We start from the raw sequence: 144,179 nt of genomic DNA, 5'->3' as shown, positions 1-144,179 counted from the left end.
ATAAGTTTGTCGTCAGGTGACCTTATCTTAAGGGAAGTAAGATGTAGGAGTGATAAAGAAGGATGAGTTGACGAAAGCTTGACTTTCATGTCATAGAACCTTATGTTTCTTTTGGTTTGTCCTTAAAAAAAACTTGTTTTTACGCCTAAAAATGACCAAACTGTGACAATTCCATCACTGTGTAACCGGCAAGGTCATGAACACCTGTCGCCTGTGCTCGCTCCACTGGGTCACATGTGAGGTCACGGACTAACGGCCACAGGGAAAACTCTGTGCCACTGCACAGGGAGGTCAAAGGTCAACAGCTCTGACCCCTCGCCATTGTCTTGCCTGAAGGCACATCAGCAGCTCCTGAGTTCACCCACATAAAAGAACAGTTTATTAAACTCATCTGTGTCCATAGAGGAGCTTTGTGAAGACGCAGATCTTTGAAGATGTTACATGTGACGTATAATCCCGACTAAAAATCAGAATATTCCACTTCTGCGCCAAGTTATGATTCAATTTCTACAAATGTTAGAGCCTACATTTCCCATAATGCAACACAACTTTCATAATCTCTAGTTATATCGATTTTAAGACAACAATTCTCTCAAATTCCTCTAATCCAGACTAAATGTCAGATTATGTCAACTGCTTGATGATTATACTTAGATCCAATATTAGCCTACATTTCCCATAATGCAACTTCACTTTAAAATAACTTTTAAAAAGAAGTCTGTGGCTTCAGTTTTAAGGACAAAATTTCCTCAAGACACACATTTTTACAAAAGACGCGTTGGAGCGATGCATTATGGGAAATGTAGTGTTGCTGCTTTGATTTTTTTGTCTCTTCACGACGATGATAAAACTTCACAAATGCTGGATCCTACAATTCCCATAATACAATTTCGGATAAAAAACATCTTTGTCTTCAGATCGTCCTTCACTCCTCGAGGGAAAGATTTTTGAAAAATGTTTCTGAAAGATGCATCATGGGAGTTTATTTTTGGGAGTTTGGAGGTTTCTGCTGTTCAATTTTCAACCACATCCAAATAAATAAAGTTAATTCAAACTCAAGTTAGAAGGTTACGCGATGCCAAACGTGTACAACATGCTAACTTAATTTGCCATTTTCCTGTTACAGTTCTAATGCTTAATTGAATATTAATGATTGTTAATCAACTGCTATATTGATCGTCATCTATTTTTAATCACTGATTAATTAAATAAAAACAGCCTTAAATGTTAAAATCATGAATAGTGATAGTAATCTTGTCATTTTTGAGGTTTACGAGTCAAATATTTTTACATTTTAAACCAAATTCTTTTGACATTTTGTCGATCAAACAGGGAATGAATTAAGAAATGTGTTGACAGATTAATAGATACAGTCAATAATCATTAATCTTCCACATAAAAGCATCATGTTTACATCCAGTGAAGCTCCTTCAAAAAAACAACAACACCAACAACGACAGTCTGATGTCACAGGAGGAGAAACAGAGCTCCAAATCCAGACAGAAACAATCAAAATTAGTGATGGCAGCCAGTGTGTGAAACCCACACACACACATGCACACAAACACACCGACACACACACACGCACACACCAAACATGGTGTCATCATCGACTCGGTATGAAGTGGCTGTTGTAAAAAAACACAGAGATCTGACACTGAGCCAGACAATGACTGGCTGTTAAAAAAGTGTACTGATGATAATCTGACTGCTAATCACAGACTAACAATCCTCCTTTTAAACAAAAAAAAACACAAGTATTTTAGTCTGAAATTTATGTATCAGTAACATCTCATGGCTAATAGAGAGTTTATCACAAATGAGTGGTTCATAAAAATGAAAAAAGGGGACGCATATCAATTTCAGCTCATTAACACACACACACACACACACACGTCATCATCACTGGTGTACGTGTGTGTGTGTGTGTGTGTTGTCTCTCTCTCTGTCCACAGAGGACAGGATTAAATCCTCGCTGCTAATTATGAGGATGAAATCACCCGGTGACGAGTGGACAGTGAGGATTTAAAGGAAGGAATCCACCGAGAATTCATTTTTGAAATTTCAATTTTCAAGCCAGGAATTTTTTTTTAATCACAGCCATTTTTTATTAAGAGAGAGAGAGAGAGAGAGAGAGAAGGGAAGACGGCCATGCACACACACACACACACACACACACACACACACACACACACATGCAAAACCCTGCTCTTTTGAGACATACATTAGTGATGCTGTTTCTGAATGAGCGGCGCCTCGGGGATTATAATCAGAATTTTCATCTCAGTCAGGGATTAATAGAATAAATGGGCGAGAGAAAGCGAGAGAGACACAGGGAGAGAGAGTGTGTGTGTGTGTGTGTGTGTGTGTGTAGTAGTTTGTGGGCGTGTATGCTTCCATTCTGCATAACTGATCGGCATTTTGCCTGTGCAGGGTTTTCTCTCTCTCTCACACACACACACACACACACACACACACACAGGTAACATCGCGGCTCTGTTTGATATGTAAATAGCAGCGTTTCGGCACAAGTCGGACGCGTAGACATGGACGGCGAGCTTGTCCCCAAAATACTGCCCGGATTCCTCAAAATCTTTAAACTACAAATCACTAAAGGCTGAAATGCCAGAAGAAAAGAGCTAGAAACAAGGAGTGAGGTCAACCTCTGTTATGAAAGTGGCAGATCTTATGTGATTGTGTTACAGAGTATAACGTGTGAAGTGATGGATGGACACGCCGAATAAAAGGTGGCACATGCACTCGGAGAGAGAAAACCACATGGAAAGGAAGGAGGTTCAACGTTGTTCTCGCAAACATATACCGTGGATTATTTAAAAGAAAGTCCTATTTAGCTGCTATTGTTCATATTAGACGAGTAAATGTGTGAAAATGACAGATTTAAATCACTAGAGAGTGAACATGGCTGCTTATACGCCAATAGAAATAGAAATATAAGGTGTGGGTCAAGATTGTACCAAAAATATTCCCTGGTCTTGCTCAAATAAGGCATATTTAAATACTATAATTCATATTAGATGAGTAAATGTCAAGTAATTCCAGGTAAATGGACTGAAAATTATGCATTTTGGACACAAAAATGTCAGATTTAAATCACTAGAGAGTGAAAACACTAATAGAAAAACACTAAAAAGAATATAAAAGTGATTATAAGGATTGTCCCAAAGCATAGTCCCTGGTCTCGCTCAAGTAAGTCATATTAAATACTATTATTCATATTATTTACAGGATTACATGAGTAAATGCCTTGAAAATTACAAAAAAAGGATGAGATTATAGGACGTCTTGCAAAATATAGCCTAGATTATTTCAAGAAAGTGGTATTTAGTTGCCGTCATTCATATTAATCGAGTAAATGTCTAAAAAATTGCAGAAAGATGAGCTGAAAATGGTGCATTTGGACGTAAAAGTGGCAGATTTAGACTCAGCAGAGAGCGATCACGGCCGCTTTATACGCCAATAGAAATCGTGGTGAAGCTAAAACAGGAGTGAGGTCAAGCACGGCTGTGAAATATGCATCTAATATGTGTTTGAAAAAAAGCATAATATGAGCTGTGAAGTGATGGATGTACACGCTGAATCAAAGTGGCACGTACACTCAGAGAAACAGGCCACATTCAGAGCTATGGAAGGACGACAATGTGCCAAAAATATCAAAGAAAGTCTTATTTGTAATATTTCCAGGATTTGATCAATTCATGCCTTTTTAAAATCACAATCAAATGCACATTTTTGCAGATTAAAATCACAAGAACATGGCTGCTGAAACACACTGACATAAATCACAGCTTTGGAATTGGCATTTATTATGTGTTTGAGGTATAGAATATAAGAATGTGAAGTGATGGATGTACAGGCTGAGTGAAGGCGGCACATTCACTTAGAGACACAGGTGACATTTGTACGACACTGAGGACGAGACTGTCCCCAAACCTTCCCGGGAAGGTTTCTCCAGGAAAGTCAGATTTAATTACTATTATTCACATTATTTTCAGAAAATCCCTCACAATTACTCTACAAGGTATTGAGTTGGAAATGATCCATTTGGATGCAGAGATTGCAGATTTTAATCACTTGGGATTAGACATGGCGGCTAAAACGCCAATAAAAAAAGTATTATAAGCTAAAACAGGAACGTATGTCACCATTACTATTATTATTATTATTATTATTAATCTGGCATATGTTATGTGTTTGAAGGATGGAATATAAGGTGTGAAATGATGGATGTACAGGCTGAATGAAGGTGTCACATTCATATGGAGACACAGGGGACATTTGAAGACATGGAGGACGAGAATGTCCCAAAATATTCCCTGGATTTCGACTAAATCCCTACAAATTACAAAAAAATGATTTGAAGATATTGCATTTGGATGCAGAAATTGCAGACTTTAATCACTTGGGATTAGACCTTGCTGCTTGTTAATCATAATAATAGTGACATATGTCACAGTTTTAGCATTTAAGGTGTAGAATGACGGATATAGAAGCTGAATAACGTCGTCACATTCAGGCAGAGAAAAGGGCGACATTTGAAGATTGTCCTAAAATATTCGGTGGCTTTTTCACAGAAAGATATATTTAATTACTATTATTCACATTATTTTCAGGATAACGTATGAAATAGGCATATGTATGTTGTATATTTGGGATTACAGCAGCTGAAACACTGAAGAACCAAAGCAGAGCAGAGCATTCACAAATAAGAAACACACACATTCTCTGTTTCTCTGTCATCAGGAATTCTTCTGGACAGATTTAATCGCAGCTGAAATTCCAGCTGATTCTCTCTCTCTCTTCTTCTTTTCTTTTTTTTGTTATTCATGTCTTTCACATATTTACTCCACCACGACAGTTTGGGGTCAATTAGGACAAAAGCTGAGGCGGAGGAGGAGGAAGACGAAAAGGAGGAGGAGGAGTAAAAAAAAAAAATAAACGCTGGCTTTAATTATCAGCTACCAGAATGAATGAGCTTTGGCGAATAAATTTCAGGGCGGGTGAGTTGGTGTTTTTGTGCTGGTGTGTGAGTTTGAAATATTCTCCTCTTTTTGTTTTTTAATTATTTTCACCCCCTTTTTTTTTTTCTTCCTCCAGACGAAACTTTTCAAACGTCTGGCCGTTTGGAGCTCGGTGTCAGCGCGGCACAAGATATATAACGCCGCGGCCCCTGTGAGTGTACAGCTGTTCCTACCAAGACGTTCCCACACACAACGCTATTGAGGCGGCCAGACGCCTGTATTATGATGTAAATCGCTCTAATAACCCAGTTTAGCTGGTGAGTGTGTGAGTGTCTCTCTCTGTGTGTGTGTTGAAATATAAGAGAGACAAGCAGGTTTGACTTGGAGAAGAGAAGGAGAGATGCACACTCTCATGTTGCATTAAGTCCTTCCAGCTCTCTCACACACACAGGTTTACACAGCTATTCTTGTAAGGACTCCATTCATTTGGAACCATAACCAGTTTAGGTCTAATCCTAATCTTAACCAGTTCCTCATTAGAGACTCAGTTTCGGTCTCCACGAGGACGACTGGTCCTTATTACGACACAGTCCTAAAGAGGTAACAGGTACAAACACACACACACACACACACACACAATGAAAGGACTCCATTCATTTGGAAACATAACCAGTAAATGTCTAATCCTAATCTTAACCGGTCCTCATTAGGACTAGTTTTTGGTCTCCATGAGGATAACTAGTCATGATTACTTCATGGTCCTTAAGAGGTAACAGGTACAAACACACAAACATGTGTACACAGCTATTCTTGTAAGGACTCCATTCATTTGTAACCATAACTGGTTAATGTCTAATCCTAATCCTAACCAGTTCCTCATTAGGACCCGGTTTTGGACGACTGGTCCTGACAAGGTCACGGTCCTAAAGAGGTAACAGGTACAAACACACACATACATAGACACACTCTGGGCTGGCAGATGTTTCTCCCCGGAGACAAAAGAAAGGTCAAAAAACACGTTGAATGGACAACAATCGTCCTCGTCTTCACGTCCTGCAACTGTAGATTTTTTAATAGCAGGAAGTGACGATGTTACGTCACACACACACACACACACACAGCGAGACAAAATGGAAAACAAACTGCAACATTTAGGATTCCTGAGCTGCGTTCTACAAGCAAAGCGATAAATAATGCGTTTTCTTTTTTTGTGTTTCTGCTGCTCTATTTCCTCCTCACCCTCCCTCCTTCTCTCTCTCTCTCTCCCCCCCCTCTCTCGCTCTGTAACAGCTAATTTAGTACAGGCAGCCCGCCACTAAAAAACTACTGCTAATTAAAATTCACAAGGAAGAAGAAGAAGAAGAAGAAAAAAGAGAGAGAGAAAGAATGGCACTGCAACAAATAATTAGTGGTGTTAAGACTCTTTAAATAAACGACTTTCCCCCTCTCTATGAGCACATGAAGCTAAAAGTGAACTGGCTTCTCCCTCTTCTCTCTCTCTCTCTCTCTCCTCCTGGTTGATGCTGCACGGGATTAAAGTGGAGGTAAATCAGAAAGAAAGAGAAGGAAAGAGAGAGAAGGAGATGGAGAACTGGGCTGCGTTTTTGTCGGGTAAGATGTGGCAGTGGAAGAGAGAGCGAGAGAGAGAAAAGAGAGAGGAGGGGGAGAAAACCACAGCGAGAGCAGGACACATCTGTTAGGGCCACATGAGAGAGAGAGAGAGAGATGCTCGCTCACACACACACACACACACACAAGGTTCATATGAACGTACGTTTCTACGCACCCAATCCCAGACAGAGGCTGCAGTTACTCCCCAGAACTGAAAGTCACACACTGGAACATAACCAGTTCAACCAATGTCACACACATGTACACACACACACACACACACGTACACACACTTACACATATGCAAATGTCTCAAAAGTGCACTAATACGAGTGGTATCACAAAGTCAAGGTCACCCGTGTCTCCTTCGCCGGTGGGATTTGGTCGCCATGGTCAAAATGGGCAAACTGGGAGAACAGACACACACACATATAAACACACACTTGCAATCACACACAGAAAGACACACACTAAAGACACACTTTCCCTCACACACAGTTTCTGCATATAAGATCAACCAAGCAGACATAGGTTAAGGTATGTTACATTCACATGCATGCTCTCTCTTTCTCTCGCTCTCTCTCTTAACCTTAACCAGCACTACCTCCAACTTTAACTAACCCACAATTCACATCTGACCACTAACTTTAATCCACGGCCTCAGAAATGAGCCAGACTTTTTCGTCCTCACGTCTGGTCCCGACAACAGTGGTGTTTTTACCCGGTCCTTAAGAGGTAACGAGAACCAGTATACACACACTGTGTGTGACAGTAGACAAACACAAAAGAAGACAATACAAACAGTCAGAGAGACAGAGACAGTCGTCCTAAATGAAAACCGTCTGTGAAAGAGAACAGAGGCGGATTCTCGTGGGGGTTTCCCCCCCCGAACCTGTGACGTCCCTTTTTGTTTTTAATTTCCTGACAAAACACACACACGCACACGCCCCCCTGAACAAATCTCAACCAATCAAAACCAGGATTGGCACATAAATATATTGTATATGTGTTCCACCAAGAAACCTCAACGTCTACAAACCCCCACGTGAGGTTTTGACGGAGCTGGTCTTCGTACATAAGAGCAGACCTGATACTGCAGACAACACACGCTACAGTACAGTATCACAATCACCATGTGTGTGTGTGGACAAATCTAGAAAAGCCTGCGTCCACTGAGGAAGACAGAGTTTCTGTCCAGGCAACAAACATCTCAGGAAGTGTATCATGTCTTTTCTTAGTTTTTCCAACTATATTAGTATGTTTTCTTTTAAAAACAACGTGTCCAGACAAGTGTTTTCAGGAGAAGTCTGCATCTATGTGTCCATACGATACATGTGTCATTCAGAAACACTGGGCAGGCGCATGTTGGTGTAAACAGGAAGTTGAGCTTATTTTTCAGGGGAGTTCTACCAACAACAAACACCAAAACTTCACCTGACGGTCGAGTCACAGCTGTGGACGTTATGTGGACGACACACTGTGTGTTTCAATAGAAATATGTGTAGTACGATTGTGGGGCAAACAACTCACACAAGCAGCAACACAACCACGAGGGTCGACCTCACAGCTCCTGCCTCAGAGAAGCTGCTGTTTTGCTTCAGAGCACTTCGGCAGCAGCGGTGGCAGAAGTGCGACCTGTGTGTGTGTGTGTGTGTCAGCTGGTGTTTTTACCTGGCAGAGGTTCCTGTTTGGGGCAAATCCCCCGGGGCAGCGTGAACCGGTTGTCGTCGTCGTCTTCCGCCAGCGTGGCCTGGACGCCCACCTCCACGGGCCTCCGGCCGCGCAGGGCACCCAGGGCGGGGGACGGGGTGAGGGCCAGGCCCGGGGAGGGCGAGGGCGGCTTGTCCAGCCCCCGGCCCACGGTCAGGCACGGCGGCCCGTGGCATCGCTTCCGCTTGTGCTCGATGAAGAGCAGGATGTCCGCCAACGGGAAGGTGGCCTGGCACTGGCCGCACGTCAGCAGGTCCTGCTCTGGGGAGGCGTGGGGGTCATGACCCAGCCGGGCCAGCCGGCTCACAGTGGAGCCGGGGCGGTGGCCGTTGTTGAGGCTGCCGCTCTCCTCCGAGTTCTCCGAGCAGCGCTCTGATAGCTCCTCCGATGAGATGGCAGCCGCGGAGAGGGGCTCGGCTGCTGGGGGGAGGCGGGGGGAGGGGAGGAGGGGAGGAAAGAAAAGAAATAAATAAATAAAACAAGAATAAATGAGAAGCTGACACAGAAAACAACAACCACATGTTTATATTTCCCCGTTTCTCTCTCCTGTAACTTGCAGCCCTCGCGACGCAAGAATTTGAGGGGAAGCGATTACAAGGAGCTCTCGACGAATGAACTTCTCATCTCACCAAATAAAAGCCTGTAAATGGTGGCGCTCGCGCACGCACACAATAAGTGGGTGAGGAAATGTGCCTTGTAATGATGGAGACGCATGTAAAACAACAAAGATTAGACGAGCAACCCGAGCCGTGGATCACACGGCCGTGAGAGTAAACGATGTCATGGAGAAGCAGCAAAGCTCAAATCAGATTCACTCCGAGATGACAATTTTCCGACGGGAAATGACAGGGGAAGAGAAACGTGGAGAGACAACGGTTACACACACACACACACACACACTTAAACTTAAACTATAAATACACGGATGAGTTTCACTTCCCTAACCGTGTTTGCACAGGGTTTGATCCTGTAATCAGCCGAGGGGAAAACTGTCACAAACATGTCCAACATATGTGGGGATGGAGAGAGGCCGAGAAGAGTGTGTGTGTGTGGTGTGTGTGTGTGTCAGGGAGGAGGAAAATCATCACCCCCCCCTCCCCCTCCCCACAAAATGAGCCGCTCAACGCGATTCCCCGAGCCTCCGAGGCCGGATTAACTCCTGACTACTTTTTTAAGGAGCCCTTTGTCAGGCTCAGTGGAGGGAGATGAACAGAGCGGAGTCGCGGCTGAATTAAGAGCAGTGAACGTAGTGAATTTTCTGTCCCTTTTTTTAAAAAGAAAAAAAAAACAAAGAAAAAGAAATCTTCCAGTTCCAAGGTGAAGAAGAGTCTGACTCCGCGCCGCCTTCCCCTTTTAATGCAACGTTGACCTTCTTTGCTCGGCAGCCAATTTCTCATTTTTAATGAACTTAAGACCACTGAGAATCAAAAAATAGATTTTAATTTTCACCGTCTGGGTGATTGGTACAGATTTTTGTCTGATAAGAAGGGATAGGGGTGTGTGTGTGGGAATGTGGGATGGGGGGGACTGATTTTTTTGGACGACGCCCCCCCCCTGAAGGAAATATCAGTGGAAGCGAACGCCGCAGTTCCAGCGCGACATCTGTGCAACAAACTGGGACATGAGATAAATTCCTGGCTTGCACCAACTTCACCACAACCACCACACACACACACACACTCTCCCCCCTTCACCCTCACCCACCTCCTCCTCCCCCACAACCTCACTCTTTGATTTTAACTTCACTCCAACACAAGGGGCGTTAAATTCGCAGGATGAAACAAGAAGAAGACGAAGATGAAGAGGCGAAATCAACGTAAAAAGGGCACAAGCCTCTAGTTCCTCCAAATATTCCAAATAAAAGATGTTTTTGGTTCACACACAAAATATAAATTGAAGTGAGGAAGAAGACGAGCAGTGAAGTGAAGAAGGAGAGGTTTTTTTAAAATTACAATTCTTTGTTTTTCAGCCGTAAAAAGCAGGGAAGAAAAAAAACAAACCTTCATTTGCATTTCAGATTTTAAGGCTGTGTGAGCGACAGCGTGGAAATCAGGGATGGATTGTATGAGTGTGTGTGTGTGTGTGTGTCTACAATCAATCCTGCACATATGACAACACACACATACTCACACACACACTGATACACTTTCACGTTCCCATCAGGAGAAAATAGAGGTTTTAATTGTTTTTTACGACTGTGAAATAAGCACAAACCAGAAAAACTCAACAGTTGCCTTCACTGCCCTTAAAAAAAATCTGTATTTTCACTTTAAAAAAGAAAATGTGAAATATAATTACTGTTAATGTATTTAAGTCTCTGGAGGAGGAGGAGGAGGAAGAAAAGGACGAGAAGGAGGAAAAGAAGGAAATGTAAATTGACATTTCACTGCTGCTTAAATTTGTCGTTTAAGAACAAACACGAGCAAATCCAGTGTGTGTGGAATAAAAAATACATAGAATTGTAAGAAATGAAATGGAAAATGTGCACAATATGAATATAATGTTATTAATAATTATTATAATAATAATAATAATAATAATGAAGGGTTGGACATTTGCTGCGGAATCTGAGTGAATGTGTGTGCCAAATCAACTGTGTCAGTGTGCGTGTGTGTTTCATGTTCCAGTGTAGCTGCACGTGCATGTATGTAAAATGGAATGAGGAAAAAAAAAAGGGGGGGGAAACAAGAGAAAGTGGGTTTGAGGTGATGAAGAATTGTAAATTTAGGCAATGGGGGTGTCCCCTTCTTCCTCTCCCTCCCTCCCTCCTCTTCCTCCATGTCTCGTGCCTAGTATACCCCTCCTTTATTCTAAAGAGATCGCCCCCAATAGTAGTACACAGATATGGGGGGGGGGGGGGGGGGGGGGGTTTACGGTGAAACTGATCGGGTTCAAGTTCAGCGCTGGATTTTTCTGTTATACTGATCGCGCTCTGCCTCCTAGCGACGACACATGGCCATGGTCACTGAGCTGTCACCGCACACACACACACACACACACACCAATGCAAACACTAGCCAGCAGCCCCCGTGAACATATCGAAACACGATCAAGCAACGCGGTGCGTAAACTTGTGTCCAAATGTGTTTCATATCATGTTTGTTTTAACGCGGATAAAAACGCGTCCACAGTGTAAAGATAAAAAAAAAAACGCTTCCACTTTAGTTCCCTAAAACACGCGTCACACGTGACACTTGTGAGTGTAAATGAATTTGAACAAATATGGAAACTTTCAGTGATAATTCATGAGAGAGAACACGCCGTGCGTAAAAGACGGAATGTCACCGAAACACTGTCGGAATCTGTGTTGACGCTGCAGCTGCAGACGCTACCTGGTGTCTGTGTCTTACCTCAGTGAAGCAGCGTAAAGACATTTGTTGTTATTGTTGTCCACGTTTGTTTGTGTGAGGATGTTTTTACATATAAATCAGGTTTATAAACGTGCTTTTAAATAAAACTCGGTCTCCGTTTAAAACTGCACTCATCTCTGCTCAAATGTTTCAGGAAGAACACGAGAACCAAGCGTCAATAAAATGTGTTTTTACGCACGAGGGATTAAAAAGGATTTTCTTTAAAAAAACAAACAAAGTGAGATTTAGTGTGTTTTTCTCTGAGAGGAGGAGGCGTTTTGTGAAACACGGGATTCTTTCCAAACATCCACCTCCAAGTTTTCTGTCTGAAAATAATCCAACAAACAGGAGGAGAGAGAGAGAGCAGATGCGCTGATATTCCGGTGGTGTTGATTCTCTTCCGTGGAGAGAAAATGAAAAAGGAAAAAGGACGCGCTCTGCTCTGTTCTGCTTTACCGGGGAGGGGGGGAACCCTGCGCGTGTCCACGCTGACCGGAGCGACCGTGGGGGGCAACCGGAGTCTGTGAAGGCTCGAGCTGCGTGACAGAGAAGCAGTGACGGGTAAACGCAAAACTTTTTCTCCCTCTCTCTCTGTGTGTGTTTCTCCCGCTTTGCCGTGTTTACGCGCGTATGTGTGTTGAGTGGATCCCCGTGCGGCTTTTTACGCATGAGAGTGTCGCACTTTTCTCTCATCAACCACGTTAAGTCCAGTTGACCGCGGGTCCGAGCAGATGTCCACACACGCTGCTGCTGCTTCTCCACCTCCTGAATGCACTGAACATGAAGCCAGGAAAGAAGAAGAATGACATTTGGTTTCCTTGTTTTCTTTTATCTCTTACTTACGCGAAAAATCCCGTTTGCTCAAGTGCTGGGGTTTGCCTTGCTTGCGGCGAGACATGGTGGCTGGCAGCGGCTGCAGCGGCGGCGGATCACATCGGGGAGAGCCGGGGTTAGAGAGGAGAGGAGACTCCGCTGGGGCAAGAAAACGTCTTCATCCAACGCCTGTGACATCCACAAAAACGGGGACACAAAATGTGTGCGTGCGTGTGGATAGTATATATATATATAGATATATATATATATATAAAAAAAATTTAAAATAAAAATAAATTAGAATTAATACAAAGATGGCGCGGAGGCGAAGATGGATCGCGGGATCGCCGTCATGGCTTTTTTGAGAAAGGAGAGCTGAGGAAAAAAGAGAGAGAGTGAGAGAGAGGTGGATGGAGGGAGAGAGAGAGAGGGAGAGAGACAGAGAAGGGGAGAGAGAGATGGAAAAAATGGCAAAAGAGCCCCCCCTCCCTCCTGCCCCGCCACCCCTCCCCTCCCTCCTCCTCCCCCCTCTGAGCCGTGCAAGTTCAAGTGCACGGACGTGACGTTCCGGGCGAACTTGAGCGTCAGGCGGATGGACGGACACCCGACATACAAAAACATGGGCAGGGCCGAGGCACCCGAGTGGGAGTGGGAGTGGGAGTGTGGGAGGAGGGACGGACGGGACGCGCAGGCATCGGCACCAATGGACGGTCATTAGAGAGACAGGGAGAGAGAGAGCGAGGGAGGGGGGGCATGGACATGAGAAATAGACACGGTGGAAGCCAATGGACACTGAGATCAGGGGGCCGGACAAGAGGCATGTGGAGGGAGGGGAGGAGTGTGTGTGTTCGTACGCGCGCGTGCATGTGTGTGTGTGTGTGTGTGTGAGAGAGAGAGAGAGATGTCTAATGAAAGCAATATGCAGAGAGAGAGAGAGAGAAGAGAGGTGGACGCAAAACAGGGCAGAGGAAGCCGCGGACAGGAGCGCACTGGAGGGGGGCGGATATAATTCCGCTGCACACAGAAGGAGGAGGAGGCTACTACTGACTGTGTGTGTGTGGGGGGGGGGCGTGTACGTATGTGTGCGTGTGTATGTGAGTCCGAAAGAGGCGCGTAAAGCCCGTGCGCAAAACTCACCTGGACGCACGGTGGGCGTGTGTGTGTGTCTGTGTGTGTGTAAGAGAGATAGGGGATTAACGCACGTGTGTTTCAAGAGTGAATGCGCGTGCACGTGTCGGCTCATCCTGCTGCGGTGAACAGGACAGACAGGTTGAACAGCAGAGATGTGCGTGTGTGTGTGTGTGTGTGTGTGTGTACATTGGCTCGGGCTATAACCCGGGTGCTTTCACATGCTTTACATGCTGCACAACAGTGAGTGCGTGCTGATCTGCTCCCTGATAACACACACGCACAAACACACACACACACACGCAGTTATTTACATTTCTCCATAGTAATAACAGTAGAAATGTGTTCTTTTTTTTCAAATAAAGTTTAGTTTGGAGAACATTTGTGTTCATTTTGTGTTGAATCGATGGATTTTACAGACTTGGTGATCACGTGAATGTTGTGTCTAGGGTATATTTTGCTCACATGAATGGATTTGTGTGTTATTTAGCCACTTTAATCCTTTATTTTTGGGGGTTCTTATGTGTGACTGTGTCTGATTCTGCTTTTATTTTGAAAGAAAACACTTTTAATGAATCCATATCTGTGTGTGTGACACATAAAACACAGCTGAGGTGAACACATGAGTGTCTGTGAGTGAAAGTGTGAGGGGGGAGATTACAGGGAGGTGGGGGGGTCAGTTGTGGGTTCTGATCCCTGCCCGTGTCCTGTATCTGTCTGCGTGAAATCCAAACGCGCAGACCGTGGGAGTGAGAGTGTGGCTCATAAACGCGCGCCGTGTAATAACTTTCAGATGTGGCTCAGGTTCGAGCTTCAGCGCGACGCAGGGAGGGTGTGTGTGTATGTGTTGATGGCGCGCGGAGGGAGGGGGGGGGGGGGCTGGAGAGGAGAAGAAGAAGGAGGAGGAAGAAGAAGGAGAAGAGGAGGAGGAGGGGAAGAGAGATTGTAAATACTCTTGTAATAAAAGGGGGTTTGGTGGAATATAAGACGCGGGGCTTAAAAACGGCGCAGCGCAGCGCGAGAGAGAGAAATAGAGAGAGAGAGAAAGAGAGAGAGAGAGAGAGAGTAGTGAAGAGACGCGGCTCAAATAAATAAAATGAGCTGATGAGAAGAACCACCGGTGTCGGTGCTGGTGCTGCTCGGACGAGGTTTGGGGGATGATACAGGAGGAGAAGGATGGATGGATTCGGCCGAACAAGCACCTGCAGCAGAGGCGACGGGAGCGGCAGGAGGAGCGGCAGAGTGAGAGGTCGCCGCGGAGAGGGAGCAGCGGCAGGAGCGGCGGCAGGAGCGGCAGCGGCGACTCCGCTTGCGACTCGGAGACCTGCAGCTTCTCACACTGACCGAAGAGGACGCGCACTTAATACCGAGGGGGTGGAGAGGGTGGAGGAAGAGGGGGGTGGATGGATGGACGGGAGAGTGGGTGAGAGACATAGAGAAAGAAGGTGAGAGAGGGAGAGAAAGAGAGAGAGGGAAAGAGAGAGAGCCGGAGGAGTGGAGAAGGAGGAGGTCCAACGTCAAAGGAGAGGAGAAAAAAAAATCGCATGACCAGTGAGTGAAATATTTGTGCAGGTTGCAACTCGCCGCATGGACCGCTGTGCGCGCGCGCTCTCTCTCTCACACACACACGTTCTAACGTGCACGCGGTTATGTGTTGATTGTCCCGTTCGAGAGCAAAAGGTTCGGACACGCGCTCGCGCTGCGGAGAACATGTGTTTATGTTACAATTATAATGTTTTTAAACAGATTAATGTCACGCAAAGAGCGCGCAAGACTTGTCACACTTTATTCACATTTATTTAAACAAAAAAGAGGGGAATTGTAAATGTTCACGCGATATGTGTGGATTTTCTTTCACCTGTGTTTGTAAAAGCGTCGCGTGGATTAATTTACACACATTATTATATATCATGTATGTCCTTTGTGCGCGTGCAGCCACTTAAAAGAAACATGACATCAACATGTTAGGTTACATTTATGGAGAAAAATAAACGCTTTAAATTTTAATTATTTTAGTATTTAGTAGAATCACACATTTAACTCGCAGCAAAACAATAAAGGCACACATTAGGATTGTTGTGCGTAAATGTTTTGTTTCATTCGTGTGTGTTTCTCCAAAAACACGCTGATGTAAAGATTTAAACCTTGAATTTTAGCTGAATTAATTCATTAATTCAGAAAAACGGTGTCAGTGTTTTTTTGTTTGTTTTTTTCAAACAACGCTGAAATAAAGAAAATAAAAATGATGCGTAATCTAACAGTAAATAGAAGATTCTGGGATGTTAACTGGATAATTTACACTTGTTTTAATCCCTGGTGCACTTTTATCACCACGGAGCGGTTTATCTCTGTATCTGTGTGGCAACAGGCGGACAACGCGCCCGTGAAACCTGATCCAGTCACACTGGAAGTGTGTAACGGGGCTGAACACGCGTGACAGTGGCGCGTGTCCACGGGCGCGTGAGGGTAATTAACAAACAACCAGGAGGAAGTTTTTTCTCTTTTTTCTATTCTCAGGGTTTGGTGACGTGTTGTCTGGTGACAGGATGTAAAACTGGCGTCTGACGTGCAGGTTTGGCACCACAGTGCCAAAGTGGCATGTTTTTACGCACAAGCTCCGCTGGTTTTAACGTGAATGTGTGCGTGAGAATATTTACATTATCTTATAGAAATCAAGTCCTGACGTGATGGGCTTCTGATGAGTCTCCTTTAAAACAAAAATGAGGATTCGTTGTCAATTTTACGCGTTTGGCTCGTGTTTAGATGCAGAAGGTGAACTTTTCATGCTCAACATCTCATCAGGATGTTTCCAAACCTCAGCTGAGGCGTTTCTGTTGCCTGAACCACAAACTGGACTGGACTGTAGACACTGTTGCTGTTATTTAACAGACACAAACACACCTCAACTATTGGTGGTGCCCACTTTTAAAGAAGCCTCACGCACTGACACACAAACACGCACACACGTACAGAGAGAGAGAGAGAGAGAGAGAGAGCAGTAACCTTGACCTCTCTCTCCACTCTGCTCCATCTGTTTAACAACAAAGCAGGTTTTCAGACCTTCTCTTCATCCTCACATCTCCTCCTCCTCCTCCTCCTCCTACCACACACATCCCCTAAATCAAAATCAAGGCAGAACATTGATCATGGTGGTGCTCGGACTCGGGGAGCGCGCGGGGGGAATCTGTGTATGTAAATGACAGCGAGTCGCTGCTTCCGTCATAAATCAGTCAGTGTGTGTGTGTGTGTGTGTACTCGTATTTGTCACCTCTTTAGGGCCTTTTTTTCTGTCATATTCTGTCCAGCACTCCGCATGAACCTCATTTTTGAGGAACTCGTTAAGTTTGTAGGACTAAGGTTTGAATTTTGGTTAAGGTTATTAACTGTCACTGGTTATGATTATGATTATGGTTATGGTTATGGTTAAGGTTAGGCTCTGTCCTAATGAATGGAAGTCAATGCAGTGTTCTCAGGAAAACAGCTGCGCAAACCTGTGTCTGTGTTTCTTCATTTGTCAGAGTGGTAACTCTGGAAGCACTTGATATATTTATATGTACTGTATATATACTGTGTATATAGCTGTATATATACTGTGTATATAGCTGTATATATACTGTGTATATAGGCCGCACTTGAAACTTTATTTCCAGTCCGTTCAGCACTTTGACGCCGTTGTTAAAACGTCCTCAGTGACTGGACTCTTTGATACAAGCCTCATAAATCCGGGCTGAGTTTCTCTCCGGTTTTGCGCAGAGAGTGGGGGACTGCGGTAGTTGTAGGTGCGGGGCTTCAGAGCAGCAGCAGTAGCAGCAGCAGCGCTGCTTTCCCTCCCCGCTCCACGCACCACAGCTCCGGGGAAATTGAGTGACTGGCGGCGCATTTCAATATATGGAAATGACCGAGCAGGAGGAGGAGGAGGGAGGAGGAGGGTGTATGGTGTGTGTGTGTGTGTGTGTGTGGGTCCTGAGATAAATCAGTCCCCAACACACTCACTCACACATACATACACACACACACATACATATATACACACCTCCTGATACTTTAATTTCCCCTCTTTTTCTCTCTCCAGCTGCTGCTTTTATATTAAAACCTCGTGCGTAAAAAATGCATCAACTTTACCTGCGTTTTTCTCCCGCGGTGCCGGAGTTCTTTTTTCATCCATGGATGCAGAGACTAAGGCCTGACACTCGTCCTGGATTCATGATCCTCTTCTTCTTCTTCTTCTTCTTCTTCTTCTTCTTATAAACATCAACACAGTCATCTCTTATTGATGCTCAGATATTTTTGGATTATTGTCCCGGGAATCAAGTGATTTCATTTGTCTGTGATGGATTTTCACGAGTAATAGATATTTGGTGTATTATATTTCTATTTAGTTTTTAAATGATTATAGTTTGTTTTGTTGAAGTGAATTTTTCAGTTTTGCGCATTTGTGTCACATAAATGGTTTTTTTTTGTTATTACTCAGGTAACAGTTGCTATTCCCGTGGTTTTATATCTTTATTTATAAATATCTATAAATATATTAATGTTTTAGCCCCTTCTTTATATTCTTTATTACAAAAGAAATATAAGCTTTCTATGTTTTTATTATGCGTCCATGCGTTTTTTATTTCCGATGGGAATTATCTCTAAATCCTCGTCAAATCCAGTCCTCTTTTCTTTTTTTTGCGGATGAATTTATGGCGCTGTTTTAGTTGCACACACACACACACACACACACACACACACACACCATCTCCACAGCTTTAGAAGAACTGGAGCTGGATTTTCACAACGTGCCCATTATCACACCGGGGGATGTGCGCGCACGCAGTTGCGTCGGTGCAGAGGCATTAGATGAAATCAGGCGGGATTACGCGGCTATGTCACACACACACACACAGGGAGAGAGAGAGAGAGAGAGAGAGAGAGAATGCCACAACTTCACGCGTGGCACAGATTTATTGACTCGCACGCGTCACAAAGAAAACAAGGAGAATTCAGTCGTGGACAAAACAGAGACATTTCATATTTGCTGTACGCGGAACAAAACATCCATTCGTCCATATGATGATAATGTGGCAAAAGAAAAGAAAAGAAAAGAAAAGAATCACGACCTTGCAAATCAGTCGATAATATTGATAATTATCACACTAAATATCAGGACATTGTTCTCTTTTTGCCCCTGAGTCAAATTTGAAGAATTAAACTTGTTAAAAAACATTAAAACACTTCAAAGATGACATTTAAATGTGTCACAGTGCATCAATATTAATGTTAAACTGTCGTATTATTGAAGAACATGATAAATGATGCACTGTGTTTCTGCGTTATTGTCTGGATCCACGATGTAATGATTAAAAAACACATGGAATCTTTAAAATCATCTGTTATAGATATAATTATCACAGACAGTTTTATTGTATTTTAGTGTGAATTGTAGTTATGAACTCATTTATGATGTTTAACAGAGAAATGACTCAGGAATCTGAAGTCAGAGCATTCAAAGAAAATACATTTTATACATCAAAGTGTTTTTTACAGTGATGTGGATTTGAACTGACACGTTATATTGTCAGTGAAGTTAATATTTAATTCATTAGTTTATTGGTCTGTTTGTCATGAACACACTGTAATAACTGAACTTGAATATCACAGAAAAAGCAAAGTTTTCTTCATAACACATGGTCAGATAATAATAGAAATATAAAAACAAACATAAATGTAACAATGCATTTCACTTTTAAGTATTGAGTTGTTGCATATTTGTGTAAATTTGCCAGTTTTAGTGAAAACACTGCAGTTTTCAATATGAGAATTAGAACTCACTTTCTGGACTCACAACTTCAGCTAAAACATTAAACATTAGTAAAACATCATCACTTTATTACCACACTGTTATGTGACATGTTATTCTTCTTATATGTGCAATTAATGTGCAAAACTGTAAATATTAAACTCATACTCTGCATATGTTAGCTATTTAAAGTATATATTGTATATTCTGTTGAATTTGTATAATCTGAATAATCTATATCTTTCTGTATTGTAAATTCATAGATGTCAAAATGCATTTTTATTATCATTTATTAAATTGACCTTTATTGTCACTCTGTACATTTCCCATTTCTTATCTTATCTTTTCTTAAAGTGTATCCATTGTATGTATGTACACACATATATGGTTTTAGTGTGTTTCTGTCATCCATCTGTCTGTATATACAGTATATACAGCATGTATAGTATAAGTACAGTACATGTATAGTATCGTATGTACAGTATATGTGTAGGTGAATGCACAGTGGTGTTTCTCGCCGTCACAGTTCAGTCCTTGTTAATTTCCTCTAAACGTCTTGTTATGAAGATGAATGAAGACACACGGATTGTTCCCTCGGGACATTTCCTGCTCTCAGTCTATAGCCTGCATTTATACATTATATACATATATATATATATATATATATATATATGTACACACTACACACAGTATATACAGTAAACACTAAGGCTCTATGTGGATCAGTAAAGACAGAAGGACAACAGTGTCTGTCAGATCCTGTGTGTCCTCACAACTTATAACTTATCATTTTATAAACTATAAAAACAAACAAAACCAATCAAAATGTGTGTATTTTTAAATTGTTAATGTTTTAAAATGTTTCAGAATCATTATTTCTTTATGTAAAACAGTGAAATTAAAAACAAAGAGCATGTCAACTTCAAAATGACACGTTCATTTAATTGTTTTTAAAATAATTTAGATTATTTGAGTTTCTCTAACTTTCTTTGAGGTGACAGAACTAAAATAAAATAAAATAAAATACAGTTGAAGGAGAAACTGTTGTTTTTATATTTATATTAAAATGAAATATGTCACGTGATGATGATGATGATGACGACGATGATGTGATTCTTTAAAACTGTCACAATCTGAGGCTCAAACTGTCATCGTCGTCATCGTGGTCTCACGTTCCCAAAACACAGACTCCAGCTCCCTCTAGTGTCCAAATGCAGTTACTGTCAGCAGTGAAACCATTCTTCTTCTTCTTCTTCTTCTTCTTCTTCTTCTTCTTCACTGCAAAACCAAGAAAATATAAGCACTATTAGGGGAACATTACTTCAGTTTAAGCAAAATGATCTGCAAGAAAAAGGCACTTGAAACAAGTCACATTAACTTAAGTATCTTCAGCCTTAATAAGTGAAAAAGTCCATTAGATAAATACACTGAATTCAAGTCAGGTATATCTCTTTTTTTTAAGTATAACTCAGATGAGTAAACATAAACTAATAGGAAACAGGGAATAAAAAGGAGTTTGTGTACAAGCATGAGAAAAACCATTCACCTCATTTATATTTATATACATTTATTATTAATTCTATGCAGAGTTAATGGTTAAAATGTTCTAAAATCAAAAGTTATCTGAGGAGACAAAAGGTTCCAAAAGTGATACAAACATGTGTTACACAAATTCCTCTGGTTGTGTTTCATGCAATAAAGATTTTAAAAATAAAAGTCATGTTTTTAAAGGTGATTCTCAGTCTGTTGTTGTTGTTTTCAGTGGAAAGTGAATGTTTCCATGTATGTTTCTGTGTCGTTTATGTTTCACATTTAACATTTTAACTGTGTGAAAATGAACCTTTTTTTCTTCTTCTCATGTTTCCGGGTCACATGTTTCTCCAGACAAAGATTTGCTGTGTTTATAGATGAAAATGTTTTGATATTGTTTGAGTTTTTCATTTTTAACTCAGTGTAACTCAGTTTGTCTCTCTCATCATCATCATCATCATCATCGTCATCGTCGTCACCTGTGTGTCGTCTTAGTTCCACCTGTGTGTCATTATAACCTCAGTGTGTTCCACTCTTGTGCTTCCACTCACACACAAGCTCTCCTGCAGCTTGTGTGTGTGTCCTCGTCTTCTTTAAAATGTTTTGAAATCACTGTGTTTAGTTTTTTGGGGTTTTTATTTTGGGACTGTGTCATTAAATCTAGTAACTCTGACACTTTTGCCTCATGTGAATGTTTATTTACTTTCTACGAAACCCAAGTATTTCCACTGTTACTCTTTATTTCTTTGTCTGAACGCTGCTTTCATTTCCTCCACATTTGAAACGTGTGTGAACTTCCTCAGTTCACCACAAGGGGGCACTAAAGATCCTACAATGCTTGTGTCAGATTTCTCATGATGATGATGATGTTCCCACTAGTTAAAGAAAGAACAGCATGGGAAAAACAAAAGGTTTAATGATAAACACTGTGTGGTCAGTCTATTAGGTACAGCAGTTCAACAAGGCACAGACATAACTGTCAGTAACTGGTGATTTAATGATGTAGATGAGGTGAAAAATGAGCTGAATCAGCGTCAGACTTCAGAGATATAATTTTGCATCGTGTGTATTTGTACTTCATGATGTGGAAAATGGAAAAATACGTATTAAATTTGCACAAAATGTTACACAAAAAGGACCAAAAGCCTCCTTTTAGACTCACACTCCTCCTAATGATTTATTCATATATTAATAAAAAACGATAATTGAGGAATATGCCCTTGTCATGATGACAGGTTTCCATCTTTTTTTCAACAGTAAACATGTATTTATTTTATAAGAATAACTTCTAAAACTAAATAAAGCATTATTTTGTTTTTTTAATCCACAAAAATCTGCTGTAAAACAGTTTTGACAGGACATTTCCAGTACAATACCAGATATGAACAAGGATTTTAACCATAGACTGTATATGAAATAAAAAATAAATTGACGTAGTCTTTCATTTTCCATGCTAAGACAAACCCAGGAGTAGTTATGTATGGAAAGACCACTAGGGGGCGACTCTGCTAACTGCGATAAGAAGTCAGTTTGAATTGGAGTCTACAGGAAAATTAGCTTCTACTTCTCACTTCAACACATTTCCATGATTAGTTTAAGATTTCTGTTACTGCGACTTTTACGTCTTCAGGAAAACAGACAATAACAAAACTAGGTCACACGTGAGTGGACACCAGTGTGATTGACAGCTGCTGTCGTCCAATAGGAGCCCAGCTGCAGGTGAGACCTCGGAATTTCTGTATGTAAACAGGAAAAATTGCAATTCTCTTACCTTTTGTTAAATCTTGTGGATCCAAGACAAACCTAGAACATTGTGGGATTTCAAACACAATAGGAACAAAAAGCACATTCTCCACAATAAACCAGAGACCAGTCTGTTTGAAAAAGCCATGATCGTCTTCTTCCACACACTCTTTTATTTGTAAATAATAAAAATGAACTCTTGAATATAAAACATACACATCAGTAGAGCCACATCTGTTATACAAACAAGAACTGTTGCAGTGAATACTTCGTCTTTCGTCTAGAATCGTGGTTATTTTGGGAGTGTGGGGGGCGGGGGCGGGGCGTGGGGGAGGAGCCACGGGCTGTAAACAATCAGTATCCCTGGAGTAATACTGACAAAGGAAAAGGCAGTCGGCCACACCGCCGCGGGTTTTCAACAAAAGCATCCGCAAAAATATGTTTTGCAAAAAACCTCATTGGTTTCAGAAGTCCAGTCCAAACCAATAGTAATAAACAGGGGGTGAAAGTGCGGGGAGGGGGGTGCGGTGGTGGTGGGGAAGGAGTTTGAGGAGAAGAAATTAAACTTTTGTTCTAATTGGTTTCTGCTAGTTTTTCTTCTGACGGTGGAGGGGACAAAAATAAAGGCCTTTTGAGTGCCCCCCTGTGGCTCGACGCCGCTCAGCAGCTCGAGCACAGGACGTCGACTTCCCCCTCAACAAGACCAGGAATGTTTGTGTGTTTCTTTCCTTTTTTTCCCCCCCCCTTTTTTGTTTAAATCATTTATTTATCTATTTGTTCAAATCTTCAAACTCTACTCGCGCCGCTCGTCCTGATTTGTATGTACAAGGTGTCGCGTGTGTGTGTGCGTGCACGTGTGTGTGTGTGTCGGTGACTGGTGTGCAGTCATACACTCTTTTCTTTTTTTCTTTTTTTATAATTCATATATCTATATCTTTATCATTTCTGTCAAACTCATAAGGATACTTCATATACATTTAGCTGTTATACACACATTCTCTATCTCGGTCTCTAGCCCCGACTACAGTTTTACATCCTCGGAGACGCCAGGGGCTCGAGTAGAATTAGTACTACAAAACAGCACTGTTGTTGTTGTTGTTTCAAAAGGGTTCCAACATAAAAAAAAAAAAAACGCAATCAAAATAATCCGTTTTTTTCACCCTAATATGGATATTTAGACCCAGAGTGGTAGGCGTGGCCTAGGTGGAGTTGCCCCCCTTTCCCCATTGGTCCGCTCCTGCTAGGGGGTGGGGATGGCTTGGCTTTTCTCGGTTTGTATTCATATTCAGTACGAGCAAACTGTACAAGAACATGCAACATACAAGCTGGCCTAAAAGTATGTGGAACTAACACACATATTCTAGTCTTTTTTCTGTTTTCTGTTTTTTTTTCTGATAATTTGTTCTGTTTTGAATTTTTGTCTCATCTTCGAGTTTTACAAAACAAAACAAAAACGAAACAAACAAAGAAAGAAAAAAGAGAGAGTAAAAACGGAAATAGAAAACGAACCAAAAAAATAAGAGAGAGAGAGAACGAACAGAACGAAAAGAAACGTGCATGCAGCTTGGGGGGCTGGGGGGTCGCGGGATTTCCCGAGTCATGCTGCTCCCTCCTACAGGGGGAGATAGAGGGTTTGGGGGGGGGGGTCGTGGAGGGGTGGGGGAGGGGACTGGGTGGAGATTGTTCGGGTGATTGTAGCGAGACCGTTGTTGACGGCCTTTGACACCGTCGCTCGGAAAACAATGAAACGTACACAAAAACAAGAGGGAGTCTGCACCGTATGGTACCAGTCTGAACTTTCACGCAAAAACAACGAAAAAGACAAAGAAATAAAACGAGTCAAGATTTTTCAATAAGCAAATAGTTAAAGGGGATATATGTAAGAAATGTATCATAGCAACATGATGCCATGTGTCATCAGAGACACAGACTTGTGACACTTACGTTTTGGTCGCGGTTTGTAGCCGCCGAGAGTATTGTCGGGATCAGACTATGCAAATTTACGCCGATTTTCAAGTAGGAGAAGGAGGAGAAACAGTCCATAGTGTCCTCTTCGTGACGCCCAGGAATGGGACCAACGCATCTATAGCCATGATTGATAACTCCTTGCTGATTTTCAAGTGATTTGGTCTTGACCAAATTATAAACGACGGGAGTGATGAACAGACATGTAGTGTAACATAATTGGAGAACAGAGATTTGGTGTCTGGCAGACTCCACAACGTCTGGCATGTTCAAATTGTATGAATGAATGAATATAGTTTTCTAATTCTAATTCTAATTCTTTCCATTTTCCTGACTCCTGTGCTCCTGGACCAATAGGGTAACAGTGCTTCACATGGTGAAGAGAAGTTATCTTCCAAGTTCTCTCTAAAGGACAAATAGTCCATACCGTCCTCTTTGTGACACCCAGGAATGGGTCTACAATCCTTTTTTTCGCTGGTTGGTTGAGGATCAAATTTGAAGTGTTGCCACGGCCACTCTGATTGATAATCTGACACAATGACCATCGTGAAAGACAAAAAAATTGCGTAGTCTGATCTCGACATACGTCAAACACAATGAGCTGCATTTCAGAGGCTTTGGGTCAGATATTTCCGAACGTTACCAAACCTAGAAACCCTCAGTACCTCACTAAAAAAGGTCTTGACCAGGGGCCAAGAAAAAGAGTCAGCCGTGGAGATTCCCAAGATATCCAAGGTTAGCTAACATCTTGTATATGTTGTTGGTGGATATTTAAATTATGTAGCATTTTTACGGCTCGTTATTGTTGTCTCTTTTTGTCATGTGATAATGGGACAGTTGGGTTTGTGCACACACACAGTGCAAGGCTAGGTGTTCGTTCAGCTCAGTGTTTTCGTGTTGTGGCAACTACGTTCTAACATATTGTACTCGGGATTGTAGTAACCATTTCAAATGTCGCCGCCGTACATATTTCACATATATCCCCTTTAATTTGGCCTGTGTTTTCTTTAACTTTCAGTTTCTCCGCATAAAGGAGTCGACCGTTTCTTGTGCTTGCTTTCGTATCTATCTCACAACAAGGCTAAGAATGTGCACGTGCATGTGCAGGCTGCCCTTCACGTTTGAAGGGGCCACCAAACTGTGCCAGACCTCTACCCCTCGTGCTCGTCTACAACACTTGTTACTACGGTAACAGTACAGCAGCACAACGCTGTATCCGTTTTGCTACTAACTAACAACCCACACATTGTTTAGACTCCTCGTCCCTGTGACCTCGCAGTACGCTCTACTCTGATTGGCCGGGGCGCTACCGTGGCTGGAGGAGGAGGACTCTACTTGGATTGAGCGTTCTGATAGGGGCTGCGCAAAAAGGTTAGACGAAAAGAAAGAAAGAAAGAAATAGAAAGGAAACAGTAGAGAGAATGTTGGACAGAAATCTCTACCACTGTGGGTTCAGAGGAGAAAACAAAGCAAAGCAAAGCTCTTGAAACAAAACGGTGTAAGGAGGGGGAAGAGGGAAGGTGTGAGACATGATTGTCAGACTCCAGCTAAGCTTTGATTGGCTAGTTCTGTCTCTCCTTCTCTCTTTCTCTCTCTCATTCCCTGTCTCTCCGTCTGGCTTTTCACTGGTTCACCGAGGGCTTTTCATGTTTGTTCTCGTGGTTTGGGATCTCGCCCTCGGCTCAGCTGTGGTCCAGTAGCATGTGGTCCATTGTTTTGTAATTTTAAGGGGTGTTGTGTGGGGGGCTGGGGGGTTTTGCGAATCGCTATCCGGTCACTAGGACCGAACGCCTGGCGGCGGTCCTGAGCTGTCCAATGACGTCTGAGATGCCAGTCGTGTAAGTGGAGCTAATGTAGGGTCCACCAATGACGATGGCGGAAACAGTTTGTACCAGCCGATCACCGTGCTTGAGAGGTCCAGTTCCTCCAACAGGATCTGTGCTACACCCATGAAACATTTGTGGTCCAATCGTCCGTAGTCACCCCATACTATCACCTGGAAGTAGAAAGATAATAATTTTTAGACACATGACAACCAGGATTGTTCTTACAAGTGAGTAAACCTACAGATTCACCTCAGTACAATACAAAGGTTATGTCCTATCCAAACAACGTCAAAAGCCGCATTTCCATCATGGTGCGGTTTGGGTGGGTCAGGCCACGTCAGTGAGATATGTAGCGTGATGTACCGGTGCAATGACAACAAATGAGGACAACTGAACACGGCACAACAGACTACAACGGAGGACATCCAGCAGCTCTTTTTTCCCAGCTTGATTTGTAGTCGATTTTGTTTTTCTCAACTCGTCAAGCTTTGTATGAGTGATATGTAATGACCGCGGCCATTGAAGAAACACCAACCAAGGGAGCAGGTTTAGCTCCACCCAGACCATACCATTTTACTCTGGTACCCCAAGGTGCCAAAAAGTGAACAGTTGGGGCGAGGGTTAGGGTTACCCAAAAAGTACCAGATCTGGTCATTTTGGTACTTGTCCTGTACCAAATGCATGGCATTGTCTAGGAAAAGCTCTGTTTCCCTGTGGACAAGGCCTAAGTAGTATTGCAATTACTCTTGTCCACACATCCACAAAAAAACCCAAAAGCAGAACATTACCTGAAGCACTTTGCCCTGCGGACTCTCCTCGAAGAGCAAGTGCTGCTGGTAGAGAGGCTCCAGAGTCTTTCGTGCAATCTTGGTTTTCTTTTTGGCTTTACATGTTCCATTATCCAGAAGATACACCTTCACGTAGGGAGCTGGCAATGGAGGGGTTGAGTTAATATAAAAATGAATATCCAAAAAGATGGCGAAAGAAGAAAATCAGGAGAATGGGTGTTACCTGGGAGGGATTTGGAGCCTGGTTTGGGGGTAAGGCCTCGTGCCCTGATCACCTCCACCTCCAGCTGGCCTTTCTTATCCATCAGACCAATCTGGACATCACCTGTACATGCAGGGGATGGAAATCATTAAAACATTGCCACACATGAAATAATTAGAAGATGCTTTCTATTTATTGAGGAGAAATTTAGAGTAGATGAGTCCTCACTCACCCATGGCAGGTGTTGCCAGCGTTTGCCGGCCCACCAGCTGACCAGGGCCTAAACCATCCAGGAAGTCACTGAACTGACTGTCAGCACCCAACCGCATCCCTGAGAAGATCAGACTGACACACAAACACAAACACGTGTTTTTATCATCAGAACATTCCCTGTGATGTCAAAAAGTACATAATGTGTGGATCGGTGGTTCACATACTTCCCCTCAGAGCTGTAGCTGTTCATGCTGCCGTCAGTGGACTCTCTGCTGGCCTGCCGGTTCATGGCTGAGCCTCCTCGAGGATACTCCACCGCCATTCCCGTCTCCACACTCCTCTGGATGCTGCTGCTGCCTTTGCCTTTCTTACCTGTTGACGCCTCTGTGGCAAACACAGAGAAGAGGGGTTTGAGCCTCTGCTCTTTGTGTGTGAGACATCCAATCCAAGGCTGCTACCAGTTATCAGGCATCTCATGTCATACCTACCCAACACTCCAACTAGATTCTACATTTGTATACAATGAAAAATTCAATACTTTACATTACCCATGCACATTTCAGATCCCATAGTGACTTCACCAATTTCTTGAACGATTTAAAGGTAAAATACATTTAGAGAAATACTTTAGAGAACATATACATGAACATGTTGCCAGGTCAAAGTCTTGGAAACTTTCTTGGTTATTTTACAGGTGGTGAGGTCACTGGAGGAAGAGCTAGATGCAGAGAGTCAGGGTCTACTCATCATACCTTGAAGGTGAAGCAAGGGTGTAAAGGTGAGAGTGAAGGAACCATTAACAGTGAGGAGAAAGCCTGCTGGTTTTGTCATAAACACAACACGTCCATGTTCAGATTTTGCAGTGACCGAAATTGAACTTGCAGTTGGGATTGTAAAAATACACATATTTTTTTAAACAAGCAGGCTTCTTCTGGAGTTGGACCAGCCTTTAAAACATGATGGTGGAGGGAGAGGGTGGAGTGAGGAAGCGTGCCAGAGACAGAATTCAGGAAGGGCTGAAGGTGCTGGGGACTTTTTTTGTCTGTCTCAAAAAGCTACACTTTCTCTCTGAGGTTTCCTAACTGTCTGCGCTTGTGTTTCTTAAAAACCAATGTGTAGGATTTAGTGAAGTTGCATATTACAGCCAATTAAATACACAAGTAGGTAAGATGATAAATCCCTTGTGTTGAAAGCTCCTAAAAGCTCATGGTTCATAAGTTCTGACATTTTTGCTAATGCTTAAAAAAAATGTTGGTAGTCAGTGATATATTCATTTGTCTTGACTTGAAAAAGGTTCCCAATCTACTATTTTTGTCCTCTATCTATTGCATTGCGTTAGCATGCTAGCTGTGTGGTGCCACCAGGTGTCATGTTCAAAACTTCTCATTTAAAAAAAGGTCCCATTTGAAGGCACCATTCGAAAGTAAGGTGGCCTTCAGATGGCCAGTGTTTGAATTGTCCTTTCTGGGCTACTGTACAAACATGGCGGACAAATGTTCTTAATTTCAAAAGATAATGAAATAAATTAAAACATATTTTTAGACAATAAATTCAAACTTAAATCCTACACACTGGTATTTTAACACTTATCAACATTTATGTTAATAAGTCTTAATAAAAAAGAGGAAACAGAAAAATAAACTAAAAAAAAAAATTTGATTTACTACATTTTGTCCTATGTTCGTGTCTATCTGCTCACTCTTCAATGTGTCTGTCTGTCTGTCTTAACTATTGCTTTACCTTTCTGTCTGTCCACCGCCTTACCCGCCGCTTCTGAAATAACACACACAACAACAACAAATACCATAAACAACAACAACATCAGAAAAAAACCCTACACAAAGTTTTAATCAGTGAAGCGGAGATGAAACAGCAAAAAAAACTGACTGTGGGTTATTACATTTTCTATCTTGTTTGACTTAAGTAGCTACGACAAACCAGACACTGTTTTGCTAAAATTTGACACCTGTCATGTTCCATTGTCAATGTCATTTTATTGTGAAATTCACTCTTATTTTGAAGTCTTTTTCGTCCCTTGTCTGCGTGCACTTCACTCCCCTCTGTGATTACCCAACCTGGTTCACCTGTGTCTTGTTCGTCACAGCTGTTCGTCGTCTCCCTGATTCCTCAGTGTATTTAACCACTCCCCCTTCCTTTGTCTGGTTGTGAGTTTGTCTTCGTCCGTCACTAGAGCTACATGTGTTTTTTGAGCTCGCTCCTCCAGTTTTTTTGTGGTTCGCAGTTCTGTGGGATTATTTGCACGTATGTGCTTCTGTGACTCTGCTAATCTCTATTTACCTGTTCCAGTCAGTGTTCTGTACCACGTTGATCTCGTGCCTGCGCTCTTTGCGCATGTTTGAGGATCTTCGTGCCTGTTCACGTTTTTGTGTGCTTAAAAATAAACTCTTTTACTTACCGTCCTGCATTTGGGTCTGATAACACCTATGCTGTAGCGCCTGGCTACATTAGCTGTTCATGGCACAGCCTCTAGCTACAATAGCCACTAACGTCAAACACCAATGCCTTAGCTACTAGCTACAGTAGCTGCAAATGTCTTACACTGATGTCCACAGTTAGCAGCTAATGTCAACCAATGATAACTTAGCTTCTGGCTACGGAAGCTGTTATCAACAAATACTGATGCCACAGCATATTGCGAGAGTAGTTGCTAACAGTAGCTGCTAATACATGAAAAATTAATTGAGTTTAAGACTCTTTTTTTGTGCCATAAAACTCATTTGGGGCTCAAATACACTGAGTGAATGGTGAACATCAGTGCTGCTAATTTGTGGCTATTAAGACCAGGTCTGAATAAGACCTTAGAAGTGACCTCTTGTAGAACACTACCACTGAGTACGACTGAGCTATTGCTGCCCCAGCGATAGTCAAATTCCTCTACAAACAAGAATGCCATTAGACTGATTTGAAAATTCTGCAACCACCAATAAATTCTATAGAGAAAAGTTTTCCTGTAAAGATTGCTGCATCAGCCTTCTTGATATTTTTTTTAATTGCATTTATTTAATGTCGTCCTTCATCATCCAAGGGCAAAGAAGTAGATTAGATCCTGTAAAAGGCGTCCAGTCTCTTTGACACCAGTGTTATTTATTTACAGTAATTACACTAATGTCCTAAAATCATTCTGAGATTATATTTCCACTTAATGTCTATAAAGTGAGAATGAAAAACCAATAATATCTGGGAATATGTTATTTTGTTGATATATTGTCAGATTATCTGGGTTGTTGGGGGTGGTCAGATCCCTCACCTGTCTGGCTCAATTGCGAGGTACTTCGGCTGCGTCTGGATGGGAGGATGGCGACGACGCGCTGGCTGAGGCTCGAGCGCCGCTTCTTGATCCCGCTCCCCAGGCTTCCCAGTGCGGTGTCTGACTGGCTGCCGTCGGTGTGCTCCATGCCGTAGATCTCACCACTCACGCTGGTGCTTTTCATCATGTGGCGGCCCGTTGCGCGCATGGCCCGACTGAGATTTACCAAACCAGTCATATAATGTCATTCAATGCTGACCTTATTTCATAGGGTTGTAATAACACCTTAATGGTCCAATATACAATACCTGAGTGCAACTAATTGTTGGAGTTGAAGAATCCAATTACATTCATAAAATATTAGATGATGCTCTCAAATATTTAGATCACACAAAGTGTTTTCATTGCTAAAAATAGACTCAAACCCATTCATTGATTATCAAATTGTGGAATCAATGACTGTTTTTGGAGCCTTTTTCACTGTTTTTAAGGCTCCATTGCGAAAATGCCACACCAATATTAACTTTAATGAGCCTTTTTCAGCTAAAAAATGATCTTAGTTTGGAAGTAAATTTAGAGTCGGCTTCAGTGAGATACTTTGCCTTCTTTACAATTAATGTGTTTACTGTTGCATTCAAGTGGAACCAAAATGATTACCAAAGATATTATGAGGCTTATGAGGCAAAATCTCGTATATTGGACCTTTTTTAATTGAGACGTAAACATGGAGAGTGTGTGATTGTGTGTGTGTACCTGAAGCGTCCCCGGGGTCTCTCTGACTGGATGGACATGTAGCTGGTGCTACTGATGCGAGAGGCACTGCTGGTTCGAGAGATGGCTGACACGTCGCTGACATCACTGTCTGAGGACTTATGGGAAACGTTTTCACTGCTCCTCCTCTGATCTTTGTAGAGCTGCATGAAAACACACATACTTACCGATTATGTCTGGAACTGTCTGCTGAGTTTGTTTTAAATAGAAATACAAAAAAATAATAATAACGAAAAAGTTGATGATCCACCTCGCGTTTGTTCTTGAGGGCTCTGTCCAGGTCCTGTTGGCTGGACGTGGAGGCAGCCGACACCCGGTTGGAATGCACCCTCATCTGGAGCTGACGGACACGCTCCTCTGCTACCAGGGCTACACACAAACACACAATGTACTCATGATTAAACTGTAAACGAACCTTTACTAAACATTTCTAATATTTAAAATGGTGAAACAAAGCTGCATTCCCATTGGTTTCTGGCATGGACACTGGTTAGTCGGGATAAAAGGTTCCTCGTTGGTCAGTTTCAATGTCTGGACAAATAGTGCTTCTACATGATATTTATCGTAACTACCATTTTCCGATTCCCAACTGTCCCCTAATGATGACCAAGCTTCTGACATCAGACGATTGCATTTCACTTTTCAATGTGTTTTTTTTTTACTCAGTTGTTTACTCAGCTTCAATTAAGTGGATTCCATTGAAGAGCCTAGCCTCTAGTGGTGGGGTAAGAACCATACACTTCCTGTGTAGTTGATGTGATCTAATCCCTCACACAACCAACGTATCCTCAGATGGTTACGGCTTAAAATCTGCATTTGTCTCAATTAGGAAGTCCAGTGACTTCTACTCATACGATTCTCCTCGTCATCGTGCTTCTCCCACAACAAGCACTCATTTAAACTATATTAACTTCCTTCTTCTGGCCTTTTTATAGACCAGTGCTTTCTAAAAACTGGGGTAGGTGACACGTCTTTGTTGTTGTCAATCAACAATTCCACAACGACTTTTCAGCATGACGTACATCAAGTGATATGAGAAAACTACACTTCTATACCTCACTTAGGATGTGTTTCCAGCTTTGTGGGAATCCATCCTATGCGACTATGACCAATTATCAGACACTTCAGAGACAGAGTTTGCCTCCTATTGGCTGCTCTACTAAGTAGCTATGCATACTTGGAAATTACCCTTTTTCCAGCAAATGCCTATGCTGCAAAGCAACCTATAAAAAGACCTAACAGTTGGAAAATAGATCTAATAGATGGAGATATTGCATCTCAGACCAGAGGACCTCCATCCAAAAACGTTAGCTTACTCCAGCTTTCAGCTTGATAATCAAACAGAACTTGGCTGCACACACACGCACCTTGTTCTACAGTGCTGCTCTTGGGGGGAAGCTGCGGGAGCTGCCTCACTTTGCGAGCTGAGGAGGACGTCACTGAGGAGGAAAGAGACGCACCACCTTGGAGGTGGCCCCTAAAACACCGTGACGAGACAGTGAGGCAGATAGAGAGGAGGGAGGAAGGACACGACCAGTGGGGAGGAGAAATGGTGAGTGAAGAGAGAAAGAAAGGAGGGATGAATATAGACAAGGATGAAAGGAATGGGAATAAAGAAAAAAGGGGAGAGAAAACAACATTCAAGTTAAACGTGGGCCTAGCACCTGAAACTGGCAGGTCAGGGGTCATCCTGTACACATTAAAACCTCAAAATGTAAAGTTAAACCTAAAAAAGTAAAGCCAACAGGAAGTGGCTGACGGAAAAAACATGGAAGAACAGCAACGACTATAGTGAAGAATCAGTGGCAACAAAGTGAAGCTTGTTTAGGATTTTTTTTTGTTGTTGCTGCAAATCAAAGATTTTCAAGAGTGAAAGAACACAGAGGAAAGTGAAAGCCGCAAAGCATTAATCCAGTCATTCTGCACATACTCATTCTTTCTCATCCATTCTCACAAAACACCTAAGTGATCCATGACACCTTTGTTTTCTAATGCATTTCACAGCTCTAAGTGTTACATTTTTTAGATCCAATTAGAGCATGTTATAGTGCATCCAGTTGTACTTGGAAGTTGTATTTTCCCATTTATGAGTAGGACGCTCAGGAAGTTGTTAATTCCAAGTCATCAACTGTTTCTAACTCCTCATACCCCAAAGTCACAATTCAAAATGGCTGCTTTGACTAAAAACAGTGTAACTAAAGTTGTTGTTTTTTAATCAATTCTGTCACTTTAAAGTCATACACTTGTTTCTGTGTTACTAGTGTCTATGGACATTGTGTTGTGTTCATTCGATAGGACTTGATTAGCCTGCTAGTGAGCAGAACTAGCTATAATGCTAACCTCGAACACCTCATAACCTGACATGTGAAACTCTGGGTAAACTTGTGCGAACTTAACCTGGATGGGACGTCATTATTAGCTCTGCCATGAAACTTAAAGGAGCTGTAATTTTAGAAATGTACTTGATTAAGTTATACAATTATATTATTATGTTTAACTTGTGGAAAAGGGAATGTGTAACTCCTCCTATTTAAGTCTTTTGGTTCATTCAGTATTGGATTTTCAAACTATCTACCTGCATATGATAGTATGCAAATTCTATGAATAATGTTCTAATTGATAATTATTTTACGCTGATGTTTAACAAATTGACCCTGTTTAACATTTCATATTCAAGTTTCACACACACACAGAAGTTACACTGATACAAAAAGACTTACAGTAAATACACAAACACAGAGAAGCAGCAGCTGAGGCTCAGTTGTGGCAAAGACAAAGTCACAGAGACACAAACAAATAAACACAATCATGTAGGAGTGACACTTTGTCTGTGGCCTGGAGATGAGGGAGGGCACACACTCTGGGTGGGGGGGAGAATCTCCTTACCAGTGGGCCGAAGTGGGGCCTTTTTCCCTCGGGAGCCCCTTAATATTGAGGTGGGCTTCATTCTGCTACGTACACGCAAACGAGCGATACAAACCCAGAGCAGATGCATGAGCAGCAGCAGCAGCAGCAGCAGCAGCAGCAGCATGCAAGGAACGAGAACGGGAAGAAAAAACAGGAAGAAGGAAAAAAAAATGGAAACGGAAGAGCGAGGAAAAGTAACGGAAAAACAAAGAGAAAAATAAATAATCCAAAATGGGTTAAATGAAAGATGAGCAGAAGTTTGCAGGAAGGATCAAGCTATTTAAATTTGAATTTAGTCATCGTTAAGCGTCTGGAATTGCTTCACAAAAAGCTTTAAATATGAACATTTTTAATTGTTTTTCATTCAAATTAGAGGTTGACAGATTTTCTATGACAAAAAAATGATTTTTACAACTCAGATTGCAGCTAATGGGCTATTTTGTTTTACCCATATTCAGTCTATTTTCTTTTTTACCTCCATCTGATTAAATATAACGGTTTAATGATAACAAATAATACTTCAGTAACCAGTTGCATTTAATGTCTATTATATGCAGTATTTTCAATTAAAATAATCATGTATGAACTAAATATTAACAGGTCATCATAAAAGCAATGCTCTTTGTTAAAAATGGCAAATAATGGCCCGATTAATCGATCTACCTCTAGTTTAAATGTCGAACCAGCCACAAAATTTCATTATTCTTCCACACCCTAATTTTCCAGTTGATGCCAAAAGATCCCATCTTTATCCCATCAGTAGATGCTTTTTAGTCATGTGGGAACATCAGTTTTTTAGGGAGACGAGGTCGTAGAGTGACCTTTGACATGTGTTCAACCAGTGGTCGACGCCTTACCTGCCACTGTCAGAGAGCTTCCTGCCAAGAGTCTGACATTCAGGTGTTTCCAAGGTCCCAGGCTGTCTGGAGAATGGTGTATGAGCAAAAGGAGCAATACAAGAACCAAAAAAGAAAAGAAAAAATGGAACAAATTGATAGATGGATGGATGGATGGATGGAAGAATGGAAGAGACCATGATGGACGATAAATCATCGAGAACAGAAGAAGAAGAATCTGATTCTGTCAGTGGTGCTGGCATTGGCCTTATAAGTTTATGATGTGGAAAACAGGAAATGGGAGCCGTGCTGTGATGCATGGCAGGTTGGTGTAATGAATAACGGGGGTGTCACATCATCGTGAAGCACTGGTTAAGTGTGTGCGCACAGAGTAGACAGAGTGTGCATGTACCTCGTCTTTGTACTGAGGTGAATTAAAGTTTCTTGGGCGGGAAGTAGCATCCGTATTCTCCATTCATGGACATGAAAAGTACAAACATGACACATGCATCACCACCAAGGTGCCGCGCACGCACGCTTGCTCGCACACACACTTGAAATTGAAATTTTTAAGTCACCACGGAGTCATTACTAAGCCCTGAAGACACAGACCTAATCAAAGACTGAACAGGAGAAAGGTGAGCGCACACAGAAGCTGCAAATTCCCCTGAACAAAAAACGGAGACGTTGGAAGAATGCGGGAAGCAAACGAAGCATCAGCGAGGAAAGGATTTCACACCAAAACTACCACCACTTCACAACAGCACAAACTGGGTGCTATAGAAACCACCAAGGAAGGAGCAAGAAGAAGAAGAAGAAGAAGAAGCAACGGGACAGAACTCTACAGTGACGACCACAATAATAAAACAAAACCCTGGGGTTAAAAGTCTCCTGTCGTCAAACTACAAACCAGGAAAAATATCATCCACAAAGTAAAAGCCACACAAGCTTCCCTTTTTACACAAATGATGGAACAATTCATTGTATATTACAGTCACTCTTCCCTGTGTCCAGATCTTAAATACCTCATGATTCTATCTTTTATTTTGTTAAGTTCAAGAAATTATTAAACTTAGTTGAAACAAGTTTGAAGCAAAAAACAACAGAAAAGTAAATCATTTTGGGAAATATACTTACATGACATGTGCTGTGTTGATCGCTACAGGTTTAACATCATTAGCCTTCGCACATGTATGTTATACACATGCTAATTAGCCTAATTAGCTGGAGTTTAATACTACTTTTTTGTCTCTGAAATGGAAACCATGAGCTTGTACCGATACCCATATAAGTCCGATAGCACCTAGCTATCACCAGCCATTTGCGAAACACAATGCTCCATCTGCATTACATGAATGGTATCAATGGATAGTTTGGTATTTGTATCTTTTGGCCAGTATCGGACCGCTAACGATACCGAGGATTGTGACGCCTCTTCCCTAGAAGCAACTTGACAAAGGTCAATGGCCAGGGATACAGCAAGTTTTGATTTAACTTTGGGACTGGAAACATCCAGATGTGGCTATGATGTGTTTGGTTCCGACTCATGAGTGTTCCTACTATAAACTATATTATTGGCTAACAAGTTGAAGATAAACTGAGCTGTTGTCCAAGACCTTTGGATGACGCTAATGTTTGGACGCCAGGGTCGGAGTTACCTCTCTTGGTGTGTTTTATCACAACGGTTGGTAGCCAGGAAAAAGTAATGCAACATGTTTTACCAGCAATAAGGAGGAAATTCCAAATAACAAACACATGCACAAGCTAATGGCAGACACACACATATGGGGTGCTATCATTGAGCTATATTCGTGGAAAAAGGGTGCTCACATTTTAGATCAGGAGAGACTGTTGCTCAAAGCTTTGCCTCGCTTAGGCTGTAAATACTTCTCATCTGTCTGCTTTGTCAATTATATTCTCCACAACGTTACATACAGCTGGAAAACATAGCAGCATGAAAATTAGTTTCTATGATACTGCTTTGCTCCAAAGGTTATTGAACTTTCCCATGTGCATCAGGGAATTACAGTGGACTGGATGGCACGATATGACTTTTTAGCGTCTGAAACTGATATCAGTATCACAACTTTTGAGTATCTTCCGATACTGATATCAATCCAATACAGTCATTTTAAACTACACAGCAGTTAACTGGACATTTGTGCTATTTCGTGCAATTCTCTATCTGGGATGGTTGTTGGACTGGCGAGCTGTCCAGGGTATACCCCGCCTTTCGCCAATTGTCAGCTGGGATTAACAGATAAATAAATGAATGAATTTTCTAACCGTGTAACACATATCTGCTCCTATACAGAAGAAATAAATAACCCGAAACATGACTGCTTTTCCAGTCTGTGCATGGAGAAGCATGCAATACATTGGATTTTGGTTATCGAATTCAACATTATTCTCTTTTCGATATTCAATCCAATGATTTTGATTTACATTTATAAGCTTCTGCATGTTTCTGCTGCAGAAACATGGCAGATCAAGATGGTGGCCTCTGTAAAGCAAGGCCCCTGCCTGACCTAGCATGAACATTCAAGCACATTTCCCAAAATTGTTTACCATTTCTTTGAAAATGCTTTAAACTGAGATATTTGTTTCACATGATACATCATTTAATAACGTCGAATAAAGGTTTGGAAAAAGGTTCTAGGTTGAAAGTCACAACCAGTTATTAACAAGTGTCTGAACTCTGTGAAGAGATTAGTGTTGGCTGCAAATCGAGCTTGACATCTGCCTGAAGCCAGTAAGACCTACTGGCTTCAGGCGGAAACATAAGGAGGATTATGTTTTCTCACATAACAGAAAAAACTTGACGATATGTTGCCACATTCTTCCACGACAACAAAGGTTTTACAATAAAGGCATTTGACTTTAAGGCACAAGTCAAGCTCTAAGAGGAAGCTGTTGTAGTTCCGTTAAAGGATACCTGTCATCTTCAGGGGAAGCATGTTGAATAAGAATCCTGGGACTCGCCGGACGTCTCCGCGGCAGCGTACGTGACAATGATTTTCTATGTGTACACATACAAAACATATCACCCATATGACCATAAAATCAGCAAGCCAGTGTAAAATCATCAGAAAGCCATGCTGATCCATGCATGAAGTGAAAAGCTGCCCATGTCTGTTTTTTCGTGCCTGCCAATGCCACAAGTACGTTTTTAACCACTTACGAGCAATGAAACAAGCTGTAAACACAACACTGACACATCAAGACTAAAAAGCCTGATGTAACAAACTTTGTTCTCTATAATTGTTTATTTATTACAACATTTATTCTTTATCACTTTGTTTGTGATAAGCCTGGATGAGAGCTCTAGACCCTTATCATTCACCTCCATTCCATCATTTAATTTCTGAATTTTATCACTGAAATACACTCAAATAGTTAGCTATATCATTACATTACATTACATGTCATTTAGCAGACGCTTTTATCCAAAGCGACTTACAATAAGTGCATTGTAAGTCGCTTTTATCAACTGGTTTGGTGATAAAAATTACCCTCTGCCTCTTAGAAAAGATGGTGTACATCTACGCACTTTTCCCATTAGGTGATTAAGAATGATCCAAATTGACTTGCTGTCTATATTAATACTGCAAATGTTCTTATGATAATACATCTTCTTATTATTTTGATTTAACATTGTTACAAAGTTTCTAAGTTTACGATACATTCTCGTTCACCACCACCTCCATCATGTGTGCTTTAAGTTCTTGATCTAACCAAGGCGACATAGAGTTTTGCACAGTTAACTTTCTGACAGGAGCTTGTTTATTCACAATTGGGAGTAGTAAATGATCAAAACGATCACCCAAAGCAAGACCTGGGTCTTCCTCCTGTAGTACTTCGGACCAGTCAACCTCTCTCACTTCATTACGGTAGTTATTTTCATTAAAGATTTGTTTGCAGATCATTTTCTGACCCCTCTTGGGTATTTTCATCTTTCTTCCAATAACTATAAGGTTGTGGTCGCTACAGCCTACTGGAGTGGAAGTTGCTTTTGAACACAGCTCAGAAACATTTGTAAATATTAAATCAATACATGTTGAAGATTTGACTCCATACACTCTTCTGCATATTCTACTAGCCTTCTTGACCACTTGTGATAAATTACATGTATCTGCTAGAGAAAGGAGTCTGGCTTTCAGCGGGCAATCTTTCACATTCCAGTCTATATTTAAGTTCCCTATGACAAACGTTTCACAATTTGCATTACACGCTTTGTCTAACACTTATGTACATATATTTTCAAGTACATTGTAGTTGCGTTCGGAGGTCTATAGCAGCACCCTATTAACCTTGGTTTTATATACGGAAGTTGAACCTGCATCCACAATACTTCCACCTCTTTAACTTTTAACTGGAATATGATCTTGGCAATAGATAGCTACCCCACATCCCCTTGTTGTTCCCCTATCTAGTCTATACATATTATATCCCTCTATTTTCAATACTTCACTGTTTATTGCTGGATTCAGGTGAGTCTCTGATATTGCAAGTATATGTAATTTATATCCAGTCAGGATTTCAGAAACATCATCAATTTTATTATGTAGACTACAAATTTTCAAGTGACCCAACCTCAATCCCTTTCATGGTAAAATAGGACTATACATTATTGTTAACCAGTAACATTTTAACCAACATAACTTTCCTCACAATAATCAGAGCTCTCCTCTGAACAAAACCTCTTAAACACAAGACCTCAGCAGCACCCTATTGACAACCCGCCCCCTCCCACACCCGCACATCCACGTCGCACTCACACTTGTAGGTACGCTTGCACGCACACACACACACACACGCACGCACAGACACATATCAACACAATGATGTGTTGATAAAAACATCCAACAAACACAAAAGCAACATTAGCTTTAATTCAGTTTAATTCAACTCCAAAATCCAATCTGCTTTTGGCTCAGTTTTGGTGGCCACCAACTTCGGCAACCAATTTTGGCCATCTGAGACTCTTCCAAAAACGTTTTGAGCACAGAATTCCTTTCTATTTTGAATCAGAGACAATCTCCACTGTCCTGGCAGCCACACACACAACATGCAGATCTGTTGCCAGAAGGAAACACCAAAAGTACAACTTCTACGATGAAGACACCCAATGACTAGACCGAGGACTGGGTAGTGAAGAGTAAAAAAATGCACATTGCTCAGTTTTTATAACATCAATAACATATTAAAAGGTCCAATATGCAACAATCCGCCTTACGAGAAAGTCAGGAAACAGTAGTAGTTGTGTAAATATACATAATAGTGGAATTTTTCAGCAGAACCTGTGTTTTTGTAGGAGGCTATAGAAGCAGCATTACCTGTCGGAAACACCTAGTGTATAAACATGCAAAATTAAAATTACGAATGGCTCAATACCACTTTTTTGTCCAATACAATACTAGTTAATGACCTTGCATATCTATCTATTTATCTGTCTGATATCAGTCTGATACCAGTACCTCTTTTGAAGGACTTAGCTGTTAAAAAGACTTGTTATTAAGTTGACACATTTACTGCCAAGCTCTATCCAACTATTTCAAAAAGAGAACTCTTCCACTGCGTTGGCAGACATTTGCCACCCTCACTCATGTCATTGTCATTTTTAGGATTTACAGATTGTATTGGCTTTCACTTTTTTCTTTTTCCAATATCTGATCCAGTGATATTGACCAGTATTGGACCGATAACATGTTTGCTCTCCGTTAATTCCTTGTTCACACTCTACGCTACCATATTTGCACCCTGTAAACTCTAATTTTCCTGAGCGTTCAAAGTTAAGGCTGACCTGTATACAATCTGTATGTCATGATTAAGAGTTCACAAGTTATTGACAGAGGTTGTAACGAGCCAAGTATGGAATGCAGTAGTGGGAGTAAAAGCGAGGTGCAGATGAAGGAGTCTCTCTGGATTTACCTCTAAAGAAAGGTTGTTCTTTGGCCAAAAAGTCTTCAGACAAGGAGAAACATGAGTTTAGGGTTTATATTGGTTTCATCATGGAGGGTTCTACAAGCCAAAAAAGGGTTCCAAAATGGCCTGAAACTATGTCTGTTATCATTGGTGACCAGCTATACTCACCTTTGCTTTGTTCTGCACTGATTGGTGGTGCTCACATATTGCATATTGGACTTTTTTATATGTAATTGAATACTTGTCAGTAAATCATACAATACTGCAAAACACTTTCACAAACAACTGCAAAATGGTAGCAACTAGAGGAACTTCTAGGTGGAACAGCAGATTGGCAGAGCAGAGTACAGCAGGGGTGTGGGGTAGGTGGGTAGAAGGGTGGGGAAGCTTCATCATCGGGTATGTGTAGGACCATTCACAGGGGTAAAGAGAACTACAAAGACCAGGAAAGGTTTGAGAACAAAGAAACACAACGAAGGACTACAGGAGGGTCGCGGGTTCAGAGTCTGGTACCTGTCAGTCTCTGGTGAGGGGGCATGATTGTCTGGAGTCAGACAGTTGGCACTAGCACTTCTAACCCTGTCCAGAGACGGCTGAAGATCACTAGATGCACCACGGCATTAACATGCCATCCAATGGAGGAAGAGGAGACAGGAGGAGAGGACAGACACAAACAGAAAGAAAACAAAACAAACAATGAACAAACAGAAAAAACATTTGAAAAAGTCCAAATAGATTCCCAAAAAATAATATATAATGTTTGTCCAATAACTAAACCATGACTGGCTGACTGGTGTAAGAAAAGAAATGTCCTTATGCTGACATGGTTGTTAGGGTGATGGAGTATGAGAGATATAAAAAAAACAAAAACGTTTTTGATTGTTATGGTAAAAGGATAGAAAACTCGCTGCAATTTTCTCTCAACTTGAAAGACTCATTTTAACAATCTGTGTGTGTGTGTGTGTGTGTGTGTGTTTGGGTGTGTGCGTGTGTGTCTTACCTAACTGTCACCTCATCTCTGAACATTACAACCCGTTGCGTGACGGAATGACGCTTTGCATTGACTACGTGCGATTTTGTGACAGCGCTCGTCTTTCGACATGCAGGCAGCGTGGAACTAGTCACACAAGATGAAAGTAAATTAAAGAAAGAAAGAAAGAAAGAAAATAAAAATCTAAAAAAAAATACAGCATGCATTTGCAAATGAAACCAACTAAAATAATAAAAGGCAAAGATGGAAACTAATCTCTGAAGCTCCTGCTGAAAATACTCACATAAACAGAGAAGTTCACTGAAGGTTGTGTGACCCCATCAAGACTATACACGTTTCCGCATATATGCTTTATTACTCATATTTAACTGCTATAAATTGGTTAATTGTTTCTTCACTGATTAAAAAACCCTTACCCTAACCCCTTAAATGAAATACTCTCAGATTGTCAAGAAGGTCTTTGTCCGTTACTTCCTGAAGTACAGATGTGTGAAAATCATCAGTTTCTCCCTAAAAGTCCGACCATGGACGTTCTAAGATGGAGGAACTACTTTGAGGGAAGCTTGGCTGGAGTGTAGCTGTGTTTAATGTTAGCATGTAGCTCTGGTTTTCTGACATTAAGTGAGATCTCTTGGTCAGTTTGGGATATTTATTCATAGCCAATGAACAGCAACTGCAGCATTTAAAATGTCTTGCAGTGCAATAATGTTGGTCCTAACAAAACTTGGATGATTGTACATACAAACAAGTCTTCTCTATCTCCTTTTTCATGCATGTAGGGGAAAATTACAATAGCTGTCAATGTTAACTTAAAAGACAGAAGCCTTTCTTTGGGGCAAGGATTTGATTTAGTTTGGTTTAATTGGGTAAGATTTGGTTTAATGTTGTTTAAATTGGTTTAATTTAGTTTTGTGCGGTTTGATTTGAGTTTGTTTGACCTGGGTTGGTTTAGTATGGTTCTGATTTGGTTAGATTTGCCCATTCTGGGCTACAATAACATGTGGTGGACACAATGGGGGCGTAGTTTTGAAGGGATCATTTTGAGTGACTTAAAATTAAACAATTCTTCATTTCAGGGTTTCCAGCCAACAGATACCATTAAATCCAACACACTAGACCTTTTAAAGAAAGGTTTAAAGTCATACGACGGTACGGAGAAAACACTTTTCCTCGTTTTATTCAGACTGAACACACATATATGCAATAACTTACCTGTTTGTGTGTTTGTGGATGCCGTTGAACAAAAGTGGCATCTTGGGTGGCAAAGTGTTACTGTGCTTAGTAGATCTCCTGATGTTAGCATGTTGCATGCAGCAAACAGAAAGAGGAAGATGGAAGGAATAGGTGGAAGAGAAGTGAAAAGGAAAAATAAAAAAACTGTGGGAGTTTGTGGACAACAGAAAAAGATCTACAAAGATAAACTACTTAACCAGTGATTTTATAAACTCTATAAACTTAGTTTGGTTTGATAGATTTCTGCTAAAGATAGATCAGGTAAGCTTCATATTTCACTCACTGCTGCTGATGTCAGACCAGACTTAAAAATCACTGGCTAAGCTCCTGTGTTTTTGCAGTGTAAGCAAGTGTAAGAACTAAAGAGCGATGCATGACAGGGATACAAGCGTCAAATGCTGCGTCTCCTGTCAGATGCACCTTCAAACACATCCGTGTGTGTGTGTGTGAGTGTGTGTGTGTGTGTGTGAAACAAACAAAGATGGATTATCACATCGGCAAAGCAGGCACAACATGTCCACGGCTTCAGAGCCGAGGCAGAGACTGAGATTAATTATTGGATAGAACAAAGACTGTTGTACTCGTTACTCACTCAATGACTTATTTCACTGAAGTGGAAGTTGGACTCTTCCCCAAATTAGAAAAAATAAGCTTTTCTTAATAAAGCTTTTGGGGAAACTATAATGTAACTGCGTTATATCTTTGATTACTTAAATGAAAGAAAATGAGAGGCGGAATCACTCTTTTCACGTTTTTGCCCATGAACGTCTAGTACGGAAACATTGCATCAATACAAAGTATTTAGCAAGAACTTAGCATGTTAGCACTAAAAAAACCTATACTATAATATACTATACTATTAAACATGTTTATACAGATGTAAAACCAGTTTAAATGGTCTTATAACCTATCTTTTACATGAGGGTTTTGTGTGTGTATAATAAAAAATAGCACGTTAGGACCAGATGGACCTTGATATTATCCAATGTGTCAGTCTGGTTAAGGATAAATATAAATGTAGGATTGGGTTTGTTAATGCTGTCTGATTGTCATGTTCTGTTCGTCCCTTGTCTGTGTGCATTTTACTTTTCCTCTCTGTGATTACCCAACCTGTTTCACCTGTGACTTGTTCGTCACAGCTGTTCATCGTCTCCCTGATTCCTCAGTGTATTTAACCACTCCCCCTTCCTTTGTCTGGCTGTGACGTCGTCTTTGTCTGTCACTAGAGCTACATGTGTTTTTTGAGCTCTCGCCTCTGTTTTTCTCTCGCGCCTGCGCTCTTTGACACAAATTTGAGGATCTTCGTGCCTGTTCACCTGTTTTTGTGTTCTTAAAAATAAACTCTTTTACTTGCCACTGTCCTGCATTTGGGTCTAGTCCTGTATGTGATACTGATCTAGCCTGAGTACATAAAGATTACACAGTGTACTGTATATACAGTAGATAATGGATTTAAAATGTATTATTAATTCTTATTAGGAATGACTATTCAACTACTACGTTTTTGTTCATTTATTTATTTTATGTATATCTACATCTGCTGTGACATTAGAGGTGATTTCCACTGCATGTTTTCTGCAATCAGGGAAGCAGTTACAAGCAGTTACCATAGTTATTTCTGAGGTATACTATAGTTTTTCACATATTGGAATTTGTGATAAATTTGTTTCCAGGGCTCCTAATAACGATGAATGATAATCTGTGTTTTCATTGGGACGGTTTGATCAGATCAAAAATACAGATGTGCTATGAAGAGCGTGACTTACCTCTCTCTAAATAAAAACACTAATACTCCAGGAGAGATGACTACTGTACATGTGGTTTAAATGTAAGTGTCACATTTGTATGTGTGTAGAGACACGATATCTTAATTTGTTGTTTTACTTGAGTGGCAAAGGCAGAATGAGCTTACAAAAAACAAGGGGAGATCATTTATAATTCATAATATTTGATAATATTTTATTTTCAGGCCTTGACAAACTACAGCTGGTCTGGTTGTTGAGGAGGATCAACCAACTGAGAATCACTGTTTCAGCTCAAGCATGGGGCTGTAATGACCTCTTGTGGTACAGAGGCAGTAGTGCAATTTGAAAAATGATATAAAGGCTCAGTTCCTAATGTCCTTCCTCAACCATAAAGCCCTGAACACTCACTGACTTTGACATTGTCCCCTGTTAAATGTCTGATTTCGAGAGGCTTAGAAGCATATTCTTGAATTCCTCTGATTATATGACAACCTAAATGTTGTGTCATGCTTACACTAAGAATGCTTTGAGATGCTTTTATGTGATATGTTTATGTTTCCAATCAAGTGATTTTTGACCAGTACCGAGTATAGTATCGGTTCATTCCTAGTTTACACCAGCTGTTGTTGTCATAAGTTGCCTTTCGTTTGTTATCTTACATTTTAAAGACTGTATAAAGTCTTCTAACACACCAAAACTAGCAGTACATTTAGATGTAGACAGTTGAATTGTCATTTAAGTATTATGAATGAATTATGCATATTTTTGTTATTGATATTGTACATACATTTACCTTTGATTAAGTGGGGTTTTTGTGCCTTTGCCTTGGCATTTTCAAACTGTATTTCCAGTGAAGGAACGTTTTTAAAGAAAACTACAAACAGACACAATCATTATAATATACTACTACATAATAAATACTACTACTACTACTACTACTACTACTACTGCTACTGCAACACACACAAACACCATTAAATCTGATCCAGTAGCAAACTTCCACAAACCCAAATATAAAGAAAACGTCATGATTGGCCATTTTACCTGGTGTGGAGGCACTCGGCACTTTTGCCTCGCATTGACTGGTGGATCATGATGATCTCACTGTCGTTACCATGGGGATGGATGACAAATGAGGAAATTAACAACAGTCAAAAAACACCAGGAGAGCAGAGAAGACAGTGAAGAGGAAAGAGAAGCTGTTGCTGATTTGATTGACACACACACACACACACGTGTGACACACACACACACACACACACTGTCAAATACCACAGACTGAATGCCACAGGTTTTTGTGAAGCCAATCTATGAATAGCTACTGTACCACAAAGCATTAAAAATAAGATATTCTACTATTAAATAGCAACACAATATGTGAAATACCTCATTATCTCATCTCGTTTCACTGCACAATTGTGTGTGTTGTAATGACAATAAAGATATATTTAAAATGACACAAAAACAAAATCCCAGAAATACTGTTTGATGTTAATTCTGCAAAATGATTGCACTCCGTCTTCAGATGAAGTAATATTATTGATTTATTTCTTATATATAAAGACTAAACAGACCAAATGGAGTCTAAATAATCCTGATGAAGAGTTAAAGTTGTTACATAACAACTTTAACCCATTTATAACCCATTTTCACTGGTAAAAAACAGTTTAATCCGGATTTAAACTGGTAAAAACCAGTTTAATCCGGATTTAAACTGGTTTATTCAGCTACCTACTAAGTATAGTATAATATAGTCAAGGTTTTTATTGGCTTTGGCTCTCATTGACATTAGTGCTAACATGCTAAGTTCTTGCTAAATGAGAGGGGAAAAGAGTCGATATTTAAGTAGCAATTAAGGAGACTTCCGCCCCAACTTATTATTGAATTAATTAATATTTGTATTGATGCAATGTTTCAGTACTAGACCTTCATCGGCAAAAATGTGAAAAGAGGGATTCCACCTTTGTTTCTGCCGAATAACTGGAACGTACGCTCTTCCAGCAGTTAGCATAGCCATTAGCTAAGAACATTTTAAGGTAACCTTACTTTTTACTCTCTACTTTCATTCAATTTAGACTTACTTTATTTTATTAGTGCCTTAAAACTCTTTACCCACAGTTAAATTCTGAACAAGCAATAACAACCTTTCAGGTTGCAGGATTACCATCGAGCAGAAATTGTAGGATTCTGTTTTTGTGAAATGTTTTTGACTTCTATAAATGCTCTTGATTAGCATTCACTCTGAAAGGTAAACAAACCCCACACAAACTTTTGCACAAAAATCTACTGACTCATTCCGACTGCACTCACACAGGTAGAAGCGTAACACAGCGACAAAAGCACGGTTGCAGCGTAACTTTTTCTGACAAACAGTGGAAACAACTCTGGTGACTTTTACTCCGTTCAGGCCAAAACATTCAGTATCAACAAGCCGAGCTCAAGCAGCGAGACGCACCTGTCGTCCAGGTACTCCTCCTCCTGGTGGCGACCTCTGGCAGAGTCGTAGAAGCGGGCTGGAGAACGAGAGCGGCGACTGTGAGGAAGCTCGTCGTCCAAACTCCTGAACAGAAAGAAAAGAAAAAATGACGTCAGGTTGGTAGGTTTGAGACCCCTGTCTTAGATGTAACTGAGCCACAAAATTAAGCAAGTTTGGCTCAAACATACCCAAGAAAGTTCAAATTATGAATGTTTTACAGCCAACTCTGAGGTTCATATTGGATGAGGATTTCACAATCACTTTAAATGCCCACAAATTGACGTATCCCGTTTAATAAAAGGGAAAATCGGAGTGGAACCAACACCTCACCTCTGCGTGGGAACGTTGGGAGGCCGGGATCGGATTCGTCCCTGCTCCTCGCGCTTCGGGGAGACGGAGCGGGATCGTACGTGATGCGATGGCGTCCTCTGCTGATCCGGCACCTCCAGCGTCGACGAGGGCTCCCGCTGCCTCTCCCTGCCACGCCCATCCGCTGCTGGGCGAGAGTGACCACGCACATGTGCATGCGTGAATGAGGGATAATAAATCAACCTTTACGGAGTCGGTCGGTTTGGTAAATCACAGACGATGAAGGAGAGGAGACTTTGGCAAAACTGTAGGTCGGATGCTAATCTCTGAGTCTGAGAGAAAGATGTTTTTATTTCTGCTACAGGAGCTTCACTCAGAAACATCAAAAAAAGAACACAAGTCAAGAAATTACAGTTAGTGTGGAGTTTGTATGACATTTAGTGGCATAAAGTGAGTTGAAGCCAATGTTAGTATTGTTAGAGAGCCAACGTTTAGCTTCAGTTAGTTTGACTTTACTAGTTGGCTAATGTTTCATTAACAGAACTTTGTCAGTGTTTCCAAAAAAACACCCAAAAAGTGTCAAATGCTGTTACCCTAACCCCATTATTTTTCATTTGGTGGCTAAGTAAGCTAAGTGGGCTGTAAATAATATCACAACATATTGACATCGATGTTAACATCATCCTGCACTTTTCATGCTAATGTTTTGATTTCTTCAAAGAGACAGATATCGTGACACATCACTATATGATTGTCTTGTGATATATTGATTATCACAGAATCGTTGGATCATGATATTATTGGTATCGTCACGTTTTGGCTTCACAAAAACCTGTGGCATTGGTAACCTCATTGGCCGCACCTGTAGATCTTTACGCCACTGAAACTCAAACTTTACTGCAGCGACAGAAGAAAAATCGCAGTCTGAAGGTCAGAGTCTTAATAAAAAACTATTTTCCCGTTGCTGTGTTTTGACAATGAAGTTTCATAACAAGTCTTTTTCTTTCTTTGGTGGCGTGAGGATAAAAATACAGACGCTGATTGGCCTTGAAAGTGTCTGCGTTGAGCTTTTGTAATGATTGAGGTCACTTGCTTCGTTTCCAAAAGAAAAAAGGAAAGAAAAGCGTGTCCGTGCTCAGCGTAGGCTGTTAGCTGTCCTTTATTTATGTTTATTTATTTATGTTTTCTCTTTCTGTAACTAAAGCACTTGTTAATTTAATATTAGCTACACTCTGGGGTTTGACAGATGATATTCAACCACTCTGTCAGTTGTCTGCCCTGATGTGTTTCACCTGTGTGTAATTATCTCTGCCTTCCGTGTGTATTTATTCTCTTAGTTGCTTCATCTGTTCTGTTTTGTTTTTTCTACTTTTTTTTTGTTTTCCTAACGTTCATAGGATGTTATGTTCATTATATAACCACTCCTCCTTGTGTGTCTATGTGAATATTATTAAATCCAGGTTAAAAATGTTTTCCACCCTCATTTGCTTATGATTGACCTTTTTTTAACTTACTTTTTAATTTGAATCTTTCACTTGCACTGTATGCAGTTTTCATAATTTTACAGCAAATTAATGTTTTATGCTGTTCTGTGCTCTACTTTATTGCTCTTATTTTTCTGTACTCTGTTTCATTTTTATAACTGGGTTAAAAATTGGGTCTTTAAATGTTTCCAATTCTTAACTGTTATAAATTATAAAGCTGCCTTGTCTTGCTTTTGAGTTTTTTGGGTTTTTTGCCCGTTAAATTCAACTTTTTTTTCAGTTCTTCTTGTTGATAATGCAGCCATAACTTCAAGATTATGTTTTTCACTTTGTTTGTGAAATTCCAAAATTTACCATGGACGACTCATGGTACAGGTTTGTATATAGGTTTAATGTAGATATCCTCAGAGCTTAGCATCAAGGAAATATGTAGTAAGATTTGGGGAAAAATAGCCCCAATTTGTCAACCAATCTAAATCTTGCCAAGTTCAACTGTAACGCAGACGACGCAGACACAGAATTCTAAAGTCAAACAGTAACACAAAAACATAAACACATAGAGAAAGCAGAGCATTTGCATGCTAGTGTTTTATCTTTTGAGTCTCAAACGAGTTAGAAAATCTTCTAACTGTGTTTAAACAAGACTTCTTTGACAGAGGCGTCTAGAGGAGCCTGTATCAACATAACCAACACAGGACAGTGTTTCCCAGGCACTCTTACTCTTGTGAAGACCTTTTTACGTCAAGTCACGTTCAATAGGCTGTCGAAAAGTTCAAGTCAATTCATTTTGTGTTATGTAAAGAACACAAATGAAAATAAAAGCTTTGGGATACACTGTACGACCCCGTTCAGACCTGGGGTTCACATTCAACCTGAGAAGTCTAGTGTCGTGAAGGTTGTTTACACCTGGCATTCAAATGTGAACAGGATGTGTCGCCAGTGACCAAACTGTGATTGGACTTTACTTCGTTTTGCACTGAATTCAAACACAAATGTGTGTCATTTCTGTTTATTATGACTGTCTGTTATTATTCTACTTGTACTTGAGCTTAGAAGAGGTTGGAGTTTTAACTATAGAACAGTTTAACACTGTGCGACGTCTCAAGATTATTTCGTTCTTGGACATTGGAATCTGGAGACACATTCAGGACACATTTGGGGTCGTTGTTCGTGCTGTCCACCTGTAATCAGATCACTCAGGATGGATGTTAATAGTAGGGCTGGGTATCGCTACTCATTTCCCTGAATAGTTTTGATTCTAATTCACAATTAGATTAGATTTTTGGCATTTAACTTTGATTTGATATTGATTCATTTTAAAGACATTTCAGTTTCCAGACCAGTTGAATTAATTAGTTCACAGAACTAATGCTGCATATTGTAGAAAATGTGGATTTCTTGCTTTAAAAAAAAATATATCCAGCCTAGAAGCACATCAAGCTCGTTTGAAGTAATTACCAAGTTTGGGCTTTTTTTTTTACTCATCAGAAGGTGAAAACAGGGATTTTGTGGTGACCACAAAGGACACAAACAAACTTAAACCGACGTCTTGAGTGGACGATTACTCTTGTGTGGAAGTTTTTCGTGACTCAACTCAAGAGATTTCACAAAATCTAAAATACGAGACATATTTATACAAATCCAACTAAGGATTTAATGAATCGATATCAGATCTTTCAAATCGGTATAAATAGGAATCTGAAAGTCCCATTTCTTGGCACCCAGCCCTCGTTAACACCAGGTCTGAACACTTATGTAACACCTAATGTAACACGTGGAAACGGTCCCCACCCACCTTTAGACACTACTGCTGTACCCTCATCAAATTCAGGCTCTGTTACACGCTGTGAACCTAAACGGTCACAGACACAGACACACACACATGGAGATAAACACACAAACACGCACACATATATGTGCACACATATATGAATGCACACTTGCAGGCAAAGGTGCGGTATTAGGGAAGGCAATGAAAACAGACGTTAACATTAACATGTACATGTCATATAGTTTGGGCAATTTGGGCAATACTTGTACGTACACACACACACAAATACACAAACACACAATGTGAAACTTACGCTGCAGCTTCTTGCCGGGTGTTTCTGTGTGAGTGTGACGTCGGGGCAGGTACGGGGACGGTTGGGGCAGCGGTATGGATGAGACATCGTGGGTTTGTAGTGGGTACCAGTGAGGCTTGTCGTCCAGTAACGCCGTCTCCAGCTCTATGAGGATCTGGTCACAGTCGACACAGTTAATATACATGATGTTGTGCTAAGGGAAAGACCTGAACACCTGCAGCTTCAGTTAATGCTTTTTCAAGTTTTCCCTTTACCCTAGAACAGGGGTTCTCAAACTTTTATATAGTATTTTTACAGTATTGATCAAGTACTTAACAATATAAAAATATATATTTTAGTTTAAGAGAAAGTGTTGAGAGTAGTATATCTGGTACACTCGGCAGCCACTTTATTAGGTACACATGACGCCTTATAAAGTTGGTGTGGCTTTTCTGCTCCTGGAACATGGAGATAATCTTCTTCATAGCTTGGTTATTTAATGAACTGTCTGGTCATTCTCCTCTCTAAATATGCTAAATATCATATATATATACACATATATATATATATACATACATGTATTGACTAAAATAATACATGGAATTGACAAAATTACATTTAAAAAAAGACTTAATAGCACTTCTTTAATTTTAAGCCTTATCATTTGTCTTTTAGGAGAATTTGACCATATTTATAGTCAATTTCATTGTGTCTAACACAAGTATATATATCCTTCATTAGTCTTAAAAAGCCAAATGTTTTAATTTAACTGTATTTTAAGCATGTAATACAGATCTTTGTCTTCGTCTCTTTGAGAAGAACAAACGTGTTAAAAGTGCAGCTTTATATCCAGATGAAAGTTGGCTGTGAGATACCTCTCCCATGAAGATGCTGTCCTCCTCCGGTGATCTGGGCTGGTCCCACAGCGTCAGCTCCAGCATGTGGTTGCGGAAGTCCCTGCGGTGGACGTGAGGGTAGACGAACGTCTGGTTCCACTTGGGCTCGCAGGTCTTCTTCACGGCTTTCGTCCTCCGCTTGCTCTTGTCGCTGTGTGTTCACACGATACAGATGATCAGCCAATCACATGGTGTCGCTCAACCAAGTCAAGAAGCAACTAAAAGAAATCTTTGGATTCCTAAATTCATCTAAATACATTCCACCCGTGGGATTTATGTGGGTCTGAATTTGGTGTGATATTTAGCTGAGGTTATGCTCTGAATAGTTGCACCAGCATCAGAGGAGATGCAGGAACCTGCAGTTCCTTAAACAGCCACTAGATGCTGCTTCTAACTCAACTGTAATTCTACAGCTGCCTCTCAGTGATTCTCAGTTGTTATGTGGATAAATTATATTATTTAAAATAACACATTCTTTGTGTTTCCTGCTTTATTTTGGTAACGCTTGTCTTCTCACGTCAAGTTTTGATTATCACCTCCACTCTTTTGTCTTGTTTCACCTGTGCCTCGTGGTCTTCCCTCCTCCCTGTGTTTATGAAGAAAGCTGTGGCTGGTCTGGAATCTTTGCCAGATCTTTGGTTCATGCACAGAGTTCAAGCTTTTTCATGTGCTTGTATTTTCCTTGTGTTTTTGACCACTGCTTCTTTTTTCTGAGCTGTCAATTTTTGGATTTGTTTGCTGCTTGGACTGTTTTTCTATGTTCTATCTGCTGTTTGAACTGTCCACAACCTGAGTCCAACATGATGGTCTTGACATCACAGCCATTATAACTCCTTTAATCACATTTGTCCACAAATAAAAAAATGTGTCAGCAATCATTTAATAAAGGCTTCGGAAATATGTTGGTTTTTTACCAAATATCTTTGCCAATTAATTCCTCAAATCTTTTCACTAACTAACTTCCATGACTCGCCTGCTGCTCATACTGGGCAACTTCCTGTGAAAAACTAATTAGGTTTGAAAACCAAAGTAAAAGCAGAAAACCCAAATTTGGTGTTGCTCCATTGTTTGTTTTTGTGGTGAACAAGCCAGCTAAGGGGATGGATTTCTGGTTTTTGATCCTGGCAAATCAATGAGCCTGCTTTTCTTCTTCCTCATGCTATTTTTTCTTTCTGGTCAGTGCTTGTTTCAGGGTAATAGGCGCTTTGGTCCGCCAACCAAATTTTTGTTTTGAAAGCATTCTCTCGTACCTGCGGTCAGGCAGGAAGTACATTTTGACGTAGGGGCTCCGAGGCCGCCCATCCGGTCGAAGCGGAAGATCTACAGCCTGCATCACGTTGACTATTAGCTGGTGACCCACTTTGTCGTACCACAGCTTCACCTGAGCAAGAAACATAAAAACAATTTTAAAGTGGCATTTTGTTGAGGTTTTCTGGGATAAATCCGACGTCATGACACACTCACTGAGAGCTGCCCTGGCATTAACTGCGGAGCGTCTTGGAGCATCCCGGGACTGGAGGGAGACAGGACATTTAAGGATGGTCTCTCCATCTTCTGTGACTCAAAAGAACTGGAACCTGCTATGAAGACGACAACAACAACAACAAAAACACAAAACAAATTCTGAAACCTCAAGAAGACAAAGTCCTTTTTTTTCTCTCAAAGAGGACAAACAAGTTTAGACGAGGAAAAATGGGTGAGGTTTGTTAAAGAGCGCAGGGGTAAAAATCTGGTCCAACTCCAAAATGAAAAGAGTTCATGTTTATGTAAAACACGGCGTCGAGAGTTCCCCTGTTAGAAAGTGTCACGTTAAAAGAGAGCACAGACTATTCCACGGCTAACCTGTCACCGTGATAAATGACCGCGCTTCTGTCCTACTTTGAGTCAAGTAGGCTTTTGTTTAGAAGTTTGTTCTGCACCGTATATAAAAAAAAGGGCTGAACGATGAAATATCCAAATGATTTATGCTAAAAACCTAACTCGCTCTTTGACCGACGTCACAGATGTGGGTCGCAAATTAATTTCTAGATAAATTATGTCAGAGAGCAGCTTATCAAACTCAAATGACCAAGGGGCCACTGAAAAAACAAATCTGGTCATGACATGGCTAATCAAGAGAAAAACTGTCCGAAGCTTTGGGAAAACAAAACAACCATTCAGTAGGGGAAGGGGATATAAGCTTAAAATGGTATTGTACATGTATTTAAATACGTTATTACAATCCCTGTTGGTGTAATGGTCAGGCATCCCAATACTTTTGTTCATATACTGTACTTATGATGCAAAATAAATACAGATATAAGTCATAACATAATATGGCGTGAGTTTGAGACCTCTGCTCTAAACCATATAAATTATGGTAATTATTAAAGGTACGTTATAATTTGTATAATTTAGCAACATTAAGTGGTGAAGTTGCAGATTGTAGCCTATGTAAACTTCGTTTGGCATTAAAACTCAAAATATGTTTTGGTTTGTCCATCGTGGGCTACCGTAAAAACATGGTGGTTCAAAATGGCCACCTCCATAGACCTGACGCTAATTTCAGGGGTAATAAAAAAACACCAGATCATACAAGCAGGTGAGTTTACCCTTCTAAAAATGAATTTTAACAACTGTATCTTCAGCTTTTGCCAAATTAAAATAATTTCTTCCAAGGTTTACCTACTGGTCCTTTAATTTTTAGGTTTGATACAAATTCTATCTGTATTACACAAGAAAAGCACACATAAAAACAAATAAACTGTACATATATTATATATAAAAACTGTCACAAACACACACACACAGCAACAGGAGATACCTACTAGATTCTAATGGAGGGTGGGATGTGTCGGGGATTCTTGGGATATCACTGAAAAAGAAGAAGCAGCAAAGACACATGTGAGTTGCTCACTTACTTACCAGCGACTAACTGGACTAAATAAACGTTGTCGTGTTCTTGATGCACAGGCTTTACATGCATGTTAATGTGGTAGCAGTTTTACTGGAAGAAAGTTGCACTGTTAACACAATGTTATGTGGTCAAAAACAGCAGAGAGAAGCAAAAGCAAACCAGGCTCTTCTCCTGACTGCAGTGTTTCCCAGACTCATTATGTTTCTGTCCAGCCAATCATCATCATCATCTGAATAATAATGGCTGAGCGCCGCTGCCAATACTGTAGCTCAAGTCTGTTCTCACCACAATTACAGGAAAACACCAGAATCCATTGTACACGCTGTGTGTAAAACAAAAGGGAAAGCACGGTAATCGGTGTCACTCTTATCAGTGTCATTTATGGAATTCAAATTGGGAGATTTGTACAACCACACAACAGAGATTTTGTCTTTATTTGCTTTCTTTCTGAGCGTTAAGGCCCATTTATACTCTACGCAAAAGACGGAGACGGAGAAGGACAGAGCCTCTCGTCCGTACTTTGCGTTCACTTCGTTGTCCGTCATTGTGTTCGCCTCGTAGGGGAGTTTACGATGGAGGACAAAATGGAGCAATTCCATTGGAAAAACTAAGCTAAAACTAAGCATTTACAAAAAAAAAGAAAACCAAAACAGAAATATTGAAAATGTTCCTCCACACCAGTAATAGAAAACTTACATGTTGTGGTCTTGCATTCCACCGCCACAAAACTAGCTTGTGTTTCAGTCTATTTTTGGATCAAGCAAAACATAAAAATAAGCTCTTCAATGGTCACTAAGTTTGTTTATTTATTCTAATTAGTACTGGGGTAATGTTAGGGACGGACGGACGTACGGAAAACGGACAGGAATTGAGTATAAATGGACCTTTAGTGCGTTCCAGTTTCCACAGAACCTTACAAGTCAAAAAACAAGCTAGGCTTGCTAGCTAACTAGCACATCTAGTCCACCTGTGAAACACAGTTCAGGGCATTTCAAACATTAAACCACTGTATAGTAACGATGTCCACAGACACCATGAGGACAGTAATGTGTGTAAGACTAAATTGGACACAAAAAGATGAAAGTGTGAAAAAAGAGAGTAAAAACAACAGCTTTTACTCCCAGCAGCCATCTTGAAGTGTGAACTCAAGGCGGAAGGGGGATTTGAGGAATTGAAATCATTCCACTTGCAATTTCTGACTTTAAAGTTTTAAGAGACTGGAACGCACTATGAGATGTGTAAAGAACAGAAGTAGAGTTGAGACATGTTTAGCCTAGCTTAGCATGAGCACCGGTAGCAACTGGGCTAACTGGCTCTCAGCTCCAACTCTGTAGCTACAATGAAAGGATTATTTCACTCTTGGAAAGAAAGAAAGAAAAAAAAATGTTGAATTATCATTATTATTTTTTTGTATAAAGTTCAACTTCTGGTTTTTAAATTCAAACATTTAACTAATAAGTGTTTCATGCAGCCCTGGAGCCCATTCCAAAATAACAACAAAACCAAAACAAATTTAAAGCAAATAATTCAAATAAATACTAATTCCAATGTCCAAACTTTCAAACCAAGTGAGAAATATATTTTTTATTTAACACAGCTCGATTTTTTTGTTCACTTTGGGATCCTCAGACTTTACGAAGAGTAAAAAGAGAGGAAGCCCAAGCAATAAGAAGCTTGCAATGTTTCACAATCGCCATTTTGCATCAGTTACGATCAAGTTTAATTTTTTGGGGGGAGATAATGCATCTTTTTATCACAGAGCCAATATTCAATATACAACTTGATGTCCCGACTAAAAAGGACTCGGTTCAGGTCGCACAGAGATGCAAAATGGCACCAGCAAAACCAAAATTATTTTCAATGCGTGAGTATAAAAAAGGAAAAAAAGGGACTTAAGAAAAAATGGGCAGTTTACTTACTGATATTTTCTACACACCCTTTGCAAGTGTTTGGAGAGAAATTAATAAATTCAACTTTTTTTACCCAACAAAAACCAATTTAAGTCAAATCTTAAGAGAGGGTGGAGAAACAGTGAGTATTTCTTTTAAAAAAACATATTAACTCAATACAAATAATTTATTTTAATCAAAACAATAAGTATGGAAGCCCAGCTAGTACATTTCTGACACCTGAAAACAGCAATACACAAGTTACTTGAGGAATTACCTTAAATTTGATCTTTAAAGAGTAAATAAATTGTGATTCTTTATTTTCCTTTTAGAAACACTGTAAATTTAGCATATTTCCATTGTTCTCAAACCTCCTTTCAGTCAGTACACCACAGTTTAACAGCTCTGTAGCTTTTGCTGACATGCACATTTATGTTTCCATTTATTTCTCCAATTAATTGTTTAAAAAAACAAAACAAACATATGGTTCCAGACCAGCATTTCCTACGGTTCAATACGGCTCGTATTATTCAATCTCACACGCGGAGAATGAAATCAATAAGAACTTCACGATGAATCAACATTAAATGGAGCATTTCTTCCTCTCAAGACTATTTCTACTTTCAAATGACATTATTCAGTCGGAGAGACTTCCAAACATATAATTACTTAAAAAAACACAAATCTTTTCCCTTAAAGGTACATTTTTGCATGTACAAGTAAATTATCTATACAGCACTCCCAAAAGTTTTCTTTTACGGTCTACAGATGATTTTATTTGGTCGATGTGATGGTTGGGAATGAAGCATGAGTTCTTTTTTAAAGGGGACATACGAGATAAAACGGCAGTGTCCTCGTTGCTTAACTTGGCAGCTCACAGGAGCATCAGCAAGAGGAGGAGGAGGAGGAGGAGGAGGAGGAGGTAATGGTCGGGTGTTTTTAATATTTCGAATGCAGAGGCACAGTCACAGTCAGAATACAAATAAACATCACTGTCTTTTCTCTCTCTTTTCCTGCTGAGGTCAGCCAACTCTGAGTCAGAGCCACAGCCGCCGTCAACGCTGTGGCGTTTTTTGGGTTGTTTATTTTTTAAGTAAAGGGTTAAATTGAACGCAAACGCACAGCCTGCAGAGAGAGAGAGTGCGGCACTGATAACGTGCCAGGGAGCGTTTGACTCCAGACTTACCCTATAGGTCTGGATACCACCAGCTCCACTTGAGGCTCGGCCTGAGACTCGAGGATGATGTTGTAAACTTCCTTCATAGTCGCGCCAGGTAACAACTTTCCGTTCCATTGCAAAACCTCATCCCCTGGAATCACACATGCATTTATATATTTTTTTGTCAACATGATGTACAGCAGCCATTTTATGTTCACCAAGGTGCACGGGAAGTGTCGGGGGTTATCAGCGGGTTTTCAAAAGAGCATATGGATGAAGATAACGCTTAATTTTCTCGTGCTCCTTCTTACCAAAACACACATTTGGGGGTGGATGTTACACATTTTACACTACATGCTTAAAATTACCATCTACTCAGATGCGTAAGGACTCAAAAAATACCAAAATAATGGTAAATTGACAGTCAGACAGCTTAAACCAGTGGTTCTCAAACTTTTTTATACCAAGTCCCACCTGAGAAAATATTGAGCTCTTGAAGTAACACCATTATCATCACAACGTTATCAACTCTTACTGATCAGATCATACTGTACCCTGGTATATACAGTAAAACAGTATTTCTGATGTACCACCAGAGGAAGCTTGCGTACCACTGGTGGTACACGCACCACAGTTTGAGAACCAGGGGTTTAAACAGCTTTGTTTTCATGTAAACTGTATTTACACCCCATAGCCATCACTCAGTGCACTTACACGCATGTTAAAAGTCTGATTAATGTCATGTAAACACGTTAGTCCGGCTAAAATCCAGCTAGTCTTAGTCAGACTAACATATCTGGATAATGCGATTCATAGTCTGATTACTCCTGCATGTACACACTTAGTCAGACTGGAGTCAGACTTGAGTCAGACTTGGCGTTTTATGAATGCACCAAAATATCCTTACCGGTCTTTGACCCGGCAGTAGAAGGAAACGACGTATAAACTGTCACTTTAAGAATGAAAAGTTCAGTAGTTGCAGCTCTAATTGAACCCTTCTGTTACCAATACTGTTGTCTCATTACCGTAACTCCTAGACCGCTTGTAATATCTGGAAAATTCAAAAACTATGGACTGGACACCCCACGCAACCCTCATGTGGAGGATAAAGCGGTAGAGGATGGATGGATACCGGAGTAAAGAAATAGAGCTTTGCGCCCATATACTTGTCATTACGGTAACCCCTGTAAACAGTGATATAGGTGACACAGTCCGGTCTACCTGCTCTTAGATGTCCCACCACGTCAGCCAAGCTGCCCTTTTTGACTTTCGTGATGAAGGCACCTAATCTCCCTGACTCCGTTACTCTGCCCCCCACCACCTACAACAAGCAAAAGAGACATATTAGAATCATATCACGTCTTAGACGCCAGCAAGTGGACAACATTTGAGGGTCCCAACACTGACCTTTAACCCCAGCAGAGCCCCAGCTTCTTTAGGCATCGCAGCGCTCCTCTTGCTCAGGGTGATTCGGCCGATCAGATGGTCTCCCTCCTTGGACGGCTGCCAGGTCACAGGATGCTGAGGCGGAAGACAGGGCAAGTCAAGACAAGACAAGACAAGACAAGACACGACACGTCCACACGGACACACTGAGGACGCTGTGACCGTAATAACAAAAATAAACAGCTAAATACACTCACACTTAAACACATGACACTGTACTTTACATGACATAGCTTTTATTTTAAAATGTTGATTTAAAAATTAACATGAAAAACAGTAAAGCGGTGGTCAGCAATAGGTGGCTCGTGGGCCAAAACTGGGCCCACCAGCATCAGTATCTGGGCCCGGCAGAAGATTTAAGGAATCTGATCTTAAATTATCTGCTTATCAGAACTTTTATTCTGAAAAAATATGAACTTATTCAATAACAAAAACACTGCTGTTGTCATGGAGACAGCCAGGTTTGGGGAGTAAATGTCTACTATTATAACTTTTAACATATGTTCAGGCTCAAAGAAGAAGCAGTAATTCTTAAAATTTAAATGATGCACAACAATTATTAACAGTACCAGTAAGTATCTCACACACATTTGTCTTCATAAAATCCACAGTAGTGTTAGCTTAAGGCAGCAAACATGGGTTTTTTGTTTGTGACTGAAGACATTTTAAGGCACTTTGGTACGATACCATACGATGTTTTGGCCCAAATATTTAATTGCTTACAAGAAAATTGGCCCTGGACCACATTTAGATGTGTCTTTCCTTCCTGTCCTCCCTCTGTGTCCTCATCTTACAGGTTGCAGGATCCAGATCCAGTTTCAAGGCTATTATTATTAATATTATCACACATATCAAATGATCACCATTTTTAATATGCTAGAATTAAAGTTGATATCAGTATATCAGACTCTTCTGTCTCTATCTCATCTCCCTCTTGTCCTTTCCCCCACCTTTCCTCTGTCCCCCATTTTTTCCTTTCACCCCAACCTGTCTTGGCACATTGGCACACATCTTTGAGTCTGGTTCTGTCAGTTTTGTCTCTCCACTGATGCCTAGTGTTTGCTCATCGTGTCAATTGTTGGGTTTCTCTGATCCCGATGACGTTGTCTATGTATAGAGCCTTGAGATAATGTATGTTGTGACTCGGCGCTATACAAATAAAATTGAATTGAATTGAATTTGCTTGCTGATCCCTGGGGTAAATAGTGACTTACGTGCCATACGGTGGGGTCATGCGGGTAACACTCCCAGTCACCTGTGAGAGAAAAGACACCGGCTCAGACTGTGAGGATGTAAATCCTCTTCTTCTACACACACACACACACTGTATACACAGCACATACCAGCATGAGACCTCTTTATACACAGCCTCGGCCAAATTTGGGGGCTCTTCTTCTTCACAAAGGTATTTGTTTACAGTGAGGCTGAGTTTATTGAATAATCAGGCCTGAGCTACAATTAGAAAATTTATAACCTCAGCGTCAGAAAACCCTGGCTCAGAGTTGTCCACCGAGGCCATGGAGACAATGAAGGACAGCTAAGCCCTTTTAAAAAATCCCTCGCAGATACAGTGCAGATTATATGTTGTGGAATTTGCTCCAGGGTTAATGTGGAAAAAAGACAAAATGGTAAATGTTGAGTTTGACACAGTAAAAGTAAACTAGAGTGGACTAAGTGGAAAATAACAAATACAATGAATTAGTTTTGTTGTGATTGTAGCTTTTTTTGGTCGTTATAATTTAAAATGTATGCCTTGAATGAAAGTAAAATATATACTAGATATTTTAATTTTGTTTATTTTCTTAATTTACTTTTATTTGTTAAGGTATTCTGCCAAACAACTAGTTTAACTAGTTAAAAACAACATAAACAACAACCACCACTGTTCAAAAAGTGAGTAACTAAGTAACTTTTACTCCGAGTAGATTTTGAGATTATTAAATTCTAATTACAGCTAATTGGCTGAACATGTTTTTCTCACAGTAATAGTACTTTTACTTGAGTAAAATATTTTCATTTTAATTGGTTTAAGTTTTTTTTTTTTTTCAAATTCAAATAACCTGAGAAAAACGGGCGAATGTCCATGTTTAAGAGCTTCATTTGGACTTTTTACGTATCATCTGATGGGATTTGTTTGATGTTTGTTTGCATAAATACTTCTATGACATGATTTGAATGGGTCGTGTTCAACTTGCAGCAAAGTCAGCTCAAGAAAATTGAAGAAAAAGACAAATACATTTTGGGAGAGTGGATTTTTATCTTCGCAAATTAGCAAAAAAGCACAGTTTCACAGCAAATCATTAGGTGTACGTACAGTATAGTGTATGTACACACTAACACACACTGTCTTTCCAGACTCTCCTGGTGTATTTTCCCCACGTCCTGTGGGACAGTTTGGGCCACAGGGTGCTGATGGAATGTGTGCATGGATATCAACGACACTGTTATGACACAGAGTTAAACAGAGCCAAAGCATTCCTGGGAGCCAGGAGACAATGAGGTTAATGAGTTGTGACAACTTATAGTGAGATTATGTAATCTCAAAGCAAAGCAGCCCAGACGACGCAACCAAAGTTCTCGTTTCCAAATTCAAGCGTTCACATTATTTTGGGTGTTGGGTCAGAAAGAGTGATTATTTTTATGCATTTTCAAGAAGCAAGAGTTATAACAGGTAATTTTTTATTGTATAATAGATTAAACTTAATATTGTGAACCAAATTTAGTCCAGTTACAGTGTAAAAAGAGAGAAAAACAGGTGGCGTCTTTGTTCACTTTAGGAACTCTAAAACCTTGAGAGAATATTAACTTGAACTTACACTTAACTAAAGGTTACACCAGTTTATGATGTCTGCAGTATCTTAACAATATGGTCCACAACCTTATCTCACTGTCTGACAGTGTTTTTTCCAAATAGAAACCAAAGTTTGTGTTGCTTTGTAAAACGCTCACTCCCCACACCAAAGTCCATCAAGACAATCAGCGATTTTACATAATAACACACAGGAGTTTTTCACCCACTTCTGCCTTCACTACTAAGTTCTAACATGTTATTTTGTGACTTGCGTGTGTGAAATTCTTCATTTAGAGTTAACATTTGTGGCATAAACTTAAAAACAGAGGAGAAATATACCAACAGCTACTGTTTCCCTGCCTGCTCAAAATGCTGATTTTCTCTATGGAATTTGTTGTTTGGTAGAAAGTGGTTTAGAAACTTGATTTTTTAGCCGGTAAAGACTGTCTAACTATGAGATGAAGAGTACATTTTATAAGGTTGGACTTTGGTTAAGTGACTGTACAAACTGTCACCACGTACAACCAATGAAACTGAATTATTTCCTTAAAATTAGGAACTACATGTTAGATTTCTAAAACAAAACAGAAAACCGGTTTCTTTGTTTGTTTTTGCAATTGATAGATTAGATAGGAAGTGAACACGGTGACTCAAAGTGCGTGTTTTGTGTTGTCTCCTTCATCCTTCCTTCCAATCAGATGATAACTCTGAAGCGTGTGCTCGTGTTTAGGCAGGAGGACGCGTGCAGATCATAATCACATCTACTGTACTGCGGCTGCATATTTTCCTGCACTGATCTTACAGTGATTTACATGCCTGGACGCTCCGCTCGTCCACTGCCAGGAACCGCATCTAGGAGCCGATCGGGGGCTCTAGACTCGAGCTAAAAAAGGAAGCAGCATCTCACTGCCACAATGGTGTGTTTAAAACCCCAGCCTGACAGAACACTCTCATAATAAACCTCCACTTGATCGATGTCACAGCGTCTGGTCTGGGTCCAAAAGCTGGTGCTGCGCGCACCCTCTTTCCATCGGATGTGCCACACTTTATTGATGTTGGCTTCGGGATAGAGTGATGCCATTATGATATAGCATGAGCATGGCTACAGTCCCATGCACTGTGCATATTAAAAATTGTCAAGGTTATTGGGTCTAACTGTAAAATGGCTTTAAAGCGAGGGAACTGTAAAGTCGAAGCAGGAATCACGACAAAAAAACAGCTAAAAATTCTTTCATTTTCGAAACGATATCTTTAAAAAGGCAACATAACTTTTGTGTCCCTAGAGATTCCATTTTGGTCAAAGGTCGAGCTGGTTTACTTGTGCCAAAGCACATATTTTTGCCATTTTACAAAGAGCTAATGTAATATATAATAATAAAGGTATTCCAGCTTAAGTCTCCAATATCTTAAGACTATGTTTGACATTTAATTTTACTGTTAAACTGCTTTTTTTCTGGCTGGAAACATTTAGTATATGCTGCTTTGTGAACGGCTCACTGTGCACCAGAACCAATAGAGGAAATCAGTGATTTTACAGCCACAGCATGCAGGAGTTGTTCATCCACTGCCGCTCATTCAGGAAGTTATAATATGTCTTTTTGTGTGTTCTGTATTTCATATTCTTTATTTACCTAAGTGACACAAATGTACCAAGTGAGACAGCAATAGACAGCAGCTCCTGTGTCCCTGTGAGCTCAAACCATGATTTTCTCTATGGACTTTGGTGCAGGAGGGTGAAAGTGACTGAAAGTCAAATTTCCTGGCAAAAAAGGGTTTTTTGAAGTGTGAGACAAAGCAGCAAACCTATTTTTAAATAGTGCACTTAATCTAGAGTACACTGGATAATGTTAGTCTTTGTATTAAGTAGCAAAAATCTGTTTTTGTTTTTTTTTCTGTTTCTGGTACTGTGAAGTGTCTCTTTAAGGACATTTATGCCAATGTTACACACTTAATAACAGTTAATGTCTTGACTGTTGGTGGTAGTTACTCCAGTGTATGACAGGGTGAGAGAGTGAACTGTAGTGTGGTCTAAGGCTTGAGGACAATGTGTGGCCACACAAGGTCAAAAGTGGGATCAGCCAGGGTCAAACTGCCCCATTAGAGACAAACTAACACGCACACAAATGTGTCCCCTCTTGGACAAACTCTAACTGATCTCTCACACATGTTAACATACACACTGCTTTCCTCACTGAGACACTCAGACAGCTGTCCACAATGCCGCTGCATGGACCGCACACAAAAAGTTAGAAAATGTTAACACCTAAAAAAAGACATAGCAGGGTGAAATAAAGTTAAAAGATGCAGAAGAAGCAGGTTAAATGAGAACAGTCTTACCTCTGTTGATGACTGAACACACACAGAGTCTGAATGAAGACGACAGGCTGGACTGAGACGCTGGACGCTTATACATTCACACCCCATCATACAAGTGGGAGTATTCAAACACACACACACACATACACACTCCTAAGGACCAGGTTTTGGTCTCCATGGTCCTCACAAGCACAGTGTTTATGACAGAAAAGGTACTTAAGAGGCAACAAATACAAAAACACACACACACACACACACTATACGCAGAACAATATAAATTGTGAAAATAACTTTGAAGAAACTTGATTTTTGTACAAGGTGACAGCCCTAGTACTAATTCAAGTTAGTTAGTTGGATATTAGTTGGATATTAATTAGACAGATATTTAAATCACAATATTATCGGCACATTATTGTCTTTAAAATGTACTATCACACACTCACAAAACTACAACAGTAGCTAAATAGGCTGCTACCTCTCTAGGGGGCGCCATAGCGGATCACCTGCTTTTTCACTGATCTCGATATGTGCCCTTCCGGACACAACCTTACCACTTATCCAGGCTTGGAACCAGCACTAGGAGTACACATTAGATGTGGCCCCCCATGGCTTAGGTCCATTTATAGTGTCCAATTAACCCAATCAATGCAATTGGATTGGGTACCTTGATCAGAGGTACCCCAACCATTGACCTGTCGGGATTTGAAGAGCAACCCTCTGGTTATAAGCCTCCAGTAGGCCAATACCCATCCCTAATCACCGCATATAATCCTGGTTGAATTATTGTGTAAGTGGCCTGAGAGCTGTGACCTCCAATCATACCCTGTGCCCGAGGATTGGAGTACAATTAAATCAAGGTAACAAGTTAATGGGTCGCTCTCTGAACACCAGAACAGTAAAATAAAATGTCATAAAGCAGTGTTAAAATGGATCAATTCCTCAAAAAGACCCCCAAAATCTAACGTGCACCAGAGAATCTTGTGTGATGGATGAAGGAGTGAATGAACGGACATATGTCACTACAGTCCACACCCTCTGAAATTAAACTTCCCCAAAAGGAAGTGGAAATTGCCTCTCACCTCTCTCGCTGACACTTTCGATCTCGGCGTCCTCGCAGCTGCTGTACTCGGGCGTGGTCCCTCCTTCCTCCTCAGAACTGCTCACACTTGTTTGCCTCTTCCCTCCAGCGCCCAGCCCCCGTTTTGACTTGTAGGGCCTCGGTGGTGGCGGCCGCAGAGATTCCGACTGGTCAGAGCTGAGCGAATCATTGCGTAGCATGCTCTCAGACTTATCCCGTTTGGTCCGCTTCACTACAGGTCCCTGGCCAGCGGCTGAACCAGGTCCTGAACCTGTTAGCTCTCTAAGTTCAGAGGGAGGGGCTTGCTCAGAAAGGGTGTGTTCATGTAGCCCACCAATCCCACCCACCGTCCTCTGACCGGGCCGAACACCATCCCCTACTACGCCCATGCCGCGACCTTGCATGGGCACAGGGTGTCCTCTGCCTCCATGAGGGACCAGCCCTGCTTGGCAAGGGGTGGCACCGTTGTGGTCCACGTTGTGGTAGCCCCCTTCCTCTGTCCGCCTCAAACTACCACCTCCAACCACAGGATCGTGCTCCAGAGAGCGTCCCTTTGTCAGTCGCCGGCTCTCCCTGCGCTCCCTGGACTCCCCCCGCAGGTTCCGGTCCATGGACACCTGGGTCTGCAGCTTGGGTTGACCCGGCCTCCGCTCTCCTCGACCAGCTCCTCCACCTCCCCGTCCATTTCTCCTAGAAGATACAGATACATTTTGAAAAAGAAGGCTTTTTTATCAGTTATCTAATTTGTTACATCTGTAAAATTTGCTGCCTTTATTATATATTTCCTTACGTGTCTCGTGGTGGTTCGCTACGTGACCGGTTGTCGTTTCCAGGTGTGGTGCCGGTCCCACTGAGTCGGTTGGGGTCTTGGATCGCGGTGGTGGAGTCGGATGGCGCTTGGGAGCGAGACCGGAGTTTCTTATCGCCGGACGTTTGGCACACGGATGGTTCACTGACGGCTGAGCCGAGGCCGGTGGGCTTTCCAGAAGGAGTGGTGAACCAATCACCAGGTTTGGTGAGGATTTCTTGCTGCTTTCGGCAGTTATTACACACCCAGATCACCTAGGAAACAATGGGCACAGTTTTTATTACTAGATTAACTTTATGATTTGCCAGCAGGCATTTGAAATATACTTACACAACATTGGAGAAGAATTGTATGCAACTGAAATACAATTGAAATGATTATGATTTAGAGTAGTAAAAATGTGAAGTGAAAATATGATTTGAAGTACTGTTTTTAGATTCTAGATCTAAAATTGAAATCCGTCCTAAATTTGAAGCCCTTAGAAAATTTGCTGTTATGTTAAAAAAAAAATTTCAGATGCAGACAAACAAACTAATGTTTCAAAATAATTACAGATATTATACACACAAGTTTTACAAAATTTCATCTAATACAAAACTAACCAACTACAAAACAAAAATTATCTGCACGACAAAAATCTTTCCAGAAGTTGTAATGTTATAAAAACGTGTGACAAACCCTATAAATTCCTTTTTTTTTTTACAAAAAAGTGTTTTAATTTTCAATGGTACAAATCACGTTGATAAAGTTACAAATAATTAATTGCATCACAAAAACTGTTACTACTGTTACAAAATGTTAGCCAACTGTTGCAATGTTAAAAAAAAAAAAAAAAAAACATCTTACAGACCAAAAAAAACTTTTTTTAGCCTAAATAGTTTTGTGTAATTTTGAATTGTCAGGTTTTTTTTGGCAGGCATTTTTTAAAGGTCTGTCAATCCTGTGTAATGTTGCTTATGCCGTTGTATTGCTTTATAATCCATTTTTTTTAATCATGATATATAAGGATATAACAAAAGTTATGTAAAAATGAAAGATATGTACTTTTATTATATTTAATTTCAGCTGTACCAATACAGTTTTAACACTATAATAGACTGGTAAACCCTGTATTATTATAATATATTATAATACAATATAATATTAAGTATGTGATATTATAATATCACAAAAAAATTGTGAGACTTAAAAAAGCATTGGAAATGCAGTAAGACACAACACGTCCGAAGAAGACACTTGTGCACGTCATTCATTTCAACAGCAGATGCAGGTTTATATACAGTATATCCCAGAATAGATATGAGGATTCATCCAGAGCATGAATGAGTGCTGCAGTGTGAACACATGCAGCCACTGTCACAGTTGTGTGTTGTGATCGGAGTCAGACTGAGGAAGAGGGGGATGACAGGAAGCAATCAAAGAGAGAGAGAGAGGGAGAGGATGGAGGAGAAGAGTGAGAGAAGGTTAGAGTCAGTCCTTCTTCTCTAGTCACCAGGGTTCTCATTACTCCTGAACACTCCCCAATGACTCTTTAAAGAGAGCTAAAATAAAACACTCTGGCATCGGCCATCTCAAACCACCCCCCATCACCACCACGCACCCCCCACCCCTCTTCTCTCTCCCTCTTCCTCCTCCTGCTCTCCCTCTCTCATCATCCCCCCTTTTCCTCTCCATTTATCCCTCCTCCAGATTGCTTTTGATTAAAGCTACAAAAGACGGAGAGAAAACAGCTTTACACCAACGCAGCTATATTTATCCTGCCAAACACCCCGGCACGACCAGCCAGAGTGGAAATGTGTACTTTAGCAATACACACACACGCGCACACATACACAGGAACAGAGCAAAGAAAGAAAGTGAAACACTACCTCATGTGGGACATTATAACTCTCTTTTTCTTCACAATACAAAATAAAAATTACAAACATGGACAGATAATGTGACACAGCGAGGAGAGGACATGAATCAAGCTAAACAAGACAAAAAAGACAGTGAACAACAAAACAAAGTCAACAAGTGAAACCATGAAGTTCTGAGTGGAGGAATGTACGCCCCCCCTTAAGGCAATTAAAAGTTGCAAAAATATATATGTTTTTGATAAATCTAAAATGTAGTAAAATAACTTACATTTGAGGAAAAAGAGATATTTTAAATTAATATTTCTAGTAAGAAAATAACAGATAAGATAATTATAAATCATGAGGTACTGTCCTTTGGAATGACTCGAATGATGCAAAACCACCATGACCAATTTATTGTGAGTGCATTTTATTGAAATTGTAATAACTGATAAATGCATATGATAAACCCATATTATATAACATATAGAAATATTATTTTATTGAACAAATGATAATGAATTGTCTGTTAAATAGCCATTTAATTGTTTATTTATTTATTTATCTTGCCCCCAAACATTTGCAAAACATCAATTTGTGTTTGCAGATTGAATAGAACAGTTCTGATTATGAAAAAAAAGTCTAGTTTTTTTTGTACTTTACATTTCAGGACCAGGAATTACACTTCACTATTGTGAAACACTGTTCGAGATCAGTGACAGCAAAGAACAAACGGCTGGTGTTTGGGGGCGACATCGAGCAATGAGCTGTTATTTTCATACCAGGCTCACTTAATCCCATAGTAATCCCTGTATTAGATCACGCTGTGATGGTGAAACAAGCAGCGAGGAGCAGGGACCGTAGGCAGACGGTGCACAAGCTGACACACACACACACACTCACATTTCTGTACTGCTATCTTTGAGAGGACACATTGAAATAATGGAGTCCCTTGTCACTTACTCTAACCTTATCTATCAGAACTAAATGTCTAAATGCTGTAGTCTTCCATTTTCTAAATTGACTCCAGTTGTGGAGCCTCTAGATTCCAGATGTCAACTGTGAACACTTTTAAAAGATACTATCTGTCAATCACATCAGTATCCTCTCATATATGCCGTGCTTTATTGTCTCGTTTACTCTAAATGGGAACATAATTAACAAAAATTGACATCATGTTTTCAGGAAGAAGACCTGAAACGAGCATATGTGACCATGAACTCCTCAGATAAATGTTTACCGACGTTATAAATCAAGTGAGAATAGGCTTCCATCGAGCCTTTTCTCACCCTGGTGGCTATTCAGTATATTGTTGCATCCTGTTTAGCATCATCTGGCAAACTGGAGAACTGTGACCACTTTTTATAGGCAGTATGGTTTAACTCCTAAACCAACCAAAATGTCCTCACTTTCCCAAAATGTCCCTGTTTCCAATGTGAAATAATGCGGTCCCCACAAAGACACATATACAAGAACACACATATAACATAAAAGCAGCCCACTCTGCACACTCACACAAAAGCATACATTTACAATTAAATATACACACATGAGCAGCGATGCACACATGCTGATACAAACGCCTGCTCTTAAACACATATACACACACGCATATAAAAAGTGCAACAACAGCAAGTCACATGAGCACCGTAAATCCACCCCCCTCCCCCCAACCCCCCAACTCCCACCCCCTGAGATGAGTTTGTGAGGAAGGAGCGATGCCAGAAACAGAGAATAGCTTCTCCACATTTGGAAACTAGGACACTAAACCCATGTGTGTGTTTGTTTTTGCATCTTACTGCATCTGCGTGTGTGTGTCCATCTGTACATGTGTCTGTGTGTGTGTGTGTGTGTGTTTCTTGAGGAGCAGAAATCTTTATCTGCAGTTGTGTGCATCACTGCTCATGTGTATTTGGTGCAATTGGGTGCTTGTGTGTGCATGTATAACTGTACATACTGTATATACAGTGTGATGATGAATAACCCAGTCAATAAATAGCGGTTTTTGTGTTTTGGAGAGAGCACAGGCTATTTGTGTATCTACACCAGTGAAAAATATGTCAGTATTGTAGTCATTTTAGGGGAATTATTGCACTTTACGTTAGTTTTCCTACCCGTAATAACTTTCACTTTAAGTACATTTAATCATATATAATAATAGGTTTTGTGACCATTTTGGGGAAGCTACTGTAGTTTGAAGTAATTTATGAACAACAAGTTCAAACAGGAGAACAAATTTGATGTAATTTTTTTAAACCATTAAAGCTGTAGTACGTAACCTTGGAGAATTACATACATCGGTTTCAATTCACAACTTTATCATGTATCACGAAAAAAAGGAAGGCTAATTTTCATGATCAGGATCATAAATACAGAATTGTATATTTGGGATTTGGGAATGTTTTTTTCACGATTTACAATTATCTCATTAAAGCATGTTTTTTTACCTTTAAAATGTTCATTAAAAATATGTATCCAATGTGATTTTTAAAAATAAAAAAAAGGTTTTATGGCAATAAAATGTAATTTAAGTCTTATACATTATATATATATTAAATATTATCACATACCACAATTATTTTGCGCAGGATAATCATAACATAACATTTTTATATCCTACTCTGCCTATAAAGGATGTAAATATGTGCAGTTAATTTTTGCATGCATATATGTAATTGAGAGAAAAAAACATTAAAGGGATTTGAAAAAAGGGATTGGGAGGAGGGGGTGGGACCAGGAAGTAGCCTTAGCCAATGACAGCTTGACGTATGGCACTGGCAGCGACTGAGGGCATCTATAAATCCTGCGTTAAGGATGAAAGACTGCCACAAAGGAGATTTGTGTCCACAGTGGCTAATGAGGTAGTAGATCAGCCCAGTGTACGCACACACACACAAACACACATGAACATGCACAGAAAGCTCATACAAAACCATCAACACAAGTTTTACAAGTAATAGGCATTTAGTGGTCATTTTATTAGGTACACCTGTTAACATATACAGTATTATCTAATCAGCCAATGATATGGAAGCGACTCAGTGCTTTTAGGAGTTAAGACATGGTCAAGACAACCTGCTTGAAGTTAAAAATGAGCATCAGAACGAGGCAGAAAAGTGAGTTTTGTGACTTCAAACGTGACCTGGTTTTTCAGAAACTCTCTAGATCTCTAAATCTCTAGTTTACACAGAATGGACCAAAAAAAATATGTGTGTTCAAACACTCTCAGATACTGAGGTCAGAAGTCTTGACGCTGCATTTCCACATTTCACCACTAAATGTCACCATTTGGCAAACGTCATATGTTTTTTTTCAGGGTTAAGACCTGGTTTTAGGCAATTGGTTGTGACAGTCAAGGTTAGGGTAAGGGGCTAGAGAATGAGAATGTGTGTATTTATATCTCCAAAAAATGTTGTGATGACATTTTGTCTGGTCCTCACAACCTTAAAAGGTTTGTGTGTGTGTGTGTGTGTGTGTGTGTGTGTCGCCTGCTCACACACTGCCTCCTCCTGTATTACGTTTATAAATTTGCTTTCAAACACTTGCTCTGTCGTCATTCATCAAAGCGGTTTCACATATTTCACCTAAACCTCAGTGTAATAGTTGTGTATCACACACTTTGTCACTGGGGAGGTGTTTATTTCTCTCCGTGTCATGTGTCAAGCTGCACCGCCGCACCCCCACCTGTGACACTTTTCTCTGGGTCAAACAGAAGGAAGGAGTGACCCAAAAAATAAAGGCAAAAATTACCTCCAAACAATCACACTCACTATGAGCCTGATACTCGTGCAGATGCATAAATGCATTGATCTGAGTGCAGAGAGAATGATGGCGTTGTGTTGCTTTGTGTCAGGACGCAGCGTCGCAGAGAAGCCTGAGCGATGTGTCATCAGCTGTTAACGCCACAGCGACTCATGATTACTATTGATCGCCAAGTTTCCGTCCCTCGCCACGTCCGTCTCTCATTGACTGGACGCAGGAAAACCATCGCTCTCCTGGACGTCGCTCTGCACACTCCATCACGAATGCTCGCTCACACACATGGACACATGCACACACACACACACACACATTTAGAGAGAGGACAGGCGTAAGGCTACAGCCACGTTGTTTTCAAACAGAATGCTGTTTTCAAACTGTCTTTTTTAAAACGGAACATTGTTTTCAAAGGATAACGCTGTTTTCTAACGGAGTGCCGTTTTCAAACAGAACGCTGTTTTCAAACTCAACGCTGTTTTCAAACATTGTTGTTTTCAAACAGAACACTGTTTTCAAATGGAACGCTGTTTTCAAACGTTGTTGTTTTCAAACAGAACGTTGTTTTCAAACTCAACGCTGTTTTCAAATGTTGTTTTCAAACAGAACACTGTTTTCAAATGGAACGTTGTTTTCAAACATCGTTGTTTTCAAACAGAACGCTGTTTTCAAACAAAACGCTGTTTTCAAACAGAACACTGTTTTCAAATGGAACGTTGTTTTCAAACATTGTTGTTTTCAAACAGAACACTGTTTTCAAACTCAACGCTGTTTTCAAACAGAACACTGTTTTCAAATGGAACGGCGTTTTCAAAAGGAACACTGTTTTCCAATGGAAGGCTGTTTTCAAATGCACTTTTTTCTTTTTTCCCCTGTGTGTTTACTTTCGTCTAATGTGTAAGAAAGTCAAAAATAAAACATGTTACAGGTGCACCTTGTCACAATCCTGGCTGTCCCGCCCTCTCTTCTCTTTTTCCCTCCTGTGTGATTGGGCAGATTCCTATGTGGGTGTGGTCTCCAACTCCTGGCCAGGCTCCAAACCTGAAGCAAGTTACTAATCAAAGCCTCACTCTTTAAAAACCCAGCACACAGAGTCCTCCAGCTTGTCAGTTCATCTCAATGGTGAACCTGCTACGGCCAAAACTTTTTCTCTCTACCCATATTTCCCTTTTTCTTTTTTTTAATTAAGTAATTTTTGACCCCACAATTATCTGTCTCTGTTCAGTATCTGGGTCATGTGGTAACATGGGTCCTGTGTTCTGACACACTGGGCATCTTCATGTCATGAACCTGATTCTGAATCAGCAGTAGTTTTCTTAGTTTCAGAAAGAAAGGGTATTTCTTTAATTAGACCGATGATGACGGGGTGAATATAAGTGTTAACAGCACTTTTCACTCACAGCTGATGCTCGACTCGTGCGTCATCGTTGTGCTTTTTTCAAACCTCTCCATTTTAGGCAACCTAAAGAGCCCAGGTAGAGTTGATGGCAAGTGTACCCAGACTTTCTAAAGCATTTCTGGGATGAAAACATTGTGGATGTAGCCTTAGTGAGCATGTGTTTGAGAGAAACACAAACACACAACACTTCTCTAGTTTCCCATGAGAGGAGGAATCAAGACTTCTTAAAAAATGTCTCATTATGTGAGAAATGCATCAGTAAAAGAAACTCGAACACAAACACGCTGCAGATAATGAGCCCTGAATATCATTAGCTTAGCCTGCGTGCGCTGCACACTGTGCAACGCCTTTTGAGAACTATCTGTATTTCCAAACATGCGTTTCCAGAACTGTTCTTTGAAAAGCCTAGCAGCTCACTCATCACTCTTCATTATGCACACACAGTGATTATGTTAGTGAAAGAGTTTAGTCGTTATTAACCTTCCAATTGTAAGTGCTGGTGAGATTTGTGTGATTAAAACTCAGTCTCAGACTTTAACCTTGAACATCACAGTATGTTGCATGGTTATGTTCTTTATTTTGAAGGTCCAGCGTGTGATAACTAGTGATAACTAGTGACATCTAGTGGTAGGTCAGCAGAGTGAAACAAACAGAGAATTCCCAAATGCGTAAGGGAACTATGGTGGCCTTCTTATACCAAAATCGTACCATTTTGGTAACTTTTATTCCCTATGTTGTTTCCTCCTTTTTCTTTGTTGGTTTATCTTTGATTCAATATGTGAAAAATGGTGGCACAAGATGGCGGATTACTTGCCTAATATACATATAAAAGGCTTGTTTTAAGGCTACAAAAACCAAATAATTATTTTATTCTGAAGTGATTTTACAAATACAAATGTACCTATAATGTATAATATTCAAAAAAAAAACTTTTAAAGACACAACGGTTAGCGACAACTGGTTCAGATATAGCTGCAGTAGGACAGGAATTTCTGTTATCACAATTAAATGGTTGTTTTTAAGTATGTAAGGTACCAATTAACTGGCAAAAAAAAGGATGTCGTCATTAAGTTGTTTAAGTTAAATGTGCACTTCATTTTGTTTAAAAATGTCTCTAAGTTTACAGTTGTTTTGGCATTTTACTAGGTCTGTTTTCATGTTCCGACACGTGCTTGCAATCGCCTCTGTTTTGAATTTCACACCTTTTAATTTTAGGCACTGATATATTCCCTTAAGATCACCATCTAAATTAAAATGGCAAAGAAATGTTAACCAGGCGCTCATAATCTGCTGTGTTCTGTACAGTTCCTTCCCCCATTCATTATCAGTGGGGTAAAAAGTTAAATATTTCCAAAATTATAAACAGAAGAAAAGGTTGAATGTAATGTATGAATTCTTTGGTGTTTTCTTGAATTTTGAAGATGATGTTCAGGGTTAAACTGATACGAGACTCGGTACGATACGATTCTTGACTGGTATTATTATACTGGTCAAAATCACTGGATCGGATATTGGCGATAGCATATGCACAGACTGAAACCATGTAAAAAAAAAAAAGCTGAGTCATGTTGTGGTCTTTTTTCTTCATCATGGGAGAACAACGTGTCTTTGAAATCGCTTGTAATGACTCAGCACAAATGTGTTTTCAAAAGCTTCATATTATAAAACGTCTGTATCACATGAAAAAGTGGTTTTGTGACATTTCTACTTTAGGTAATACCCGATAAACGGTAAGCCACATTTCACCAGGAAGTGACCTTTAAAGGGACAGGAAGTCCAGTTTAAAAAAAAAAAAAACTTTAATCAAAAGCAGGAAAAGTGATCCAGGAACATGGAGCACGATGAAATTTAAGTCCAGAAACAAACCACTGCCAATGCAAAACATTCACTTTAACTTTGGATGTTTATCTTAAGTGGAGTGGCAAAGGCAGGAAGAGTAACTTAGCACTTTTGCAGTGCCGTGCCAAGCGAGATTAATCAATCCCTGAGTAATTAAATGAATCCATGTCAAACAGTAATTCAAACCCAGTAAGCTGTCCAGCTTTACAGTCACCGGTACAGTACATAAGGCCCTTGTTCTGCCAAAAAACTTCCCTCTTCTTCTTCGGAGCCAGTGATTGTTGTAGCAGAAGCTTTAGCACGAGAGTGAGATGGACGGCTATGTAGAGCATACCAAAGCACTCTTGGACAGTCGCTGTGGTTCGCGTCCGGCCAAGTCTCATCAAAGTGCCAGTTTGGCAGCGGCACCGGGGGAAACGAAGCCAAGGCCGAGGAAGGTTCTAAACCTGACACAACTCCGCATGCAGAGGAAGGTGTTGCAGGCATGTGCTGCTCGGACGGTTCCTCCAGCAGTATCATGTTACAACTCATGTGTAAATCCTACTTAAAGGGATAGTATGAGTTTTTAAAGTGTGATTGTATGTCATATATTCCGCATTGACTGTGTTGTGCATGCCCTCAGTGCTTGGAACCAGTGGTAACATGAGGGCAAACAGATTTTTAGCTTGACCTAACCTAAAAAATTTACACCTAAATATCCATTTGACATATGTTCACCACTTTAACTCACCTTTAGATTTCATTATTAGCTGGAAAAACAAGGCTGTTCAATGCAAACTCTCCCAAACCAAACTCCATAGAGAAAACCAGTTATTTTACCAAAAAGGGAAACAGGGGGTTGTGGTTTACTGCTGACTCAATTTATCAAGTTTGTGTCACTGATGTAAATCCAAACAAAGGGTTTCAAACACCTGAATGTACCAAGAGAGTAAGCAGTGGATTGACAACTCCTGTGGCGCTAAAAGTCCACTCCATATGTATCAGAAACCTCAAAAAGACTGAACAGGTGCTTGAATTTTCCGAGTATGTTCTTAAACTGGTCAGTAAGCATGGACAAAAATGAATGAACATGTGGAGTTGTGAGATGGTGTTGTTATGTATGTCATACAATGATGTCATAAACATTTTCAACAGTTTTCATCAACCAGCACAGCTGCAACTTATGCCACATGACGACATGAAGACAGATGCATGCATGGTTCAGGTATGAGGTACTTCACACATACAGCACATACATACTGTATGTACAGTAGCTCTGGAAGGGAAAACTAAAACTAAAAAATTAAAGCACAGCACTCACCACTTTGTCCTGCTGCAGCCCAGTCAGCCATGAAAAATGAAAAGAAAGACAAAGACAGTTTGAGCAAAGATGAAATCTGAAAGCATGGCAATGACCCTACAGCCCTACAAACACTGTACGTACACATATCCACCGATGATCTAAATATTTGCACTAAAATATTACAGATGGCGAAGAAAAAGAGGAATTACAATTTTTTTTCACCTCAGCGTCGCAAACTAACTTTGTTAGCTAATGTTAGCTAATATTAGCAATACTAGTTGATGACAACACTATGCTGTATTTTGCTCACACTAACAGTGTAACAGCATGTCTACGGATTAAAGTTGAACAGTACTATGTGTACGACTGATTTAATGTGAAAACAATGAGACAGAAATTAAATTAATAGTATTAGTAGTAGTAGTAGCAGCTTGTTTTGTGGCAGCCATCTTGGAATTCTATGTTGACATTTATGAGGTTGATCCTACTTTTTTTACGATTTTGGAAATCTGACTTGGTCGTTCCAGTTAAAACTTCTGACTAGGACCTAAGAAATTCCGACTTCTGATTACAACTGGAACGTTGCATTATCACAATATTTAAAGGTGCAGTGTGTCAAGTTTAGGTGATGCTAGAAAGATAAACTTCAGCAGCTCTACAGAGGCTGTCATTTTTGGACAACCATGTTTTTACAGTAGCCTACAACAGACAAACTATATACTTTTGAGTTTTGATGCTAACTGAAGGCTACATAGGTTAAACAACTGAAAGTAAATTTATAAATAAAGTTTTTCCCGGTCACATCTGATGGTTGATTACTTAGAACAAATATGGAAGTGAATGCTTGACACTACAGTATGTCATAATTTCCCAAGCTCTCCAGACAAAATCAAATTTTTAGAGTTTTCAAATGAAAACAGAACTAGAACCAGCAGCATTTTCAAAATTCTACATATTTTTTGGGCTCAAAAACGCCGGGGGCGTGTGGACAGCAGGGAAATCGGGACTAATGGAGTAATATGAATGTAGCCACCACAGACTTCCACCTTTCAAAGACCTTCTCCTGCTGACAGCAGGTGCCTCCCACACTAACACACAGTAACACACACACAGGACCCCCCAGATGAACTCTCCCAGTGTCACCCAGTGACTAATTAGGGTGTGTGTGTGTGTGTGTGTGAGATGTAGGTGTTTGGGGAAGGGGTGGAAAAAAGGACGTCACCTATTTCAGTGGGAGACTTGTGTGCTGCCAACACACACACACACACACACACACACACACCCTGCTGTGTGTGTATAGGGCACCTCCGGACCCCTGGGAGACCCAGACAGAGTAGGAGACCACCCCCCTCTGTTGACAGCTCAGTCTAATGCCCAATTAACCTTTCCTAGCTCCTGCCTGGGTCTCACACACACTAACTCACACACACACTCACGGGTGGACATATGACCACATGACACACAGATCTAATATACTGTCCATATCGTAAATCCAGATATGGACAGTACTGTGGCTCGTCTCCTGCACCTGAATTCCAACACCTGAGCTCAGAGAAGTGAACAACTGCATGTGCAGTAGTAGTATTATAGCGTGTTATTGTGTATTTAATGCAGTATAACAAACAATAAAGTGTCTATCTATTGATCCATCTAGGAAGGGGCATGATTGTTTGATTTTTCAGCTATTCGCTTTATAATCAAGGGTTGATCTGTGACTATTTGTAACATACTAAAAACAATCTATTTACCTACTTACCAAACAACCAACTTATCTACCTACATAGCTACTTATCTAACTACCTACCAAACAACCAACTTATCTACCTACTTACCAAACTGCCTACCTACCGACCTAATTATCTACCTACCTACCAACTTACCTACTTATCTACCTAACTACCCACCTAGAAATCTACTTAACTACGTAACTACCAACCTACCTACCTACCTACCTACATACATACTTATCTACCTGCCTACCAATCAAACATGATTGTTCAGTGGTCCATTACTTTTGCCTGGACAGTGGGCTAAACCATTGACCCAGCTTCACAGGGAGGTCAGTAACCCAACAATAAACAAAACAAATCAATTCATCTTGCTTTAAATCCTCATTCTAAATAGTTTGCTTTCTTATTGTATTGTGACTTATTTGTGTTGTTATGATCATGGTTCACACAGTCAGAGGAAAAGCACTGTTAGAGAATGCGGTCCTACCGTGTTGGATCGCAGAGACACTCGTCCTCCACATCGGGCGCAGAACTTGGTCTGGCAGTACGAGCACAGGTTCCCGCAGCCGTCCGCAAACTTGGTCTTGCGGCAGATGCCACAGGTCGGGGCGTCGTCCCGGTGAACGGTCGAACCTGCCGCCACCGAGGCCTGTCGGATCACCGTCTCCCTGTAGCTGGACAACTGCTGCTGGATGCCTCTGGAAAACAAAACCCAACAGGACCATGTTAGACTCAATGTTGAGACAAATGTATGCAGCATGGACACAGACAAGTGGTCCAACTGAAATAAAAACAACTTTCAGACCTGAGCTGCGTCCACTGGTTTTTGGGATTATGCTGAAAACCAGCAAACCCATCAAGCACAGATCGAGAACTTTCCTCACCTTGTTCCACTTGAAGCACTAAGGGGTCGTACACACAAAAACAGGTTCAAGAGAATCCACTTACGTTTTGGGAGCACACAAATGCTATCTTTGGAAAACTGGTCCCAGAGGGGAACAATCTGGAAAAGCCACCCTTCTGTTTTTGTATACAACCTTTCAGCTTCTCCCTCTCTAGGGGTCGACACAGTGGATCAGTGATCCCAAACTTACACTGGATGCGGCCCCTGAAGGCTGCGGTTCATTTAGAGTGTCCAATTAACCCAATCACTGAGGAGTAAATGGGGATTGGGTAACTTTCTCAGAGGTACAGTACTCCATCCCTCGACCTGTTGGGAATCGAAATGTCAACCCACCAAGGGTTACAAGCCAAGTTTCCTTTCCACTGTGATGATGATCTTAATGTGGACTGCCCCCATACAATCAATACACTACTTTAGGAACCAGATTTAGATCTGATCTGATTTAAACCTAAATGTAAAATTTAATTTAAATTTAAAACACAATATAAAACCACAAATATAGAATGCTTGTAAGGGTTTGGTGTTTCATTAACATTGTGCTTCCTCAGGTTTATTGCACTTCCTTAAATTCTAAATAATTAAGTAAATCTAAATGTGAATTTAACTTTCTTTGCATTAATTTCTTCCCCAATCAAGACACACTGGTAGGAGTTGCTTTTACAACAGCAACTAATGATTATTATCGTAATAGATTAATGTGTTGATTATTTTCTTGTTTAATTGATTACTTATTTGGTCCAGAAAATGTTCAATTAATTTACTCATTGATTATGTCAAATATGGACAAAAAAAAATAGAATAGAATAGAATAAAGCCTTCATTGTCACTGCACATCAGTGCAGCAGTAAGTACAAAACCAGTAAAATAGAATAAATAAAACCAAAAAACTAATGTGAGTTATCACATTTTCAAACAAATGATAACAACGTGATTAATCGCAATATGAAAAAGGTGTTTGACAGCTTTAGTTTCCAAATGTAAAATACTTCATATTATTAATTAATTAATAAATTATTAGTATTTTCAAAACTCACAGTTATTGTTTTCACACTGTCAGAAAAATGATCAGCAATTAATATTCATGAAGTGTTGAACAGAACCAGAACTCTGTGGGACTACAAGTTCAAAATGTTCTCACATTCACTCTCTGCTCAAAACAGTGAAAACATTCACGACACTGAACGTCGTTTTTGTTGCCACGGCTGCAGAAAAGCTTCATACTCACAGTGATGAAGCCTCCTCCTCCCCCATCTGCTCAGCTCAGATATTAAAACTACAAATCCCAGCAGTGAAGGGGAAAAGACCAGAGAAAAAAAAAGAAAATCCCGGATCTGGTCATTTGATACGATCAATAATATAAACTCTTCCTCCTCCTCCTCCTCCTCCTCCTCCAGGAACAACGGGACAAACCGTTCTTCCAAAATACAAGAAAACTCCCAGGATCCAGAGGCTGAAACAAAACCCTGCCTCTGGAAATGTTCACACACACACACACACACACACACTTCCTCCGAGCAACAGCCAAAGGTCACAGAGAGGTCACCTGCTGCTGCAGCTCTGCAGGATTTACTTCCTGATCCTCGGCTCTCGCTGTGTGTTTGCCCTCACACTTGACTCTGTTTATGATGATCACCAACATACAGTACAGACTATATAACATTAACAATAACATTATTGCTGATGTTCGGTGGCTTTGATCCAAAATGGCTTCTCCGTGTATTAGATTTTATAAATAAATCCTAAATGTTGGCTTCATGTAAAAACCTCAGAGCAGCTCAGTGAATCCCCTTCATTCTTAGTGTCATTTTTCTTTGTGGGTTCACAAAGTTTGTTGATTATCACTAAAAACTTACACCTCTTCAATCTGACGTCCATAGTCTTAGTCTTATTTAAATATGTTTACATTTTTTTATAATTAACTGAGGATGGGATCAAATTGCAGCGGTAACTAACGATTATTTTCATAATCGAGTCATTGTTTGGTCTAGAAAATGTCAGGAAAATGTTAAAGAAAATTTATTTGTGTCAAATCTGGAAATGATGATGTTTTCAAACGCCTTGTTTTGTCCACACACCACAAGTGAATCAGTTCTAATGACTTCTTTGTTATATGGAGCAAAGAAACAAGAAAATATTCACATTTAAGAAGTCAAAAAATCAAAAATCTTGCACTTATCCCCTAGAAAACTTCCATTATTTCCATTACTGGGATCATTTTAAATGGGAAATCATCATTATTTTTAAATTAGTGACTTAAGTTAGTTGATTATTAGTCACATGTGTGAGTGTACGTCATGTAAGTTGATATTTTGTTCTCACATATGTGATAAGTGCTTCCATATGTACTCAAATGTGTTATTTCAAAGGTTTAGACACATGTTGTGATCCAAAAGTTGGAAATTTAAATAAAATTGAACATATTATTTTGAAAAAGCTTTGTTTTTTGATGACTTACATGATGTATCTGTTTAATGATATTTTGTTTATACATTATTTTATCCAAAATATATAAATCCACAGCAGTGTTAGAGAATAACTCTAATTAATTCAGCAATTTAGTAATGCCGTGTTTACACCAGGTGAATTTTTCGCGGGTTTATTTTATTTATTAATTTCTGTGTGTGGACTGTTGATCCGTGACGCGACAATTTGCATTTTGTGTGAACGCAGCATTAATCTTTTCAATTTTATTAGATGTTCTACTTTCAAAGATTGAACCCATATTGGTCGACCTGTAAAAGGTTTCAGATCACAAAGAATTTTAAATTTCTAATCTAAAAAGGTTGGATAACTTTCTAATTGAACCATTTTCAGTCAAATTATTCCGTGTTAAAGTCACACGAACCTCCTGGAATAATCTTCTATCTTCCTGCAAAACCTTGGCTGAGAAATAAAAGTGTGAAAATCACATTTAAAATATGCATAAATTCATCCACACACACAAATAAATGTTAACTCTTTCAAGAGTAAAGGTTCTGATGTGAACGTGGAGTTTTCTCTCACTTTGCTTTAAACTTGTGTCTCACTGCAGTTTGAATATGTATGTTTTTTCTGTCCAACGTTTTCTTAATGAGCTCATTCTCTGCGTCTCTGTGTTCACTGTGGATATTTTTCCTCTGTGATCAGTCTCACGCTCTGTCATCTCTCTGTCATTCTGTCATAATCATCTGCTCCTACTCTACACACTACCTACATTTACATCTTCCGTCTTTTTGAAGAATTTGACGGCTTGCAGTTGTTAACGGATTGACAGTGAGAATAATGTCATTGTCTTTTGCTTTTCCAGTGTTTTACATTTGCATTTTCACATGTAGCAGAAAAAAGGGGGTGACCAACTTTTATGTCACTTTTTGTCCCAGTAAAAACCTAATTGCAACAATATATACATATATATATATATATATGTATATATATATGTATCTTTTATTAAATGTGAATATTTTTCTCTGCTCCATATAACAAATATAAAACTACTACAACTCATCTATTATCAAACAAGTAAACAATTATCTAGTAATTGTTTGATTTTTTTTACAATTTTTTATTATCCATTTTATTCATTAATAATCAATAAAGTTTTTTGAATTGAATTGGATTATTAATCAGGAAAATACCTGACGGATAAAGAAAGCAGATAATTGCACTATATACTGTATATATATATATATATACATATATGTGTGTATTCAACAAATATGTAGGTATCATGAGTTGTGTGGTGTGTGTATATAATCAACTAATAAATTCATTCTTACTAGCAATTTGAAATATCAGTGTTATAGGAATATATATATATATATGTGTGTATATATATATATATATATATATATATATATATACATATCGGAATTCCCCTCAGGTCAGACAGACAGACAAGAGGAGAAGCTTCAGGACTGACTTATAGCTGTGTGACAGATGCTACAATGCAACCGTAACTGGACAGCACATGGAGGTTTACCTGGCAAGGACAAACCACGAGGACACACACACACACTCTTGCAGGGGTATCCCTGGTTATTCCTGAAGGTGTACACAAATTTTACCACACATTCAAATTCAGCCTACCTTTTTTAAGAAATATACTGTATTTGCAACCTGGCAGTTTCATGGCAAATATTGTAAAAAGGGGAATTGTCTTGTAACTTAAAGGGTTGCCGGTTCACATACAACCTTTACAGTATTATAGAGAGAAGAGAACCCCTTACACTTCACACAAAGAGATAGATCTTTTCTTTTTACGGGGAAGGATCTCTGAGAGAACCTGACTCAAAGATGTGCAGAATCTGCCTAGACAGGTTGTGGTGAAAGGAAAACTAGGTGACAGAAAGGGAAGCAAATATATAACAGTTTCATTAACAGTTCTGAGTCCTGACAGGTCAAGGGGATGGGGTATCTCTGAGCAAGGGACTGTTTCCGTCAGAATGGTTTTGGATAGAAACGGCACAGTAACACTTTTTCATGATACCAACATCACACACTTGAGAATCTACCGATAAAGCTGTTAACAACACATTTAAAACTATTTCAAAGACATGATTCTCCAACAAATATTTTAAGTATATTAAGTCACAAATATTCTTCCCTCATAAAAAAGAATATCTGATTTCTCGACCAGTATCATATTGGCTCATCCCTGGTTTCGGATCCTTGAAGTTTCAGGAAAACGACTCCAGAAAGTAAACTTTAAAGACCTCCTGCTTGACGTTACGGTAGATGTGTCTAAAAATAAGGTGGACGAAAAATCCGAGTCGTTCACTTCTCGAGCGCTGGCTGGCTGGCAGTGTTTCGTCCATGCTTTCACAAAGCAGAGGCAGCGGCCTCAGGGTTGGGCCAGTTGAGTTGGGGCGTCGGGAGCCAGATTCAGAAGAACTACTTCCTGTAGTGACTCAGGCTTCTACAGCCGAACATGAGTCACTCATCCAGTTCCTGGATCGATATTCAAAAAGCAGGCAGACATGAATCAAATAACAATGAGTCAGAGACGGAGGAAATCACCTCACAGCCATTTACAAATTAAGCACTCTCTCTCTCACACTGTCTCACATACTGTCTCTGCCTCAGTCTCATTTACTGTACTTTTTTCAAGTAACTTCCTGGTCCGGTTTCTCACTGCTGCTCTTCAAAGAGTCAAAGTTTCACTCTGACAGACTTAAACCCATCTTCCATGGGAATGTATGGGAATAAACTGGATATTCTCAAAGTTGAAGCTTGGGAACATAAAGATAGTTGGTAAAAAAAAAACAGACTGTAGTCTAATCCTGGCTAAAACGATCAGATTTGATGTGAATACAGTAGAGTATAATATGATACTCCTCAATCACAGTGACAATGATTTAGATTTAGAATTAGTCTAAACTATCTAAAGCTACTTTTCTGAGCCCACAACACAACACACACTACTGAAGCCGTAAAACTGTCTGCCCCCTGCCGGGGGGCTAACTAATCTACATATCTGCATTTTTTTTGCCGCGTACGCCATCCAGTATGTGGAGATATTTCACACCAGCTAAAGTTGATGGAAAGTCTTTGTTTATGTGTAAATATTGTGTGCCATTATGACATTATGTGAAGAATTCCACAATAATGCAGCAGACAAGCTTTCCACTCCAGGCAAATTATCCCAGCATTCCAGTTAATTCTCATTAATTTCCGTGGAAAGTTTCCAATTTGGAATATTTCCAAAATCTCCATTTAATTCTCATGAATTAATATAACTACCATAATTCATGTGGAAGGTTTCCAATTTGGAATATTTCCAACATTTTCTAGTTAATTTTTTATTAATTTCCCATGATTCCCATGGAAAGTTTCCAATTTGGAATATTTCCAAAATTTCTAGTTATTTCTCATAAAACCCCCTTAATTTCCAAAATTCCCATAATTGATGTGAAAAGTTTCCAATTTGGAATATTTCCCAAATTAAAGTTTCCATGGAAAGTTTCTGGAAATTTACCAGCAATCTTCCAGGAATTTTCCACCCCCTTTGTAACTATATATGACTCCCTCTCTCTCTCTGCTCTTTAATGTAGTGCCCACACACACACACACTCACTGTCAGAGAAGTCATCTACAAGACTGATTGGAACTCATTTGCTTTCCTATAATAGACGAGTATTAAAAAGTTTCCTCCTCCCCGTGCTATTTGTGAAATTGAATGGAAGGTAAAATGCATGCCAGAATTAGAAATGGGTTTCCGGTTTGCAGCAACTCTCTCTCTGCGTGTGTGTGTGTGTGTGTGTGTGTTGTTGTTGTTGCTCATGTTGCGGGCACCTTCTGTAAATCTGTCTGCGCAGTCACATTAGAGGCCGCAAAACAAGTCAGAACGTAAAATTTAAAGCTGCCGTCTGAGGGAAAATCTGTGTCAAATAGCTCCACACTCTGCCGTCCGCATTATTAGGTACACCTGTTCGTCTGCCTGTGAACACAAATAACTAATCTGTCAATGAAATGGCAGCGGAATGTTCAACAAACCCAGCATCAGAACGGGAAAGAAATGATCATTTAAACTGACTTTGATGACAGAAACTGCTGATATACCGGGATTTTCAAGCTTAATCATAGCAGAGAATGGTCTGAAAAAGAGAAAATAAAAGTGAACAGCCGTTTTCTATATATATATATATATACATATACATGTATGTATATATATATACATATATATATATGTATATATATATACATACATAAACTAATATCTGTTATATATAAAAAATGTATATTGTGAAGGATATCATAAAAATGCAATGTATGGTTTACAAAACTTGCAAAAAGGGTCAAATTAGACCAAAAACTGAAGGAAAGTTAAAAAATATAAACACAGATTAACAGGACTACAGTAAAAACTGAGTAATCCAGTCATTGACCCTCCCACTGTGCTTATATATCTGTACATTAATGTATATGCATGTGTGTGTTGTGATGCCTGGCTGCTCAGCATATGGCAGCACACACACACACACACACACACGATCTCTCACTCTCATTTTCCTTTCTCTTTGCCAAAATCTGTCGTTTCTCCTCCTCCTCTATCCTTCACTTCACTTCACATCCGTCAGAGGAGTTGTCACGCTGAGCTGCTCGGCTGTGTTCTCTCTCACTCACTCACTCACTCACTTACTCATTCACTCACTCAACAGAAATATGGTCTTTGTTTAATTAAAGACTAGTGAATGAAAAACCAACATTTACATGTATATAAAGACATGCTGGACTTGTAAACTGTATATTTTCCCCATAAATAGGTTTTTTTTCAGTGAAAAAGCAGGTGATCTGCTATGGCGCCCCCTAGAGAGGTAGCAGCCTATTTAGCTATTGTTGTAGTTTTGTGAGTGTGTGGTAATACATTTTAAAGACAATAATGTGCCAGATAATATCGTGATTTAAATTAATATCTAACTTAAATGACGACTCAACTAATCATTTTAATAATCAACGTCTTGTCATTTCTCTCTAAAACAGACTGAATTTTTTTAATTATAAAAATCATTTATTCAAATGGTAACAGTTCAAAGCATGATGTGTTTTTGAGTTTTCTCCACATGGTTTACTATGGAGGAGTATATTTGGGCCACAAAAAAGTTAATAGCATGAATTCTGAGATTAAAGAAAGAAAGTCTGAATTCTGAGATTAAAGTCAGAAAGTCAAATTCTGAGATTAAAGTCAGAAAATCTGAATTAAAGTCAGAATTCTGAGATTAAAGTCTTAATTCTGAGAAAAAAATCGTAATTCTGAGATTAAAGTCAGAAAGTCGTCATTCTGAGATTAATGTCAGAACGTCGTAATTCAGAATTAATGCTGTTTATTCTTTCTTTCAATTTTTTTTATATGTGGCCCTAAAACTCTTCCTTAGTTTACAAATAGTTTTTTCTTCCGTAACACCGTATGTGAAATTCCACCATATGTCGTCTCATCTCTTTCTTCCTAACCACGTCATTTCTACCACCTTACTCGTGTGTTTACGTCCAGGTGTAGATCAACCTAACCTCATTATGATTGGCTGCCCCGTCCTAATGTGATTCACCTGTGTCTTATTAGCTTCACCTGTGTTGGATTATCTCTGCCTCTTTAGTCTCTGTGTTCCTCAGTGTCTTTGAAGGATCATTTTCTTTCAGTTCACCCTGTTAAGTTCCTGGAGTTTCCATGTGTTCCTGCTCCTGTTCCCCATGTTTTTGCTCCAAATGTGAGGTATTTCTCTTCCTAATTTTTAGTTGTGACTCGTCTGTTACAATCGTGTCAACAAATCAATAATCCTGTTTATCAGCCTCATTCAGTCAAAGGGTAACTGAACCCACCCACCATGAGTTCACTCGCCCCCAAATCTGATTTACGGCCTAATCCCTGCTGATTTACACTGGACATGTTCATATTAGGTTTTCACAGTTTCATGGTTTATAATCCCATTTTGTTTTTTATCCACTAAATGCAACATTAGCCAGTTTTTTAGAGAGTCTGAGAAATTATAACTTAAATGTCATCAGTCTGAATTCATTCAGAATTAATCCACGTAGCTTTAAGTAGGTTAACAGAGAACGACAGCAGAGCTTTAGCTACAACTAAGTAGCTAAACAGAGCTGACAGCCATACCAGCTAGGCTAACAGCAGAGTCCATTATAACTTAAATGTAATCAGTCTGAATTTGTTTATAATTAATCCAAGTAGCTTTTAGTATGTTGTAGAACTGAGGCTGCTCTGTGCAGTGTCGCTAACATCACTTATTTATCAGAAATGATAAATAATATTCAATTCAATTAATGTTGGGAAAAAAATAATTAGGAACTAGCAATGATTAGCTGACGTTCTCGACGAAAATCCACTGCTAACAAATGTGTGATAACTGTCACGATAACAGTAGCTAAGCAGAGCTAACAGCTAAGTAGCTAAGCAGAGCTAACAGCTAATTAAGTAAACTTTATTTTTATAGCACCTTTCACAGATAAAGTGCCGAGTGGCACAAAAGGACAATTTAAGTAACAGTCGTACGAGCTAAACTGAAAGCGGAGGGCACAGATTTTTGGCCTTTGTCATTGTGAAGTTTGAGTAACAACAGCAACCACCAATTTCTGACATTTTGGACCAAAAAGTACTAAAATTAATTGGAAAATAGCAGCGGCTAACTAAAATGTAGCGAGAAAAGACAAAATATGGTTCTCTCACTTTAATCAAGTCTTTTGAGCATAGTCAACAAAATGTATCAGTAATGGTATAAATATAGTTTTATAAGTGAATAATCTAACCCTGAAGTACGTTTTCTTTACACTAATCTTAATTTTGAACAAACTTGAAACACATTTTCCGTGTGTGTGTAGAGGATTATGAGCAATTTTTCGTACTTAAAAGCCCTTCAAACAATTAACTTAATGCGTGTGAGTTAGTGTATGCATATACATACTCACACACATGTATAGATAGATAAATAGATAAAAAGAGAGGGAGAGGAGGGACAGATGGAGAGAGCACCAGAACCAACAGCAGAGCTAAGTGGGTAGTGTGCTCCCCAGACAGAGCTCCATATGGCCTGGCAACGCTGCACACAGACAGGACGCACAAACACACACATATACACAGCATAGAGAGAGAGAGGCACAAATACACAAACACTCCTCCACACTAACAATCAAATTCACACACGTACAAAATTCATGTTCACACACTCGTCGTTTACCCACACACAGTCAGTCTGAGGGTGAGTGGGAGTGAATGGTGACATCCCCACTCTTAAAGGACCGGTGTGTGATACCTCATTCCCACCGGTCAAGAGAAAAAAAAAGAAAAAACACACTTTAATCCTGGGATTAAATGGGTTTTTCCAACACTGGGAATGTGTTAAATCAGCATTCGCTTGCGGGTACCTGATGACTGTTTTTTAATCGGCTCCAATTGCAAGATGACGCACAATCATTTACCAACAATTAGCATAGTTATTAGCCAGGTATTTTTTTTGTGCTAAACTTATTTTTATTAAACTAGGGACAGCGTTATGAGCTTCTACCAAGATAGCGGTCTCCATAAAGCAAGGCCCTTGCCTAAAGTGAGTATTAAAGGTTTATGACACGTTCCAGTTGTAGTCACAAGTCAGAATATTTATAACGATATTTAAGTAACAATACAATATTTATCGCAATATTTAAGTCACAATATAATATTGTCACAATATTTAAGACACAACAAGATATTATCACAATATTCAAGTTGCAATACGATATTTATGTCACAATACGATATTTATCGCAAATATTTAAGACACAATACGATATTTATCACGATATTTAAGTCATAATATAATATTATCACAATAGGAATGTGTTAAATCAGCATTTGCTTGTGGGTACCGGATGACTCTGTGATAGGTTTTGCGCAAAATGGCGGTCTCCATAACACAAGGCCCTTACATTTAGTGCATATTAAAGGTTTATGGTACGTTCCAGTTGTAGTCACAAGTCGGAATTTCCAAGTTAATTGGGTTTCACCTGGAATGCCCCCTTCAATGCCTGGATTTGAAGGGGTTTTAGGGCGACGTTCCAACTCGGAAAGTCGCGTAAATGCAGATTTCATGGCTGCCACATGTGTCAATAGTAAAAACAATGCAACTTTTTTTATCCATGTTTGCATCCATAATCTTTAATGAGTTCTCAAAACGGAGGTGACGCCACTTCCGGTTCCAACTTCCGATGTAAATGGAACTAGAGCTGCAGCAATTATTGGATCAATCGCTTATTAATCGGTTACTGAATTAATCGTCAACTATTTTGACAATCGATTAATCGGTTTGAGTGTTTTTTTCATTATTAAAACAAGTTTCTCAGCTTCTTAAATGTGAATATTTTCTGTTTTCTTTGCTCCATATAACAAAGAAAATGTTAAACCGGAAAAATTTGGAAAGGTTTGAGAACCAAACAAAACATTACATTCAAGAACATCATCAATTCCAGTTGAGTTGTGGCCCTTAATGCAGTGCACCGTCATTCTAAAGCTACAAAATCCAAACAATTGTTAATTTAAAGCAAAGAAGAAAAGGAAAAAGGGGGACAATTCTAATCCTGATATTCAAAATATTGTTTGAATTTGTCAAGACATAAATGTCCTTGCCCTGCAGCAGTTTGAGGGGGGAGGCTCTTTCTCAGATGTATCACAACGTACATCAATTATCAGAATGAATACATGTCAAGAAAACGGTTCAATATCTTTTGAATCATTGCTCCCCACTGGCACGTTCGTCCACGGTGGCAGACGTTCAATGGGGCAGAAAACAAGGTCTGATTTGTTCGGTATCTGCCTGTGTTGGCTTTGTACCTGGTCAGTAAATCTGTTTTCACTCGTCAAAAAACAAACAAACATAAAAACCCACTAACACCCGCTAACATCTGGCTTTTGTCTACAATGGGAAAAACGGCTAAAATCTGCTTTCACGCCTCGGTCAAATGACTCGGCAAAAATCACAGGATTTACGGCTCTGATTGGCAGTCACGTTATAAACACGACATTTATTCATGACCTCAGAAACTTCTTACGTTATCTACTTTGGCAGCCGTGATTGAGAGGGAAGACAAATACATAAATCTGGGCATAAACAACAGTGGCTTACATTTTATGGTTTTAAACCAGCAACTTCCCGACTAAATAAATCTAGTAAAATGGCCACATTACTGTAACTGAAAACTCAAATCTGGCATGTGGAACCTGGAATATTGTTGAGCTCAGGATAAAGCTGCATTAGCAGGAATCACTTGCAAAAAGCATTTGCCACTGTGGTCTGACAGCACGACGACTGTTTTGGAAAAAAACTGCTGATTTCCAGGAAAAAGGATGATTGTAGATTCATCTTAGTGAAGCAAATAGACTTTAAATGTGTGTAGATGTGCTACCAGATTATAGCGCGCAGATTTGCATATGTGCCAATGACTTATATGACGGTGTGAGCAATTTTTGAGTCATTTCTGGTACTGCGGAAATTGGCATCGTATAATTACATACAAGCTTTATTAAGTCAAAAATACAAAGCGACAACAGACGAGTAAATAGCAGTAAGAACATATGAAACGACAAGATAGAACATATGAAAGAATTTAAAATGTTGTAAAATAATAAAAATTATACTTATGATGAGTCGACATTCAATATTTATCACAATCTTTAAGTCACGATGCAATATTATAAGTAAGTAAGGATAATTAATTTACTTCATTTAGTGTAGTAATATCTGATTATCTGTTGTTTCTTGACTTATACCTAATAAAAACCTGAATTGGTCTCAAGATCCAGTACTAAAACAATTCAATGTATACAGTGTGAGGCTCATTCTACGTCTAGTTGAATAAAGATGAAACTCTGACACTCAAGCACAAATGTAAGTGAGTGTGTCGAGTCCCTGCCCGCTCCCCCCGCTGGAGCGCGGACTCATGGGAAGACCAGGATGACAGCCAATCCCTAAAGGAAGTGAGGAAATGACTCCTCGCCAATCTCAGGACTCACTGAGGTTATTATGGGACTGCTGGGCCATCGCCATGGTACCCTGCTATCAGGGGACACCTGGCCAATCACACTCAGTGATGTGAAGTGTAAACATCTCACACTGCGGCGCATCCACAGTGCCTTTGCAGAGGAATGAGGTCCAGTGTGCGGACACGAGTGGTCGGCAAGGAAACGGTCACGGTGGACAAGTTAATTAACACATTATGTGTCATGAGATACAAAATTGTGGCTTTAGTATTTACCTCTCACTCTAAAAATCATGCAACATAAATAAACACGGACTTGAAGGGAAAGAGGAAGGGCACCAGGAAAACAGATTTTAGCCACTTAACAAAAGGCTTAAAGTTTATAAACCACTCAATCTCCCACACCAAAGTCCATTTGTAGCTCATGGGGACACAGGAGCTGCTGTGGTGTGCTATGTCTATTCCTGCCTCATTTGCTAAGTTTGTGTCATGTTGGTAAATCCTAACAAAGGATTCTGAAATGCCGAAGTCACAAAATAACACATTTTAACTCACTGACGGAGGCAGCAGTAGATCAACAACTCCATAAGTGTGATGATGTAAAATTGCTTGTTTTCTCTATGGAGTTTGGTGTCGGGTGTTGGTGTATTTTTAGACTTCCAGCCTTTTGTTGAGAGGCTCAAATCTGTTTTTTTCTCTTGCATCAATGCCGATGATAATTGTGCATCATATCAATTATCGCAGGAATCACTTTATTATCCACATTGTGGGCCATGTATCAAGAATCCTATAGTATTCTGTGTTTCCCTGGAATTCCTATTCCTATTTTACAGTAGACCAGGATGGACAAACCAAACACTTATAGGCCAGTGGTATCACATTATCTCTGTTCCAGCTCAGAAGATTACTGACTGTAATGTTTGGTGAATAATGTGGGGAATACTGACCGGAAAGGCACAGATTGTATAATGTTATAAGGGGGGGGTTGCAGTGGGATTCCTCAGACAGTCAGATGTGCTCCAGCTGAATTACTCTGTAATCCAACCTCATTCTCTGATCCTACTAATGCACACACACACATACAGGGAACACATGGAAAGAACATAAACAAGCTTTATCCTTTGATCATTGTGCAGTGGATAAAAACACATTACAGGCTACGGGAGAGTCACAGTGAGTGGAAGCAAGAGGAAGTGACTGCATTTTGACGTGCAAATAAGTCAGCGGGAGCTCCTGCAACATCAAAGACAGCTAAAACAACAGTCCCAGTCAAGTAATGTTGGCAATTCAAGCCTCTATTAACAACCACTGATCACATAACCAGACTTAACACACACACACACACACAGAGCGCAAAGAAAGATGATGACTGAGTGGAGCCATTAACAGGAATCACTCCTGACTAACACAAGCATCCAATCCACACTAATTAGAGATGAGATGGGAAGAATTCTTTCAGCTAAAGCTAAACTCTGACCAACGCATGATTTTATTAAGCAAGCTGTGAGCTTATAATGTTAGCTATGATGTTCTTAAGCAAGCTATGAGCTTATGTTAACTATGATGTTATTTAGCAAGCTGTGAGCTTATGTTAGCTATGATATTATTTAGCGATGTGTGAGCTTATGTTAGCTATGATATTATTTAGCGATGTGTGAGCTTATAATGTTAGCCATGATGTTATTTGGCAAGTAAGATGTTAGCTACAACGTGAGTTTGCAAGCTGTGAGGTTATAAGGTTAACCATGATGTTATTTAGCAAGCAACCTGCGAGGTATGATGTAAGCGACAATGTTAGCAAGCCTCAAGCTCTGGTGTTAGCTATGATATTTGTTACCGAGCTATGGGGTTATAATGTTAGCTGTGATGTTATTTATCGAGGTGTGAGGTATGGTGTTAGCTATGATATTAATTACCAAGCTACACATATGATAGCTTCAACGTTAGTTAGCAAGTCGCAAGTTCTGGTGTTAACTATGATATTAGTTACCAACCTATTAGAGGTCTCAGTAGGCCTGAAAATTACAACCCGACCTGGCCTGACACACCAGTAGGAAATGTCCCCCGAACCTGCTGGCAGTGATGTCTGAGTGGTTCTGCCCATAGCAGCACAAGATGCAGAGTTGGATATTTGTCCCCCTCCATTTGCATATTTTTTTAGACTGAACCCGTTGAGAACTCTACAAGCTATGAGGTGATGCTAGCTACAATATTCGTTAACAAGCTATGATGCTAGTTAGCGAGCAACCTGTCAGGTATGATGTTAGCTACAATACTCATTAGTAAACTGCAAGCTTATTATTAGTTAGCAGGCTGCAATCTGTGATGTTAGCTATGATGATTAGTTAGCAAGCTGTGAGGTATGATTTTAGCTACAATATTCATTAGCAAACTGCAAGCTCTGATGCTAGCTCTGATGCTAGTTACAGTGACTGACAGGTTTAGATAAAAATACAGTAAGAGCTGTTGTATTCAGAACTGAAACATGATGATATTTTCATTTACATGCCAAACAAATGTGATCACACAGCATGAAAAAGACCAGAAAAGGGATTTCTCTGGAAGTAAAACTAGAAAGTGGCCTTCAGCTAGACTGGAGTCTTTGAACTACTTTCTGCTACACTGTTGGATCATTCAAGAGCTTTCAGAAAACTCAGAACTTGTCATGAATATTGTTTCCTGACAACTAAAATTCATATTGTCATGTCCCATTCTGGTCCTGGTTCTCAGCTGTTAGTAGATGCCAGTGAGACACCACTTTTAATTCACAGCAATTCAGCATGAAGTAGAGGCTGATAAGAGCTAATCAGGAAGCAAATGTTTCCAAAGATCTGTTTCTGCCTGTCTAGAATTAAACACTACGCCACAAAGTTAACACACTAAAATGGAGTACTCACATCTGTTGAACCAAAATGACAGGACTTATTTACATTTCTACATACATATGACTCATCTCATGGCTACAAATGTGGTTGGGTCATCATCATCAACATCATCTTAATAAAACCTCAAAATACCATCATACAACTATAATAACCCTCACAATCCTTATTTCAAGCTTTGGTTTTAAACTGTTCTTGCAACATCCATTGTGTTGTGCATCTCACACTCACCACCAACAACCCTTCCAGAAGAATTTTGCCTCAAATACTCTGCTTAAGGAATGTTTCTTAAAAGACACGTGAGATTTCAGACATATCAAGAGCAGGATGAACAGAATGTGTGATGGCAGTCGGTCTTCCAGACGGCAAACAGCTTGGCAGCAGAGCTGAGCAAACTGTGAGACGCACCGAACATTCTGATTCCAGCCGGAGACGTCCAAGCTTCGGAGGAGGACCACAACATCAGCTGCTCTTTGATGACTCAACAGGATGTGGACTAGATTTATCAGGCTGCTGCTCCTGTCCATCTTTACACTGCTATTATCCGCTAACCTGTGCTGTGCTTTCAGGAACAAAAAAATTACCAATATTTCAAATCTAAATAAGTTGTCTCTCCATTGCGATTCCACGTATAATGAGTGACTCAGTTATGGCACCTCCAGAATGGAGGTTCATCATATATACAGTTGACTCATCCTAAGTGTGAAATGGATTTCACAACAAAAGCAATGTAAGGCGAGACAAGGCTGTCTGTTCTTGGGAGGTTGTTACAGGCCACGGGAACGCAGTGACGTCAAAGAGACGCAGCAGGAAAAAAAAACATTCAGCGACGAGCTGTGTTCTGAGGTCTGTGGTTGAACGGCGCCGCTGCCACTCACCTGACGTCATTTTGCTGTGGAGGTTTCTTCTGCCCCACCAGGTTCACCGTTCGTGCTTGGATAGGCTTTTCTTCTCTGAAACACACAAAGTTAGGAAGCTGCTGTTAGCACCAAAAATCTTCCTTTAACGTCCTCTTGGATGTTTCCATTCCGTTAATTTTCTTCACGACCACACTTCCACTTACAATGAACACTTAAAGCTCAGTCTCACACCATCCTCAACCCTCAGCTAAATAATTGCTAGAGGCAATAATCCCATCAAACTGCAGAACGCCCAGGTTTTTTTAAGCAGTAGAATCCACTTTTTTGAAACGCTTCGTGGGCCCGTCTTGGTTTTTTCAGTCTTCCTCCAAACAGTCGCAGTTGTCTCGCTTTACTAATGCAATGTTGTGCTTCCTTCTTGCCTCACTTCCCGAGTCCTGTGGAGCTGATAGACTCAATTAGCATTGTGGGAACTAGGTGTGGGAGTCACGGGGAACCTCAGGATACGATACTGTACGTGATACATGGTCCACGTATCATGATACAACGATTCTTTGATAATAGAAATTTAGCATAGCTTTCTCCACTATTATCCAGCTGTAAGCTCCCTCTTCTTTGGCCAGGTAACTTCCGCCCCAAGTTTAATGGAGACTTTAGAGCGTCTTAATTTGTTAATCGAAGATCAATATTAGCCACGGAATATCGATTATCGTATTGCACGGAGAAGGATGACAATATATGACCAAATCAATATTTTGAAAAACCCCTAGTGAGAACTATAATTTGACAATGGTTTGAATGGACATTTGTTTACAGTGTAGTCCAAGAGAAATAAATGAGACTTCTTACTTCATAACAATTAAAAAGATAATACAGGGTTTCTGAAGCGTCCACCACCTGCACCTAGAACCTCCATAAGACGAGCATGTTTGTCCTCAGTGAAAACACAGCTGCCAGCAGGGACAAAAAGAGGAAAAAATTGATTTAAGTATGGATTTACCGACAACCAATTCGTAAAAAACCTACCCCAATACCACTTTACGTATTTTTTCAAGTGAGCCGAGCAGGTGTGTGGCGATAAGTGCATGTTTCACAACGTCAGCAGTTTGGAAATACTCTCAGATAAGCAACGGACGACAAAAGTAGAGCAGGACTGTAACCTGTGCTCTGCTTGACTGTCAAGAGGAGGAGAAGGCAAAAAAGTTGCTCCTTCAATACAAGTCACGACGCACAGCAAAAGGATTTTGCCACTTAAATAATAAGTATGATTCATTTAAATCTAATTCAAGTCTATCTGTTCCTCCCCCTAAAAATGTGGTGTTCCATTACAAACGACGTTAATCAGTGTAAATCTAAACAGCAAATACAAAGGAATTGGCCTCACTCAGGGAAATAAAATGAGTTTGCTGTAATGTTATTATTATGTACTCAATACTTGGTATTGGTAAGTACTCAAATTTAAGTAATTGTGCTTGTTTGTACTCTCTCAGAATAAAGTGGTATCGGTGCGTCCCTAGATTTAAGCCACTCAACTAAAGGCTCACCTGAAATGTATCTATGCTAACAATATGTTACCCACGTAATCTCATAATCAGTTAGACAGTTTTTTCCAACAGAAAACTGAAGTTTGTTTAACTTTGTAAGACACTCACTCCCCCCGTGTCAAAGTCCATATAGGAAATCAAACTGTAAATAGCACTCACTCAACTCCCACAGCAACGTTCAGGATGATACCTTTAGGCCAGGTGCTACCCGATCACACCACAGTCAACACAACACAGCCAAAACTGTCACACAAAAGAACATTACTAACAGGAAGAACAACCATTTGCACCCAACAATGGTGGACATCCCATCATCATCCCTTTAGCAACTTTTGCTACATAGTTAGCCATGATAGACACTGCTCTATTAAACTCTGATAGCTACCACCAGCACAACCAGAAATAGACCTGCCCTAACTTCACCGCGACAGAGTCATTGTGATAGTTAATTGTCTTGTAACTGTCTGTTAGTGGAAAACCAGCCTTGCAAGATCAAGGACGCCAACCTGGAGTCCTCAGAATCAGGAGGTCTCACAAAGTCTTGGGTGTCGAGAGAAACACACGCCATAAGATCAAGGCAGCGTATGAGTATGAGGGCAACACTGATGGCGAAGAGGGCTTTTAAAAATGTGAGGTGAAAATGGAGGAACTCAAAGGCTGCCTAAGAAGGAACATATTGCTTCTTCTCGGATTTACCTTAAAGGTGAGAGAGTGCATTTAAATTGCAAAGAACACAACATTTTATGGTCTTCATAACAACTGATATACCTTCCTTGATAAAAGTGTACATTATTGAATGTCTGCAGATTATGTAACATGCAACATTTATGTGTATTAATACATCAGTAACAACAATTTACATGAATTCAAAGCAGTTTAAGCCGTCTATTTACCACAATTTTGGAATCGTGTTAAATCTTCTAGCAAACGGGAAAATTGTTCGCTGGCATCGATTTGAAATTTGTATGGGATAACGGTTGTTTTAAGCAAGACAGTCAATGTTTAATCTGAATTTTCGTTACCCAGTTTAGGGTTACCACAGCTTGGTTGACATCAAATGTAAGGACTTTCCAAGACCAATTCCCTCAAATTCAAGGACCGAATGTGCTGACACAGCTTAAGATGGGAGGGTAACTTGTGAGAGCCGCTTTGCCCATGGTGTCCACTTTTATTGATTGTCCTTGGACAAAGTCTGTCTTTGTAATTTTCCAGAGATCTTGGAATTTTCATTTAACAGGCATCACGTAAAAAAATTGCTCTTCACGGAATCTCGCGTCAGCGGTCGGAGAGACAATGGACAGTGTCCACAACACTGCTAGTAATTACGACTCGGTGTGGAATGCAGGGTATGAAACAGTTGGTGGCGTCGTAACAAACAAGGTAGACATTTACCTAAATATCAACTTCACTTCTTTCTTGCACAAAATCCAAGAACTTTCAATGACCATGTCTATTTAGGGTGATATTTTCAAATTCAAAAACTTTCAAGGACCCGTAAGAACCCTGCCTCACATGCCTTCCCGATTGCAACATTATTGCTCTACTACTACCACATTTTTACAGCACTGTGGTGTAAAATGTTCATTTGCCTTGCTTTTGTTTGCAGCCCACGCTGCAACTGTACTGAGAGTACATTCAAAATGCATGGATTATACTCAACCAGTGCAGCCTTTAATACACACACATACACCCATCAAAGCACTGATGACAGGAATCAGTGCTGAGGTCACATATGTGCTGACAGTTGACTTGACAGTATATGCATATATATATATGTATATGTATATGTACAGTATATATACAGATATATATACAGTATGTATACAGTATAATGCTGCATATATTGGATGTTTCCTTCTTTTAGATGCAATGAATCGATATTCCCCGTTTCCAGTGCCGTGCTATCAGTGCACACGCCGAGGTCTTAAAATAGAACAGGGACGTAAGGCTCGAGGAGTGCCTTGCTTAGGTGGGTCGCACTATATCTTTCTAACTGCTGCCACTCTATATGCACTCAGCTCCGTGCAGACGACCAGGCGGAAAATGTAAAGGGTGGAGGGGGGTTGTGGGAGTGTTGGAAGGCCTTCTTCGTTTCGACACAACACGCATTTTCTGTTTGTATGGAGGGAAAGTGGCGTGGATGGATGGATGGATGGATGGATGGATGTGTGGCTGATTGCTGCAATTCTGGTGGAAGTCCATGCCTGTGCAGTGCAGCGGGGGTGAATATAAGTCACTCCTGATTCGAAATGACATTATACAGCAGGCACCTTTCTCCCCCCCAGCCCTCCCCTCGTGTTATATAGGCCTACTGGTTCCATAACAGCCTGTGTGATGTGTGTTGCGAGAGAGCACTGGCCTACATACAGTGTATATAAGGCTGGGGAGGAAGAAAAAAAAAGAAAAAAAGGCTCAACCGCACCCCAGAGCTGCGAACGGCAGCTGTTGAGATGGATGCTGCACAGATAAAAGCCAACAGGGAGGAGGGTTTTTTACTTTTACTATTCTGAAGCCAGGCTTCAGCTGCAGCAGTAGCAGCAGCTTCCTGCTGCATCCATCAATGAATTCTGTCCTTAATATCTCCCCCCCTCCACCACCTCCCACCATCCTCACCCTCCCACCTCACAGGCAGGATTTGGTGTGAATGGTTGTCGTGACGTTAGCGAGACGAGTTATTTATTTTTTTTTGGTGCTGCTCATGATGGGGAGGGCTGTCAAAAAATATATGTGGTGTTAAATTTTAGATCTTGTGTCTGTATCTGGGTATCTCTTGCATGTTTTAAAAAAATGGGTACATTTGTGAAATATACTAAATATAAATAAAGAAAAGTCACTTGATTACACTTTTTTTTTTTTACATTTTAAGCCTAATTATGTGTGTTCTAGCAGAATTTGCCCATATTTATAGGCAATTTCATGGTCTCTAACACACATAAATATCCTTCATTTAACATTAAAGAGCCAAAGAAATAAAGCAAGTATTATCTGAAATGACAGGTAATAACTGTAAAGCCCAAACATCTCAAAAAACTTCTCATGAGTCCAGAGAAACAACCTGTGTGTAGCTTTATATCCACATATATCGCTAATAACGGGATACATATACTAAAAATAGTAAGACATAAGTTATATCATGATATACATATATTGATGTTGAATGATCATAAAAATAGTATATTGTGATGAAAAATCTGTTCCCAGTCCTATCTTCGTGTTGGAGCTTTTGTTTTCATATTGAGCCTTCTGGGCCACCGTAGTTATTCCATTGTCTCTGAAAACTCAGAAAAGTCGTGCAACTAGACAAACAAGTGGCTAACTCTTAATGATCAGTTAAGACACTAAAATTAAAACTGTATTTTTAAGTTTTTAACTTAACTGCATAGTTGTTTTTTTAGGGGTATTTGTGTTGATTTATTGTATAACTCTTTCTTCTGTGTTCTATTTCATGGGTCAGATCTTTTGAATAGTTAATGTATGTTTTGCAGTGCCAGAAGCTACCCAACTCCACGATGTGTCCTTTTTGCGTCAATTGCATCAGAAATCCTTTGTAATTCCACCATATATACTAATATATATATATATATATATATATATATATTAGTATACATCCACCATCTATACTAATGATATATACTAATGGTGTCTAATGACTTTGTGGTCCGTAAAGGAAGTCCCTGAAAGCAGCAATGATATACAAAAACTGCCAGACATTGCTTCTCTATCGTCATTGGTTTAAGTCCACTTCTAGCACAGTTCCCTTTCTTGAGGAGATTCTGAAGTTCAAATTGTTGCCACCTAAAAAGAAGTAGAAGAAGTTTCCCAGCATTCCTCGTGAACAGATACCACAACCGTACTTCGGTCCTACATTCCTGAAACAATGACGCTGTCACGATGTCAGGACATCGGTGATGTTGGAACGTCTCGATGGCGACTGGTCATCACGAAGACTTTGTCGCACATATTATATAGAAAAATATTGTTACTTGCAAGTTTGACGCAACATCGCTTTTGGCACACGCAACAAATCTTCTACCTAGCCGTAGAAGGCGGGATAACGGCGGAGGAAGCTACGTTAAGAGATGCTCCATGCTCTTTGTTCTCTATGTTGTGAACTTTTCATGGATGTTTTGTTTTCTTCAGTTAGACAGATATCGTGATGTACCGCTATATGATTGTTGTTGCAATATAGTAATCATCACAGCATCATTGTATCGTGATTTTATTGGTATCGTGGAACGTATATCGCGTATCGTATTGTGAGATACCCAGTGATTCCCAGCCCTAACAATGACAAAGTGAACGAACGACTTACGACAAACGACAAGAGGCTCAAACTTTTTCAGAACGTCCTTCCCTACCTTAGGCCGGGGCATTGCTTTACAGAGGCAGTCATCTTGTGCCACAGCCCGAAAGGATCAACTATTTTCTTGTTTTGAAGTAAAAGCTAACTCCACAAATAAAACGCAATGCATAAACCCCGACATCGATGAAAGCCTGTTCCAGTATGTGAGGGCCACTGTAGCACCCTGAAGTGTTTGAGTCCCTCCTCCATTTCTTGCGATCTGCTGTCACACCGCTAGATGTCACTAATTCTAACTTTTTTTCATTCACAAAGACGTCTACAACATTTGTCGTTTGTTGCATCACGGCCGAAGACACTCACAAGTCCCGAGACATTACAAGTTTGAATGCGCTGCCACCGAATAACTTTCCTGCTTTTGCTGCGTTTTTGTGTGATGAATACGGACTATACCGCCACCTGCTGGTCAGGAAGTTAACTCCAGAACATACATGATGGTTGCTCTGTGATGCAGTGTGTGTGTGTGAGTGAGCGAAACTTGTTTCTCGTGACACTCTGAGGCGGCAGCATCGCAGATGGTTGTCGTCTTTTGACGCTGCGGTTTGTCCTGGACTAACTGTGCTGGTGAGCGAGTGAGGGGCCTGCAGGATGTACACACACACACTCACATACACACATGCATTGATCAGATAGAGTGGAGTGAAGAAGACCTGATGCTGGAACATCAGGGACTCAGGAGGTGCAGGTGCAGGATGGAGTTCAGACCTGAGTCCAGGCCCAGTCTCTCTCTCTCTCTCTCTCTCTCTTACTCAATCTTTGCTTCTTACACACTCTGTACTCTCTCTCTCTCCATCACTCTCTCTTACTTTAACATGGCCTCCTCCTTCGCCTCCTCCTCTCGTTGCCGAGCCAGCACAGCCATGATGATCTTCCTCTCGTCCTCCGTCAGATGGCTCAGGTCCGGCTCCGGGATGGCTGCGGGGACCGCTGGGCGCGGGCCGCCCCGAGGGCCCACCGAGGCGAACATCTTCCCCACCACCACCACCTTCCCTCCTTTCCTCTCCTCTCGTCCTCTTCCTCCTCCTCCTCCTCTGCCTCCTCCTCCTCCTCGGGATCACGGAGAGAAAACCCGCTGGCTGAGCCCACGGATCACGACATGGCCCACGGTTGGAGGGACTGATGATGCAGAGATCCCATGGCTGTGTCGGGGGGCAGCCAGGGCGGCGGCAGAGGCGGCAATGTCCGCGTTCGCTGCGGCGGTAGTAGTAGTAGTGGTGGTAGTAGTAGCAGCGGTGATGGTGATGGAGGTGGCGGCGGCGGCGGCGGTGGTGGTGGTGGTGATGGTAGTGGTCTCCCGGTTCGCCGTTTTTTCAGCTGTCTTCTCCCCCCACCCCCCTCCCACCGCCCGCCCGCCCGCTTCTCCCCTCCACCACCTCCGCTTCACGGGGAGCCCATATCACCGGCTGTCGGTGCAGGGATGAAGGGGGGAGAGATCTGGCTTCGCTTGCTTCGGCCAGGAGGAGAGCGGAGGAGGGTGGAGGTGGAAGGTGTGTGTGTGTGTGTGTTTGAGTGTGTGTGTTTGAGTGTGTGTGTGTGTGTGTGTGTGTGTGAGGAGGGGGGGTCAAGTCTCCGCTCGGTCCGGTGTCGGTTCTCCGAGTCGCTGCGGGGCGAGGCGGCGGCGACTTCTTCTTCTTCTTCTTCTCCTTCTTCTTCTTCTCCTTCTTCTTCTTCTTCTTCTTCTTGTTTTCCAGCCCCGCTGCTGCTGCCGCTGCCGCTGCCGCTGCTGCTGATGCCGATGATGCTGATGCTGATGATGCTGATGCTGATGCTGAAGCTGCTGTCAGGGAGACGGAACCGTCAATGGGACCGCAGCCCCTCAAGCGCGCTCACTTGCTCTCTTGTGGCGGGAGCGCGCAGCCCTCATTTGAGAATGGGGGGCTCCTCTCGCCTCTCGCAAGCGCGGTCACGCCACCCTATATAACCAACACACACACTCACACACGTAATAAATGACGTTGGGTTCCTCCCAGGTGCATTGTGGGCCTTGTAGGAATATGTATAGTGTGTAAACTACCCACACTGCACACACGCTTAATTATATTATAATATATTATTTATGTTGGAATTATGAGTATTATTATTATTATTATTATTATTATTATTGTTATTAGTATTATTATTATTATTGTTATTATTATATTTTATGTTAAATTCTAATGTATAATAATATCTGGATTCCTAATATGTGTTTAAGTAAAATGGGTTCCTTTATATTTATAAAGTTCAGTTAAATTTGAAACACTTTCCATTCTTTTAAAAATATATATATAAATCATCTAAATATTTAGTTTTTTATTTAAAAAAAAGATTGAAACTTTTATTTTGGAAAAAAACGTCATATCCCGGAAGTGCTGCTTCACCTCTGTGTCGCTAACAGACACGGGACTGCTTAGCTTCCGCACTGAATTCTTTCTCCCTTAACACTAAAAACTACACACGTTCGCGTCGCTTTATGACACTGGACTTTCTCCACAGTAAGTAAACACCGACATTAGTGACGAACCGCTCTAAGTGAAAATTTGTATTTTATTTGTAAATCTGGAGCAGAATTAGCAAACAGCGCTGACGTCGCACTTTAGCGGGCACGTGAGCACTTGTTGCATTTGCTTCATATAAATTCAAATTATGTTTGTTTTAATTTAAGTATTATTATGTATACGTACATATGTACGAACATATATGTGTATATATATATACACACGCTTGATTGTTTTTGTCACCTGGCATCAGAGAAGTGTCAATATCTCTCACAAACACACACACGACTCTTATATGAAAAACGGAAACATGTAAAATCAAATATGATCAAAAAAACAGATAAATATCCCATTAAAACTTTACTATGGACACATAAAACGCTAATATAAATAAAAAGCAGCAGCAGGATTTTAAACGTCATGTTTTAGGAATTTCTTGTTTATTGAACCATAATTAGCAGCAAAGACAGTAAAGATAAAGGTAAATGTATAAAACATGCATGTCTACAGTTTGTGAAAGTATATGTAATATAGAAAAAATATTAATAATAAGACTTTAAAACGTTGAAATAGAATGTACAGTATAGACATTAAGTTGCCAGAATATATACAGTTTAGTTGTAAGATGTAAAACAACTGTATTGGACTGATAATGGACATTGATAGATACTATTGGCTGTGATATTGATTTGGGTGTCGTACACAAAAAATGTTATTGAGCCTTTCCTTCTCTGGCTGCAGCCTTTTGGATCAATTAGTCCTTTTTGGAAGTCTTGCAGAAGGGCATTACACTTGTCTAACCTTTAGGAGATGAATTCATTAAGTAGTTGTTCAGAGTTTGACTGGGACAAGATAGTTTGGAAATATTTTGTCAGTAATGTGGCTTGTGAAATTTTCACTGTAAATAGACCAATAAATCTTTTGGGCCAATTCATCAGGCCTATATTTGTCGCTAGTTGATAAGAGGCATTGACATTGGCCAATAATAACAATCGTGCTTCACTAAAACCTTATTTTTACACCCAAAATGTTGCTTTCTTCGTTTTTTGGTGACTAGTTTGATCTATTTAATAGTTTATACATTTTCTTTCATGAAAATATTGTGAAATATTATGATATTTTGGGTGGCGATATTATATCGCTTTTGAGACACCAAATACCACTAGATGGTGCCAAGTGCTCACCCTCACTGGAACAGTTATATATGTGATAATATCTTATTGTCGCGATTCCCACCCCTAGGGACTGGAGGTAATTAACTGGGCAAAGAGGTGATTTATCTGGCCGATATTTGCCATTCACCATATTTTAATAATCAGCATTGGAAACTATCATTTATTAATCGGCCAATTATTACAAATTACCCATTTTCTTGTTGGAAATTAGATTTTTTTCATCCATGGATGGATGGATTTAATATTATAGTTGATAGATTATTTTTATTGAAAATACTGTATATATATTAGGTGATCGGCATGTTGCCAGTGGTGGTGGTCCACGGAGGGGCGGGTCAAATCCCGAAGCAGCGCACTGAACAGTCCACACTAGGCGTGTGTACCGCAGTGCGAGCAGCCTACACCATCCTGCGGGGAGGAGGCAGCAGCATGGATGCTGTGGTGGAGGCTGTGACACAGATGGAGGATAATCCTTCATTCAATGCAGGTAAAGTCAAAGCAGAATGTAGTTTTACAGACTTTGAGAAGAACAGATGGACGGACGACGTCACTAGAGATATGTTGTGCCGAAAGTTTGCGAAGCTTTTTTTGTTTGCATTCTCTGATTCCCAGTTGTCCACAAACATCCCAGCCATCCCGAAGTAGGACAGTAGTTTTAGATGGGTTTGCTAGTTTTCTACAAGTTTTTATTGTTTGCAAATTCTTAGTTTTAGTCTTAGTGTTTCTCAGTTGTCCACAAACATCCGACGTGGATGTTCCCAGACCTTAGTCCCCAGAAGCAGGACATTATCATGTTGTTTTCTCCAATCACGTTTTCAGGGCGCGGGTCTGTGTTGAACGCTAAAGGGGAGGTGGAAATGGACGCCATCGTGATGGAGGGTAAAACACTGGGAAGCGGCGCAGTGTCTGCTGTACGCAACATTGCCAACCCTGTTCAGCTAGCAAGACTGGTTATGGACAAGGTGTGTACTGAACGTGTGAGCAGGTTCAATTATTCCAATCCAATCCAATCCACTTTATTTATATAGCACAAGTTTAAACAAACACAAGGTTTCCAAAGTGCTGTACAAAGAATAAAACAGGGATAAAATAAATGAATAAATACATTGAAATAATATGCATGTGTACACATAAAACAAATACAGTCACATAAAAACACATTAAATCAACACTACGTGGTGTTAAAAGCCAAAGAAAAGAGGTGAGTTTTAAGAAGAGTTTTAAAATGAGACAGAGGAAGCCTATCTAATGTGCAGCGGCAGACCATTCCAAAGCTTTGGAGCTGCAATGGCAAATGCTCGGTTCCCTCTGAGTTTAAGCCTGGCTTTAGGCACTGTCAGGAGCAGTTGGTCAGCTGACCTGAGAAATCGGCTGGGCATGTAGGGGTGCAGCAGCTCAGAGAGGTACAGTGGGGCAAAGCCATTTAAGGCTTTAAAAGCAAATAAAAGAATTTTAAAATGAATCCTAAAATGTACAGGCAGCCAGTGGAGTGAAGCTAAAATAGGTGAGATGTGCTCATACTTGCGTGTGCCAGTTAAAAGACGTGCAGCAGCATTTTGTACAAGTTAAAGGCGCGCAATGGAGGACCCGCTAACCCCCATATAAAGTGCATTACAGTAATCCAGCCTAGTGGTCACAAAGGCGTGGATTACTGTCTGAAATTGCTGTCTCTGAAGGATTGGTTTAATTTTTGCCAGCTGCCTTAACTGGAAAAAGCTACATTTCACCACAGCTTTAATCTGGCTGTCAAGTTTAAGGTCCGAGTCAATTTTTACACCCAGATTGTTCACAATTGGCTTGTGATACTGTGCCAGAGAAGACAAATCAACTTGGGGGCGGGTCACAGAAGTGCCACCAAAGACCATGACTTCTGTCTTTTCTTCATTAAAATTCAGAAAATTTAAAGACATCCAAGCTTTAATGTCATGTAAGCACTTTAGCAGTGGGTCAACAGAGTAGGAATCAGCCTTTTTGAGGGGGACATAGATCTGGCTGTCATCCGCATAGCAATGAAAAGAAATGCCATGTTTCCTGAGAATAGAACCAAGTGGTAAAAGATAGAGAGAAAATAAAAGAGGGCCAAGCACAGAGCCCTGTGGGACCCCATATGAAAGAGGAACAGTGGAGGACACAGAGTCATCTAGGCTGACACAGAAAGTCCGATGTGACAAGTAGGATCTGAACCATTCTAGTGCTGTGCCACTGATGCCCACCCACTGCTCCAAACGAGCAATCAGGATTTCATGGTCCACTGTATCAAAGGACAACACAGTGACCAGAGTCAGTAGCTAAAAATATGTCATTAAAAACTCTTAAAAGCGCTATTTCTGTGCTATGCAATGTTTTAAAACCAGATTGGAAAATCTCAAGAATATTTTATTCATTTAAAAAGTCCATGAGCTGGGAATACACATTCTTCTCTAAGATTTTAGAGAAGAAAGGCAATTTGGAGATAGGCCTGTAATTTGCCAAAACAGCAGGGTCCAGTCCAGGGTTTTTTAGTAAAGGCTGCACAGGGACTACTACAGAGGACAGGCTGCAATTAATAACTGTGAGACATGATGGCCCAATAGTGGGAAAAACCTCCTTAAATAATCTGGGCGGGACAGTATCGTCAGGAGAACCTGAGGGCTTCAGATGATTCACAATCTCAAAAGTGTCCAACACAGCAGAGCAGGGGAAAGGATCAGAAGCAGGAGGTGAAATAAGTGCTCTGGTAGAAGTGACTTTATCAATGAAGTAGTGAAGAAAATTCTCACACAGAGCAGGGGAGGCCTCAATTCCCATCTGTGGTGCATTCAGAATAGAGTTGATCACTTTAAACATCACACAAGGCTTGCGTCACGGAACTTCGGGGGCCTTTTCTTACCAGAAAGTATGTCTTTGGATATTTGTATCGTCAGCTTTTCCCTTCAAATCCCATTTTCAATATTGATTCATTTGGAGTTGTACCAGTTTCCGTACCAATTTTGCAAATCTGCAGACTCAGCCGAAGCTAACAGCTCGCAGTCACTATCGCGGTCGAGTCCCGCGTGCTTTTCATAGTCTTGTGAGATTTGAGCAGTAGATGCAGGAAATGGTAAATATATCTATAGATAGTGGACCAAAGACTGTCGTAATTGATCAAGTGTTCAACCCCAACTGGGTCAAAAGAGATGGTTCCGTCATAAAAGCTGATCAACGGTTTGTTTTATTTCATATTTGCACATTTGCCTCCCTTTTCAGATTGTAGCTGTAAATACAAAGAGTTAAAACTAATTTGTGTGTCAACTTTGATAACAGTTTTCAAAGCAAACATAAGGAACTGGTAATAAAGCAGAAACCATACATTTGGTGGTAGTCTAGGTTTTACAGCAACTGATACACAGGAAGTTTTCTAATAGTTTTGTTGTCTCCGTTCAGACCAGCCATGCATGTCTGACAGCAGAGGGCGCCAGTCAGTTTGCCCGGGCCATGGGTGTCCCCGAGGTCCCCGAAGAGTCCCTCATCACGGAGTATTCACGCATGCGCTGGACAAAGAACTTGGCCCCAGAAGCTAACCCTGTGGAATGCCAAATGTGAGACACGACTTCAATCTTATGAGCATGTGTTTCAGTAATGACACAATCCTTAAAGCTGCTGAGAGTGAAGCACTGTCATTCACAGTTAGGAGGGATGGGAAGGCGTATGACGCAGGGTTCCCACAGGTCCTTGAAATCCTTGAAAGTTTGTGAATTTTAAATTTTGTGCAAGACAAGTGAAGTTGATATTCAGGTAAATGTCTCCCTTGTTTGTTACGACACTACCTACTGTTTCATGCCCTGCATTGCTTGATGTACGTAGACTAGCCTATGCAGAACAAACATGGAGTCGTATTAGCTTAAGCTGTATTAGCACATTCGGTCCTTGAATTTGAGGGAATTGGTCCTGGAAAGCCCTTGAATTTGATGTCAACCAAGGTGTAGGAACCCTGCAGTTGTAAGTAGGTAACCAGGTTCCTTTATAAAACTGATCAAGTCACATTAATGCTGTGTTCCATTTTGATCAGAAGTTGGAAGTCGGAGCGAGAGCTCAACATGGACACAGCAGTTGACTTCCAAACATCCTTCCGTTCCCTTACGTGTTGTTGTTGTTGTTACAGGGGAAAGATGGGAACCGTCGGAGCCGTGGCGATCGACAGCGAGGGCAACATTGCCTGCGCGACCTCTACTGGTGGAATGCTGAACAAGATGGAGGGACGAGTTGGCGACACACCCTGCATAGGTCAGACGAGTTTGATGCCTCTTCAACTGGTTTTATTGTTTCCTGTCTTCTTCACTTTGTTGGCCTTTGACCAGTTGGTCAGTAACCAAGCACCTGGTTAATATACACCTGTGTTTGTGAGTATTTTCTAACTCACTGCAGTTCACAGACAGTACATTCAAATGCACTTGATATCCATCATGTCAGATCCACAGCACTGGACCGGCTGACGCTCTAATAACCTAATGTAGCAGAGGAACATGCCCGGGGGCTAAAGTGTGTAATTTGAGAGGATGAGTAGTGGCGTGACACAGTCTGAAATCGATCCCAACATTGTTTATAATCAGCTGCGGGAAAACAGCAGCGGCAAGTGGATTTTTGTCCACGTCAGCTCATCTCTAATCTGTTACTCTCAAAGTCAATGAGTGATGAGACTGTCATGAGTCAGTGGACAGATTAGAGTTTGTCTGCGATCAGCCATGAAGGCTCTCTGGTCAAAAGTTCACAAAAGTGTCCAACAATGTGTTGAAATGTGGAACAGGTCAAGGGAAGAAAAATCACAAAACGTCACATTTGTCTGCTCCTTCAGACTTAGAGTATCTTTCATGGTAGTGGGTGGAGCTAATTCGATTTTACAATTATTTATAATCCCAGAATATAACATACATGTGTGTCAAACAACACTTTATGGACAAAAATGAACCACAAAATCAAAATACACAAATTGAAAATAAAATATAAATGTAATCATTCTGATTCTGGATTCTGATTCTTATCATAAAATGCAATACTTTTGAACGATTGAATCGATATTGTATTTGCAATTTGTGTATTTTGGTTCACTTTTGTTTGCACAATTCATAAAGTGTTGCTTGCTTTGTGAAAAAGTGTTTTTTGAAAAATATTGACACACATCTAATTCCATAATTTAAGAGGAAACGTGCAGCATTACTTAAACTGATAAATTACCACTTAATTTTTTAAGTGGTAATTTACAAAATCTCAAAATCTCAATTTAAAAGTGATCAGAATTACCGCTGTTATCATTTTATGTTCGTGAAATAAAATAATCAATTGAATTTGGCCGTGTTGTGATGATACTGTGATGATATGTTATGTCTTTCCTGCTCCTTTGTTGACACACTTATTAGTACCACATATGAATTTGGTTACCTTGCCCATAAAATAAATAAAAGAGATTGAAATTGCATTACTATACTGCTGATTTCATTAAGAAATTCAAGGGTGCTCACTTTTCCAACACTGTTCATTCACTCAAGAGCATCTTTCTCATCAAAATGGCTCATTAATGAAAGAAATACACACAAACATGAATTATCCCTTAAACATTTAGTTTTTTCCAACTATCATTTCTGTTTACTTCATGCTTCAAAGTGAATTTTCAAAATGTAAGTTAAAATGTTTTAATGTGTGTTTCAGGTAGTGGTGGTTACGCTGACAACAATGTGGGCGCAGTGTCGACTACAGGCCACGGAGAGGCCATCATGAAAGTCACTCTGGCGAGACTCATCCTCTTCCACATGGAGCAAGGTCTCACACACACACACACAGGCTGTCTCTCCTTTAGTAAGCACCAATGTCCACTTTATTAGGGACAGAGTGGGACAGTTAGTGTTGTGCATTCAGGGACGGTCTTCTTTGACTTTCTGTTTCCGTCTTATCTTCTTAAACCATCTCCTCTGACCTCTGGCGTCATCCTCACGTAATGTTTCTCGTAAAGAAATGATGCTCACTGGATATTTTTTTCCTTTTTCGGACCATTCTCTGTCAACTCTAGAGATGGTTGTGTGTGAAAATCCCACCAGATGAGCATTTTTCTGAAATAACAACCACTAAAGCATGTGGACAAACATCCTGAGATGATTGTCGGGTTCTGTCAGGTTTCAAGTTTATCTTTTTGAAACATCGGGTCAAATTTAAGTTGCTTTATTGAAAATACGGTCTTAATTAATTTCATCAATAGATATATAACAAGTAAAAATTGGTCATATTGCTTAGAACCAGGGTTTACTATTGACGACCAGACTGTGAACACAAAACACAGGCTATTAAAGCTCTCCCTGGCTTTATGGAGCTAAAAGTTGCTTGTTTCCGGCTGTAACAAGGACTTCTTTTGTTTTCCATAACTGTAAATAGTCTGCATGTTGGGTTCAGTCAATATTCTCTCAGGGAAATTTGGTTTCGGACACAAAAACGCATCCTAAGTCTCATTCTAACAAACAAGCATGTCGTCATGTTCACGTTCACATGCCTAAATGCACTGAGTTGCTGCCACGTGATTAACTTATCAGATACACTGTACTGCAGAGTGTCTGGTACAGTTAAGCGTTTGTGGAAAGCACACAGAGATGGTACAGATGTCTGGTACAGTGAGAGTGGGTGTACCAGTGTAATGACAGACGATGAGGCTCCACTTCCTCCCACTACACAAACATTGAAATCATACTATATTGATGACAGTTGAATCTGGAGTCGCGATAGTAGTAGTTAAACCGCTCAGTCCCCCCCACTCCAAAGTCCATAGAGAAAATCAGCGATTTTGCCACACGTTGCACAGGAGTTCTTGATCCACTGCCGCGTCCATATGTGAGTTCAAATGTGTTATTTTGAGGAATTCTGTGTTTAAAATCATTTATTTGGATTTAACAAGTGACACAAACTCACCAAAGGAGGCGGCAGTAGACCAGCAGCTGCTGTGTTCCTGTGAGGTAAAAACGCTGATTTTCTCTATGGACTTTGGTGCGGCAAAGATGAAGTGTCAGATAGTTTTATGTGTGTTTTCTAGACACATGGAACATCATACAACCACACAACCACCTGATTTTACAACCTTTTAATTCTGTCTGTCCTCCCTGCTCTCACTCAGGTCACTCTGTAGAGGCAGCCAGTGATTTGGGTCTGGCCTATATGAAGTCCAGAGTGGCTGCGCTGGGCGGGGTGGTGACCGTGGACCCTCGGGGCCACTGGGCCGCCCGGTTCTCCAGCCGGCAAATGTCTTGGGCCGCGGCCCAGAAAGACACACTGCACTATGGTCTTTACACGGGGGAACATTTCACACAGAGCATCGAACATCCGCACTGATAAATATATACAGTATATATATATATATATATATATAAGTATATGTATATGACATGAAGGTGCTTTCAAAATAAAGGTCCAACTGCAGAGTTGCAACAAACAGTGGACTCTCGACCACTACACTACAAACTACAGTGTCCTTGGCAAACCATAAATGATGACCGTCCAGTTTCTCCATGCCGTTTATGCGTGCGGAGCTGTTTTAATCGAGTTTCGACACAATTTTGTGGCCGTTTTTTTGAATTTTTGGATCTGTAGATTTCCCGGGAGCAATTCCTTGAAACACCTGTGGCACTGAGTTGTCATCTGCGGATAAATGATCCAACTCCACCACGAAGCAACCTCTGAGTCTCTCTAAACTGTGGTTCGAGTTCCACAGAAGGGTCGCAGAAGATTTTTCTTCAAACTAACTGATTTTTACTTTATTTTGTATGTGTAAATGTTTTAAATGTGGATTAAATTAAGTTGTAATTAATTTTCCAAACGTACCTTGAAAATGATGAATGTAGGAATTCAAAATAATACTAATTAGTAGATATGCTTGATTTTGATGATAGTTTGTCGTCATAAACAACATTCACTCCAGAATGATTTCAGACCTCACAGTGATGCTAGTGTGAGAATAAATTCCTCTGCTGCTCAATCATGTGTTGCCTGAAAGCTTCAGGTTTATTGCTGCTTGAAGTACAAGTCTTAATTTCTTTTCTTTGTTTGTTTATTTTGTGCTGCCGATCATGTGACGACTGTTTAGGCTGAAGGATTTGTTTTAGGAAAACACAATAAATCCCTTTCATGCCTGCACATTGTGTGTTTTCACGCTTCATTTCACTCTAAAGCCCCGTGTGTTTGAGGTGCACTGAAGTGTCAGTAAGTAAGTAAGGCTCTGTGTGAGTGTATGTGTATTCCTGCTTCCGTCCACTAGATGGTGCTGTTTCTGCACACATCTTACGTTTGGACATGACGAGAGGAAGCAGTTTTATTTGTCATGTACATTAATTTTTCCCCTAATGGAACCTGAGGTTTGTGAAGCCTTGTAAAGCACTTACTCTCCTTGACCAAATCCCATAGAGAAATTGAGTGATTTAAGCTCAGTAGAACAAGGGAGCTGCTGCTTCTCTGCTGATCTTCTGCTGCCTCGTGTGGTCACTTTGTGTCACTGAGGTTAATCTGAACAGAGGATTTGAAACAGGAATCATGAGGAACACATCTGAACACTGATGGAGGCATCAGTGGATCAATAACAACTGTGAGCATGTGATGTAAAAAGCAGTGATTTTCTCTATGGGCTTTGGTGCAGGAGAGTGAGTGGGAAAATGGTTAATCTAGATTAGATTTCATGAGATTAGATTGACTAAATTAATCCAAATCTGTTAGATGTGTTGCATATCAAGTTTTAAAGTAAATTTCAGAAAATGGAAATGTGAATTTTCACACTCATGCGTGTCATGGGAATATTACATTATGGATCAGATAAGATTAGATTAACATCCGTCAGTGTGTTCACATGGATTTTGATCCAGTTAGTGACACGTTTTAAACCGTTTTAAACAGTCAGAAAATGTGAAATGTGTATTTTCACATATTCATACTTTAATGTGAATATGCATTATTGGCCAGATTAGATTAGATTAATCAATATAAATGTCAGTGTGTTCTCATTGATTTTTAATCCAATTACATATTGAGTTTTAAAACGGTCAGAAAATGGAAATGTGTATTTTCACGTATTCACACTTTAATCTAAATATGACATTATCAACCAGATTAGATTAGATTAGATTAAATTACTCATTAATTCACTCAGTGTGTCTTCATGTGGATTTCAATCCAATTAGTGACACTTTTAAAAAGTTTAAAACTTTTCACGTATTCATACTTTTATGTGAATATGACATTGTGGGCCACATCAGATTAGATTATACTATATGAGATTTATCAATAATGTCAGTGTGTTCACATGGATTTTAATCCAATTACATGTTGAGTTTGAAATAGTCATATGTATTTTCACATATTCATACATCTAAATATGACATTATCAACCAGATTAGATTAGATTATATTAGATTATTAATTAAATCACTCGGTGTATGTTCACGTGGATTTAGATCCAAGTGCATGTCGAGTTAAATGTAAATTTATACTGTAATGTTAAAATGACATTATGGGTCAGATTAGATTAGATAATCCTTTAATAATCCCACAATAGGAAAATGACAGTGTTAAAGAGCAGAAAAAACTGCCTTTAAAACAGAATAGAATGTACAATACCTCTTTTCTTTACCCGAAACTTGTACTTGAGTAATGACAATAACGTTGAATCTCATCTCATCTGAATACAGTGTGATGTGAGATGTATTTTCTCTGAATGAACAGCAGGTGGTGCTGTTTACCATCACATCTACTGTATATACAGGCACTAGAGAAGCCATACTTTACTTTGTGAGAGTCTAGAGTGTGTGAAAAGTATATTCTTTATAAATAATAAAGATTGAAAAGAAACGTAAAAGTAAAAATTACATGTGAAGAAGAAGAAGAAGAAGATGAATCTGTGTGTTTGTTCATCTTTAAACCAGATCAGTGAAATTTGACCTCTGTCTCGTCTTCACTTCCTTTGTCTCTCCTCTGCTGTGTCTGCACTTCCTTGTATACAAAACACACACCGACATGCAAATACTGCACCTTTTTCTTCACTAACTCTTTCTTTCTTTATTTACTTATACTTGCTTTACTTATATATATGTTTCCCCGTGTAAAGGTTTGTTTTCCTTCACTTCCTTCTTCTTCAGTCGTGGCCTCTCGTCCTCGTACGTTCACACGATGCAGAGACGGTGTCGGATGTACAGACACTGTATGGACACACACTTCCGTCCCTGACTGTTGTGTGTGTGTGTGTTTCACGCCTCAGTTCCCCATGAAACGTGAAATGTGTGTGAGTGAACTTTTACAGGCGTTCCCAGTAATTATTAACTTCAGAACTCAAGTGTTCTCTCACTTTCATTCTGACAGCCTTTTTCTTTCGCTCTCTTCTTTTGACACTTGATCACTCATTATTTGAGACAAATTCTTTTTTAGTTTTTGTGTATTTAAGGACGGGAATCTGTATAAAATCACTGGAGATTACTTTGATATCAGACAGAGGAAAATGTCTGCATTTTAAACTTCTAACGTGTTGATCTTATTTTATCTTAACTTTTTACCTTTAACTGTTTCATTTGTCTGTTTTGTCCCCTAAGAAAAACAGAGGCAAAGTTGTGTACCACCAAATTTCCTGAAACTTGGTGGGAAGATGTTACAGACCAAGACGAACGAAAAAGTCAACTGTAACCATGGCCTCAACTCAACAGGAAGTCAGCCATTTTAAAATTTTGGCATCCATTTTGGCAAATTGTTCCCTACGTAAATGAGCGGACTCGTCGGCCATTTTAATTTTATCTTGATTTGTGTGTCTTTGATTTATCTTCGCTCATTTGCGCTCATTTTTGAGGGGGTTAACGTGCATAAAAACTCTTGAAATTTGGGGATTGAAAAATGCGATAGTGGCATCGGATCGGGACAAAATTTGGTGAGTGTGTCGGTCGAGTTTCTTGAGGAATTTTGACGCGAGAGAAAGTGGCCAAAACTGCGTTATATGCTAAATTTATAAGTCGCACATAGTTCTCACTCTTTGCTCTCATGATTCCAAACACATTTCTAATGTACTTCCATTAGCTACGCCCACCCAGAAGTCGGCCATTTTGGAAAAACAAAAAAGGCTAGTCTACGCATTTGAACAAACTCGTCCTAGCATGTTTGATAAATACAATTTAATAAAAATAAAAAGTACAGTAAAAAAAACACAAATATGTGGAGGAGCTAACAGTGAAGAACCAGTGAGGGCTATTTCTTTTGAAGTTATTCCCCAAACACTATGAAGTTAAATGACGTGTGTAAAAATGTGATGAAAGTGTGCAGTAAAAACAGACAAAATGTTCTGAGTTCATGATGTTAGTTTATTTCAGTCACTGTTGCAGTCACATCTAAATGCAGGTACATTTATGTTCACACATTCTTATAAATTAAACCGCAGGATTCTGCACAAAAGAAATAGTTAGGAAAACAAAAACTCATTAAAATGCATTTATCTCCAGACAAAATATTATTCTGTCTTCATGTGTGTATTAATAGTCTAGAATTTTCAAGTTAAAATAGTGACGTAAATAATTTTAGTTCCTCTGTGCCGCTGTTCCACAGATCCTCAGATCTTCATACCTGAAAACAACAAGTGACAATGGAGACACGTGTACGAACGTGTTACCGAGCGACTGTGAGTCGCCGTGTTGACGTCAATAACGCTGATGATTTTCACGATTCTTCATGATCCAGCTCTTTATTTTACAGTATAAAGTGGGAGTGGGACGTCCTGATGTCCTGAGCGGACACCACTGCTTTTACTGTCAACTCCTCACGTCTCTACCCTCCCTTGCTTTGAGCATAAACACACTCACTTCAACATGGAGGTATTTTATCTGCTGTCAGATCCTGATACCTGTAGCTTTCTGCTCCTGGTTTTTGTGGCCTAAACAAAGGCAAAATAAGGGCTGTGGAAAAAGCAAACGAGAAAAAAAACATATACGTGTGTGTGTGTGTGTTTACTGGCATTTTCATTTTGAAAGCATTAGATATACTGGTGTGTTTTTAAAGCTTACAGTGTCTTAGCGAGAGAGAGAGAGAGAAGAGAGAGGGGGTCGTCTGCTGTGGATCAGGAGCGAGGAGAAAATGTGAAATGAGGTCTCTGTGTCTTTTTCATGAGGCCACTTCAGGGTTTGCCCAGAGTTACCAGCGCTCGCACAAAGGCTTCCTCACCCTGAAGGTTAAAAGAGGGCAGCGGCGAGTGTCACATGTTCCAAACCAGCCTTTTGTGAACATATGGCGCTTTTCCATCATACAGTTCTAGCACGGCTCGATTCGGCTCTACTTTTGGTTGCTTTTCCATGAGTGATTTTTTTAGTACCTGCTCTGACGAGGTTCCAAGCGAGCCCGGCCACTGATTGGTCAGAGAGTTTCGTCACTGAGCGCGACGTCCAGCGCAACAATCTAAACCAAACAATGCCAAACTGTTGATCAGTTCAAAGACTAAAAAATCCTACTTATAATTCCAAATTCTACTTATAGTTCCAAATCCCACTGAATGGTCGGTGAGTGTCGTCACTGGAAGAGTCACGAGCACGACGTCCGACACGAGAATCAAGTGGCAGCCATCTTGGAATCCTATTTTTTGAGTTTCCAAGTTAGAAATCAGATTTTTAGGGAACGCCCCCATAACCTCCGAAAATTCAGAGTCCTGGGTACAAACTGACAAACTTTGCCTGCACCATAGAGAAAATCTGTGTTTTTTAGCTCGCAGAACACTTTTAAACACTTTGTGTCACTGAAACAGCGCCACCTGCAGAGAGAGCCCTTCTGTCTGACATTTCCTGTGGGTGTGTGTGTGGGTTCTCTCTCTCCGCAGGTATTCCAGCTTCCTCTCACAGTCCAAAACATGCAAATTGGAGATTAGGTTTCTACTGGAAACTCTAAACTAAAGCATCACAGAGGTGTAAATGTGAGAGTCTCAGGATTTCAGGAGGCAGCCGTGGATTAACGACTCCGGCGTCGCCTACTGTGATGGAAAAATCGCTCATTTATTTTTTCCCATGGACTTTGGTGCAGGAGAGTGAGACGTTTGCAAAGCAAGTCATGCATGTGTGGTTTGGTTTCCAGTGTGTAAATGGTGTCTAACAACAAGGTCAGCTGTTTGTTAAATATTGCAGACTCCGTCTGGCATAGATTTTATTTGATTAGCCTTTGGTTGAGTGGCTAAAACCTGTATTTCCTTTATGTCTCTGCTGAGGACAAGCGTCCCCACGTCTCAAGCTGGTTCTTGGCACAGTCTGTTTCCTTTTAAATGCTACAAGGATATTTGTTATGTAGGATGGTAGGATGTTAATGCTAAATAACATGATCTAAACTTAACCTATTGTGTTTCTATTTTCATTCAAGATCAAGAGTTTTCTTTGGAAGTTACTGCAAATATCACTAATACTTGAGTCTGGCTAAACATGTGTCTCTTTACATAACCGGCACATAAAAGGAGATTGAAACACTCTCCGCTGATCCGTGCGGAATGAAGAGGACATCAGCATACAGTTGACCTCCCAGTCAAACAGTCAGCAGAGTGGAGGTCGATGCCAACTCTGCAAGATGAGATCAGGTTCTGCTAGCCTTTCAACAACGCCACCGCGGGACATGCATCTTTTAGTGCTTTCTACTGTCGCAATAAGGACTTTTAAGCGGTGGTTATGTTGTAGGTGTGTGAGATATTGACACTCTTGTCAGCGCTGACTGTGCTGTGTGCACCCACTGTGCCCAGAACCAGCATAAAAGACATCTTAAGAACATGGTTGCCACTTTATCTCACCATAAAACAACTTTTATGTAACCTTTTTGTAAACCGTGTACACTCACACACCAAAGCCATACATAACTGCACATAACTGCACACAGGATTAGTTTAATAATGACTTAGATTTATAAAGCGCCTTTCCCAAAACCCAAGGTCGCTGAAACTAAAGCATCACAGAGGTGATGCTTTATCCTTTCCTGCCTCAATAAGTGAGTTCAAATGTCTTATTTAGCAAGTTTGGCATTTTAAAAACATTCATTCAGATTTAAAATTTAAATGAGTGGCACAAACTTAACAAACTTAAAGGCAGCAGTGGAACAACAGTTCCTGTATCCCTGCAAGCTAAAAACACAGGTTTTCCCTATGGACTTTGGTGCATGAGAGTAAGCGGTTTACAAAATGACTCGGGTTACTAGATTAGGTTAAAGTTTGGGGTTTAACATTAAGCGTTTCATTGTGTAGGTCTTGGTTAGGTATAAAGTATCCTGAGAGTGAGGACATTTGAGGACATTCTGGCTGGTGCTGTCACACCTGTTTTTGAGTTAAGACCTAGGTTTAGGGTTAGACATTTAGTTAAGTTAAGTTTATGGATAAATGTAGGTTAAATGGCTATGTTTAGTCTTTAGTGTCCTCACTGAGATAGCTGTGCGTGTGTGTGTGTGTGTGTGTGTGTAGTTACATGCAGGTGAGATATGGCCCAGCTGGTCTACAGCTCTCTGCTTATTGGTCAGTTCGGCGACTCTGTCAAGTCAAAAAAGGCTAGGCAACATAATACCGGAAGTGACACATATTCCGAAGAAACGTTTTGCTTTTTACGGTACAGTTGGCACTTTATATTAAATTTAAACACCTTCGCGAACACATGTGGAAGCATTGTGTTTCTTCTAATACGTTAAGTATATGCATTTTGGACTTTATTTTAACTTTACCTTTTACTCAGAAAAGACTTACCGGAAACGGATTGTCATCGTGGCTAACGGCTCTAGCTAGCTTAACACCGGTCAGTCGGGGAAAAGGGGGCTGGACTCCGTCCAGCTTTCTTCCTACAAAAAACGTTGGAAGTTGACAGAGGACAGTCTGCACTGGGACAGAAGAAGACATCGTGCAGTGAAAAATTAAAGTTTGTAAATGTATAGACTTTATTGAATGTCTTTCCATCATCAACTTCATCGTCCCTGCTCCGGCGGGGTCCCTAAGGACAAGTGGAAGACATCGTCCGGAGACTTCACAGTCCGTCGCCGTCCAAACATTTTGTCGAAGTTCGCACGGAAAACGGCCTCTGCTGTTTATTCTGGCCGGACAAAGTCTACACGATCTCACGGTGAGTTACTTTTCCCTTCGAACCGCTTTCGTTGAGTTTTAACTGCAAAACCAAACCTCGACCCGAAACCATCAACGTTTGAGTTCGCGTAGCTTTCGTCACACCTGCGTACGTCGAAAATGAAAAAATAGGTACACGTTAAGCGTCAGAATATGTCATTTTAGAAATCGGCGTTAATGACAGTAAGATAATATTACTAATATAGTCAGAAAATACGTTTTAAGATTTCGTTTGCTTGTTTTTCCCATGGTTCGCACACCTACAGAGACAGCCATCGGGGTCCTTCAACAGCTGTGGGAACCAGGTGGAGAGTGCATTGACTAGAGTGTTTCATGAGCCGAATTGACAAAAAGTCCCATTAGACTCTCTTAATGTCCTTATCTATGTCCAATCGAGCATTTAATTCCACAGACCCACCGTTAAAGTTCTAAATTGACAAGTTTTTGAACGGAGTTTCGCAAAACGTCTTTGATGCGAGAGCTGAACGTATTCGCGTCAGACGTTGTATTTCCAACGGTTATGGCTAACCGATAAAGCCAAGACAGTTACCCTTTACCACGGTAAAACAAACGTCCAACGTGGTCGATACAGCGATAATTATCACGATAAATATAACATCATTAAGTTTTGCCCCTTTCTCCAGGGGTTAAACTTGGCATAAACCGGTTTCCAACTGACAAAAGCTTGACAAACAGTGAAACATGTCACACAGCTGAGGTCAAAAAGCTATGCCTTAACATTTTATTGCTAAAGGTCAAAAGTTATATACATAATTGGCAGTTCAATAATTGCCCAGCCTTAGGTGGAGCTTGGTTTGGGTGTTGCTATAATTAATTGTGATGCTTGTCCAAAGTGGGAGAGTGGAGAAAGTGAAGTGAGGGTAAAAGTGAAGTGGAATTTTAGGACAATACTCCTCACAGTGTGGACCTGAAGCACACGCTTTTAAGGCCGTCAAACCCCATTAAATCAGACCTGCTTGCAACAGCCCAAGCGATTTTTAAATGAATGCATGTAGTAAGTTCAAAATTGCCCACTGTCCATTAGTCTAAATAACTGTATTTAAAACTGAGGCCAATGTCTAAGCTACCATCTAATTATCGGTTATTCTGTCAATTCATTGAGTAATTCTATCTGTAAAATGCAGGAAATTGTGTAAATTTGTTTTGCAAACATTAAGTTTACTTGGAGTAGCAAAGAAAGTAGAGTAGAGAGTTCTGTACCAGATAATGTAATTTGTTCAGTGTATGTTGGATATTTAAAGCGTTATAACCAGACCTTTTGGAGAATGCTTAATGTTGGTGGATGTTTTCCTAAATAGCAAACCCAGAGGTCGTAGTTCAGCTGTCCCCTCTGTCACCTTTTAAACTCTGGGTCGTCAACTTTTTAAAAAGTCCATTTTAAGCAGGTAATCAGTAATCTGTGGTGGACTGCGTGTAACCGTGACCTTCTCAACTCTGCCCTTTCATCCATCTCTTTCCTCTCCTGGGATTGCGGATAGTTTGGTTCCCAGGCAGAAGGCGGAAGAGCTTGCAAAGTGAAAAGTGTTTTCAGCAGTACGAAAAAAGGTGGTCTAAAGTGAACTTAAAAATACCCTCAACAAAGGACATGTGACCTTTGTATGGCCAGTGTTTGTTGAGTCAACGCACCTGAAGAATGTGCAAATAGAATCCACGAAAGGTTTATATCCAGATGCTTCATCCAGAATATGGATCATTTATAGTAATTTTAACTTAATAGCAGGCTAGCCTAGTAAGATATATATATATATATATGTTAATAAATTGTATACGATATAAGGAATATGTGAATATTTTTTTTTTTAAAGTAAAACTCTAATTTTACATTGCTTTTATAACCCACTCACTCCTCCACACCAAATTCCATTGTGAAAATTTTAAGTTTTACACTTGAGTTGTTCACTCACTGCTGCCTCCCATGATTGAGTTCAAATGACTTGTTTTGTGAATTCGGCGTTTGAAACCTTTACCCTTAGTGACATAAATTAACCAAACGTGGCAGCCTTGGACCTGCAGCTACTGTGTCCCCATGAGCTAAAAACACCAAATTTCTCTATGGGCTTTTGTGCGGCAGAGTTAACGGTTTGACACAATGACACAAACGACAGTTTCCCACCTGGAAAAAGTCAGTGTAAAAACATTGTTGGATATAGTGTAACAGCTGTTTTTCCACTTAAACGTACAGTGTACACCAGTGTAGTCCAGGGTTACATATTCACTAATGATTTACAGTAGTTTGTCATGTTGTATACTTTAAGTATGGCGTTGTCAGATACAGGAAGTGCTTCACTTGGTTAACTGTGTTAGTTGTATCTGTGTCCTTGTGAGCTCGCCTGAATGTGTGTGTGTGTGTGTGTGTGTGTGTGTGTGTGTGACTGTGTGCGCGCCTTGGTTGTTTGTGTTGATCCAGGCCTCTGGGCGTTTTGTGTTTGAGGAGGGGTCTCCGGCCTCACAGGGCTGACCTCAGGGTTGCCATGGAGACGACGGGAGCCACTTCCTGAATTCTCAGCCCATCCCACGATACATTATAGGTCAGGGGTCTGCTGTCGAAGTTGTGACGGAGTCGGGGTGGGCAGGAGGAGACAAGAGGGGAGGAAAGACGCTTCTATTTTAAATGAATCATTTGTGCAGTAAAAAAAAGCACTGAATGAAAACTGTAAATCATGGGAATGGGGAATAGATGTGGAGCCAAAAAAAAGAGCACAGAACATACTGTAGCTCATTGAAAACGCCAAAACAATGCAACGGCATTTATTTTCAGGAGGAAAGCCTGTCAGACTTTGATATCGTCTTTCACGACCCCTGGTTGAACTCACTTTACACAACACCTCCATATTTTCCATTCCCGTGTTCTTTTAAAGACATTTTCAAAGCAACAAATTAGCTGTTTTCCTGTAGCACATCAATGCTTTGAACTGAATCTAATGTATAAATAAACTGCACTCAACCTCGTCCAACTTGTTTGTAATATATTATATATTGTAATCTATGCAAAGCTAAAAGTTTTACCTCACATTATCCAGACCTTTTTACGATGTGCTGTCCTGCACCAGACTCCTTTTTACCTCATAGAACACAGGAGTTGTTGATCACAGTCCAGCGGGGTTACTTTGTGACTTTTTGTGTTTGAAAGCCTTTTGTTAAGATTTGACCATGTAAAGTTATATAATGAAAATCTGGTGTAGGGGATGTTGGACTACACAAACTTCATTTCCTGTCAGAAACTCTGAGTTCTGACATATTTGATGACTTTTTCTGAAATGACGGGGGCCACATAAGTACATTTTTCTCAAGATATTTTTGATAAATTAGCCGGTGCAGCACGTAGAGGAGTCTTAACTTTTCTCAAGTTTCAACCTCTTTTAATAGCAAAAGTACCAGATACATGACTTAAGCCGTGTTTCCACCAAGTGGAGCGGTTCGTTTTGGTAGGGGACATATTTTTTTCCACACTTCCATTAGGAATTGTGCCAAAATAACCATCCCCAACTGTTCCATTTTTGGCTAGTTAATGGTATGGTACGGTCCACATGGGGACCGGCTCCACCCACAACAGTCGGCTGATTTGATAGAAAAACGTATTTGCGACAGGTGTTTCTTCAACGCCCAGTCTATTCTCTTACAAAATTGGACGTCTTGTTGAGACAAACAGCCACAAAAACAATCTCTTGGGATGGCGCCACACAATGCGTGTCGCTTACGCGGCCATCAGGTACAGTCCATAACCCGCCTACCATGAAACGCAAGCCGGATCCAGGGCTTAACCATCCGAAATCGAAACCGCACCATGATGGAAACAAGGTCTCAACATGGTGAGAAGCTCACAAGTTTCATATAAAGGCAGCTACGCTACGCTATGGTTAGCATAGCTTATCTTAGGGGAGGACAAAGAGTTGGGACATGTTGCTGCCTGATTCCACCAACACCTTTTTAATAATTAACACTCTGTAAGCACTTGTTGGCTAGTTCACACATTGTTAATTTGGTACACAAACAGAAATGTAAAAACAACTGTGAGCAGACTCGAAGCTAAGCTAACAAAGCTAACCACATCTTGGCTACAGCTCTGCTTTAAAAAGAAAAAAAAGCATAGGAGCGAGTGATATCAATCTTCTTATCGCTATGTGTGTGACAGTTATCACAGTCGAAAAACTCAGTCCAAATACCTCACGCTGTACGTGATCTTCTTGGGAAGAGAATTTAAAGCCGGTCGTTGAGGGGAAAAAGACCGCAAGTTTATCATCAACTTTTCCCGAACATGATTGCACAACGTGGTTTCCTGTGGACCCCTGGTACGCAACATTAACCTGACGTTTTAAGAGTCAACAGTGTTAATAATCAGAGTTCTGGTTTCACGCACCAGCAGCTCTCTTAGTATTCAGGAGCCTGAGCAGAATATCCGCCGGTCCGTTAAACTGCAGACAACGACACATGCACAAGGTCAGGAGTCATGCTCTCAAACCACACACTAAAGTTTGTAGTGATTATTGACTATCCTAGATTTAGATATTACTGCATGATTTATCAACCTTATCCTGTGAGTTTGAGAAGGGGAAATCGTAATATGCTGCTTCTTCTCTGCTAAAATTAGAGGGTTGTGCCTTTTTTAAACACAAGTGAACTCTCTAAAAATGCTGTTGACTTCCTCTGGTGAGTCAGTGCACTGAATAGTAACACGCTTACCTAATAATAGTCATGTTTAGTCGGCAATATCTTGTTTTTAATGTGAGTGTAGCCTTTTGTAAACGTCTTCACTAAAGTCAATAGAGAAAATCAGCGATTTAACATCGCAACACACAGGAGTTGTTGATCCACTGCTGCATCTGTTTTCCAGTTTTGTGACATGAGTGTTTGAAATCCTTTTATTCAGATTCACCTTAGTGACACGAACTTGCTAAATGAGACAGCTATGGACCATTTTTGAGTCCCTACATGCTAAAAACGCTGCTTTTCTTTATGGACTTTGGTTAAAGTTCTCCCTGATGATGGATGTGTTCTGACTTAAAAGTGGGAAGTTGTGCTGTCTGCATGGAAACCTGTAAACCAGTAACTAGTGGAGTTTTACATCGACACTGAAGTTACTGAGTCATAAATTACGCTTAAGTTAAGAGGCATCTATTCTACACACAGTGTGTTTGTTGATAACTAATTTATGTCAGTGTGTAAATCTGCCAAGGGGATGTGGTGTGAAGAGCTCTGAGAAAATTCTTCAAATTTATTTAGTTATCATTTGTGATTTCATAACCAAGTCCTCGCCTCCCATCTTTTCCTGGAGACTAGGGAGAACTTTTAGGAGCTGTGGAAAAAGTTCTCAGCTTTTTAATTTTTAGAGATTTAGCTCTGGCCACAGGTCGTAGTCAGCAAGTGCTTCACAGTGATACCATTTTAGATTATTTTCAAACACAAGCCTCACATAAAGTCACATTTCGTCACAGTCCACACCCTTTTTATTGCTAGGGTTTTATGTTGACTGACACGCACTGTAGGCCCACCTGTTTAAACACTCATTTATCTCACCTGTAAGCACCTGTAGCACCTGTTTCTCTCAAGTCTAAAAAAAGGAAAAGTTACAGTAGGCGATTGACTGCTTTTATGAAGTATATTACATAAGATGAAGTATAGTACATAATTAAAGGCACAGGTTGTTTCTTTTGTTCAGTGGGAGCTAAATTCACTGAAGAGACTAAATTCTGTATCATAATCTTAGCTCAATTGTTGGAGTTTAGTTAGCAGAACAGAACATTATGTGAATTTGTGTTGAAGGAACCCCCCACTGAACTTCAAAGGATCACAAAGCGTCAAGTTTGTCTGAAGTGTGTTCCTGATGAAGTGCAGCTTGTTAATGGTGTTTGACCTGGCACGCTGTGGTTCTGTCACGACGGTGATGTAAAAACCTCTTGAGTGGACAGAAGAAACACACAAGACTTTAAAGGTTTCCTCCACAGTTCTTTTAAACATCAATATATCACCAGACTATAATGAAATGGCTGCCTTAAGACTTACTGTACATTTTGTTCTGTTATTTTTCTGTTTTAAAGACCTTTTGTTGACATATTGGCTACTTGGTGTATTGCAGGAAAAAGCCAAACTAAAATTTCCCATTTGGCTTTAAGATTATAAATGTACAGTCAAAGCAACTTCTGTTATCGATTCAAGCTACAAAAAACCAGCCAATTCAGTAGTTATTTACTTCTATAATAAGTGGGTTTTTTTTTTTGTTATAGATTTTTAAGAAAGCACACACTATCAAAACTTCATATGAATCTGTTTCCAAACATTAACAAAACTGTGTTCCTGGTTCTGTGCTTTAATCTCTAGTCTATTAAGCAATAATGTAGATTATATTCAAACCTGCAGCAGACTGAGGAAAGACTAAAACACTTCTTGTGTACACCTGCTTTTATTTCTTCCCTCCTCCTCCTTGTCTCCCTCCTTCTCCCCTTCTTCACTCGTGTCAGGCGGTTGCCAAGTCCCAAGAATCTGGGGAATGCAGGATTGCAGTGTTCTGATAAAGTTTGCTTTGTTCCCCAAGTGACCTGAGAGAGGGAGAGGGAGAGGGAGAGCGAGAGTATGGAGTACCCATAAGGACAGGCACACATGATGTCCACAGGCATGCACACACACTCATTAGCATCTCGCCATTCTTCAGGAAGTGTGTAGAAATGATGCAGAAATGGTGAAATCGGAGATGCCGCAACGTGTACGGTCGGATATTTAACATTCCTGAAGCATTATATTTGCTCCGCGTTGTCAAACCATTCATGAGGCTCATTTACTACGGACTGCCTGGAGTCGAGAGCGTTTTTCACAATACAGTACCAAGAGTCAAGGGCTCTGGGGAGCCCAGGAATTGCTTCACAGGCATTTCATTTTTGCAGAGTTTGTAACTTGAATTGGTGTTGAAGAACTTTTTTTTTTTTTGTGGTGAAGTGGGAAATATTTTTGGCATTTTTCTCAACAATAAAAAAAAAAGATATTGGAACTTGTGATAACACAAATGTAGTAGAATTCCCTATGTGACCTAAATTTTGATAGTTTAGTTAAGGAGCCTGGTCTTGTTGGTCCACACAGAAACTGAACTTTCTCTTATTTATTTTTTGTCCTTAAAACGTTTTCTGTAAATGGCATTGTCTCAAGAAATGTCCTCAGCCACACCAAATCTCCCAAAACGCCGTAGTACACATGCCAGGCCTGTATGTGGCACTGTAACGCTGCCAGAGAAATGCACCAAAATTGGACTACAAAGCTTTGTCAGCTGGCTACAAAATCCAAAAACAAAGAGGTTAAGGGTTAGGTTGCAAAGGTGGGGCTGTGATATCATCATTTTCCCAAAGTTTTGACGGCATTTTAGGGCATCCAAAACTCTGGTTCCGTGATGATAAAAAGCCAATGCAATACAAACCTTATACACTCGCGACTTTCCGAGAAGGAAGGACAGTTTTTATAGTTCGTTCCAAGTGACAAAGTCGCCTATAATAACCAAAACTCTTGTTTCAAAGCCCCCAAAATCACGATTTGACCATCACCACATCACATTTAAAGGGTACGAGAGACAACTTTTGTTTGTCCCTGGCACTTGGTATAGTTTAGTTTTTAACGTCGTGACAAGTTCAAGACAGAGTTCTACAAAGAAGACTTCTCAAGTTCACAACTTGTAGAGGGAGAACGTCAGTGACCGTTCAGATTCAAACTTCCTATTAGTAACTGGAAAATTAGACCTCAGGAGGGCAAAAACTGGAATGCCGCTTCTTTCTTTTTTTTAGTTTGCATTAAACATCGTGACGGAGTATGCGCCGTTGCTCGCTTTACAGTAGCTTGTCACTTTTGTTTATCCCGGCACAGGACGCACATGTGATTACATGCTCTCTCACTCTTTCTCCCTCCCCCATCTCTGTCCCTCTCTCACACACACACACACACTCTTTCATTAATTTTGACAGCCTAAACAAAGTGTTACCCCCCCTCACTGAAACATAAGCACAATTCAAATCTTGGGCCCTAAATCTAACTGGTTCTCAGGAATTAGGTTCTGCCTCATTAGGACCAGGTTTTGGGTCTTGTTTATGCCAGAGACACACACACACACACACAAAGGCACATTCATGCTCTTGCTTACAAAGGCATGCAAACTCACTGTGCTATCTTAAAAGTTTCCTCTTTGTGAAGAACATGGGCGCTGGTGTGTGTGTGTGTGTGTGTGTGTGTGTGTGTGTATTTATAGCTCTGTGAGGACACTTTGACCTTGTGGGGACATTTTGTCTGGTCCCTACAACTTTAATGTTCTTTTTCAGGGTCAAGCCTTGGTTTTAAGGGTAGGGTTAGAATTAGGTTTATGTTGAGGGTTTTTGTGATGTGTATGATGTGTCCTCACAAGATATAAAAACTTGTGTTTGTGGAAAAAGTGAATGACGAATGGAGACAGGAAGTGAGCGTTTGGGGGGCAGGGTCAGAGAGGGCACTTAAAGAGTCCTCAACATCCATTTAGCGTGTGAAGAAGTAATTAGGTTTGTGTGTGTGTGTGTGTGTGTGTACATTGAGCTGTGGGAGTGTGTGTGTGTGTGTAGTGGCTAAACAGAAATGCTGAGTTGTGTTTACATGGTAAATATGTGTGCATTGGGAGTTAAGGTGGTTGGAATGTCACATGTTGATAGAATGCTTACGGGACAACAAAGCCTTGTAAAGAAAACATAGTGGAGAGAGGGAACGAGACCATTAAGTATGCCGGTCACTGCCCACCACCGAGTCTCTGTACTGTAAAACAAAGAATGAACTCTGCCTCCCACTCTGCGCCGCTTTGTTAGACACTCTGCGTTTGCAGATCTATGCGTCAAGAACTCACCAAGTTCAGAGAGAAGTCGAAGCTTTTCTTCTAACGTTGACCGACCGTCCCGTCTCTGTGTTTATTTGTGTTTCTTTTTTAGATTCCTTGAGTCGAGAGAGAGACTGCTTTCTTGTCTCGGGCAGTTCCTGTTTTGGTGACTGTTTGTGAAAGACGCCCGGCGAGGAGTCGACGACCCAGGTACTTTTCCACAGAGCTGGCGTTTCATGTTGTGTCATCATAAGCGGCTCTGTGTGGAAAAAACACAGGAACAGTGTTATCTGTATCCAAAACAATCAAGACCTCCCTGTGTCGTTAATCAACTCCTCCGTTCTTCAGTCCCACGTAAAACCAATCTAGAGGTGACACGTTATCTTGTAAAGTGGCGCGTCAGGTTTCCATATTTGCACACACATCCCATAATTTACTATATGTACTATATGCATCACTTTCAAAATAAACCCTTAAATATATGTAGGACCCCGTACTTTCCGTGACACGTAGAAGCAGTCTGAATTGTCAAAATAAGCAATAAAAATTGAACAGAAACTGTGAAATGTGGAATCTTGCCGTGTTTTGACTGAACTTTTGGTTCTTCCTGAGAGTTCGTAATGTTTGAAGACATTTGTGTCCGACCAGAAGCAGCCAGCTAAGACAAAAACGCTGTCTAAGAAGTTACAAATTTCAAAACTAACTCCTAAATTCAGAGCTAGACATGAGTCGCCTCGTGTTCAGGCCAGAATCTGAGGAGTGTGCTCTGAAATAAAATGTTAACTCTGAAGTTATATATTCCGGACTTAAAGCATGTGGTGTATTAAATACATTTATTTAAGTGTAAAGTATAAATCAATTGAGTTGGGCATAGATTGTTTGAGTTCACAGGTAGCGTCTCCTCCTCCTCAGGCTCGTTGGCAGTCAGGGCTACTGTAAACATCCTTGACTGGAAGCTGGTGTTTGGTTCTGGGGCTTTCAGTCGGATGTTTGCAGCAGCCAACTGCTAGTACCATCCTGACACTAACACCTGCTGTGTGTGTGTGTGTGGAATCCACTCACGTCACAGATGTGACTTTGATGTTTTATTTATACATGTCAACATATTTAATGTATATCACAGCCTTTTTACTGTTGTATACGTACACTTGCATTAATGTTATGTTCAGGAAAAGACAGTTGGAAGTCACCGTAGACGGATCATTTGCAATGGGTTATGGGATGTGTAGGGCCTTTACAGCTCCACTCCGATCACATACCCGGGTATATACAGCAGAACAGTATTTCTGATTTTCCTCCAAGTACCACCAGCGGAATCTTGCGTACCACGGGTGTTACACGTACCACAGTTTGAGAACCATGGGGGTTTAGATTATCTCTGCATGTGCACGTACACCAACTGTCCTCAAACACTGAATCATTGATTGGTTTTCCCAACGTTCCCAAGACATACTGCAAATGAAGTCCTCGCGTCGACTTTGTTTCTCCTCTTGGTGTAAAAAATAACCAAAAGTCAACATTTCTAGCTTTCACAAAGACTTATTTCATTGGATATTTTGTTAATGAAATCAAAACTATTGCAAAACATCAGATGCTGATGTTAACATTTACCCAGATTTTTTTTTGTTGTTAAAACACCAGTAACTTTCCTTCTGCATACTTTGGTTCAGTGGTTTCTTGACTTTCTTGCTTCCATTGCCTCAAACACGGACCCTAGATAAAACTTGACTTTCAAAACCCTTGTGGCATTTTAATCTAATCTCTGACTTTGTCTCAATTCATAGGAAAATGTAAATATGGCACAATACAGAGCCCAAAAAATCTGAATCAGGAAAAACAGAAGAGGGAGAAAGGAGGGAAATGAGTTAGTCCAGAGAGAAATGACTGCTCGTGATAGCTGTCTCCATTCAGTTCCCAGTGGATGGGAGGGGCCTCATCCTCTCCTGAGAGACGAGGAGACAGGAATGGAGAGAGGGAGGCGGATAAATAGAAAGAAGGGACAGGATGGGAATGAGATGGAGACATAGTGGGACTGAATCAGAGTCGAGAGGAAGTGGGTGTAACGCACACTACAGAGCCACAGACAGGGAAGGAAGGAAGGAAGGAAGTTAGGAAGCATTCTAATATTATTCCCCCCCCCCACTCACTCACTCACTCACTCACACCACACATTCATCATACCATGAATGAAAACATGCTGTGCTTTGTCAGTTTCTGTCTAAACAGTGTCAGCGTTCCTTCCTTGGTGCTGGAAAACACATGAGAAGAAACGGCATGCGTTTGGATTTATATACAATTAAAATGATAGTTTTAAGCAGAAATAACAAACATGGCCGCCAGGAGGGACGCAAAGACATTTTAGCCACTTTAAATAATGCTTTTGCCACTTAATCTCAGTTAGGTGGCGTTTTATAGCTGAAAACTAGTTTTTTTTTTTTTTTAACTGCTCAGTCTCCTGCACCAAAGCCCATAGAGAAAATCAACGTTTTTAACATCGCAGCAGGCAGGAGTTATTGATCCACTGTTGCCTCTAACAGTAAATGAATGTGTTATTTTATAACTTCTGTGTTTGAAATCCTTCATTCAGGTTTACGTCATTGACACAAACGTACCACATGGGGCAGCAGTGGACCAGCAACTACTGTGTGATTAGATTTTTCTCTATGGACTTTTGTGTGAGGGGGAAGAGAGCGGGTTATTGAATTCAGCTTTTGTCTGGAAAAGATAATGTGGTACATGTACATGAGTCTTTCACTTTAAATCAGTTTACTTATAAAGGGATTAATTGAGCAGAAAAGGCAGCAAATGTCCTGACAAACTTGTGCCAACATAGGAAAAATGTTAACTGAGGTTGTGGTCCTCAATAAAATGATATATCATGTGTAAATGTAAGAAACAAGCTGTATTTTTGTGTTTTTAATCATCAATTATGAAGTTAATATGCGATCACTGAGTTCTAGGTAGTGTAAACATCCTACACTCTCGGCGTCTGCCCCCTATTGGCCGGGAGTGGGACTGTTTGCCCCACCTGGCTCAGGAATTCAACCAGTATTCACTAAAAAAGTTGTTTTACTGTTTAATCCAGTCCATGTTTTCTTCTGTTCCAGTTGTGAGGATTCATGTGTAGCCTGTGTGGTATTTTTATTTGAAGTTTTAAATGAGGAATTGCTGCGATTGAGTGGATTTTCTGCTTTGAAGCCATGGGAGCCAGATTTGTGCAGTTCCTGCGACATCCTCCGATGGTTTTCTGGAGGAATGCTTACCATTCGAGACAGGAAAAAGGGAGCGGCGCGTTTCTGATTGGCCGCATTCCCCTGACCCGACGACCCCCCGGTCATGGCTGTCCCACTGGGACTGAGCCACACAGAGAGTTATAGAGAGAGAGAGAGAGAGAGAGAGAGAGAGAGTGTGTGACACGAGTTCTGCTCCAACATCACACTCTGTGAGAAACCACTGAACGATTTCAATCAAAAATCACATTTTTGTTTCGTTTTTATGACAGAAAATGTAGAACATACATGTTTGGAACAATCCCTATGTGGAGAGGAAGCAGAAACAGTGGGAGTCAACCGTGTGTGTCCTCACAAGTCTGTTATTCTAGCTCTAAAAATATACAATCTATAATAAATACATAAGCACAGGCGGGTGTGGCTGATGAAAGGAGATCTTACAGTCGCTGAAAGCCTGAAAATGGACGCTGTGAGATTGAGACGAACCCAAACGTGACGTCATGTCACGTGTTCCGGTGAGTTTTCCTTATTCTCTGCAAAAATTAGTTTTGTTTTGTTTTTCCTGGATATTTGTCTCTGATTGTAATTGTGTTAAATTTTAGCCCGAGTATCGTGGTGTATTCTGTTTTTCATTGTAAGTGTAATTATGAAGTAAAAAAATACAGAAATTAAAGCACAATTTTTAAAAATAAACTAAACTATTGTCCTGTCTGGTCATTTATAACTTATTGTTTTTATTACCTTAAATATTTAATATTCTGCAATGTTGTATATTCATAGATTCTGCTGCTGTTGCTCTAAATTAAATGCTGGAGTGACCACAAGATGGAGCCATAGTATCACAACCACTGCTTGTAGTGAACAGCTTCACAGCACAGGTATCACTAGTATCCGCTTTAATGGTGTTTTATTTTATTTTAGGGGAATTATGACCTGTAAAGACAATTGGAACATAATTTTAGCTTGATTGCTCTTCAAGAAATGTGTTGAGTAAAAAAGTAAAATACACAGTACTGAAACTAAAGTATATTTTAAAAACTGCAATTTAGCTTTTGTAAGACTCACAATATTATTTTAATGGGGAGATTGAGATGTTTTAAAACATAACGTAAACACTAAGTAAAAGACTATATTAAGAATAAATAAAAAAAGGTTTGTGAATATTAAGAAAAACAGGTACAAGAATCATAAAACAACATAACACACATTATGAAAACTAACTTTTCATCTTTGCATTATAATTTGTTTATATTTTATACTTCATTAGGTTTTAAAATGTAAAAAATACACTGAATGTTTCACCGGAGCTTGACTGTGATCAGTCATGTTTCAGGTCACACTGTTGACATCGGACAATAAGAGACAACATTTTAGTTCCTGTGTTCTGCAGCTGCAGTTCAGAAAAGCAGAAGTTTTTAATCACACGGACTGAAAGCAGGGAAAGTCCACGAAACTCAGCCTCACCACAGTTTCTGCATGTCATCGCGACCGAAACCTGATGAAATCTGACTTTTCTAAAACAAACACACAAAGATGTAGAAATTGGTGTATTAAATACTCAATTATGTCTTACATCAACCTGATGTAACAGAACTTTTATCACTGCAGATATTTTCGACATGAAAAACCAGGACAAACACACATTTTACCAATGACAAAAGATTGTTTACGCCGCCATGTTGGCAGGAAAACCTCCTGCAAAGGTACTAAAGGTCTAATAAACGTCTTTTATTTACTGGAATTTTTCATAACTCAGTGTTTAATAATATATTAATACAGACGTATATGGAAAACAGGCACTTATTTTTCCAACAATTTGAAAACTGTGAGTGAAATATTGTGTGTGGTAGTTTTTCACTTTTCATGTCTGTTTGGATGAGTTTTGCTGCAAATTACAAGGAAAACTCTTGTTATTCTTGTTAAAAATACCAGTGAAGGAGCTCGACCGAGCAAAGGAAAAACAGGCAGACAATAAATAGTACGTTTTATAATAGTTTTTTTAATATATATTCTTCTCCAAAACCAAGCAGCGTTCAGGCTCCAGGATTGATGTCTGCAGGCAGTCGAGAGGAAGGAAAAAAATAAGTTTCCTCGTCATCAAAAACATGAAAACAAGACGTGCTGCTGTGGTTCTTCTCTGCTGTGTTGGAGATACTGTTGTGAAAATAAGAGTGTCGGTGATTACCAGACTCCAGCAGCGTCTGAGTCGCCGTGATCTCCACCTTAGGGAAGAAGGGAGAGAGACGAGAAATATTGTGAAATGTCTTTTATTTTTATTTTTTAAAGGAGCAGCGACGCTGGAGAACATGCTGCGAGGAAATGGAAGATGAGAGGACAGGAAGCACATGGAGACTCCATCTGCTGTTGGGCAACGATACAGAAAATAACCCCCGAACACTGGAAACACACACACACACAAAACACAAACAGACGGATTGAACAGCGTGAGCTCGTTTTCAACTGACGAGATTTTTCAACACTGAAGAACTCAGATTTTTTTTTCACTGATGAAAAATAGGAGACACAGCAGGAAACAGCAGAGACATTAAGACAAGAAAGAGAAGAGTTTCATAAGATCATTATACAGTGAGGATGTCAGGAAGTATCAGAACTAATTGGAACCAACATAAGAAAAATGGAATAGTCGTCCATCTTTGAATTGGTATATAATCCATAATCTTTATTAGTACTATATGGTTTCAGTTTTACTGAATAGAGTACCATGGTTGTACTTCATGCACAAGTAGTATGAAGTGTTTTTACTGTATACTTTTGGAGTAATCCGGGGTCAAACTTCACGTTTAGCAACAGAATCGTTAATTGGCCAACTTTGAATTGGTATAAAATACACTATTTTTATGAGTATTTTATGATTTCAGTTTAATTGGATAGAGTACCTCTTATACTTTATGGGAAAGTAGTATGACATACTTTTACAGTGTAGTTTTGGAGTAATCCAGAGTCACTTTTAGCAACAAAAATTGAATATTCATCTCTTTGAATTGTTATAAAATACCCAATTTTCATTAGTACTTGATTGATTTATTGATTTATTAGATATACTGTAGTACCTCTTGTACTTCATGTGCAAGCAGTATGAAGTACTTTAATTTAAAATCATAAATTACGTATGAAAATTAGGTATTTTATAACAATTCAAAGATAGATGAATATTCAATTTTTGTTGCTAAAAGTGACTCTGGATTACTCCAAAACTACACAGTAAAAGTAATACAAATATAGATGAATACTCAATTTTTGTTAGTAAAAGTGAAGTTTGACCATGAATTACTCCAAAAGCATGGAGTAAAAGTACATCATTCTACATTCTGCACAAAGTACACCTCACTCTTCTGGACATGCTGGAAATGTCTAATGAAAACAGATGATGACGACGATGATGAGAGAAATTAACAATGATTTATGCAAATAACATTCATGAGCAATTAAATCAGGCTTCTGAGCAAAGCCCATCACTGCCGCGATGGCAAATGAGACATGAAAGTGAGCTGCAGACGTGGAAGGTGACGACGCTGACACATTTCAGCTGAGAGCAACAGAACAGAAGCAGCAGGCGGAGAAGAGGAAGAAGAATGTGACACTCAAGCTCCAGAAATAAACATGGACACTGTTGTTCTCATTAAGAGACATCAGTCACATGTGCAATAAGTTGATAATATGAAGTTAAATTCATAAAGATTTTTTTCTGCAAACCACACATTCTGACGTCTTCGTAAAAACGTAACAATCACAACAATTTTTATTGTAGTACTACACCAAAAAGTATTAGTATGTCGTCCGAAAAGTCTCCACAATGTCATAGTTTAATATGTTGTCCAAAATCGCACAAAAAAGTCAGAGTTTAGTATCTCATCCAAAAAGTCATACTTTAATATGGCGTCCAATATTTGACTAAAAAGTCATCGTATAGTATGTTGTCCAAAATCACTCAAAAAATTCATAGTATAGTATGTCGTCCAAAATCACCAAAAAAAAGTCATACTTTAGTATGTCGTCCAAAATCACTCAAAAAATTCATAGTATAGTATGTCGTCCAAAATCACCAAAAAAAAGTCATACTTTAGTATGTCGTCCGAAATGTGACAAAAAAGTCATACTATAGTATGTCGTCCAAAATGTGACAAAAAAGTCATAGGTTAAAAATGTTGTTCAAAACGTGACAAAAAAGTCATAGGTTAGTATGTCGTCCAAAATGTCACAAAAAAGTCATAGGTTAGTATTTCGTCCAAAATGTGACAAAAAAGTCATAGGTTAAAAATGTTATTCAAAACGTGACAAAAAAGTCATAGGTTAGTATGTCGTCCAAAATGTAACAAAAAAGTCATAGGTTAGTATTTCGTCCAAAATGTGACAAAAAAGTCATAGGTTAGTATGTCGTCCAAAATGTGACAAAAAAGTCATAGGTTAGTATGTCGTCCAAAATGTGACAAAAATGTCATAGGTTAGTATGTCTTCCAAAATGTGACAAAAAAGTCATACTATAGTATGTCGTCCAAAAAGTGACAAAAAAGTCATAGGTAAGTATGGCGTCCAAAATGTGACAAAAAAGTCATAGGTTAGTATGGCGTCCAAAATGTGACAAAAAAGTCATAGGTTAGTATGTCGTTCAAAACGTGACAAAAAAGTCATAGGTTAGTATGTCGTTCAAAACATGACAAAAAAGTCATAGGTTTGTATGTCGTCCAAAACGTGACAAAAAAGTCATAGGTTAGTATGTCATTCAAAACGTGACAAAAAAGTCATACTATAGTATGTCGTCCAAAATGTGACAAAAAAGTCATAGGTTAGTATGTCGTCCAAAATGTGACAAAAATGTCATAGGTTAGTATGTCTTCCAAAATGTGACAAAAAAGTCATACTATAGTATGTCGTCCAAAATGTGACAAAAAAGTCATAGGTTATTATGTGGTCCAAAATGTGACAAAAAAGTCATAGGTTAGTATGTCGTCCAAAATGAGACAAAAAAGTCAAAGGTTAGTATGTCGTTCAAAATGTGACAAAAAAGTCATAGGTTAGTATGTCGTCCAAAATGAGACAAAAAAGTCATAGGTTAGTATGTCGTCCAAAATGTGATAAAAAAGATATAGGTTAGTATGTCGTTCAAAACGTGACAAAAAAGTCATAGGTTAGTATGTCTTCCAAAATGTGACAAAAAAGTCATAGGTTAGTATGTCGTCCAAAATGTGACGAAAAAGTCATAGGTTAGTATGTCGTCTAAAATGTGACGAAAAAGTCATAGGTTAGTATGTCGTCCAAAATGTGACAAAAAAGTCAAAGGTTAGTATGTCGTTCAAAATGTGACAAAAAAGTCATAGGTTAGTATGTCGTCCAAAATGAGACAAAAAAGTCATAGGTTAGTATGTCGTCCAAAATGTGATGAAAAAGATATAGGTTAGTATGTCGTTCAAAACGTGACAAAAAAGTCATAGGTTAGTATGTCTTCCAAAATGTGACAAAAAAGTCATAGGTTAGTATGTCGTCCAAAATGAGACAAAAAAGTCATAGGTTAGTATGTGGTTCAAAATGTGACAAAAAAGTCATAGGTTAGTATGGCGTCCAAAATGTGACAAAAAAGTCATAGGTTAGTATGTCGTCCAAAATGAGACAAAAAAGTCATCGGTTAGTATGTCGTCCAAAATGTGACAAAAAAGTCATAGGTTAGTATGTGGTTCAAAATGTGACAAAAAAGTCATAGGTTAGTATGGCGTCCAAAATGTGACAAAAAAGTCATAGCGTATGGCGTCCAAAATGTGACAAAAAAGATATAGGTTAGTATGTCGTTCAAAACGTGACAAAAAAGTCATAGGTTAGTATGTCTTCCAAAATGAGACAAAAAAGTCATAGGTTAGTATGTCGTCCAAAATGTGATAAAAAAGATATAGGTTAGTATGTCGTTCAAAACGTGACAAAAAAGTCATAGGTTAGTATGTCTTCCAAAATGTGACAAAAAAGTCATAGGTTAGTATGTCGTCCAAAATGTGACGAAAAAGTCATAGGTTAGTATGTCGTCTAAAATGTGACGAAAAAGTCATAGGTTAGTATGTCGTCCAAAATGTGACAAAAAAGTCATAGGTTAGTATGTCGTCCAAAATGTGACAAAAATGTCATAGGTTAGTATGTCTTCCAAAAAGTGACAAAAAAGTCATAGGTTAGTATGTCGTCCAAAATGTGACAAAAATGTCATAGGTTAGTATGTCGTCCAAAATGTGACAAAAATGTCATAGGTTAGTATGTCGTCCAAAATGTGACAAAAATGTCATAGGTTAGTATGTCATCCAAAATGTGACAAAAAGTCATACTATAGTATGTCGTCCAAAATGTGACAAAAAAGTCATAGGTTAGTATGTCGTCCAAAATGTGACAAAAAAGTCATAGGTTAGTATGTGGTTCAAAATGTGACAAAAAAGTCATAGGTTAGTATGGCGTCCAAAATGTGACAAAAAAGTCATAGCGTATGGCGTCCAAAATGTGATAAAAAAGATATAGGTTAGTATGTCGTTCAAAACGTGACAAAAAAGTCATAGGTTAGTATGTCTTCCAAAATGAGACAAAAAAGTCATAGGTTAGTAAGTCGTCCAAAATGTGATAAAAAAGATATAGGTTAGTATGTCGTTCAAAACGTGACAAAAAAGTCATAGGTTAGTATGTCTTCCAAAATGTGACAAAAAAGTCATAGGTTAGTATGTCGTCCAAAATGTGACGAAAAAGTCATAGGTTAGTATGTCGTCTAAAATGTGACGAAAAAGTCATAGGTTAGTATGTCGTCCAAAATGTGACAAAAAAGTCATAGGTTATTATGTCGTCCAAAATGTGACAAAAATGTCATAGGTTAGTATGTCTTCCAAAATGTGACAAAAAAGTCATAGGTTAGTATGGCGTCCAAAATGTGACGAAAAAGTCATAGGTTAGTATGTCGTCCAAAATGTGACGAAAAAGTCATACTATAGTATGTCGTCCAAAACGTGACAAAAAAGTCATAGGTTAGTATGTCGTCCAAAACGTGACAAAAAAGTCATAGGTTAGTATGTCGTCCAAAACGTGACAAAAAAGTCATAGGTTAGTATGTCGTCCAAAATGTGACAAAAAAGTCATAGGTTAGTATGTCGTCCAAAATGTGACAAAAATGTCATAGGTTGGTATGTCTTCCAAAATGTGACAAAAAAGTCATAGTTTAATATGTCGTTCAAAATGTGACAAAAAAGTCATAGGTAAGTATGTCGTCCAAAATGTGACAAAAAAGTCATAGGTTAGTATGGCGTCCAAAATGTGACAAAAAAGTCATAGGTTAGTATGTCGTTCAAAACGTGACAAAAAAGTCATAGTTTAGTATGTCGTCCAAAACGTGACAAAAAAGTCATAGGTTAGTATGTCGTTCAAAACGTGACAAAAAAGTCATACTATAGTATGTCGTCCAAAATGTGACAAAAAAGTCATAGGTTAGTATGTTGTTCAAAATGTGACAAAAAAGTCATAGGTTAGTATGTCGTCCAAAATGTGACAAAAAAGTCAAAGGTTAGTATGTCACGTCCAAGACAAGTTGAAAAGGAGATCCAGTGGCCTAATGGGTAAGGCATTGGGCTCCTCAGTCTGGGATTGTGGGTTCAAGTCCCATCAAGGGTCATACATTATTATGTTGTCCAAAAAGTCATAGGTTAGTATGTCGTCCAAAATGTGACAAAAAAGTCATAGGTTAGTATGTCGTCCAAAATGTGACGGAAAAGTCATAGGTTAGTATGTCGTTCAAAATGTGACAAAAAAGTCATAGGTTAGTATGTCGTTCAAAATGTGACAAAAAAGTCATAGGTTAGTATGTCGTCCAAAACGTTTCAAAAAAGTCATAGGTTAGTATGTCGTCCAAAATGTGACAAAAATGTCATAGGTTAGTATGTCATCCAAAATGTGACAAAAAGTCATACTATAGTATGTCGTCCAAAATGTGACAAAAAAGTCATAGGTTAGTATGTCGTCCAAAATGTGACAAAAAAGTCATAGGTTAGTATGGCGTCCAAAACGTGACAATAATAGGTTAGTATGTCGTCCAAAACGTGACAAAAAAGTCATAGGTTAGTATGTCGTCCAAAATGAGACAAAAAAGTCATAGGTTAGTATGTCGTCCAAAACGTGACAAAAAAGTCATAGGTTTGTATGTCGTCCAAAATGTGACGAAAAAGTCATAGGTTAGTATGTCGTCCAAAATGTGACGAAAAAGTCATAGGTTAGTATGTCGTCCAAAATGTGACGAAAAAGTCATAGGTAAGTATGTCGTTCAAAACGTGACAAAAAAGTCATAGGTTAGTATGTCGTCCAAAATGTGACAAAAAAGTCATAGGTTAGTATGTGGTTCAAAATGTGACAAAAAAGTCATAGGTTAGTATGGCGTCCAAAATGTGACAAATAAGTCATAGGTTAGTATGTCGTTCAAAACGTGACAAAAAAGTCATAGGTTAGTATGTCGTCCAAATGTCACAAAAAAGTCATAGGTTAGTATGTCGTTCAAAACGTGACAAAAAAGTCATAGGTTAGTATGTCGTCCAAATGTCACAAAAAAGTCATAGGTTAGTATGTCGTTCAAAACGTGACAAAAAAGTCATAGGTTAGTATGTCGTCCAAAATGTGACGAAAAAGTCATAGGTTAGTATGTCGTCCAAAATGTGACAAAAAAGTCATAGGTTAGTATGTCGTCCAAAATGTGACAAAAAAGTCATAGGTTAGTATGTCGTTCAAAATGTGACAAAAAAGTCATAGGTTAGTATGGCGTCCAAAATGTGACGAAAAAGTCATAGGTTAGTATGTCGTCCAAAATGTGACGAAAAAGTCATACTATAGTATGTCGTCCAAAACGTGACAAAAAAGTCATAGGTTAGTATGTCGTCCAAAACGTGACAAAAAAGTCATAGGTTAGTATGTCGTCCAAAACGTGACAAAAAAGTCATAGGTTAGTATGTCGTCCAAAATGTGACAAAAAAGTCATAGGTTAGTATGTCGTCCAAAATGTGACAAAAATGTCATAGGTTGGTATGTCTTCCAAAATGTGACAAAAAAGTCATAGTTTAATATGTCGTTCAAAATGTGACAAAAAAGTCATAGGTAAGTATGTCGTCCAAAATGTGACAAAAAAGTCATAGGTTAGTATGGCGTCCAAAATGTGACAAAAAAGTCATAGGTTAGTATGTCGTTCAAAACGTGACAAAAAAGTCATAGTTTAGTATGTCGTCCAAAACGTGACAAAAAAGTCATAGGTTAGTATGTCGTTCAAAACGTGACAAAAAAGTCATACTATAGTATGTCGTCCAAAATGTGACAAAAAAGTCATAGGTTAGTATGTTGTTCAAAATGTGACAAAAAAGTCATAGGTTAGTATGTCGTCCAAAATGTGACAAAAAAGTCAAAGGTTAGTATGTCACGTCCAAGACAAGTTGAAAAGGAGATCCAGTGGCCTAATGGGTAAGGCATTGGGCTCCTCAGTCTGGGATTGTGGGTTCAAGTCCCATCAAGGGTCATACATTATTATGTTGTCCAAAAAGTCATAGGTTAGTATGTCGTCCAAAATGTGACAAAAAAGTCATAGGTTAGTATGTCGTCCAAAATGTGACGGAAAAGTCATAGGTTAGTATGTCGTTCAAAATGTGACAAAAAAGTCATAGGTTAGTATGTCGTTCAAAATGTGACAAAAAAGTCATAGGTTAGTATGTCGTCCAAAACGTTTCAAAAAAGTCATAGGTTAGTATGTCGTTCAAAATGTGACAAAAAAGTCATACTATAGTATGTCGTCCAAAATGTGACAAAAAAGTCATAGGTTAGTATGTCGTTCAAAATGTGACAAAAAAGTCATAGGTTAGTATGTCGTCCAAAATGTGACGAAAAAGTCATAGGTTAGTATGTCGTCCAAAATGTGACAAAAAGTCATACTATAGTATGTCGTCCAAAATGTGACGGAAAAGTCATAGGTTAGTATGTCGTCCAAAATGAGACAAGAAAGTCATAGGTTAGTATGTCGTCCAAAATGTGACAAAAATGTCATAGGTTAGTATGTCATCCAAAATGTGACAAAAAGTCATACTATAGTATGTCGTCCAAAATGTGACAAAAAAGTCATAGGTTAGTATGTCGTTCAAAATGTGACAAAAAAGTCATAGGTTAGTATGTCGTCCAAAATGTGACAGTAAGTCATAGGTTAGTATGTCGTCCAAAATGTGACAAAAAAGTCAAAGGTTAGTATGTCGCGTCCCAGACAAGTTGAAAAGGAGATCCAGTGGCCTAATGGGTAAGGCATTGGGCTCCTCAGTCTGGGATTGTGGGTTCAAGTCCCATCAAGGGTCATACATTATTATGTTGTCCAAAAAGTCATAGGTTAGTATGTCGTCCAAAATGTGACAAAAAAGTCATAGGTTAGTATGTCGTTCAAAACGTGACAAAAAAGTCATACTATAGTATGTCGTCCAAAATGAGACAAGAAAGTCATAGGTTAGTATGTCATCCAAAATGTGACAAAAAGTCATACTATAGTATGTCGTCCAAAACGTGACAAAAAAGTCATAGGTTAGTATGTCGTCCAAAACGTGACAAAAAAGTCATAGGTTAGTATGTCGTCCAAAACGTGACAAAAAAGTCATAGGTTAGTATGTCGTCCAAAACGTGACGAAAAAGTCATAGGTTAGTATGTCGTCCAAAATGTGACGAAAAAGTCATAGGTTAGTATGTCGTCCAAAATGTGACAAAAATGTCATAGGTTAGTATGTCATCCAAAATGTGACAAAAAGTCATACTATAGTATGTCGTCCAAAATGTGACGGAAAAGTCATACTATAGTATGTCGTCCAAAATGAGACAAGAAAGTCATAGGTTAGTATGTCGTCTAAAATGTGACAAAAATGTCATAGGTTAGTATGTCATCCAAAATGTGACAAAAAGTCATACTATAGTATGTCGTCCAAAATGTGACAAAAAAGTCATAGGTTAGTATGTCGTCCAAAATGTGACAAAAAAGTCATAGGTTAGTATGTCGTCCAAAACGTGACAATAATAGGTTAGTATGTCGTCCAAAACGTGACAAAAAAGTCATAGGTTAGTATGTCGTCCAAAATGAGACAAAAAAGTCATAGGTTAGTATGTCGTCCAAAACGTGACAAAAAAGTCATAGGTTTGTATGTCGTCCAAAATGTGACAAAAAAGTCATAGGTTAGTATGTCGTCCAAAATGTGACGAAAAAGTCATAGGTTAGTATGTCGTCCAAAATGTGACGAAAAAGTCATAGGTTAGTATGTCGTCCAAAATTTGACTAAAAAGTCATAGGTTAGTATGTCGTCCAAAATGTGACGAAAAAGTCATAGGTTAGTATGTCGTCCAAAATGTGACGAAAAAGTCATAGGTTGGTATGTCGTCCAAAATGTGACAAAAAAGTCATAGGTTAGTATGTGGTTCAAAATGTGACAAAAAAGTCATAGGTTAGTATGGCGTCCAAAATGTGACAAAAAAGTCATAGGTTAGTATGTCGTTCAAAATGTGACAAAAAAGTCATAGGTTAGTATGTCGTCCAAAATGTGACGAAAAAGTCATAGGTTAGAATGTCGTCCAAAATGTGACAAAAAAGTCATACTATAGTATGTCGTTCAAAATGTGACAAAAA

At 39.9% G+C, this 144,179-nt stretch overlaps 3 protein-coding genes and 1 long non-coding RNA gene across 31 annotated transcripts in view; 2 read left to right on the top strand and 2 right to left on the bottom strand.

Annotated features, from left to right (window-relative positions):
• The window catches only part of LOC131474047 (B-cell lymphoma/leukemia 11A-like), a 59,073-nt gene extending 46,124 nt beyond the window's left edge, over nt 1-12,949 (bottom strand). The window contains exons 1-2 of one of the 2 annotated variants that reach the window (XM_058651772.1): nt 12,494-12,949; nt 8,262-8,720 (exon numbers count right to left, since the gene is read on the bottom strand). In XM_058651772.1, coding sequence (XP_058507755.1) covers nt 8,262-8,720; nt 12,494-12,548 — 514 coding nt within the window. In that variant the 5' untranslated portion in view covers nt 12,549-12,949. The remainder of the gene's footprint in view (nt 1-8,261; nt 8,721-12,493) is intronic. The other variant, XM_058651773.1, reaches the window with a different exon arrangement.
• Nucleotides 12,950-22,776: 9,827 nt separating this feature from the next.
• LOC131473611 (regulating synaptic membrane exocytosis protein 1-like) lies at nt 22,777-102,801 on the bottom strand. Of its 26 annotated transcripts, none has more exons than XM_058650913.1 (35): nt 102,563-102,801; nt 95,871-95,945; nt 79,259-79,469; nt 77,060-77,071; nt 66,910-67,181; nt 66,121-66,809; nt 61,149-61,189; nt 59,896-60,009; nt 59,710-59,809; nt 58,516-58,639; nt 57,360-57,377; nt 55,352-55,398; nt 54,009-54,124; nt 53,795-53,925; nt 52,524-52,695; nt 51,670-51,823; nt 51,381-51,437; nt 48,123-48,288; nt 47,772-47,876; nt 46,361-46,420; nt 43,551-43,628; nt 42,348-42,464; nt 41,861-41,950; nt 38,358-38,441; nt 35,444-35,509; nt 33,047-33,156; nt 31,930-32,048; nt 31,662-31,822; nt 30,909-31,123; nt 29,381-29,413; nt 27,865-28,024; nt 27,660-27,772; nt 27,449-27,550; nt 27,226-27,365; nt 22,777-26,607 (listed from the first exon to the last, which is right to left on the bottom strand). In XM_058650913.1, exons 1-35 carry the CDS (start codon nt 102,721-102,723, stop codon nt 26,389-26,391), a joined length of 4,632 nt encoding a protein of 1,543 aa, XP_058506896.1. In that variant the 5' UTR covers nt 102,724-102,801; the 3' UTR covers nt 22,777-26,388. The 26 variants fall into 26 exon arrangements, with proteins under 26 accessions (XP_058506896.1, XP_058506897.1, XP_058506898.1 ...); XM_058650914.1 differs by having other exon boundaries at nt 48,123-48,285; XM_058650915.1 differs by having other exon boundaries at nt 54,009-54,121.
• Nucleotides 102,802-104,712: 1,911 nt separating this feature from the next.
• On the top strand, nt 104,713-113,532 carry asrgl1 (asparaginase and isoaspartyl peptidase 1). The gene is made up of 6 exons (XM_058650725.1): nt 104,713-105,895; nt 106,228-106,370; nt 108,811-108,965; nt 109,529-109,650; nt 111,070-111,180; nt 112,517-113,532. The coding sequence occupies exons 1-6, from the start codon at nt 105,709-105,711 to the stop codon at nt 112,729-112,731; spliced, it is 933 nt and encodes a 310-aa protein (XP_058506708.1). The 5' UTR covers nt 104,713-105,708; the 3' UTR covers nt 112,732-113,532.
• A 6,446-nt stretch (nt 113,533-119,978) lies between these two features.
• LOC131473517 (uncharacterized) lies at nt 119,979-133,219 on the top strand. 2 transcript variants are annotated; one of them, XR_009242182.1, is made up of 3 exons: nt 119,979-120,476; nt 129,415-129,512; nt 132,454-133,219. It is a non-coding gene; the product is annotated as an uncharacterized LOC131473517 (long non-coding RNA). The 2 variants fall into 2 exon arrangements; XR_009242183.1 differs by having other exon boundaries at nt 119,991-120,476; nt 132,501-133,219.
• The last annotated feature ends 10,960 nt before the right edge of the window (nt 133,220-144,179 follow it).

Source organism: Solea solea, chromosome 15 (assembly GCF_958295425.1).
Source record: "Solea solea chromosome 15, fSolSol10.1, whole genome shotgun sequence".
In the NCBI taxonomy this organism is placed as follows: Eukaryota; Metazoa; Chordata; class Actinopteri; order Pleuronectiformes; family Soleidae; genus Solea; species Solea solea.
Note: the sequence above shows the minus strand (reverse complement) of the source record. Positions and strands in the feature narration are given on the sequence as shown.

Bases quoted from the DNA above. Each gene is read 5' to 3' on its own strand.
- LOC131473611 (XM_058650913.1), bottom strand. From the start codon at position 102,723: ATGTTCGCCTCGGTGGGCCCTCGGGGCGGCCCGCGCCCAGCGGTCCCC. The intron at 43,629-46,360 runs GTAAAATGGCCA...TGCTAACATCAG, and splicing joins GCCGAGTGCCTCCACACCAG to GAGATCTACTAAGCACAGTA. The intron at 31,823-31,929 runs GTGGATCATCAA...GTTTTCATGCAG, and splicing joins CCCTCAAGAACAAACGCGAG to CTCTACAAAGATCAGAGGAG.
- asrgl1 (XM_058650725.1), top strand. From the start codon at position 105,709: ATGTTGCCAGTGGTGGTGGTCCACGGAGGGGCGGGTCAAATCCCGAAG. The intron at 105,896-106,227 runs GTAAAGTCAAAG...TCACGTTTTCAG, and splicing joins TAATCCTTCATTCAATGCAG to GGCGCGGGTCTGTGTTGAAC. The intron at 106,371-108,810 runs GTGTGTACTGAA...GTCTCCGTTCAG, and splicing joins CAAGACTGGTTATGGACAAG to ACCAGCCATGCATGTCTGAC.